This window comes from Podarcis raffonei, chromosome 3 (assembly GCF_027172205.1).
Source record: "Podarcis raffonei isolate rPodRaf1 chromosome 3, rPodRaf1.pri, whole genome shotgun sequence".
In the NCBI taxonomy this organism is placed as follows: Eukaryota; Metazoa; Chordata; class Lepidosauria; order Squamata; family Lacertidae; genus Podarcis; species Podarcis raffonei.
In genome coordinates this window covers 76,766,471-76,908,568 of record NC_070604.1, presented here as the reverse complement: position 1 = coordinate 76,908,568, position 142,098 = coordinate 76,766,471, and the positions used below count along the sequence as shown (strand labels likewise).

Genomic DNA, 142,098 nt, shown 5'->3' with positions numbered 1-142,098 from the left:
AGATAACAGTCCCCTGTTTTTGTAGTCACTGGATTGCATCCACAGAGGGCAGAAAGTCTGCATTTGGCTCGCTAGGTCTCAAGTTGTACAGGTCTGAGGAAAATCATAGCAACTCAACTAGAATCACATGAAAATACAATGGCACCTATAAATAATTATTACAGACCTGATTTGTAAAGCCTTATGGCTCCCCTATAGGGAAAAGTTTTGAGTTCTATGCAACATCAGGGCAAGAAATTTCCCATGGATTACGGTCCATATGTTTTAATGATTAAGGAGGGACTAAATATTTGCCAAAATAACCCCTTCTGAGGTCTTTCATTTTAAAAAGTTCATTCTACAACATTCCATAGCTTTTCCGCTCAAGGTCAACAGAAAGATCTCTTAATATTCTTCTTTTAAAAAAAAAATCTGTAAAGAAGCTATACTGCTAAGCATAGTTCCCACCAGTATGGAATCAATTATTCCCTCTCCTGCAGGGATAAGTAGCCAAAATATAAACAAGTATATCAAACTGCTGGAAAAATCCTTTTGTTAAAAATCTTGCATAAGGAGTTTGGAATTCTTCACCCGTTGCTTTCGTACACTATTTCTGAATTTAAAAAAAGACAGGTCCAGCCAAATGTTGAATCACCGTGCTCGTCCTGAGTAACACCTCATGTATTCCGTCACCCAGGGGTTGTCTGGGGCAGCAGATTTTGCTCTCCAGGCTTGTTCTACTTCCGCTGAATGAATCCGCCTCTGAGACAGCTTCCTTTTTTCCACTTGCCTTCTGTTCTTCGCTCTCAGTGCTGACTCGTGGATCTAACAAGAGATATTTAAGTGTTAGATGATTCTTGGTGGCCATCTAGATGCCTGCGAGAAACTTGCAAGCAGGATTTAGCTCAAGAGCAGTCTCCCCTCCTGTAGTTTCAAGCAACTAGCATCCAGAATCCCAAAACTTTGTCTAGTTACCGTATTTGATATGCCAGTTATTATCTTGCTACAGTCATACCTTGGTTCTCGAATTTAATCCGTTATGGGAGTCTGTTCCGACTCCCAAAACGGTTTGAAAACCAAGGCACGGTCAGGTTTTGGCACCAGGCAAAAACCATTTAAATTTTGCCTCTTTTAACTAAACGGAGACTGATATTTACTGCTGCTTTTAAGGTTTATTGTGGATTTCCATGTGCTAACACTGTTCTGCTATTTACCATTTCCATTTTTAAACTATTGGATAGTATCTATTCTTGCTTTCATTTGAGGGCCACTTGGGAAAAGTTCATCAAACTGAAAAGTCAGATGCACGCTAAGTAAAATAAAAAACATGCTAATTAGCTGTGCACATCCAATATTGAATCACCAACTTTTCAAAGGTAAGTATGCATGGCATTGAATCATAGAATCATAGAGTTGGAAGAGACCAGGGTATGAAGCACAAATGCAATAAGCTCAGCTGCTAACCTGAGAGACTGAAGGATTTAGCCATCCACTAACCTGCAGAGGTTGTACAAAGGCATGTTAGGCTGTGTACAGATATGATAGCCATCCAATCATAAATATGTGTAAGCTCTACTATAAACACCGTTTTTTTTCTATTCAGTAGCAAATGCCAGTATCTGTTGGGACTTTAGTAATTCACTCTTAATGACAGATGTCCATTTAAAACAAGCTTAGATTTACTGATTTCAATGCACTAAGCTAGACTAAATCGAGATATGTAAATTTAACCAGTACGTGCTGTATTATTTTACACACACACACACACACACACACACACACACACACACTCACACGATAGCTCCCTTTCTTATATTTCTTCCATACTGCTGTCAGAAGTACATTAATATACATTATGCTGAATCTAACATTTCACAGATCAGCAGCACTTTTGCAAGAACTTACAGCTTCCCAATGTCATTCAAGTACCAGGAGCCTACCATGATGGTGTCATCAGTACTTTCAACCTTTTATGCCATACCTAAACTTGAGCTCACTCTGCCTTGGGACACTTGATGCTAACTGCCTGCTGTTTTACAAAGATTATTCTCTCTCATATCCTGACAGGGGTAGGCAACTGTTCTAGCATCGGGAATTCCTTCCACAGCAGCACTGAAACGGCAGCCAGAAACAAGCAAAAGCTTTGCATTAAATTAGAGTTAGCAAATATTGTTCCAATATAATCTGTAAACAAAGTGGAAGAAGATTCCGCTTCATAACTACAGCATAGGATGTCAGTGACAATGTCACAGCCCATTACCATCAACCAAGGAATGTAATTGCAGAAGATCAATGGCCGACATTCCATTCACAAGGTCCAGTAGGTGTCTCAGTACAATAGGGCAACTTACTATGGGGGAATATGAAGGTGCCTGTATGTGGCAAATGGATTCCTACAGGCTCTTTTCCCACTCATTTATCCCAAGCTTTGAACATGTTGACATCAGATACTACCCCTTTCCCTTCTATTTTGACACACCCACACTAGTCAATTGAAGCTGAAGCCATGAAAACACATAGGTTGTTTTCAGTTCTTGAGTCTGGGGAGATGGTTTCTTCTGGACAGGGCTGCACTCCCCTGAAAGGAGTAGGTCCGTAGCTTAGGGATGCTCCTGGACCCAACATTGTCACTGGAGGCTCAGGTAGCCTTGGTGACTATTTTTGAAAGACTGCCTCCTTCCCTGCAGACCCCCTCAGGTGTTAGGATCAGCAGAGGGGGCTCTCTGGGGATCACCACGCTGGAAGTTTAAGGTGGTGGCAGCCTAGGAGAGTGCCTCCTCTGGGGCAGCCCCTAAGCTGTGGAATTCCCTCCCCACAGAGGTGCGCCTGACACCTTCATTGCGTAATTTTTGTCATATGCTGAAGACACATCTCTTCATCGTGGCTTTTGATACCTGATATATAGAAGGACCCACCCTATACTCTTGCTTGTACAGTGGTACCTCGGGTTACATACGCTTCAGGTTACATACACTTCAGGTTACATACACTTCAGGTTACAGACTCCGCTAACTCAGAAATATTACCTCGGATTAAGAACTTTGCTACAGGATGAGAACAGAAATTGTGCTCTGGCGGCGCGGCAGCAGCAGGAGGCCCCATTAGCTAAAGTGGTGCTTCAGGTTAAGAACAGTTTCAGGTTAAGAATGGACCCCCAGAACGAATTAAGTACTTAACCTGAGGTACCACTGTAGTGTGCTTAAACTATTTTAAATATTCTGTTTTTTCATTGTTGTAATCCCACCCCCGGGGACCTCATAGTGAAGGGCAGGTAAGAAATCTAAGATGGGGTTGTAGCCAACTAATTCACTGTACATGCGGAATAGCTTCTGTGAGCACAGCTGAACATTCCTCTCCTTTCTGCCCTCAAATCTGCTCTGAATGGTTAGAGAAAAACCTAGAGCAGATTTGGAGAACACACAGAGGGAGGGAAAGTTCCACTCTGCTCGCAGAAGTCGTTCCACACATATAATAACTTAGCTGGATACAATCCAAACAGCAATACATCCACTGGAAAAGACCCAAAGCAACTGCTTCATGGCAAGGCCAGTCCCATATCCAGTTCAGAGTATTGCTACTGACCATGGAAGAAACGGCCTTGGATCCAGCTATGGAAAACAACTCAAAATTCACAAGGAGGGCAGGCAACTAACAAAACCAAAACAGGATGCTGCCCTACTCTCAAGCAAGTAAGTGCATAGGCATAATAAATGGGTCGGAAAACCAGGCAAGGCCAGCCGAACCACACAGGCAAACTGGGCACCCCAAAGAGTTGCTCATTTCAGCTGTGTAAGTTACACAGAGAAGTCCTGCACTTTTGGAGGAGTTGGCACAGGGGCAGCTTCACAGCTGATGGGTTCAATAGTATTCCCTGCCTTGGGGATGCACAGTCAAAAGTCTGCTGGCATCTGTTGGCTGCCCAGAGCACGGGCGCAGTAGCAGAAGAGCAGCAAGTTAAGACAACATTAGCCCACTTAACTACAGTTGTACCTCTAGTTACGAAGTTAATTCGTTCCGGAGGTCCGTTCTTAACCTGAAACTGTTCTTAACTAGAGGCATGCTTTCGCTGATGGGGCCTCTTGCTGCCGGCACACGATTTCCGTTCTCATCCTGGGGCAAAGTTCTCAACTCAAGGTAACTCTTCCAGGTTAGTGGAGTTTGTAACCTGAGACGTTTGTAACTTGAGGTACCACTGTATAGCATATTAAATGTCAGTAGTTATTTTGCCCAGCATAGGATGACAAAGAATGAGGAAACAGCAACATCCTAATTCACCGTGGGCAGCACACAAACCTGGGCTGACCTTACAAGTGTGAAGGAAGGAGTCAGGCAGGAGGGCAAGTACTTAGACAAACAACCCATAAGTATATATTTCAAGTTGCCTTACTTCATTCACAGAAGCGGATGCACAGACATTGTGTGTTCTCTGGCTCCCAGTATCAGTCTGTTTTTCTCCCCAGCCATACAAGGCAAATGGGTGTTTCAGCCCCTTTGCCGCATGAATCCTTTGAGGACTCTTCACCCGTCTTCTGTCACCCCGGCTGCCCAAAGCACCACGACTCAAAGGCTGCCCTTGGGGGCAACTTGCTGACCCGCCAGCTCCTTTGGGGGCAGACTTTTTGCCTCCACTCTCAACTTCGGTTTTCTCCTCGGTTTTCTCTTGGTCTTCATCCTCTGGGAGAAAAGAAAGACGGTTAGGTTTAGCCTGCCCACCTCCCAGGGCCGGCCCACCCGAGAGGCATGCTAAAGCAGCTGCCATGGGCGCCCCACCCACTGCCACCGAACAAGACAAATTAACAGAGGCAAAGGCTCTTTGTGTCTACCAGTCATGACAGCTAAGTTCTACCTCCACTGTTGGGAGGCAGAACGCCTATGCATGCTAGTTGCTGGGGAATACAAGCTGGGAGACCATTGTTGCACTGGTTGGACACTGTGAGAGTAAGATGCTGGACTAGAGGAGCCACTGGCCTAATCTAGCAGGGCTCATCTTATGCAAACCAATGCAGACTGCTAGTGTACCATAACTCCTTTTCTTTATCCACGCTGTAGGTAAAATTTCCCTACAAGGAAGTTCGCCTGGCACCTTCACGATACACCTTCAGGCGCCAGGCAAAAACATTCCTTTTTAACCAGGCCTTTGGTTGATCTGATTTACATTCTATGCCCTTTTAAAATGTGTTCTTTTGGGGAGGAGCTATGGGGTTGTTGTTTTTATTTTTATTATGTATTTTGTGGTTTTATATCTTGATTTTATTCTGTGAACCGCCATGAGACCCCCCAGGTATAGGGTGGTATATAAATTCAATTAAAAAAATAAATAAAATTTTTAAAAATCAACTCTTGCTGGGTGCACACAAGAGTCAGCAATGTAAAGTAGGAAAAAGAGCCGTCCATTACTAAAGTTTCCAATCAGACAGTAGATACAGCAACAGTGGACAGGTGTCAGTGATCAGAGCTGCATAGTATTACCAAAAGGTGCAATGCCTTCTCCTATATAAGAGGCCGGATCAAAGGCAGCTGTGGAGCCTGTGTTGTTAAAAAGCACAACTCCCATCACACACCAGCTTGGCTGGCACAGTGATGCCATTTGTGGCTACATTACAATTCTTGCACCTAGCATGTAATAGTCCCTGCTCTTGTTAGTGCCTTATTTTTGGCTGGAGAACGAAAGCTTATGCAATTTTAAAGATGCAAGATGCCATGGCAACAACTTACATAAGCAGCTATGAATCCGTGCGAGAATCACTGACAACTAAAGAACTCTCTGCAAATGCTGAACACACCGTGCGTGCATACGCACACAGTGTTCTTGCTCATCATTACTCTTGCTTGTCAAGGCATGATACCGATTTTCGTCATACAATGGGAAGTAACGGAGGAAAAGAGATCAGTGTCAAAAATAAAAGCCAACCTTCTATAGAGGAAATGTCTTTGCCCCCAAGGTACCAGTGTGTCATCAGAAGACTAGGTTATCACATTTGTGACAATGCTTTTAAGTTCCAAATAAATACTGTACAGGAAACACAGCACAGGGAAAACTCCATGCTGTCATTCGTATTAAGGTTTGATTATCTTAGCAAACCTGAAGTGGTATTGCAAATTTGTATAGGTGTACTTGCATGGAGTTATCCTGCCAACCATCGCTGTATCTGCCGATAGTATATTCCATATATAAGTCATGCACATTTGTTTCAATTTGCAGGTGGTATCTGCCCACATTTGATATCCTGAGCATTTGAAAATCCATTTTAAAAATTTGATCCCAGCTGTCGGCAAGGTAACATTCCTAGACACAACCAATGTCATAGGACACTTTACAAATTTACATTTTCAAAGGTTCACTGGAAAGGGAAAAAAGACTATGTGTGACATACCAAACTTCCATCTGTGTATAAATAAATTGTGCAGGTACAATCAAGCAGACTGCATGAGTTGCTGCTCCCCTGTTGTGAACGCACTTACTGACCCATCTGAGTTTGCTGCTGTGTACTGTGTAAAACATCTGCCAATTAAGTGTATTCTGAGAACTAGGCCACAGTCTATATAGAGAAGCACATTAATTTCCCTGGAGGACCCTGAATGTGGTTTGTGGCAGCTGGTAAGGAGGACAGAGTTGGGAGAGGCCAACAAATTCACCTGCATATTCCTCCCTAGTAGCCTTACCGACTTGGAGACCCAGGAGTTTTGACAGGACTGGGAGAGAAACACTAGGAGGGCCTTATTGCCAACCTCTTTTTCTTTTGTGCTTTTTTTTTCAACCACTGTTGCTTCCATGGTCAAGTAGGAGGAGTTTCTTGCTGTAGATCCTTGTGAGCAACAATTTATACCACTCAGGCCCATGGGTGTAGCCAGGATTTATGTTGGGTGGGGGCAGAACCTCAATTAGTTAACTATTCTTATTGATTTACTTGATGGGGGGGCACCTGCGCCCCTGGCTACACCCATGCTCAGGGTAAGAGCCTGGATGAGATGGAAGCTGTTCAAAATCTACGAAGTGAGTCTGTTGGCACAGAGTGGAGCCTTCTTTGTATGAGAGATAGCAGGAAGCAAGTGGATTACCTCAGCATCTCCACCAGAAATGAAAAATGGGGTGGGAATTGTTGGTTGTTTAATCTGTTTGAATGTCTTCTTTTTTTAACCTAGGCATTTGGTTAAACTGGAAAGTTTAATGTTTGTCATTATAGCATTGTTGCTTCCCTTATGAAAGAATTGTTAATTTGTTGTTTGTTGGACCTGTGTATATTAGTTTGTAATGGTTTTATTACTTTGATCCTTATTCTGGGATTGAAAATATTCAGTGATGAGTAGGCTATAAATACTGTAACTAAATAAAGAAGCTACTTTTACTTTCTGTTAAATCAGAAAAACCAAAGGAATTTCAGAGTGTTTTTTAGGGTTATTCTATTCAGAATACTACTGAGTTAGGTGTATTCTCAGTACTGTGCTGGTATTTCAGTTTGGGCCTTTGAAATGCTATTGGTGAGGTCATTCCAAAAAGCTTATAAGAGATCAAGACACTTTGGGGATGAAATCAAAGCTGCATTCTCTGAAGCTGGCTCCACTGATGCCAACAGCAATACTCAAGAGCAATAATAATGATGATGATGAACTAGTCTGGAAGAAGTGTTGTCAGGGATGCAGATCTAACCCTTCATTCGTAGTAAGATCATTAAGCTTTGTCTCACTTTTTCGGAAAATAGATTCTAGAGTCTGCAAGTAAACCCAGAGGAAACAGGCTCATTTTTATCTGTGTGCCTAAGATTTCCATGGTCTTAAAGCAATCCTAATTCTGCACAGAACGGCATCATGCTATTACCACCAAAGAGCGGCTGGAAGAATGGCATCATCCTTACGGCAAGTGTGGAGAACCTTTAGTCCTCCAGGTGTTGCTGAACTACAACTCCCACCAACCCCAGCAAGCATAATCAATGCCCGGGGATGAAGGAGCTGTAGTTCAGGAACACATGGAGGGCCAAAGGTTCCCCACACCTGCCTTATGGGGTAGCATAATTTCTGCACTGCTCTCTAGATACTGTTGTTGTTGGCATCCATCTGCTTTCTAGATAGATATTATTTATCATAAGGATGTGAAATTAAGTCACAAAGCAGGAGTTGCATCATCCTTAGTAAGTCCGAGATGGAGAACCTGTGGCCCCATCCTGATGTCGCTGTCCTACAACTCACATCATCCCTGTTCGCTCTGGTTCTCCATTGGCCAAAAAGCCCCAGGCCCATCTCTGGCCCTACACGAATACATTTCAAAAGAAAGCCTTAATGCAAGTGGGCATGGCCTCTTTTCCTGCCAGCAAAGCTGGAGAGAAATAATCGTCCCTTTCCATTTGGTCAAAGATGGGTTTCCAAAATGCCGCTGTTACGTCAGCGGAGGCTCCGGTAGCAATCTATTCGTTCGCAAGCGAGGAAAGTGCCTCCCGAGGGCGAAAGCGCTTTCCGGCGGGGACGATCCAGCCGGAGATCTCTCGCCCCCGGAAGGACCCGGGTGGGCGCCGGAGGGGCCGAGTATTGGCAGCAACCACGTCCGTGCACCTCGATGGCGGCAGGGCAGCGCCGCCTTCGCCCGCTCCCCAACAGACGCGTAAGGAGGAGCCGCGAAACCACTCGGCGGCAAGAGGCCGAAGCGCCTGCACGGTCCTGGCACCCTCCATTTCCCGATGCGCGCGGAGGGGAGGCTTCAACAGCCAAGCCGGACGCGGAGCCCCAGCTGTTAACATTTATTTAAAACCCAGGAAAGCCGCTTTCTCCTCCGCGCGCCCCCCGCCCCGCATTTACATCCAGCGGCAGCTCCACTGCAGAGCAGGGACATCCGGCCACTGCAGCTCCCTCCCTCCTTCCCCAGCGACTCATCTCTGCAGCCGCGGCTCCCAGCGCCCCCCTCCGCCCGCCTTCCCGGAGAATGGCTCAAGGTCATTCCGGCAGGCCGTCTTCTTCCTCTCCCCTCGGCTGCGGAGGAACATACCCGACCCGCGCAAGGGCTCCTCGGGGCAGGATCTGTCGGCGTCCCCCGCTGCTGCCGCCGCCCCGCCCAGGCCAGATTCGCCAGGCGCCGCTGCTTCTTCTCCTTGCTGGCCACCCGGCGGGCTGGACGTGCCCGGGGGCGACGGGGAGCCTCCGCTACCACCGCCGCTCTGGCTGCTGTCCTGCTCCCAGCCGTCCCAAAACCAGGGCCGGTGCGCCTGCTCCAAAAGGCGCCGGCTCAGGCGGTAGCGCAGCAGCTCCTGGTAGCAGGGGCCGCACGCCTCCCACTTGGGCTCCTTGAAGCGCTTCATGTACTCGCTCTTCACGCACCGAGACGGCACCATCGCGCCGCGCCGTCCAGCCGGGGGGGGGGCGGAGGGTCGCCCTGCTCAAGCAGCGAATCGGCCGCCTGCCCGACGGAGCCCTCCTCGCCCCACCCTCCCGCTGGAACGTTCAAACACAAACAGCGACGTTCGGCAACCGCCTCCGCGCGCTTCAGCCAATCGGCGCGCGAGGAGGAGGGCGTCCTGCGGTTACGTCACGAGCGAGCCTTCGAGGCTCCGGGGAAACATTCGAAGGAGGTCCCTCGCCGCCGAGCCCGAGGGGACGTCTTGAGCTTAGCGGGTGGGGAGGCTGGGGAGAAGCGGCAGGAAGCCTCGGGCTCCGGCTGTCCTTATCCCTGGAGGCGGGAGTGGACTCGGGAGTTTCTCTGAACCTGCCCGGTTGTTGGTTTTCGTCTCTGCAGTGGTGTTAGTCACCAGGTTTTAGTCACCCACCAACGCAGCTGCTGCTATAAAAAAAAGGCACCCCAGATGGGCATCGCACGTGATCGCAGACGGTGCGGGCCACTAAGGCTTGCTCGCTTGTGCCTGACGCTTTGCTGGAGACTAGCTGCCGTTGAACCGGTCAATTTAACCAAATTCAGAGTTAACGTTGCGCAGACCTTTGAAAACTAGCTTCTTGAGAGTTACACGGCCCGAGAAAGCGTCGCTTTGAGGAGTTAAAGGGGGCACTCAATGTAGGTTCATTTAAGGAAGTCCGATCGGTGGGGAGGAGACGAGCCTTTTCTGTGGTGACCCCCCAGTGCTGCGCCCCTTGGGGAGCTAATTAATTACGGTAATTAAATCTTGTGCCCTTCGAATCTGTCTTCCTAGATTTCTTAAAACAAAGCAACATCCCGAGGCATCAGCCAGAACTGAGCAAGTCTACAGTCGATTTTTCACATTTTAGTTAACAATTTGCATATCACAGTCATATCTTAGCAGTGTGCATGAAAGCAATTAAGCACATATCCAGCTAAGATTTAAAAATACTTAATTTTGGCGGGATTGTGCTCCTCAGTGTTCTCAAGGGTAACATGAAAAGATTGTATATTTTTAACTGGGGAAAGCACTGTTGTGCTCAGGTGCCGAATTTAGGATTTTCATGGGCATTTGGTAGGCAACCCCTGCCAATGCAGCCAGAGAGTAAGAAGTGGCAGCCGCTTCCAACGAGATCTCACTAGATTTTTGTCTCTTTGTTTTCTTTCTTTCTATTATGTTTGCACATTTTTTGTTACCAAATCAGGGTTGGCATACATCCGGATTTTTCTGGACATATACGGAATACCACAGTTGGCAGCAGTGTCCAGGCGGAATCAGGAAAATGTCCTGGAAAATCTGGATGTATGGCAATCAAAAAAAGGCATTTTTTTTCCTTCAATTTGGAACAATAAGCTGAACAGCTTTGGGCAAAATTAAAAAAAAAGCTCAACCCTAAATAAATAAAAAATTTAAAATTTAAATAAACAAACAAAAGAGCAAAGGAAAGGCAAATAGAGGACAAATAGAGGCAAATGCAGTTCCTCCTACTTAGATCTGGCTGCAACTGAGAATGAAGATAGGGACCTATGACTAGCAACTAAAATGAATGAAATACACTAAAATACTAGCATTCCAGGTGAACTTCTTCAATCACAAATGAACATAAACATAACTTAAATTTGAGCATTTCATTTAGCTCAATTGGAGGGGGGTTACATTCAGGGTTTTAAAAAAATTTAACACAGAGAATAAATAAAAATAAATAACAACCAAAATTATGATTAACCACCATCAGTATAAGGACAGACATTTGAAAAGATCAGGACACAACCATTTTTTCCTCCGGGGATACTGCAAAAGAGATGAATGGAAAAATCATGTCTTCATGAAACGTGACTTCTTTACCGATGGGAGGTGATGAAATCTTGTCACGTATTATTATAGGCTCTCTGGCTTTCTGTAGGCAAAAAGACCCCAGGAATTTTTGTGTGGCGTTCAAGGACAGGTTTCCCAGACAGAAGTGTTTTCGCATCATCTCCATCTCCCAGGGCGAATAGATTAGCTGTAGTCAAGTTCATTTCCAAATCTGCCCACTTGAGGTCTCCTTGAGACTTTAGTATTTATTTCCTTCCCATAATGACTTCTCCATTAAAGACAGTATAGCGTTGCTTGGTGGTTAGCATTACAAAACAACCGTGAGCTGGAGGTATCTGTTTTTTCTCTCCGGAGTTTATGAACTGACTCACTTAGCCAAAGTCAACAGTTCATCAGCTACTCAAAACATTAACTGTGCCAAGATACTTCTGTGTGAATGGCATTATGAAGCAATTAGAATATAATAAAAAACTGTGTTTGCTGAAGCAGACATTTCAGTTGTTCATTTACCAAGGGGTGCACTGTGCCACTCAACTCATTTTAAGCAGGGCTTCAAGACAGCTGAAGTGGCTGCATCACTCTGCAGAAAACTATTTGCTATTTAATTTACTGCTGTTGTATTTTGATGGCCAGGGGCAGTGTGTATGTGTGGAGGGAGAAGAGCTTTTCTCTCTCAGGTGCCAGAATACATAGGAACAGAGGAAGATGTCTTCTACTGAATCAGTCTGTTGGTCCATCTTGTTCAGTATTGTTTACACTGACTGGCAGTGACTCTCCAGGGTTGGAGGCAGGAGTCTCTCCCAGTGCTACCTGGAGATGTCTGGGATTGAAACTGGGACCTTCTGCATGCAAGACGGATGCTCTGCCACTGAGCTGTGGCCCCCTCCCTGTCAAGAATAACTCTACTGGCCTTGAGAGCTATGCAGCTGAAATTGGAGTGGGCGAGGTCTCTGATTCTTGCTGTACTTTAGACAGTCAAATGGAGACTGTTCCTGGGGAACCTGCGGCCCTTCAGAATAAAACCTTGTCAATGTTTCAATACCAGGAAAATATGTTTTGTTTCCCCAGGAAATTGTACAGCACCAGTGATATTGTTAAATCTGGTACGGTGGTACCTTTTTTCTTGAACGGCTTAGTTGTCAAACAAATTGGCTCTCGAACGCCGCAAAACCGGAAGTAAGTTCCAGTTTGCAAAAGATTTTGGGAAGCCGAACGTCTGGCACGGCTTCCACAGCTTCCGATTGAGTGCAGGAAGCTCCTGCAGCCAATCAGAAGCCACACCTTGGTTTTCGAACAGGTTTTGGGAGTCGAACGGACTCCTGGAATGGATTAAGTTTAAGAACCAAAGTACCACACTGTGTGTGTGTGTGTGTGTGTGTGTGTGTGTATTGTGACTTAGGAGCCCTGCTGGATGAGGCCAGAGGCCCATCTAGGCCAGCACTCTGCTGTAACAGCAGCCAACCAGATGCTGGTGGGAAATCTTCAAGCAGGTCCTGAGCCCAGCAGCACTCTCCCCACTTGTGATTTGCAGGATACTGCTTCTGACAGCAGAGACAGAACACAACCATCATGGTCAGTAGCCATGAATAGCTTTATCCTTCATGAATTTGCCTCATCCTGTTTTAAGGTGCAGTGGGACACTTTTCTTAAAATCTTCACTCCCCCCCCCTTCCCCACTAGTAACCCAGTTATGAATAAGTGTTGAATTATATGAGTTTTTACAACTTATTTACCGTAAATACTCCTAAAGTTGAACAGCATCCATAACCAGACTTGTTGGGGCAAAATCACATCAGGGTAATATTATAGCTCGTATTAGAATAATATGCTTGGGTATGTGTCAAGGATGAGCCCAAGATAGCTGTTAGAGGTGAACCTAGGAATTGACCAGAACCTGGGAGACTTGGTTGCTCAGGCAAAGTTCCGGACCAATTAGAAAGCCTTTTACTGTATAGCTCTTTCTATGCAGGAAGGCCTAGTGGAATTCCTGGTCAACACCAATAACAGAATGAAATAATGCACTCCTGAGGTGATGCAATGGATGTTACCACTTCAGGCTGGAGGTGAGTCCAACATTTCTGAAGGCTCCTTTATCTGTTTGTTTGTTTGTTTGTTTGTTTGTTTGTTTTTAAAAATTGTTCCCTACAAATGGAAGACTTTCAAAGTTCAGATCAGGCTTTTCCCCTGCTAGGCTGCTTTTGTTTCTGTTTTACAGCACCCCCCCCCACAGTCCACTCTGTTTTGAATCATGTGCAAAGTAATTGTAAGAATGATCATAGCCTCGCAAAGAAGCAACAGCAAAAAGTGGAAGGCAAAGAACTCTTAGAGACATCAGTTAAGGTCCATTCCTTCCCCTCCCCAACTATGGCAGTTTGTTAGACCCCTAGAGCCAACACCCTACCTCCTAGGGGAAATCATTCTGCAGGAGAAAATAAGCTCAGAGATCGTATTTCTCAGAGTCACACATTTCTTGGAAGGCTCAGTTAGCCATGTTAAGATTATATATTTGCCTGTGCAACCTTGCAGTCATTACCCACACTGCCTGTTTGCAATCCTCCGGGATAGGAGATGACAACAGCTGGGCTGTGAGCAGCGTCGCGTGGGAGGGAGGCGTGCAAATTTATGTGTCAGTGTGATTTTGCCAGCTGTAGGCTGCGTCTCTGCCAACGTCAGAAAGGGAAGGATGGTTGGCCTAAAATAGGGACTGCTGAACTACCTGTTTGAAATATGTCCCAAGAGGGACAACAGATTGGCTTTATTTGGCCAATGGGGAGTAGCTTCCAAAGGATGTTTGGTACACCCAAGTACCTTGGTTTACGAATTTAATCCGTTCCTGAAGTCCATTCTTAAACCAAATCCATTCTTAAATAGAGGCACGCTTTCCCTAATGAGGCCTCCCCGCTGCCAGTGCCCTTCCACCGTTCAGCTTCCATTCATAGACTGAGGTAAAGTTTGCTGACCGGAACACTACTTCCGGTTTTGCGGAGTTCGTAAACCGAATAGTTCGTAAACAGGACTGTTCGTAAACCGAGGTACCACTGTACTATTAAACTTGAATGTTCAATTGATTTCAAAGGAAATATAATGTGCCACCTGTCTAAACCAGTGCTGTTCTAAGAAGAGTCCTACGCACAACCTTGAGTTCTGTCTGGATCATCTGCTGATGACCAACTGTTAGGCCCTGAAATTGTGTCCAACCACTCTGGTGAAAATTGGAGCCCCCTCCCCTTGTATTTTTACCCTATCTACTTTGGATATCTTTTCCACAAGCAGATGATTGGGGACAGAATGCTCAATGGACATAGAATGCTGATGGTCTGTTGCAGGGTATGTGAAGGGTTAAAAACTGGGAGGGAAGAGATGGAATGGAAGGGGTGGAACCTTGAACAGAAGAGTTCAACACTGCAAAACATTGTTGCAGCTCCCACTTGTACTATGACAACTAGGAATAAAAGTGTTAGCGGGGGTTCATAGTTTCTGTAGCAGGCCACTCTGCATTACTGTTGTCCCTGAATTGCCCCTTGTCTCTGAATTTCTCCACTGAAATGGAGTTCAAACAATATGGAACATTTTCTCCCTGTCTATTGTTGTTTCATCATAGTGCCCTTTTGGTCAGTATCAAGAACAGCTTATTTACTAGGGATCCTTCCAAATGAATATGTATTGTGGGTTCAGTACTGCTTCTGTTTTCTCCAGCATCTATGGGACTTTATTTGCATCAAAATGCCAGTATATATATTTTTTCACCAGTTAATCAGGATTTGCACAGTCTGTGGAAAAGTTGGTAAGTTTTTATTTTTGTTTTTGTTTTTAAAGGCTGTTGCCAATGACCTGAGTATGATATCTGAATGACCTGTTGGCAGTCTTGGGCATCAGTCTGAAAGCACCCTGTCTAACGTGAATGAACTCAATAAAAACAGAGTATGGTTTCTAAATATAGCAACCATTTGTGTGTATTCTTTGCTCCGAAGGAAAGAGTAATCTCCTCTTTCATCTCGCCAAGTAAATTCCTGGAATGGATTATAAAAAGGCATAGAATACCTTGGTATAACAATAGCATGCAGCCTGCCAGTTGAGATTTTCCCTGCCTCTGGTGAAGATCTGCGCTTACGGATGCTTGAGATAGAAATACCAGAAGTAAACATTTCATTCCCCTCCTAGGGCAACATTTAATGAGTAACAAAGACCTCTGTCCAGCTCAGAAGGTGACACTCAATCATAACAGGGTTTATAAACGGAATAAATGGATTTACATACTTTGTTTTGTTCACCCTTGTCCTGAGTTCCATAACAACATTCCATAAGGTAATTGTTTGTCATTTCCTAAAGTTATCTGGAATTTAGGGAACTTGATTGCCCTTCGACTTGTAACAGGGGACTCCTTAAAAAACCCCAACCCATTTATATCCCATATTTCCTCCAGGGAGGCATACTTGATTCTCTCACTATCCATTTTTTTATCCTCACAACAACTGTTTGAGGTAGCTTAGGCTGAAAAGACAGTGACTACCCCAAAATCACCCAGCGAGCTCCAGGGCCAAGTGCAGACCTGAATCCAAGTCTCCCAACCTAGTCCAATGACTACACCCAATGAGCATCACACCCAAGCCCTGGCCGGACAATACAAGCATTCCCCAAGTGGCCATGTTTGTAGGTGTGCCAGTGAAGAAGCATGCAGTCCAGCAGGTGCAACTGAGGATCACTCAAATGGTCACAAAGAAAGCTGATAATTCTGGGATTGCATAGCACACTGTTGTGGCCTAGCAAATGGGCCTTAGGGTACCTTTATGGGCAGTCCCAATCCCAGCTTCATGGCTTCACTCCACTTGTCCTCCAACATTCTGATCACCATTTCCTTTCTGGTGACCGTGATGTCAGTTGAACCCAAGGATCCTACCACCAGCACCTGCTTTCCTCTCCATTCCGGTACAACTTGAAAGCAGAGGTTCTTATTTATTTAAGAAGGCTGGACCAGATGGGCCATTGGCCTGATGCAGCAAGCTCTTCTTATTAATGTGACTATGGCCTGTAAGGTCTTCTGCCGTAAGCCAAAACTTCAAACCCTCAGAAGTGTAGAGTCAGAAAAAACAGGTGCTGCTGCAATTAAAAGGAACATGGATCACCCTTTTGAGTTAAGTCATCCCTGTCCTTTTCCAGCACAGGCAACCTTGCAGTCTGCTTCTTTTTGGTCTGTATAACATCCAGCCATTCATCAGCGATGACCACAAATGTGGCACATCTGTTCCCTTCTGGGCTTGCGGCCTCAGTGCTCTGTAATGCTAAATGGCATCCCCCACTCGGCGTCTCTGTCTGATCAGCTGTCACGTAGGGGACACCCCCCTATGAAGCTCACTCTGTATTCCCAAAATAGAAAAGCGCTAATGGTAGCTCACAGTGAAGACAGATTCCCAGTAAATGTTCCCATTGTATTCCTTCACCTGGTGTCCAGCCCCTTTCTGGCTGTGGCCATCACCCCAATTTATCTTGAAGTGAGGCTTGACGATGATAAAAAAACCCCAACCTTTGCTGTTGCTAATCCAACTGGAGTGGCTGAAATATTGTTTCGTTAGCGGGAAGAGTGCAAACTCGAACAGCACCTCGAACAGCAATGTACATTTTTCTGATATAACTCCGCCAGGGCTAAAACTGGCGACTGAATCAAACAAGTATACATCATCAGGCATTAGCAATGGCACATACCTGCTTTCTTCCTTGCCTTGCATGAACATGTACACAGACTCCTTGCTTCGGCCAATATATTTTTCTGCCCCAAGTAGCTGCATCAGATGAACTAACATATTGTTATCAATGGGGGTGGGTGGGCTGTATGCCTGAACCCCCTTCAAATTCCTGGATCCAGCACAGATTCAATTCTTGGAATAGCCTGGTTAGCTTCCTGATGAGTTAATGGGCTTAGTATGGGTAACAAAGGTACCTAAGAAACAAAGGATGTAGCCAAAAGACAAATGCTCCCCTCCTCCCCCCAAATTTGCTGGTACGTAGAAAGACAAAGGGCAGAGTTAAGGTGTGTGAGCTAGAAGCTAGAAGCAAAGCTGCAGGCTGGGAAGCCAGAGCGAGAGACAGAGCCATGCCTGATTTCTGCTTGAATCCAAGGCTGTAGCTATGGGAGAAGCAAGGCCATCTTGGGGTGTTAATGCCGTGAGCCCCTCCATTGTAGGCTCAAGTTGTATATATGTGTAAATAAACCATATATCATAAAGACACCACAGTCTCCGCTGCCCCTCATTCCAAAAGAAACACAAATTCTTGGTAAGTGCCTGGAACCCTTGAAATAGTGCCCCAGTTGGAAACAGGGGTGGTGTACAAAATTATCATCTAGTTTGGCCCTGAAAGAGCAATCTACTATGAAGGCTAATGTCCTATAAGGCAAATATCTTGGCTACTATATTTAAACTACTCTGAAATAAAAGTTTTGAGGCTGCCTCTATAACCTACAGAGTCTTATGGTAATCCAGTATGAACTGCAATGTTGCCAAAGGTCTTCATGTAACGGAGAACTTCTGGTAATCCTCAGGTATCTTTTTTTGTTGTTGTAAGGTTTCAAGCCACAGAAACGTTCTCAACACTCAGATTCTCATCAACACAGTAACAGCTTGGTGGTCGCCCCAGGAGGGGGAAGTGATTTTCATATAGAATTCCCTTGTGCAAAGAAGACTTGAGACCTCCAGCTAAACAGTGGCCCAGCAGAAAGTTCAGGAGCTTAGAGCCTTTGTATGTGGTAAATTCCTTTTTATTCAAGCTAATATCCCAGAAGAGCCTTAGATTTCAACTTACGACCTATTGGTTTCCATAGAGGCTGTTTCCCTATCCTGGAGATTCAGGCTGCATATACGCACTATAACTTTAAAGCACATTCAAGAAACATTCCTCCCCTGCAAAGAATTCTGGGCACTGTAGCTTATCCCCCATAGAGCTACAATTCCCAGCAACCCTTAACAAACTGCCTCGGCAAACAAGAGAGGAGTGTGCCCAGGGCCCAGAATTCTCTGAGGTGGGCAGTGTCTTTCGACTAGACTTTAAAGGTATAGGGCCAGATTCAGCTACTCAGTTCCATTAGTGAATGTTAGCCTAAGGACTGTTCCTAGCACAATGGAACTTCCCCTCACTCTCCTCTCTCGGTGCAGCGCCCCACCCCCACCCTGATCTGCTCTGGAAGGTTGTGGGAACCCCCAGAACAGCATGCAGGAGAGAGGAAAGGGGAGATCGTTTTGCCAGTCAAGCGGAATTCTTGTGTTGACAGAATGTTCTCCTTAGTGCTACGCTGAATTCATCCGTAGTGCGTGCACTGGCTCAGCGTGGGCTCTGGTTTGTTTCTAAATGAATCTTGTGACAGGCGATTTGCTCCTCCTGGTCCTGATGAAGCCAACTCTGATCATTTCAATTGGAGATGTCAGAAGCTGAACTCAGGGCCTTCTGAACACAAGTAGGCCATTCTGTCGCTGACCTGTGGACCCTCCATAAATGTTACACAGTGGAAGCTGATCCGTTCAACCTCAGGCAACCCCAAACCACCTGCCTTCTTACACACAACCAGTCCAAGGGGTGGCTCCTTCTTAGTCTCCAGATTTTCCTTGTAGAACACAGCAGGGAGGAGCATGGGGACAAAAAACCCCCACCAAGAACTACTTCGCTTGCCTGTCCTTGGCTTTGTCTCCAGCCACTGTTAGCCTTCCATCCCAATAAGCACCACCAGTGCTTTTTTCTGGGGGATGCAATACTGGCACCTCTCCCCCCCCCAGAAGCAAAGCACTGGTTAAAAGTGTGGCCCTCACTGTAACAACTTCATGGTGAGTACCAGCACCGTTTTTTTTCAAGAAGAAAAGCACTGGGCTGAAGGCACCTTCCTTCCTTCCCATATATATCCCTTCAACCAGCAATGCCCTCCAGACTCAGGAAGGGCGATAGGAATAGCAGGAAGATTATGCAGTTCTATGGTCCACCAATAAGCACAGGTTGACTTCAAGGAAGTCTGGGGCCACAAGAAGGGGGCAAGCCAAACCGAGGGGGGCAAGCAGGGTCTGATTCTGAAGACGTTGCTCCCTGAAATAGGATGGATTTACACGTGTGCTGGATGTACGGCAACTATCCGGATAATGTGAAGATTTGCAGAATGAAATTTTGAAAGCAGGCGGCAGGCAAGCAAGAACCTCCTGGGCAGCTTTCCTTGGGAGCTGCATTTTATGGTCTGCAAGCCAGGCCTCTCTATTTTTAAAGCCCTGCCGCCTTGCTATATCTGACTTGTGAAATAAGCATTCCGCATGTTGACGGGAAGCTGGTGGCATATATTTGCAAAGCACTCTTGGAATACTTTAGAGAAGAGCCCTGCGGTCTGCAGGAGGGTTTCTCCTGCGTGTTCCAAAGATCCCAGAAGCAGGGCTGCCCCCGTTCTGTGGAATAGCAGGCCTGTCAACATACAACAGGTGCCCACTCTCTGCACATCCCCAGAAACAATTGAAAACATTTCTGTTTTTTGTTCCAAGCTGGATAAATAGGTCTTCACCAAGTTCAGCCTGTAAATTCTCTGAAACCTTGGAAGAGACATTTGGCACTCATATCATCACTGTGATATAGGAGAATGGGACACCCTAGTAAAACTCAGGAATAGTAGGAATAGTAACAGCAGTCATTATCGTTATATTTGTATAGAGCTTTCAAGTGTTCAAAGCACTTCCCATGCATTTTCTTTTTGCAATCCTTACAATTGCCCTGTATTATCCCCATACAGGGCTGGCCCAAGACCTTTTGGCACCTGAGGAGAACCTGAGGCTTTACTCTGAGTGTGCTGAGAAACCAGTTCAGAAGGAGCCGCTTTGCTCAGGTGATACCGCTTCCTGCTAACATTGTGAAGCACCAAATTCCTCAGTTCTGCTCCCTTCCAGTTTGCCAAGGTCAGCTTGTCTGACGTACGTGTTGCCTGGTTAATAGAATCACATTCCATTATCTGTCACCGGCATCGGTTTACACTGTATGTTGCTTCCCAAGAATGCACAAACTTTCTCCCCAACTGTGACCCTCCCCTCCCAAATGTTCCCCTCTGACGCAACTGGGCTTGAAAACATCCTCCCGTTGAAGCCACCTGGAGAGTTTTTTCTTTTTTCATTCTATTTTCAGCAAAGGAGGGATCCTCTTGAGCTCCACTCCCCCATTAAAATTCCTGCTGGCTCCAATGGGAAGCTGTTGTTTAAGCTAAATTGCCACGGGTTGGGGAAAGTAGGTCAGATGAGGAGGACCCATGGGCTAGATCTACTTATTTCACACCCACCCCAAGAATAAAGGACGCAAGTCACTGGGAACATCTCCTGCATGGGTTTCAATGGAGGGGCTTTGCAGGGGTTTGGAACAGATGACACTTTGGGTCCCTTCCAACTCGCTACAATTCTATGAACTGCAGAAGAGGTTGGCTTTTGTTCTTGTTTCTTGCTCCCAAAGTTCTGTGTGGGGCTTGTACTGGAGGAATCCTGTCCAGCTTCTGCAACTGCTCCCACTGTTGCTGAAAAGAGAGCAAAAGGCGCCCAGCCTTGTGAAAGTATCAGCTTTCCCACCCTGTGTCATCGAGACATCTGTCGTTTGCAGCATTTCCAGCAAGGCATCTGAGAAAGCTGGCTTGATTCATTACCAAGCCTGATGATCTGAGCTTCTTTTACTGAATGTGTCCTTGTGTTAGTCTCCTCTGGCAAGGGGCCTCTGGTCTGCACCTGCTCTCTGCTTTTGACATACAGTGGGGCTAAGCTGCCAAGGATCCCATCACCATGCAAGGACTGCCCACTTGCCCTGGAAGGAAGATGGGAACAGGATTTCTGCGAAGGCTCCACAAGTCTGGTTGCTCCCACCTGGGCTCAGTCCATCTTTGTGCTTCCTTGGGGATGCTTCAAAGCCTGTTTTACCTGCTTGGAAGATGCTAAAGGTAGTGGTGGGCCCCAGCCATCTATGGATGGTCAGTCACAGATCCATGTGTGGGATGTGATTTGGGAAGCCAAGACAGGTGTAGATTATACCAGGCTTTGCCAAGAGGGGTGTGTGTGCAAGAGCGAGGTAGGTAGATGGGTGAGATGAAAAGGTACAAAGGACAGGCAAGTTTGCGCTGCCTCGGGGAGGATGGAAATGCTTCTAAGAATCCAGAGATGATGGAAATGGAGGGCTGGGCTGTCAGGTCAGGAAGGAGTTTCCCTTTAGTAAAGCCAAAAGTGCAAGTGATTTCCGTTTTAAACTCCTTTAGACTGCAGGTCTTCCAAACAGGAAATGGTCTTATGATACCACACTGTAACCTGCTCTGAGCCCTTGGGATGTGGCAGGCTTTTGGCTGAAGTAAAATGGAGCAGATGACCTTCAGACTCTTTCCAACTGAGTGGTAGCCCAGAAAACATTAGCGAGAATCTAATGCAATTCCTTTAGAGGGAATGGTAAAGAAAAGAACAGCTGGGAGCTGCAAGTCCCTTTGCACACCAAGTGTGCTGTGCTAATCTGTCCTGCCCTCTGGGGTATTTTAGGTCCTTGGCTCAGTTAGGTTTGACACCCAGTAATTGAAGGAGCCATAGCTGAGTGGCACAGCACATGTTTTGCATATGTAATATCTCAGGTTTAATACCAGGCATCTCTAGCTAAAGGATCTCGCATAGCAGGACTCTTGGACAGATCTTTGGTGGAAACTCTCCAGCAATACAAATAGGCAAGAATATGGGCCATTAGTCTGAATTAGTAATAAGGCAGTTGTGAATATCCTTAAACAGTGCCTCTGAATTCTGCAGGAAAACAACTTTTGTTATGGAGTTTGTACAATGCAAGGAAACAACTGGGTCTGTTATGAATGTTGTGCATCTTTGTAAAACTTGATTGTGAGGACAGAAACTAGGTTTCTTTAGAAACACAAGAATGCAACTGAAATTATTTTTCTTATTTAGAAAGAATTTCCTCTTTCCATCAACACTCCCGAGAGCCAGTGTGGTACAGACTGAGAGCATGAGATTTGAATATGAATTAAAATCCCTGCTTAGCTATCACTGGGTGACCTGGGGTTAATCACTCACTCTGACCAAGCCATCTGTAATAGCAGCTCTGTGTATATTTTAAGCATACCCTCTTCACAGAAACTGTGTGTGTGGATTTCTGGAAATCAAAGTCTCTTTATAGAATCCCAAATCATTATCATATGGGTTCCCTTTTTAAAGCACCTCCCCATCCCATTTATGTACTTGAAAGAAAAAAAGCCAGAAGGCTTGAAATAGCACAACCCACAGCATTTGAGAGCAATAAATCACACAAAGCCAGCTGCATTGGGGCATGACAGAATGACTGATGATTTAATGCTTCTTGGAGTATTTTTTTGTTTTTGGTTTCCTTCCACAGGGCTTGGTTTGAAAAATAACAAAATGAGGTAAAATAAATTAATTTTATGTACACTTTACATACACTCAGTGTCACATGGCGTCTGCAGCAACAGCAACAAAGACATTGTTACAAAATAGAACGTTGTGGTGGCTGTTGCAGGTGTTCAACAGCCTGCAACTCACAATGTCGTCATCCTGAGAGTAGTAACCAAGTAATAATAATGATCCTTTTTTTTTGTAAACATGTTTAGAAGCATTTACGGTGGACAATGGATGGGCCGGCTTCATCGTATTCCTGTTTTGTGATCCACATCTGTTGGAAGGTGGACAGGGAAGCCAGGATGGAGCCACCGATCCAGACGGAGTACTTACGCTCAGGTGGGGCAATGATCTGCAAGAAGAAAAGGAATGATTCAGTTGGCAAGCGGGCGGGGGGGGGGGAGATACAGGAGTCCCTAGATAATGACAGAAGAACGCTGCAAAAGGTGTCCTAGACAGCAGCATCCTTTATAAGCAGTGGCACCACCTCCCACCATTTCGGTACTGGGAAGAGGTCTACACCTGAAGTTATACAGGAATACTAATCCAGTCCTCATACAATAAGGCATGGCCCTCCACATTCCCAGTTGTAGCTCCTAGCAACACCTCTAATACTGTATTAAAGTTACCCAGTTACTTAGGTGGCATCGTTTGTATTGTAATGATTGTACAAGCAGAGAACAGGGTGAGCCATGTAAGAGTGGCCCTCTCAAGGTGATTAAATTCTGTTCTCCTATTTCTCATGTTCTTGCATGGAGATGCCTTTGAAAGCACTATGATTAAAAGCACACAATTGCCCTAAGCATTAGGTCTCCCTCTCCTGCATGCCTAATGCATACGAGTTGTGATTCAGTAATGCATGGAATTAAGCCCACCTTGATCTTCATTGTGCTGGGAGCCAGAGCGGTGATTTCCTTCTGCATGCGGTCAGCAATACCGGGATACATGGTGGTACCACCAGACATGACATTGTTGGCGTACAGGTCCTTTCTGATGTCAATATCGCACTTCATGATGCTGTTGTAGGTTGTCTCATGAATACCAGCGGATTCCATACCTGGTGGCATAGGGAAGGTGAAGGAACAGAAAAGTGAAGGAAGCCACTCGCACCACAGGCACACAAAGAATTCTTCATAGAAGAGAGGTCAGTGGCGAGGACACTCAACAGAGAGATACATACCAATGAAAGATGGCTGGAAAAGGGTTTCTGGGCAACGGAAACGTTCATTGCCAATGGTGATGACCTGCCCATCAGGCAATTCATAGCTCTTTTCCAGGGAGGAGGAGGAGGCAGCGGTAGCCATCTCATTCTCAAAGTCCAGAGCCACGTAGCACAGCTTTTCCTTGATGTCACGGACAATCTCACGCTCAGCTAGCAAGAGAGAAGAGGAAGAATTTAGCAGCCTGCCAAAGGAGAATCCCGCCCGGGAGGGGAGAACAGCCAATAGGCACATAATAAAATTACAGGCACAGCACCTTGTACATCAAACTGAAGCTCAGTTTTTATACGTTTAAAAATCCGCCACTAGAGGGAGAACATGGGCTAGGAAGTCTAGCCTACGCTTTTTATGAATGAGGCCAATAACATGAGATAGGCTGGCTGTTGATTTTAAAGTTAAGGTTCCACCGAGCCTGGCATCAGCCTCCAAGCTCATCCTCTACTTGATGGCCAGATGCAAAGCTTGGCTTCCTAGAAATTACTCAAAGGCCTCTCCTAGCGTCTTAAGGAGCCGAGGGCCTGTCGGAGCAAAGGGCATTGATGGTTCTAAATCAGGGCGAGGAGGTGTAAGTCAAACGCTGGCGCAAAGGCTGAGGGCTGAAGAAGCTGCGCTCCTTACCGGTGGTGACGAAAGAGTAGCCTCTCTCAGTCAGGATCTTCATCAGGTAGTCAGTGAGGTCCCGGCCAGCCAGGTCCAAACGCATGATGGCATGGGGCAGAGCATAACCCTCATAGATGGGCACGTTGTGGGTGACACCATCGCCGGAGTCCAGCACAATACCTACAGAAACAAGAAACGGGTGCGAAAGTTAACAAAGGAGGCTGCAACACCTGCTTGCTGCGTCAGGTTGATATGGGACACACAGGCAAGGGAGGAATGGGATGCAACCTTGCTGACATCTAGATGAGAGATTGCCAGGAATCATAGGCAGTGCTAGCAGACAAGTGTCCCTCCCTCCTTAGTGGGCATCCTAGCTAATGGCTAGGTGTGTAGGGGGCCTCCATCACTCCATCATGCCAGTGGCTAGGTTCTTCCTTTTCTTGACAGTCTTAGTGCCAGTAAAGGCATGTAGGAGACTCAGTAGCAGACTACCGCTTGAAGTGTACAATAAAGGTTATCCTTTCCTTAAAGAAGTGGGCTGTGGAAAGCTCCTGATGCCAGTCTATGTAAGAACATTAAGAGAGCTCTGCTGGATCAGGCCAAAGGCTCATCTGGTCCAGCATCTTGTTCTCACAGATGATACTAACCGAGAAGAGCCAGTGGCCTGATTCAGCACAAGGCAGTTTCCTGTGTACCTAAACCCAAACCAATGACTGGGCACCCCCTATCGTAGTTGGACTACAACTCTCTCTCCTCCCCTCTGTCTTGGACTTGCAGTGTTCCCTGGACATCCTTCCTTTTCTCTTCTCCATCTCTGGTCCTGTCACTCACCAGTGGTACGGCCAGAAGCGTAGAGGGACAGCACAGCCTGGATAGCCACATACATGGCAGGGACGTTGAAGGTCTCAAACATGATTTGGGTCATCTTTTCACGGTTGGCCTTGGGGTTGAGGGGGGCCTCAGTGAGCAGGGTGGGGTGCTCCTCAGGGGCCACACGGAGCTCATTGTAGAAGGTGTGATGCCAGATCTTCTCCATGTCATCCCAGTTGGTGATGATGCCATGCTCAATGGGGTACTTCAGGGTCAGGATACCTCTCTTGCTCTGAGCTTCATCCCCTACGTAGGAGTCTTTTTGACCCATACCCACCATGACACCCTAGGAAGGAAGTGGGAAAAGCTCTCAGCATCTTCTTAGGGCTGAGGAAGTGGATTATGACAACCTAATTGCTGTCCTCTACACTAAGCAAAGAGCTATAAGCTATTCCTACCAAGGCCCTAAGACCTTTCCTTCACAACAGAGAAAAAAGTGCAAGGTGCAGGAAGGAAACACCTAGCAGTAGCTGTAAATAATTTATTTAGGGGACCAACAAACAAAATTCTATCCTTTTCTTAGGAAAATAGGGAACACTGTAATAGACTGCTGAGAACAGCTGATTTTCCCTTAATGTATTCCTATTCTTTTTTAGAGATAGTATAAGCTCATAAGCTATGATGGACACACCTCACATTTCAAATAAAAAAATGCTTACTAGGGCAATTATTGATATCCCTATTTCAAAGACTTATGCCCCTGGGAAGTCCATAAACTGAATGCCACCTCTCTATAGATGTTTGTATTCTGTAGAATTCTGTGGTACATACACCCAAGTAAGAATTAACAGAATTGTAGACTTAATCTTTCTAATCCTAGGAAGTCCAAATGGGAGTGGGGGAAAGAAAAGAGAAATTCTGTGGCTCATCTCGCATATATATTATTTCCTCAGTCCCACTCAGGGTCCAGTAGAATGGGAATTAATCTAACAGATGTCACCATGTCTCAACCTGCCTATAGCTGGAGAGGGGCATGGCTGGCAGAAGAGGCTAAAATACCTGATGACGTGGGCGGCCAACAATGGAGGGGAACACAGCCCTGGGGGCATCATCCCCGGCGAAGCCAGCCTTCACCAGGCCGGAGCCGTTGTCGCATACGAGCGCGGTGGTCTCATCCTCATCACACATGGTGTCGGCTTTCTGGAGACAAAGCAGAAGCAAGAAGAGTTCACAAGAGGCAACCGGGCAGCAGGCATCCACTCACAAAAGCTTAGAGGCTACGGGCAGAATTCTGATCTATGGAAGTCTGACAGGGGGGTCTCCCCCATGGTGGGGGAGTATAGGCCATCAATCTGGAGAAAGCAGTTCCTACACTGGCCACAAAATAGATTATTTTCTGTTCCCCTTTCACCTGCTTACTTTATTGTTAATAAAGATCTGCAAACTGCAAACCAAGTAACAGCTGAATCTTCAGCACAGTTAGATGAACTTTTTGGGGTCGAGAAACTGAATCACATTTACTTAGGATGAAGTCCCATTTGTTTTCAGTTACTTCCAGAGTAATAGGTTGGGCTTTACAATGCAATCCAACACATTTTGAATAAGGAAGCTCTACTGAATTCAGTGGTACTTGGTCTATAGTAAATGTGGTTAGGGTTGGAGCTGTACACTTTGAAAAATCAAATTTAAATCAAACTCCCTCTTAAAACATGTGCAGGCCACCCACTTCTAGATCCCCACATTAAAATGCTAATATGCAAGGTATTATGCTCTTGTACCTGGAATTAGAAGTATGCTGAAGAGCTTTAGCAAAGGCATCACCCCCAAACTTTTGACACATGTCTAAAGTGACTAGCACTTTCAGAGAGTGACAAAGTTGAATAAGGTTGGTCCATTTTACATCTCAATGGAGATAACCCAAACCTTGTCACACAATCTGAGCAGCATGACACAGCGTGCAACAGCTCACAAAATAGGGGATATTTTCCCTTGTGGAACATACGGTTTGCAAGGAAAAGCTTGAAGGCTTGCTTCCTTGAGAAACCTTCTGGGCATACCTGTACTTCCAGGCAGCACTAACCACTCTGAGCTGTAGTGCTGCAAATGATGGATTGTCCTTTGTCCTGGGGACAAGGGGACCCCTGACTTTCTTCAGGACTAGCTACACCCTAGAGAATCCGGCTTGGTGTAACAGAGGCTTCCAACTGGGTGAGCCCTTTCTCTGTGCATGAAAACTTCGGGAATTAGGGAAGCAAAGGATGAAAAAATAATAACCCAGAATCAAATCTCATCCTTCAAATAAAACGGTTTCTATCCTTTGTAGCTCAACACCGTGTGCCTAACCCACAGTAAAATTACCATTCATTCAGTAATATAAAACACGGTAACAAAAGGGCTGGATCCTTCAAAGCCCTTCTAATTTAATGATAAATACCAATGGAACCAGTTATGTTCCAAGTGAGAAGTGGATTTGTTCCTCCCAGGCAATTTATAACTTGGCAGCTGTCAGTTCTAGCCTCCCCTCTCCTTCAGAGTCCCCTCCAAGTGGCCAGCAGCGACTTGTTCCGTGGGTGGCAGAGTCAAACCCTGAGCCCGCATCTCAGAGATCCTTGGCGTGGGACTCCGCAGACTACGGATGATTCCATCTTACAATATGAGCGTGTGTGTCAGAATCTTCACAAGTCTTAGCAGCAGCCTAAGCCAAGTGAGAGATTCTGCATAAGTTGAAAGCTTGCTCCCGGGTTGGTTTAAAGGCTGGATGCAGGCAGGATCTCTTTTATAATTTAATGTAAAAAACTTTTTTTAAAAAAAAAATAGTGGCAATTGAAGAACGCCTGGAGAAGGCTGGACGCAGCTGCTTTCTGCTCCCCGTTGCCCATTTCTGCTTTGCACCGGAGAGGAGTTGGAAGGCTCCCTCCTTTCGGGGCTGGCTTTGCGATGTCTCCACCTTCCCTCTCCCGGGTATCCCCAGGGCCGCGTGGCTGGGAGTTCCCCCCACATCATGTGGTCCTGCCCGGATCCATCCCCCTTGCCCGCCCGCTCCTCACCTTCGGGTTGGTTCCTGGCTCTTAGCTCCGGTTGCTGCTTCTCCCAGCTCTTACAGCTCGGTGGGCTTGCGAGGAAGCCCGGTGGGTTTTATATAGGCTCCCGGCCGGGCTCTTCCCTCCCTTGCCGCCGACCCACAGGAATGTCTCCATATTTGGGTGTCGGGCACCGAGCGAGCCCGGGCGGCCTGGCCGGAGCCCCCCAGGCCCCTTGCGCTGCCGCGGGGCTGCCCAAAGAAGGAGCGCCTGGCCCGCGCCCAGGTAACACGGGCCGGGCCGTATAAGGAGTGTCTGCCGGCCGGGACCTCCTCCGCCCCCCGAGCCAGGAGGGCTCCTGTCCCAAATAGTCCCCCGAGCCGCCATGCCCTGAAAGGAGAAAGAAGCCCCCGGCTCGGGGAGGGGGCTGCCCGGGCAGGCAGGCCCCGGGAAGGAGGGGAGGAAGGAAGGAAAAGGGGGAGGAAGGAAACGGCCCGGGGCTGAGGGCGGGAGGGGAGGCGAGGCTGCGGCCTACGCGCCCGTCCAGCCCGCCGCGTTTCCCTCTCGGCCGCGCCGGGAAGGAGCTGGCCAGCAGCGGCTCTGGGACCCCCCTCGCTCAGCCTCGTCCCGCCTGCGGAGCGGGAAGGGGAACTGGCCAACAGACAGGCCTGCTTTGTTCAATAGGCTTTACTCCCAGGTAAGTCAGGGCGAGCCAGGACTCGGAGCAGGGCCGCCTTAGCTGCTCGGGGCGCCCGAGATAAAAACAAGGTTTGGACCCGTGCTAAACTCAAGCACTTTTTACTGTAAGGGTGTTCACGGTGGCATTCAGTGAGTGTGTAACCTGCATACGCAAACAGTTGTACTGACTTGTTCACGTGTACACTCTTTCACCTGTGTTCGGTGCAAGGTGTGAACAAGGCTGGGGTCAACTTGTGCATGCTTACTCGGCAGGAACTCATTCCCTGGTTAGTGTGATAGGATTACAGCCTTAAGGAGTGTAACTTTGGTTTTTTCGTTTTCTTAAATCCGGCCGCTAACATATCTCTCCTGTCTGAAACCACATAAACAAGCACACCCTTTTATCTCAGACTAATGCTACTTTTTAGAGCTCTTGTATCATATCCCTTCATTCAGGATCAATTATTGTGGTCTAGGGCTCATTCATAAGATCTCACGCTTTTGTTGTGGGTTAATTTTAATCCCATGTAGGGCACATTTCATGAATTCGCATTCTTCCAGTATAGGATGCGAAGATCACATTGGGAGCAGGAATGGAAGCAAATGGGTTTATTGTACAGGAAAGTGTTTAAAATTGGATTAGGACACATACAGAAAATCTCTCTTGAACTGCTCTGTCTACCCCAGAATTACTGTACCTCTTGTGTTTGCAGTGGCAAACAATGCCACGTTACTAACAAAGACATTATGAGATGGATTTTTTTTACTGAAATCAGTGATTTGCTTCTTAAGTATTTGGATCAGGGAGGTATCACAGAAAAAACATATTAATAAGCAGGCTGATTCAAGGTGTTAATTGGTTGCTAGAGCTCAGCATAGTTGGACCACATTCACAAAATACAATATACAGTATACGGTACATTGAAGGGAACAAGTTTAAAACCATTTTACAACTCTATCCTCACTGGACTGTGTGGATATTGAAATGTGATCTTTACTGCAAGTTTTGTATAGATTGTCATGTCTAATCTGTACTAATTAACAGTTTATTAAACTCCAGCTGTGTGAACTAAATCAATATTTACCAACGTTTACATGTGAAGAACAGTTTTACGAGAGGAATTAGGATGTGCCTTAGACAATCATGGCTGAACTGGGCTGATAACCTAGGCCTCTCCCTTCTGGCTGGCAACACCAGTTCTCAAGATACACACCAGTTAAATGAGGCTGACAGGTAGACTGGAGCACAGTGAAGTCTGTTTCCATGCAAGATTGTATGAGAAAGGCTTATTGAAAGCCTTGTACAAGATCAGCTCTGAAACAAATCAGGAGAGACGTCAAAGGAATTTGTTATTGGGCTAGGGGAGCTCCTAACCTTTTTCTCTACAATTCAAAATGCTGTGCAAAATCAGTTTTATATATAGAGGATGATAAATATCTAAGGGTCTGGCTAGCTGCCAGACTACACTGAACAGTTACCATACACCATGGGCCCTGCCGCACTTTAGGCTATTTATACCGCTTGGGTACACTGACTTAAAAAAAAAATATCTAAAGAGATTCATATCTAGTTATGGTCATGGAGGTGGTTAATGGCAGTTTTGGGATTGGAGAAAGGGTGGAAGTCCAGTCCCCTTTAGGATGAGCCAGGGCACCAGCCACTTATGGAGAGGACTGGACTGAACAGATACCTTAGGAGGACAGTACAAACACCCTGCCAAAAGTAAGAGGAAGTAACAGCTATACTTGCAGCCCTTCGAATAGACGCTGATTATTTTCAAGAACTTTGCAGGCAGGACTGAACCAAGTCAATACTGTAACTTTAAATTATGTAAAAACAAATGTATTTGCCTAATTTATCCAGCTCTTGCTAACCATGGGAATATTACAATCATCACCAGCATTTATTTGTCACTTTCTACACAAAGAGTGGCTCAAAGCAACAAGATTAACAAACATTTAAAAAAATACATCAAGAAAATGCAGCAAAAGTGCACATTTTATGTAAAAAGTATTCATCCAACAATACTGCTTGGACAAAGCCTCCCCTGCCAAATAAAACCCCTAAATCAGACTCTAGTATGATCCTATTTAACAACTTAAAAGCCTAGGTGAACAACAATGCTTTGCCTAGCTTCTGAAAGTTGACAATGACAATGCCAGACATGTTTCCCTAGAAAAAGCATTCTACAAATGGCGACAACACTGGACAAGCCCATTCTTTTTTATAATTTTTATTGAGTTTTGCTTTACATACATACACAGAAAAATTCTTGCCTTGCCACCTACACCACACCTCTTGTGGTAGGGGAGAAGTTGGGCACACAGAGAAGGATGTCTGATGGTATTAGCAGGATCTGGGTAGGTTCCGATGGAGAGATGCAGTCCTTAAGATATCGGGGTCCCAAACTGACAACCAATGCAGTTGGACTAGAACTGTGTTGTATGCTTTGACTGCCTGGTTCCAGTCAACAATTGGCCGCTGAATTCTGCACTAGCTGTAGTTTCTGAATGCTTTTCAAAGGAAGCCCCAAGTATAACGGTTGCAGCAATCAGAGGTTTGCTGAGAGGTTAACAGTGTCTTTATAGCAGAGGTTGGCAGGTTGTAGGCAACAAGTGAGGGTAAGATGCAATAAGGAACACTGAAGCCTAGTCTCATTCCTCCATTGCAACTTCTAAGTTCCCCCTGCAGCACATCCAACTGGAGATTTCACCAGCCGTTGTGCACTTGCCTGTTTAAACTTGTTTTCACAATCATAAAGACTCACTAGGAAATTGGTTATGGAATCATAGCCTTTTAAGAGTTGTAAGGCACCTTGGAGATCCTATAGTCCTACTGCCTGCTCAGTGCAATCTGCATGATTGCAGATGACACACCATTATGTCCCTTGCTGCAGTTTGGTGACACTGGTAGCATGTTTTCATTACTGGCTAAACTATAGGCATTCACAACAGCAATAGGACAAAGACCCACTCTGACGGCATGCACCCAGTTTTGTACATTTGGACTCGTACATGTAAAAAAACGCATATATTTAGGGGTGAGGAATGTTTTTCAGCTCAAGGACTGCATTCCCTCCTGGGCATGTTCCATGTTCCAAATGCCACATGGCAGTGGTGGGTGGGGCTAGGGGCAAATGAGGGTGGAGCAATCAGTGTAAATTTTACTTTTATACAGTAGGCTAATCTCTGCACACACACACATACCTCTGTTCTCCATGCAGGCAAGCAAAAAGTGTTATTGGAGTTCAAGGGTGCCAAGCAGGACATCTGAGGGACAGGGTCTTAGTGGGGAGGGCATGGGGGGGAAAGACCAGATAGAGAAACTTGGAGGGCTGCATTGGGACCCTGTCCCTGCAGTCCCCCACCCCAATATGAAAGATGTAAAGACACCATAATCTCACATTGAAATTATGCCATGGCCTAATTTGATATGTGCACACTGCATCGTTAGTTGTGCTTGTGTTAGGCAAAATAATAGTAATTCAGGATTTCCCATGTGTCTTTTAGAACGGAAATGCACATATATACTTTTGCATATATATACTTTTGCATTTTCAAAGTGAAGGAAGTACGGGACTTTGGACCTTCATCCCCTTCAACCTTACTGAAGACATTCATTCTCTATAAAAAACCCAACACTTTATTTGTAGTTCCAGTTAGAAAGTGAGGCCATCTGTGTACAGGTCCCATATAATACCCCAAACTGCTTTAAACAACAATATATACTAATTAGGTTGGATTATGTATCTGAATTGCATTCCACTGTGATGCTATGATCCACTGCACTTCAGTTGTGTTAATCTGTGTGTAAAATAGACACTTGTTTCTAAATGTTCACATCTGGAAACGTTTAAATAGGGTTGTATCCTACAAAGTCTTTTTGCTGGTGCTGGAACTTCCTCCAATCCCCGTGTGCTTCCCAAATCTGTTTTGGGGAGTTCCCTTGATCCTATGGATCATATTAGAGTGCGCAGTGAGAGAAGAGGGAGGGAAATATGGTGGGAACAAGTCCTGGCGGGAACAGGATGACTTGGATACAATCCACAGTTCTTGAGCCATACCACTAAAATCAGTACATTTTTCCCATGCGTTTTATTACATATCATTCCAGAACATGATTTTTGGAAGCATCTATATCTCGAGAGTAGGGAATAGGTGATAAAACCTGCAGCAATCACATAGTCTGTGTGTCAAAAATTTACTAACACTGCCATCCAATATATATCTACTCAGAATATTTTTATACCCACTGAATTAAATGGGATCTATTCTCTAGAGAGTGGGTATAAAACTGCAGCCTGGTGGAACTCTTTACTGTATGTTTTGATATAGTTATTTGAAACATCCCAACCAGCATTCTGTGCAAACTTACTTTATATTAACAGCATTAATGTGAATCTCACAAGAAACCTCTAAATCTCAGTTGTTAAGAGATTATAGTTACCTTGTTCTGAACGTATCTAGTCTTACAAGTTTGTCATAATACATGTCAGTGCATGCATGCTCAAACTTCAAGCAGACACATTTGGGCAGCTCAAACTGGTGCATTATTAATTTCTACAGAACTATGCTTGAGAGTGGCTTGTGCATTGGTTCATATGCTGCCTCCTCTTCTACTCTGCTGGACATGTAGATGTATGGTGCAGGGGTGACTGAAAGCTAAGTTTGGGGTGCACAATCCCAATTTTGTTCATTTATGCATGTTTTGGGTGTTCTTGGCAACACCTGCAAGTGTCTTGCACCCAGAGCACACTACTGAGGTGTCTTACAGATGCAACTCCCCTGGAGTTTTGGATTCATGATGTGGGATGGCCCGAGCTTATCATGATGCATAAATCCCCTGTTGTGTATTGAATTCTAATCTTAAGATTGTAAACTTGCAGGGAGGTTCTCAGTTCTATATTCTATACAGCCTCTTATTACCCCCCCCCAAGCACTTAAGAATGAATGAACATGTGGAGCCTGCAACAAGTGGAATCTGTTGCAGTGGAAAGTGTTGCTGTCTAGGGTTCCAGCCGTGCCTTCTTCTCAGACACCCCATTCCCTGTCCCATTCATTTCCCACAAGTCAGCCAGCATCCTGTGGCTACTGTCCATGCTCAGAGCTTTATTGAGTCCCATTTTTATATTTTGGCAAGCCATGGGATTTCCCCAAGCTGGCTGATAATGCCTTTCTTTAGCATGGGTGATGACATTTTACTGGACAGGGATCCACACTCAGAAAATGAGGTTGCTATTAACATACAGGATTACAGGCAACCTCCCATTTACACACCTTCAGTATGTGCACAGCTGTGCATATGTGTATTGGACTGAACCTGGAAGTGACCAAAAAACATCACAAAAAGGGATGGGGGCGGAATGGGGTGTTTGCAGGCTTTTCTGATGGCATTTCAAATATACACTATTTCACTTAAACGTGCGGTGCCTTGGAACATAACCCTTGCATAAATGGGGAGTTGCCGGTATTATAATTTGTTACCTGCACTCAGATTGTTAACGTTGATCATACCAACCAAGCTACAGAACATAAAAGCAGACTTTGTGATCTTCAGAGTTATGCAAACTTCTGACACAATGTTGCCTTATGATGCATGTCCTTTTACAAATATCCATGCCAACAGTATATAAACTAAATGCAAAAAATGACTAAACATCAGTTTTTCTGCTCTCTCCAAGCAAATGGTCATTTCCGTTGTAAACATTCTTAGGGATTAGGATGTAGGAAGATAGGCATGAAGGATTAAACTAATATTTTGTTAGTACTCAGCTATAACAGAGACAAGGCAGGTCAAATTCCAGCAACGAGAGCTGGTGTAAGAGTAAAGCCGATCTCCATAGGAGAAATTGCTGTATGTTCTCAAGTCTATCTAGATGAAAGTAACAACTTTACACCCTTGCCTCTTGCTTTAAATCATAGGATGTTTTCAGAAGAGTCATTTGTAAGGTGCAACATTAAAACAAACTGCCACGTTTGATAGTTATCTCACATACTAATCCAACTTTTCCATTCCGCTAAAGAATTTATCGATTGAAACATCCTATAGAAATGAATTTCCCCAATTCACTAGAGCTGATCAGTATAATGTGATGCAAATATTGCCCTTTTTTGTAATATCAGTGGATTGACATTGAAGGAATACATATAATCTCCAGTAAGAGGAATTCATATTGATAAATCTTCCAAAGGTATTCTGTGGGTATATTCTGATGACCCATTTTATCATCACATAGTGACTTCTTGCAATTGCCATTCACTAGATTCATGTGGGAAGGCTGCAAACCCATGCTTACAGAAGCCAAACTCTAAAACAAAATTTACTCCTTGGCCCTGTGGTCTTTAAGCAAGGTGACTCCCCACTGGCTATCAACATCAACAGGTCATTGTACAGGGCAAAACTGATTGCCTTGACTCCATGCTTTTTAGTTCAAGTAGTAAACAGATAAGCTAAACTTGAACAAACACAATATGCAGTCCCACCACACGCATTGCAATGCAGAGTGATGCACTAAAACATAATGGAATTACTCTTCCTGATTTCACACTTGCGAAGGCTATAACCGTATGCACACCTTCATGGGAGTAAGCTTATGTGAGACTTGCTTTTGAGTAAACTTGCAGAGGATGGGGCTGTATATCTCTTACGAAAACTCTTGGAGCAAAATACTCTCACCAAATGTATTTTGGTCAATAAACAGTGACATGGGATGGGGGAACCTCCAGTTGACTCCGAGGTCTTCAAACAGCAATAACAGAATTTCCGGCAGATGAGGGTTAAACAGCACTCATCAGTGTTAAATACAACACAGCAAGCTAAGTGGGTTTTAGAGACAACAGGAGGGAAATTCTAGCAGAACCTTCAATCCATATTACTAGACACAAAGCTAAGCAGTAAAGTCTAGGGAGAGAAATGGCTTCATTTTATCACAATCCATTTTAAGTCATATTTTTAACTCCATTATTCTCTAGATAATACCCAAGATACTCTGCTTAATTCTTGCTATCAAGTACACTGAGCCCCTCTCTGCTATGCAGAACTTTGGATCTATTTCCAGTGGTGCTAATGCATTTCTTTTCTACATTGGTTTGAACATGTCCAGATAAGTCTATTTTTCCGAACACATTCAGCTCCTCCACTCTTAGCGCCGTATTAGCACAGCAAGAAGGGAAGCCATGGAATGATAGCAGGGCTTTTAAAACTAGAAATTGGACTCTCTTCAACTGATTTAACTTATGACCTTCTCAGCTGTTGGATCAAGTTCTTCTAATAGGCATTTAGCCAAGGCATAAAGTAAAATGTGAGGGGAGGCAACTTGCTTTGCAGTCAATCTGTGCATGCTTAGCAGTCTGTAAGAAAGATTCTCCGTGACATTTGTCAGATTAAAGCCACTAAGACTAATAAAGTTAGCTATCTACTCTTTTAAGCATTAGAATGTATAAATTCTGTGGATTGTACAGCAACCCAGCAACTCAAAACAGCCTGGTATAAAACAGAGAAGAGACTCTTCCAAGAGAGGCAGGCAGAGAACAGCTTTCTAGTCTTCATGCCATTACCTAGATGGTAGTAGAACATGATACCGCAATGTGGTGAGCACCAAAACTTTCATTATTTGTATAAAATATCTGTGGACCTGCAGTGTGTTTGTAACTGAATAAAAAGCATTCTTCAGGATAAGATTGAAAATGGGATGGATTATATTCATTTACTTACAGAAGCAGAGCACAAGTCAGAAGTTGGATTACTGAAGCAAGAGGAGATGTCTGTTCCAAACCATGTTTTAAAGCTTATCTTGAGAGTGCACAGAACAGTTTTCTTAAGCTTTGTTTTTGTCTTTGTCAGATGGAAAGGCTACCAAACCTTCTAGATACTCAATGAATTCTTTACCATTTTAAAGACGGACATGTTCTTAGTTAACATAAAGATTTTATTGCAAAAAAAATTAAAAAGTGTACAAAAAGTTCATTCTTTAGAAATGGTCTTTCTAAAATTCAGAATTCTCTCAGGTCTGCCTGTAGACATAAAGTTCGTAATTTGCTTTAAGTACAAATTCTAAGTACGGTTTGCATGTTAAGTGTTCAAGTTCATCTGCTTGCATTAAGTCTTTTACCCCAGGTAGATATTCGCTGAGCTGAATTCCTAAAACAGAAAGAAGTTATTAGCTACTGTAAACTGCAAACGTTGAGTGATCATTGAAATGCGTACCTACATTTCAGAATAACTTGTCTAGGCCCAAGATACAGTGATAATTTTTCCAAGCACTATCATCAATGGGTAAGTTTTATTTTCAAACCACATTTGGCAATTCCCTTCTGCCCTTAGCAAACCATGCCTTATTTTCAATTTTGCCTGCTGTGTTTATATCTTGACTACTAATGATATTAACGCCATTTGATGTAAATATATGTAAAGCAGAGAACTCACAAAAACCTATTTCTGAGCATATTTCACACAACAATATTTACCTTCTTTGAACAGCTTTTGTAGAATTTTCACAAATATGCTGTCTTTAGATGCTTCAATTGGATCATCTTTGCCTTCTGAACTACACCAACTGTAACCAAAAAATAAAAGTTAGTACAAATAGAATATATATTTAAAAAAACAAATATATACAGTATTAAATCAGAACCCCCAGTGTCACTTTGTGTGTATTTTGATTATTTGCAGATATTGTGTATCCTTTACTCAATTTCACATCTTTCAAGGCCGTACAGTATTAAGAATGCTAAAATGTATATGCTACTTGACAAAGATTAAAGTAAAAAATAATAATTATATGTGCCTCACTATGGATAAAATTTTTGTTACAACTAATAAGCTGCACTTCCAAACACTGCAGGATATATACATAGAGGTGTTAGTACTGGGCTGTACCCTGTAGTGGGATTAGCAAATTTTTCAGAGTGGCCTATGCCACAGAAAGACTTATCAAGTATTAGAAATGGTGTGCGGTTTGCACAACCAGCTTTTTTATTTCAATATACCTTCCGATACAGTGTTGTTGCATTATACAAACAGCATCCATGCTCCAAAACATTGTCAACGGAGGAAATGTCCTATTAGCACATTAACTCAACTATCAGCCTTAATCTGCCCTATAAGGAGGTTTTCAGAAGTGTCTCATTTGGCAGGATGCTGGACCAAGAGAACTCTGAAATCATGTTTAGCGTTCCATTTCAATACAATCAATAAATCCATTTAGCATGTCTTTCAGTAATGCATTTTTTAAAGCATTGTCAAAACCTTTGCAGAAAGAAGACCTTCCTTAACTTCCCTTGCCACTACCATTTACAATAAGAATTTCCTAGGTAGGTGAAAATGGATGCGTTAAACAACTAAGCATGCTGGGAAAAGGATCTATTTCCCTACAACTTCCTTTGCATTTCTATTCGCTACTTCACCTTCATGAGGAGGGCACAAAATGTAAGAGAGAAACACAGTCCACTACCATATAAGGAAGTCACCAAGTGTTCCCCACAAGCCTCAGGGTACTACCCAAGAATTCAGTTGCCATATATAGCTATGAAGCAGGGATGCATAAAGGATTATGCATAATTATGCACATTCCTGAAGAACAGGTAGTTCAAAGTGTCCAATGCAATGATTTGAAGATGCATCAAAACTCAAGATGACATTATTCTCATAAATAAGGATTATTCTTGCATAGCTATTTTATCTAAAGCTCAATCAATTGGGCATATCTATTGAAATGCTAAACATGCTATTCAAATGAATATCAGTTTCCAACAAATGTTTCGGCTGCCAACTTGGATATCAAACCTTGACAGATTTATATTTAACTTTGTTCGCTCAGAGTTTATATACTATTTGTGCATAGTGATCCCTGTTCAGTGAATCCTTAAATTGTTCTCAGTATAGGAGGAGAAATAATTAACTCCAAAATCCTAAACATTCCATGAAGCTAGAGAGAACTGACTTCTGAGTAAATCTGCACAGACTGGGCTTCAAAGGGGTTCACAGATTTCTTTAGTGTTCGGAATAAGTGTACCTCAGATATTCACTCAAATGTCTGAAGGTAGAAACAGCAGCTTACTCTTGCAAAGACTTAGGGGTTTAGCCAGCTAAGCAAGTTTGAAACACAGTGTTGATTTATTCCATCATTTATGCTTTAGAGACTGAGTATTGTTTTAGAAGCTGACTAGTTTTTGAAAATTAAAAGGTGGGATATGGGGGTATTCATTTGTCATAGGGGCTGTCCGGAACAACCTGCAAACAGGCATGTTCTAAACACCTTCTGACACAAATACCAAAACACACACCTTCAACTGTCTCTTGATTTAGAGCCAATAACGTTTAGTTCAAATGCTATTGTAACTGCAGGCAATTCCTTAAATGGAACATTTAAGGCCACATACAGCCTCCTGGGCCACTCCATTTGGCCCACTGACCTCTCCTCCCATGCCCTGCCCACACTATAGCACCATTTTCCCACTACTTGGTTGTTTCTGCCAACCAGCTAAGTAGTGAGGTGTGGCAGGTCATGAAACCCAAGTTCTCACCCCTGGTGCCCAAGTGATCAGTGATGGCTGAGTTGCGAGAAAAAGGGGCCTGCTGCCGAGGGAAAAATAAATCTCTCTATCGGAAGCCTGCTGTGTTTCCATGTTGTGCCCTTAGAGAAAGAAGCCTATTTCAAAGCATGTAGTATGGAACACAAGCAAGCTGTCAATGGAGAAAGATATTTGACCCCACCCACTGCTGGCTTGTGGTTCCTCCAGATTCCCCCATGATGGAAAGTGGCTCTAGGGCTGGGAAAGGTTTACTACCCATGATGTAGCATATTATCATGAAGAAAATGCAATCAACGATCATCTGAAGTGTAAAAGAAATGTGCCATTGCTGTGCCGTTGGCCAGAGAACCAAAAAAAGCTGGCTTGGCATAATAGTTAAGAGATTCTAGTTGCCCACAGTTTAAGTCTCATCCCTGCCAAAACCTGTTGGGTATCCTTAGGTAATCTTAATTTAACCCCCCATCTGTAACAGGAGGGGAATTATTAGCTTCTCTGAGGGCTACTGAGGATGACCAGGTTCACACATCATATTAAACTATGGTTTACTGTGAATGTGCAGTGTGCACTTGCATACTACTGAAGTTGCAGTCTTCCTGCTTCCTGCTGGGAAACAAACTATGGCCTGGCTTGTCACCTTGTCCAAACCCAGGCTGAGGGTTTGTTCACCCCAACCAACCAGGAGTAGTAAAACGTAAGGACAAAATTTGTTTGGAGAGACACAAATCATGAGCCTACGCAGACAACCTATTATGGATGTGTTTTCAATAGAGAACAGTTCTGTCTAAAGTGCATCTTCCCCGTAGCTATACAACCTGCTAGTATAATTTGAGAGGCACCACACCCCATATTAACTTGCCAGTTCTTTATCATCATTTGCCAAGACCCTTTGACATGCACCTCCTCAATTAGACGTAAGATCATCAAGGGACAGTCTTGGCATTCTTTGCAGTGATGCCCTGGTTGTGGAATGCTCTCCCTCAAGAATTTTGCCTGGCACCCACACTGCTATGATTTACTGATTTAACCAATAATATTGTAGTCACTTAAAAGTTTTATCTGCTATCTTGTTTTTGCACTTTAAAAAATATTTTATGCTGTACACCAGGGGTGGGCAGAAGGTAGACCAGAATGTCCTGGTAGATCTCTGGGTGATCTGCAATAGATCAGCAAGGATTTTTGACTCCTACCTGTTTAACAATAACACAACAAAATAACCCCTTGGGGGGGAAAAACTTGGTAACTAGGAATAGATTTTTGTATGGAAAGATTGTGAGCTCAGCCTCACTTCTAATACTCAAAACAAATCCCTGTCCTCAACAGCTGCTTAGAGGCAATGTGTTCTTCAATTCTAAGCTCATGTATTTTACACTTTGCTCCGGTCAGTGGATCTCAGGGTTCCAGTAACACACAAAGTAGATCCTGCAAGCCTCAAGTCTGCCCTCCCCTGCTGTACAATACCCTGAAATCTGATACAATGAAGTGTGACATAAACATGTTTCGAAGAAAATATTCAATCTGGTATAAGCAGCTGGGAAAACTACAAATTTTAACAGAATATGAAGTGTACTAACAAGTTTTTATACAATGGCTACAGAAAGAAGGGAGGGAGAGGAAGCAGGACCACCCCATCAGCTCTTTTATTTGAGTTCTATTTTTCTCCTCTCCCTAATTGTTTCCATTCAAGCTGGTTTGATTGTTATAAAATAGCTGTTGTAAATTTAAGACCCGAGCTTGGTTATTTTCCCCTTCCTCTGTCATCGCGTTTTCCTTTTGTGTTATGTCTTTTAGATTGTAAGCCTACATGTAGGAACTGTCTTTGTTATTGAGTTTATGTGAGCTGCATTCTTTACAGCCAAAAAGTGGGGACAAAAATGCTTTAAACAAACAAATAAATAGCTTGCTTACCTATCTCTTAAAAGAGCTTTGCAAAGTATTTTAAGTTTAAGGTCATTTATGTCCACTTCCTCATCCTTCATTCAAAGGAAAAAAAGAAAGAAAAGAAATATTAAATTGCATTGGAGATTGTAGAGAAACACACATTATGCATTGTGATTATATCCAAAGTCAATAGTTCACAAGCTAAAAACATGACCAGAAGTAAGAAAGAGGGACAATTTTCAAGGGTATGGGCCAGAAAATAGCTTTTTGATGTATGTCTGAAAATGGATTATGACGATGGGGAAAAGAGGGGAATCTACAGAAAAAAAGACTTATTTATGCCTTTTATTTATTAAAATATGCCTTTTATTTCAGCATAGCCAAGCATATAGACACTTTGCACAAGAGTCTCTTAAGAACAAGAATAAAAACTGTTTTTCCTCTTGGCCACAGACAGAAATACCAGACTGGGAAAACTGTGGGAGGATGAAGAAGGAAAGCAAGAAGATGCAAAGCCATGTGCTTTCTAAACAAGAACAGATCAGAAAGAACGAAAGAACTGATATGAACTGATATTTGACTGAAGGCATCACTAAAACTGAGTCACAGTCTTCAGTTTCAGTTTTTATGTTTTCACAGGTTTAGCCCTCCATTATTGTTTTAAAAGATGGCCAATAAGTCACGCAGTTGGTATTAGATGGGACTTCAGTATTTTGGTAGCTGAGAAATAAGAGGTTATGTTTGTTTATTTTTTACAGATGGGGGAGGGGACTTCAGTTAGACTGAAAAACATCCTGGTTCAGAGATCACCAAAACTCATTCATTTTCATACCTCATCAATATACTCCAGCAGATCGAGTGCCTTCTTGAAGTCATATTCATTAGCCCTTCTGTTCTCAGGGGATATGTACAACTATTGTATGAAAGATGGAAGGACAACATTATTTTTAGACTCCAAAACAGTGTAATTGATCTTGTTAAGAACTCCTTGTGGGAAGACCATTCTGGATTCTAACTCATGTGACTGTTGACTGAAATATGCCTTCATTCAGCTGTAGGCATTTTTATAGTAAGGAAGAGAGTCGGGGTTTTAGAAAGGCATTCCACCAATATTACAATGGAAAGATTACACTGCCTATAAGGTTGCTATATGATCGGCTCAAATTTACAAACCATTTAAGGCTTTGGCATTCCTAGCCTATTGTGGTAGGAACATAGTTCCACAAATAAGTACTCTGTTACAGAAGAGCTCAGTGGCAAAGCATCTGTTTGGGCTGCAGGAGGCTCAAGGTCCAATCCCAGCATTTCCAGGCAGGGCTGGGAAAGACCTCTGCCTGAAAACAACACTGAGCTAGATGGACCGAGGGTCTAATTCAGGAAAAGACAGCTTCCTATGTGCAAAAAATAAAAATAAAAAAATCATCTGCAATATTCTGGAAATACCTGCAAAGAAGACATGCATATTTAATAGAGTAAACGCTCAACTGACATGGGGGTTAAGTTCTGGGGATCACACCTAAAGCCAAAATTGCTTATAATCACAAAACATTGGGTGCAATGGTGGGTGGGATTGCCAAAGACTCCCCCCCCCAGACCTGTCCCCTTTCTATTTATTATTATTATTTGCCAAGAACATAAATAACATAAACATTTAGCTTGGATGTACACAAGCTAAATGTCTGTAAGTTGTGGGACTGTTTGAATTAAGATCCAGAAGTATGGTTGCAGTCACACAAGTTAAGCTATGGTTCAGCACAATGAGGAGCTTTGTTCAGATTATAGCTGTTTCTTTTTTAAAAAAAGTTCCTAAACTTGAATGACACCAGGGTCAGAAAGGAAAGGCCTTGCTGATAGAAGAAATAAAAAGCTGGGTCTGGCTGTGATCCAGGCTGGAAGATTATTAGGGGGCATCAGAGCTGCCTGGCTTTAGCACAGCTGTTAAAGAAACTCCTCCCCCCTTTCTGCTTACAGAGACTTCTTCTGTAATACCATTGTAATGCCTAAACACCAAAACATTTGGACTCCTGTTTGCCTCCCAGGATGGACTTCATGGAATGCGGAGGCAGAAAAGGAAAAAAGCCCTTATATATGTAATACTTTTACTAGGGGTTTTCATTCATAAAAACATATGCACACAATTTGCCACACCTGTCTATCCTTCTGGTTTCCTTAATTCAAAGGACTAAAAAGTGTATTTACCAAGAAACTGTTTATAAGCTTAGCTCAATGGTGTCCCAGTCTCCGACTATCATCAAAAAAGTGTAAGTGGATTTGATGAACATTCCTAGTCACAGATCTTGCCACAAAGCAAGCACAGATTAGTGCTCTAATAACCCATGAACTGCGTGTATCATCAAAACCCACTGCATAAGGCATCTGGATATGGTGGCAGAGGACAATGTCTATGTAAGAGTATAGCCAACTCATCTGAAACAGGATACGTTCCTGGTATTTGAGGCACAAAATAATTTAACCCAAACACCACCATTCGTCCAAGGAGCTGAGAGCATTATACATGGTTTGCTCCCCATTTTATCACAGCAAACCTATGAGGTATGTTAGCACTGAAGATTAACTCTTTTGACTCAAACTGCACAGCAGACTCCCTACCAAAATTTCCTGAATTTATTTTGTTTGTGTTGGCGAGGTCACTAAGATTTGCAATACAAAGGAGTCAGGACAGACTCAGGGCAGCTTCATTGAGCTGTATCTAATAGTGACTCTGTGGCAGCAGAAAGCACTTCTACTCAAGCAAGGCAGGGTACTCAGTATCTATCACAAGAACAGTATCTAACACACAAATTGTCTAGCCATCCCTCCCTCCCTGGGGTGTGGAAGTTCCAGCACACGAGCCAGTCTGGGCCTGCCAGGGGGTCCAATTTGAGCCAAGAGCCCATTTTCTCCAAACCATGCCCATCAACTGACATCACTGGTGATGTCAGCTGATAGACAGGACCTTCTTGGACAGCCCACCTCCACTGATTCCTTCAATCTCTAAAAAAGCTCAGCCTTGTGCAGGGAGTGAAAGCTGCAGACAAGTTTTTTCCTTCATTGTGGCACGATGGAGCAGTCCCTGCCAGAGCTGATGTCTGCTTTATGGAGACACTGGCTCTGAGAGACTGCTCCATCACACAGCAATGAAGAAAGACGGCTGCAAAGAGCACTGTAAGCACAAGTGATTTTGACTGGTGAGCGTGGCAATTCACCCATCAATTGTGATGCCACAGTGATGCCATGGGGCTGCCGAGTTGTCTGCTGGGGTCGGGATCAAAGCATGGCCCATTTTCATCCAGTCATTTTACCCAATATTATTCAGGAACACAAAACCACATTAGAGAAGAGTCTTTCGACAGAGTAGCTCAGAAATTCAATAACGGTAGGACACTTAGTAGTACATACCTCAATCAGCTGTGGAGCACTTAACACTGGCATTTCATTGAGATTTAATTTTTTCTCATCCAGCAGCTGCTCAGGTAGAGTCTCTTGGTGTAGCAGAAAGCGCTCTTGTTCAGTAATTTCTTGTATACATGAAATAAAAAGCACAGCACAAATTACTACAATTCCCGAGTACAAAGAAAGTATTATTTAACTAAGTATGAATATTCCATCACGCTCTAGGTTTTCAGTGAGCCCAAAGACCAGTAGCTCCACCTCCACCGGTAACCTGCCAGTTTGTTTAGTAGCCAGACAGACCACTTGCTACAAATCCCCTTCACTTCTTGGCAAACAACTGGATGGCTAGTTGGAGGGAGGATTTTGATAAGAAGCTTTTATTTTCTGACCTCTAGCATAGAACATAAAGGCCACCACCACCACCACCACCCCTAAAAGTGGTGGGAAGTCTACCTACAAGATCCCAAGGGAGGGAATTCTGTCCATGTATTCAGAAAAACTTGTAAATGACAGCCCTTGCCATGTGCTACCTCCCAAGTTATTGATAGTCATGTCAAAAGCAGGCAGCAAAAATGACACGTTTTCATGATAGTGGACCTTTCATGATAGTGGACCTGCTCCCCCCCCCCCCACATTTCTGCACCACGATTCCTTAATATCCTAGTGATCATTCTCAAAAAGGGCAGGTTGTTTAAAAAGCAATATACACATTATAGTTACATTACAAGGTGGTGTCATCTACTAGCTAAACATCAACACCCACTGAATTAACCCCTTACTTCAAGTGCTGCACACCTTACTGGAGAAACATCAGAAAGATGGAAAACTTTCACATTCAACCACAACAGTAATTGTTCATAGATACAGTGGTACCTCGGGTTACATACGCTTCAGGTTACAGACTCCTCTAACCCAGAAATAGTACCTCGGGTTAAGAACTTTGCTTCAGGATGAGAACAGAAATTGTTCTCCAGCAGCGCGGCAGCAGCAGGAGGCCCCATTAGCTAAAGTGGTGCTTCAGGTTAAGAACAGACCTCCGGAACGAATTTACTTAACCCGAGGTACCACTGTACCTGTATTAATTTGTTGTGTGTGGCAGCCAAGAATTTCAGTGGGGAACTGACAAACTGCTTTGGAAACTAAAGCTCTGTCATTGGTGTCTCAACCACCATACTGCTGGCATCACAATTGACCTTGCAGATCTAATAAATTAAGGGGTATCTTCATATAGAGAAAACTTACTTTAAACTTTGCAATGGAAAAAATAGTACCTTCAATTTTCTCATTCTGCATCACTTCTGATACATCAGAAGCCAGTAGAGACAGTTTACACAGGCCAAGAAGAGTTTTCTTCTTTGCAAAGTACCGAGTTTCTGTATTTGCTAAATTCTGGAGTGTTCGGTTAGCCTAACATTGACAAAAAATACTTTTAATATTTCAAGTGACACAAAGCTCAACATGTAAGTTTATTTACACACACACACAGACATAACAGGGACATTAGTAATTTGCATGATGATTATATATTATTATTATTTCATAAACATGTTCAAATTCTGATATGGCCAAGGAGAATTTTCTTCTACAGTGAACAATTTTATATAACTCTGGGAATAACAACATGCAAAAGGCAAGAGAGGGAAGATGTTAAACAGCTGCACTACAGGACACACGTTAAAAGTCACTGAAAATAGAAATGGTATCAAAGCAAGTCTATTATGAAGAAATGGTATTTTAGGAATACATCGATTTCAGGTAAATATTTCTATTATGTTTCTTCAAACAAAGCTCTAAAGAGAATTCACACCCCAGTATTGTGAATGGTGGTGACCATTTTAGGCATGTCCAATTGACATGCAATCACCAATGTGTGAGTCCTTTTGGACCAGGAAGAGGGCAGAATGGGGGTGTAATGGGGCGGGTTGATGCTCATTCCACTGGCTCTCATGGGGGCCAGGAGTAGAAACACTGTACGAAATGGTCGCCTCCTGCAATTATAATGCTAAGAAAGAAGAGAAACTCACTAAAATAGTGACTGGATCTACCAGAATAAGGAAAAGGAAAAGAGGAAAGATATCACAAAAACAGTTGCTTGCTAAAATATCTGATTTTATAACTTGTCCAGTATTTAGGCTGGGAAGTTGTTGTTTTTGTAAAAAAAGTTAAGTTATATTTTGCACTTTTAACAAATAAAACAAAACAAAGACATTCATTTGTCTAACTTGGACCCAACAGATTAATATTTACAAAGCTATCAGAATCACCTCAGTGAAGAAAGAAAACTGCAGAATGCTAGGTCACTTAAGTTCTAGAAATATTTGATGAGATTACAAATTACCTCTGTGTCAAGATTTCAAAGAACAGAATTGCCTCCTATGCATATTATTTTTACTTTACATGGGGTAAGAGCCAGAGATACACAGGAACAGAATAAAACTCTGATAACAGTGTTGTTCTAATAAAATAATAATAATAATAATAATAATAATAATAATAATAATAATAATAAAAATTTTATTTATATCCCGCCCTCCCCAGCCGAAGCCGGGCTCAGGGCGGCTAACAACAATAAAACAATACAAAAGTACAACACAAACAACACTCTAAAATCATTCATTATAAAATTAATTAAATTCAAGCCACTGGCCACCATCGGGCCAGAGCTCCGCGAAGATTGACGAGGGAGGGAGTCAGGCTTTGCCCTGGCCAAAGGCCTGGCGGAACAGCTCTGTCTTGCAGGCCCTGCGGAAAGATGTCAAGTCCCGCAGGGCCCTAGTCTCTTGTGACAGAGTGTTCCACCAGGTCGGAGCCACAGCCGAAAAAGCCCTGGCTCTAGTTGAGGCCAGCCTAACTTCTCTGTGGCCTGGGACCTTCAAGATGTTTTTATTTGAAGACCGTAAGTTTCTCTGTTCTACAGTTCTACAAACTGTTGTGGAAAAACTATTGGAAAACTCAGCACAACACAGCAGAAGGCAAAAGGATATGCAATGCATTGTGCTAGCACACATTGTGGGAAGCGGTGCAGGTCTTCGTAGGAGATGCTGAACAAAGCTATGCACTATCAGAGGCACACTGCTGGTTTTCAGTTTTCTTTTGTTGTGCATGTAACTTGTGCCAAGTCAGGAAAAGCTGTTCTGCTTGAAGAATCCCACTAAAATGGTAGGTGCAAATACACAGAGGTCTCCACTTGTTCCTTAGATTAACAAAGTGGGGTACCTGTGTACAGTCAGTCACATTCTCTAGCTCTGCAAGGGGTCTCTACCGAGGGCAGAGCAACTACCCATTACAAATACTTTGCTTTTTTTATAAAGCCTTACCTTTTCAAAATCATTGCTGTTGATGTCGTGTAGCCAGCTGAGTTGCTCATGAGCTTGCAAGAAGCTGGCCAACTGGCCATGCTGAGCAATGGGCTGTGATAACAGCTTTCCCCGTTTTCCTTTTTCCAAATACCAACGGAAGAGGAAATCTGAAAAATTCTAAAAGTAGCAAGAATGCGGTCAAGCTTGCAAGACTGCAACTTGTGTTAAAAATAATAATCTAAAAATGTAAACATTTTAGCCAAATGGGACAAGTTTTAACATTCCAGCATAGAAAATACTTATAAAAGTTCTGCCACTTGTTTCACACATCAGTGAAGAAATAGCTGTTTACAATGGGGTCCCCTTCACCATTCCATATACCAAAGTTGACCAGATTGACAGATGAAACTCACTGCAACACATAAGTCATGGAGCACCCAGAGTTCTGTTCTCCAACAACTCAATTCTCCCCTAGCATCTGTTGCCTGATGCAGCCACCTAATGGCTAAGCCTGGTTATTTTCTCTGTAACTTATGAGGCTCTTGGATAGTCACTATCTGTATGTGTAATAAGATAACTGCTTAACAGAAAAAGAAATCTGTACTGACATAATTCTGAAAAATAACCCGACAGCAAGTCTGAGGTTTCTCCTACAATATACACTTACTTAACAGCCTGTTGTTTGGGGTAAATAAAAAACATTACCTGATCAGCAAACTGTGTCATGTAACGTTGCAATCTGGTCTGGTTATCAGTCTGCTCACACAATTGTACCAATATGTCAAAGTCACAGTATTTTTCTGCTAGAGCGGCAGCCAGCTGGTACTGTCCAAGAGAAACTGAACAAAAACAAACAAGGAAAAACGCCCACATTAAAAACATGGCCATTTTGTGAAGACTTTTTTTAAAAAAAACAAGATCCACGAGTGTGGGTTTCAAGGGCATTTTGCCTCTAGATAATTGTTTTCAAAAACTATAAAGCAGTTAGAGCAATTTGCAAGGGGTATACTCCACATGCCATTAGAAAGATCATAGGCTCTATATGATTAAGCTGAAAGACTATGCTAGATCAAAGAGTCTTTTGTCAGTGGGGGGACAATTTGATTCAACCAATAGGATTTGGTTCCTGTGAGTGAATGTGGGTACTGCATTCTCCCCAGCCACAATTAATGGAGTAGTAGGACAATGCAATTTTTCTCCTACAGAAGAGCTTTGAACCACCAGGGACCACCGTATTGCCCGTTGTGTTTCCCACCTGCATGGATGCAGGATCAAGACCTCAGTAAGCAGAGCTTGCTGCTGGATAATGGCTGGGAAGCAAGCCTGCAGTCAGACAAAACACACCATTTATCCTGCCTGCAGTGGAGCCTGATAAGACAGATAAGGAACAACCTGGGGAGACACAGCTGTTGGCAGGGGGCCTTCAAAGTTCCTTATAACTGAGGAGTAAGGGAAAAGTTAATGTTAGGGCAGAGGGGACCTGACTGTAATTCCTGACAAGCCAAACTCTAACATGGAGAAGGTGCCAGGGAAGAACTCCTAAGCAAAGGATTAGGTTCCGACAATAATACAATCACACGTTCATTCATTAATAATTCCTTGCAAATTATCTTCCCCTTAAGAAAAAGCAACTCAACATTGCCTAGAATCGAAAAACTAAGAACCAAACTGCACACTGTGAAATGTTGTTGAAATATTCTAATTCACATTTTTGACTTGACATTACAAAGAAAACTCTGCTCTGAAAGCTAAAAATAGGCAAACATTACTGGAAAGAAGAAAAGAAAGGAGAAGAGCATTTCCTTATTCCCCTGCTTTCCTATACCCATGGCAGAGACTTAAATGGCACCCTGTATAATAACCGCAGCACTTACGGAGTGGTGACAACAGTTCAGATCTTTTCTGCATGTATTCCATTTCCAGACTGTTATAGCGTTCTTGGTACTCTGGCCGGTCCACAGATTTAAGCTGAGAAACGTAACCATCCAGAAAGCAATCTAGAAGTGCCACCAGCTGTTCTGTCACTATGCTACGAAGCTTACTGTTAACCTGAGGATAGACCTTCTTCAGAATGATTTCATGTTGCTGTATTATAGTCGTTCGCACACCAACAGATGCTTGAGAAGACCGGAAAATTAAATATTAAGTCATTATTATATTTGGCATATGGAATTTGAAAAATGACATATGATAGTGTACCAAGGGGAAGTTAAACACAAGAGGCCATTAAAAAGTAAATGAATCTACTTTCCATAGCAAAGCAGCAACCCCCAGCCTAAGTCTTTTAGTGGAACAACAGCACTGCACAGCAGAGAAAGAAAAGCATCCACATTAACAATCCTAGCAGAGCCAAGGCTATGGGTGAGAAGAAAAGACAACTGCTTGAGCTCAGTGTCAAGTATGCCCTCATGCCTACCTTTCCCCTCATGAAATAATCTGAAAACTTTTGAAACAATAGGATAAAATCCTGTTCTTTACACCAAAACCTAATACACAGGCTTCTTTCCTTTACAGCTTTAAAACCATGGTTTCTAAAAGTCTCTAAGGGTTACTGCCTGCATTACAAAATTCTACATGGAAGGGCTTTCCAAGCAAAATGTTACAGCCATCCGGTACATAGATCACTGTGTTTGAATATACATGTGCACATGCATTGGAAAGCATTTGTTATAACTTCCATGTAGGCTCTTAATTCTATGATGTGCAAAACAACTTAAAACACAAGGGAATGTATCAGATATTTCCCCTGCAAAGCCACCTGTACTGGGATGTTGCTCGTAATTTTTACAAAAGTGTAGATTTCAAGTTATTGCAGGCAGGACTATAAGTCTGTAATATGCTTAGGGCTTGTTCACAGGAACAAGTGTTGTACTGAGTAGGAGAGAGACTGCACCTCAGGTTCACTCAGCTCTCATCTGTCCTTCCCTGTCTGATCTCTCCAGGAAGAAAACAAGGTGCAAACTTAAATTGTGGCTGAGAAATCACATTTATTTTGAAATGCCATTAAAAAAAACAAATCACAATTTAATTCAAGAAAGTTTTGACATCAGTTTCCAGGGCAACCATCTTAAAAGTTAACAGCACTACTAGCCTCCTAATGTTATCAGCACCAGTAAATAAATGCTTATGTTCAAATGCACAGACAGCAGTAATGGCCTTACATAAGCCATAATGATGATAAGCAGGCAAGCATGTTAGCCCAGACATTCAGGATGAGGTTATAAGAAACAGAATTTTTTTAACACTAAAAATGTAACATTTATGTTCAAGAAAACCAGTGAGGTATTTATGAAACATGGCACTATTGAGTTAGAAATTTAAGAGCAAGGGCAACAATTTGAAAGGCTAATAAAGTACTCTTCAGTGGATTTTATGTAGAAAGAGAAATACTGTGTTATAAAACCATTTATATAAGATTTCCTCTATTCTCACCTGTCCATGGAACATATTCTGGTTCCATTTCGGGAGGCTCTCTTATTTTATATAAAGCAGCTTTGGACTGGCGGTCTTGGATAGCAGCTTGCAGCATATCCTAGAGAATATTGACACAGAAAACATAGGATGTTACCAAACATAGGATTTTGGGGGAGTGTCATCTATATATTAGCACTCATCATTTTTTAGTATTATTACATTTTCCCCTCCTTTATTCTGGGTAGTTTCCTATGGGTAGCGAGAATAACCACTTATTTTACTGCTACTGAAATTTTCTGTTTTCATCTGATGGGAAGATATTTTGGGAAATCAACAATATTGTCATTCATTTTCGTTTTACTGCAACATGTAATCTAAAACTGTCCAACCTCCCACTTCTTATTAAAACCCTAAATTAGTGTATGATCCCCTTTTCAAATTTCATTTATTGGAACTGGAAGGATTTAAGCTATGAAATCAAATGGGGCTTTAAAACATTTAGCTGGGTGCATTATGTCCAGTTTCCTAGGTCGGGGACTTTTTACTGTTACTTAATTTTTGAAATGTAATACCTTTATGATATTGTTTACATTGACGACTATTTCAGACCATTCCTCAGATTGAACTGACATATCCCTCAAGACTTGCTTTTCCTTTTCCAGTAAGCATTCAAAAATAGTATCTATCTGCGACACCTGAAAAACAGAAAAGAAGACGGAACACTGACAGTTAACACTGCTGATGAGGTATAAAAGCAATGATTCAGCCTGATATTTTATACACTGAGCAGTTTAAGTGTTTCACTTAGCACATTAAGAGCGCAATCGTACACCCAGCTGAAGGTTGGGGATATGATGATCTACTAGCTACCACAGGCACTAGAAGCGCTAGCCTGGAGCTGGAAAAGCAAAACCTCTCCTCCTGCCATGTGTGAGCAGCAAGGCTTCAGGTGTGGTGGTAGAGCATCTGCTCTCAGCTGGGAGCTTAGATTGCTCTGCAAATCTCATAAATGGCTTTTCTGCCATTTAATTTTCATTCTTAAAATGGACCCATAAGCATGGGAGATTTTCATCAGGCACTTTCCTAAAGGAAAACTATTCATGTTCCCACCCCCGTCCCAAAGTATGGATCTAAAAGAAGAAATCTAGAATGTTACATGGATTCTCATGCATTTTACTAGGAAATGCTATTCACACAGAAAACGATAGATGTGGTTGTAGATAAATTATTTCTTTATATCACCTCTCTGAAGAAAACATCTGCAGGAGTTAGACTTGATGGAACGTCGTCTTCTCTTTTCATCAAAGCAGTCTCTATTGCAGCATTGACCACATCTGGCAATCTGTAGTGATGGTTCTTGAGAGCAATGGCTGCCGCTAACTTTTCTGCATGTTCACAGAGTAACCACCGAGTTGCCATTGGTATGCCTCGTACTGGGAAATTGCCCAGGCGACCAAACAGACCCACCTTGGATAGAGATAATTGTACATAAAAATACTCTTGTGCCACATCCTATATTGCCACATTTACACAAGAACATTAGGAACCTACCTGACGAAGAAAGTCAATGAATAGAGAATGGGCCTTTGTCTTGTTTTCCAGCTGATGAAGAAGAATGATGGAAGAATTTGGAAAACTAGCTGCTTTGGTACAAAAAAAAGTGACAAGGAAAGGGGTTTAAAAGTTAGTATAACTTACAGTCTTACTTTCTTAAGGCTGTACAGCCAGAATGTCCATTTTACACATGAGACTTCTCACCTTCAGGTACTGATTCAGCCCATCGTGGGTCAGATGTAGGATAATCATCCACCAAATTCTCACTAATTTGAAAAACAGCTCTGTCTAGGTCTGCATCAGGGTATGCATCTCCATGCTGTGGAAAGAGCTCAGCAACGATGATTTGTGCACCTTTCACGTTGTTACTGAAATGAAGGGAAAACACTTGGTGAGTCGACTCTTAGAATGGAACACTGGTCCTCACTGGGAATGTTGCTTTTAACTGCACATCTGAGGGTGTCCAAGTGGGTCATAATCCCTCCAACTGCTTGGAAGACAGGAAGCTTGTGATTGCATCCCTCCTGCCCATATTCAAGAAAGCCCCTTCTGCTTGCCCTTCAGTTCTGTTCTGTGGCTAGGCTACTGTACGACGACATCAGGAATCAGGAAAAAAAATCCATAAAAGGACTGGGGCTGGGGAGGGGCAGAAGGAACATAGCCAAGGCTAGCTGTGTGTGCACTGAAACTGGATGCTCAAGACCAAAAAAACCTTCAGGTGATTGGTATGTGCATATGTGGCAGACAGCTAAGTGGGTGGCATTGGCACCTGCCAATGCTCAACTGGAAGCCACATTCATAATAAAGACCATGGTTCTGGCCTGCCTTGGGCATGGGATGTGAGTCAAGTGGAATGCATCAAAACTGCTGTCTTGTGGGTGCGATCAGGTGGCTGCATGGTGAAATGGGAGCATGTGCCGCAGCACTCATCTTCCCCAAAGCAGCTACTACTGATGCAAGCAGGTCTGAGTTGTATGAAACGGTGTATGAAAGTGCTTGCTGAGGACCATGCAGCCACTTCTGGTGGGAAATCTGCCCTCAGGAGAACGCTCTGTTCAGTTTTCAAACAATTAGCTAGAGGCGGGTCAGGTCTGGCTGCAGTAGGGGTCTCTGTGAGAGTAGGTCTGGCTTGAGTGGCAGGAACTATGGTGGATACTCTACCAGCTAGAGAATTTTGGAAAACCAAGGCTGGCTGCGCCAGCAGAGAGCCACTAGGACTACCTAAACCCTGTCCAACTGAATTTTATGAAGGATGTGTGACAGTAGGGGAGTTAGAGGGCATGTGTACAGGAGGCCATGATGCTATGAGGGCATTCACAGCTTTTGCCCTCTAGATCAGGAACCTTTTAACGTATCTCTTGGTCTGGTGGCTGGTCTCTAAGGCAAAGGGGTAATCTATCACGCTGTCAACTTTGCACAGGCTGAGGGTAGGTACATGCAATAGTGTTTTTCTATGAAAGTGCTTACTAGTGAGCTAATAGGGTCAGGAGATTCTGCTGCAAATGGTGCTAAGAAATCACAGAATCTGGGGTGGACTGACTTATTTTTTTAAAAAACCAAACACTTCTGGGTTTCACTTAAAGGATGGCCCTCAAGAGCAGGAGAGGGTCCTAGAGACTCTTAAAACTGCTTATTGGGAACTAGCTCTTTAGCTGTATCTGCCACAACAGCCTCTTCAATCTTGAGGACAAATGCAGCTTCCAACACAAAACAGGAAAAACTGCTGAGCAGGGCACTAGATGAGAGGTACCTAAGACCAATCAACTGGATCCACAGCAACAGGTTGTAGATGCTGATGCTGTATTCAAAATATTGCCTCTTTCAAGTTCTCTAAGTATTTCATGGTTATCTTCTGTCCTCTGGGGGACCACATCTGGTACTGCAGAACTACTGTGGGAGAATGATGTTGACATCAGATGGGGAACAGGCAGAAGCTGCCATAGGTGATGTAAGGAGCGGAGCTGTGACTGTCTTTACTGGAGGGGTGCATGAAAGGAGACTAAAAACCCAGTCACAGCTTCATCTGGTAGTGCTCTATCTGCTTCCTGTGAACTTGTGCCGTGATGGAAGAGGAAGACGGTGGTGTAATTTGTCTTGTGGTTGAAGCAGGGGTGGGCACTAATCATCTAACCACTGTGATATGCTTAATGCTGGGAGGTGGTTTTAAAGGAGAACCTTAGCACACTGAAGGAGGAACAAATGGATTCTGCTCCAAATGAAAGAAGACAAGAAACAAATTGAAGGACCAGCAAAGGGAGAGGGCTTACAAGCAACAGGAGGGATTATAGACTACTTGGATAGAAAGGAGAACAAGATCTTTTGATAGTCTGCAGAACCCAATTGTTTGTTATCTGATAGAACATAAAGCCATCTATTTTTACAGATTTTGGAAGTGCACAAATGGCTGCAGGGAAGAGAGGAAGAAAACCCAGGGCATACCTATTTGTATTATGTTGGCTTTCATCCTCTATAAAAGGTAATGCTAAAATGTTAATATTTCTCTTCAGTTTTACAAACCCACAATGCTCCCAGAATGAAATATACTGTATATTAAACATGACATAATTTTATACCTGCAAAACTGTAAGAAAGCAGATTTTAACATTTTGGTCTTATCCTCTTGCGCTATAATATCCATCCTGGAAGCAGCATCAAATGCAATGCTCTAAAATAAAATTGAAAAAGAGAGAAAAATGTAAAGGGAGGAATAATGCTTCCACAAAAATGTAGTTTGAAATGGTAAAAATGCTACCTTTGGAATAACTAAATTATCTAAGAAAATCCAGTACAGGAATATACATCTTTACTGTTAAGACAATTAAGGCAATGCTTTCCCTCCTTACCTCATCATTTGTCTCAGCTACAGAGGAGGCTAAAGAATCCTCAATATCTTCAGGAAGCACAGTAATGTTTTCCCTGGAATGTATGGCCACGAGCCCACTTTTTCTAGTGAAAAAAATTGGAAGTCCAGCACAGGAACCTGCTCCTAAAATTCTATCACCTAAGGTAGGAAATAAACACAACACAATACAACTTCAACATCATTAATGAATGTCAAACTGTGGGCTTAAGTTTGATTTGCTAAGCTATGTTATAAGCACAAGTTAAAAGGCTGTAAGGTCTGGTTTTCAGAGTTATCAAGCGAAAAAGTAACAAGACAGAGTTTATTATAAAGTTCCTATGCCTACAATAATAACTCTACATAACACAATAGGGATTGTTCTTAAATCTAAGATTTCACTGTTAGGCCCGTAACTGCTTAAGTCATTGAGACTTCAATTCTATACACACTTACCTGGAAGTAAGGCCAATTGATCTCAATGGGACTTACATCTGAGTAGACATGTATAGGATTGTACTGTGAGTCAATGGCAAGATGAATAATCACTGCTCTATCTATACCACTGCTATACCTATGAACATTTCCATAAAAAGTAAATACAGTAAGTTTTAAAAGCATAATTGTTCTGGAGAGACCCTATAAACACCCTCATTGGCTTATTAAGAGCTCCGGCTTCTTTAGGTTCTTACCTTGAATACTGAATATCATTTTCTCCTGGGGCAAAGAAATTCTTCCTGTTCCTGTTGAGCAAGCAAATACCTCCTCTTCTGTGTAAAGACAGGCAGCATGGCTGGAGAAATTTGGGACTACTAAACGACACATCAGTTCTTCAGGCTGAAATATGTTGCATTAAGGGTTAACACCGACATTTATAAAAGCATATTACCCTCAACCTGTTAGCATGACACCTATGCGTTTGTATGAAGCCTAACGGCTTGATCCCATCGGGGCAGGGAAAACAGGCTGAAAGTGACACTTGTATGGTTGGTGTTGCCAACTCCACATAGTTTTCCATAATAGTATAATATGTTTAGGTTGATATCCAGCTCTAGGCTGCTAACATAAGTGTTCATGTATAAAATAAATGGTGATTGTTGTTGTTATTATTACTATTATTATTATTTTATACCCCCCTTTCCCCCCTTAATGCAACAGGTGAACACAGTCAGCATGATGCATTTCCAACAGTGTGTTTAGGATCAAGAGCCAATAGCTAATAAGGCACAAAAACCCCTGTAATGCATAAGGTCAATTACCTGAAACGGTGGATTATACTGGGTGACTTCCACAATAACATTATCACATGTGGGGTAACCATTATCCTCTACTGTTATTAAAGTATAGTAGATGAGGCATGGACTGTCACCAAGATGCCAGGCTGCAGCTAAAATCACCAATCCATCACTATTTATTGGAAGACAAAAGAGATAAGCATTTGCCTTGCAAAACTGTGATCAGAAATACCAAGAAGCAAAACAAAGTTTACTAATTACCGTATTTTTTGCCTTATAGGACGCACTTTTTCCCCTCCAAAAATGAAGGGGAAATGTGTGTGCGTCCTATGGGGCGAATGCAGGCTTTCGCTGAAGTGACCCCTCTCGCCCTCCAGGCTTCAGGAAGCTATCCGCAAGCCGTGGGAGAGCTGCACGACTTCACGCAGCTCTCCCATGGCTTGTGGAGAACTGCCTGCACCTCGAAGCCTGGGGGGCGCTGAGCTCAGCACCCCCCAGGCTTCAGGCTTCGCACAGCTCTCCCATGGCTTGTGGAGAGCTGCCTGTTCTGCGGGCTGGGGAAGCTCGGGCTTCCCCCACCCCAGCCCCGCGCCTGGGGGGGAAAAAATAAATCCCCCCCCCAAAAACTAGGTGCGTCCTATGGGCCGAAAAATACAGTATCTGACAGCATTCACTTTGCTTGTCTTAGAAAATAGTATCTTAAGAATATGTACACATGCATCTTTTTACATGCTGCACGTAAGCAAATTCATTACATTTATATCCTAAGCCTTTGCATATCCCTTGGCTTTTGAAGGGAGGAGAAACCACAGAATTTCACAGAAGATCCCTGATTAAATTACAAAAATTGGCATCTTATTCTGGGTGGAGAACTTCTAAAACAAGGAAAACTCATGCTACTAGACTTTAAAACCAAGAAGAAATTAAGTATTTTCTAAAATGTCAATTCTCTTAACAGTTCTGCAGCTTGAAATAACTGACCTTGACACAAAAGGACAATGTAAACGCTAGTTCATAATAGGTTCCTCACTTTCTCATAAGAACTCACCGATTTTGCTGCAAATCCAAATACTGCACATTGACATCTCCTTTAATTTCTTCATAGTTGCTTTCAGAACCCTGTGCAAAGAATAGTTATTAAATATGCTAGCAAGAAAGACAACACTTGTTTTACATTCCAAATGTACTGCCTCTTACCCATATTGATTCCATGATGTTTTCTTTAAGTATTCTGTTTACATCCCAGCTGACAACTTGACGCTCTGTAGTATCATCTATTTCCCATTTGTAAAGATTTAAGCTGGTCAAAGCATAAAAACGTGAACCGTTTTTGTCCCAAAGAACACTAGAAAGCTGCATTAAACATAAATTATAGGGGTTTAGTGTTTGATACAATAAAGTTCTCTATTTAAAGTTTTAAAGAATAAAACAGAACTGTTTAACGCCACATCTCAAAAACTAAAAACAAGTTTCTCTGCGCTTTGCTGAGATTGGTCAGATTGGCTTTAGTGTTTCACAAATGTGAGAATTTCAAGCTAGATCAAAAACCAGTTCTGGAAGACACAAGCGCTAACTGATAAGACTAAAGTCCATCAGTATCATGGTCAGATATTGGATACTTTTTGTAATTCTATTACTTTTTAAAGCTGATGTTGTAAGATGCTTCCCTCATATGAAAGAAACTAAAAAATCCAAATACAGCATCATAATTAAGTTTAAACTATTTTAAAGGACTTACTGCTACATCATTGCTGGGAGACAAGATTCCCAGCAGAGAAGAAACTCTTCGGCCTATTCCAGAAAACATGCCTTGTCCTTGTGGTAGGCCATGCTGATAAATCTTGCCACTACTGTCTGGTGTCAGTCGAATAAAATGGCTCCTTGAAGATGATAAAATAAAGCTTCCACCCTAAAAGAAAAGAAATCCCAATTTAATCCTGCCAGCTTTTTGTTGCTACTACATTATTATTCAGTTTTTAAAAAGAGAATACAGACTTGCTAATCCAACTCAGAGCAACATTTTATTCTGTTTTACATATACACTGTGAGAAAAAAGCATTTCATCACTTATGGACAATGGTCAGTGACAGGACGCGATCCAGATTTCCCAGAGTTGTTAACAAATCCCCCATAAAATGTATGCTCACATTTAAGTTTCTATTTTACCTTTACAGCTGTTAGAAAACTGCAGAGAGCACCTCCAAAGTCCGTATGGGTCTCAGTAAAAGAGCTTTCATGAACAAAGCTGGGCCAATAGCGTATTAATCCTTCACAGGTGGCAACCATGATTGACAGAGACTTGCAAACACAGCAAATAAAAAAATGGTTAAGTATTTATTCAGAATCTGAGCAACAAATTTACACCAGTTTCAAGCTTCTCATGTCATGGTTTCTAGACAAGCAGCTCTAGAAACTAATTGTGTGAAGGAAGAAAAACTCATTTGTGAGGCTGTTGAAGAATGTAAAGTTATTTCAAGCTTTTTAAAATCTGTGCAGTGTGCTCTAAGATAAACAGGCTGATACAATTTATGCAGTACAAGCGACAGGCTAATTTTCTATTTATTCATTCAGAAGTATATTGTAAACAAGACCCATTTGTAAAAGTAATACTATCAGCTCTAGCAAACTGAACATTGGATTACATCATGAGTGTAATTTCTAAATGATCTCCAGTTATGTCGGTTTTCTGGAAATACTGAATTGAAAAACTTTCTTCTGCAAATTAGTTTAATTTGCATAGATTTTCAGTTTGCATTGCATGCCTAAGACAATAATTTAATTTACTATGTTCATTTTACTTGTATTTCATTTTTAAAGCTTTTTTAAAAAGCTTGAAACTGCAAAGTTTGCCTAATATTGTACTTGAAATTGGCATCCACTGATTGTTACAAATGAACTTAAAATATGCTCCACATCACTTGTGATCCTGTAACAAAAGATGGGATTCATTACTTTCCTAAATGATATTCCCAAAATAAATGTTAAGTTTCTCACCTGTAAGGAAGGTGCTTCACCAGAGGCATTAAGAGACGATATTGCCACTAAGCTTGAATTCCACAGATAGTCACTAGGTGGTAACTGAAGTTCCTTACATGCAGACAACTGCAAAACACACACATCATTTTATGATGCTTCTTTTATGAGTTTCTTGAACAAAATGAAGTAGTCTATATTATCAGTTCAGTGTCTACTAAAGGCACTTTGGAAACAGCAATGGTGCAGAAATAACAGGAAGCAGAAATTTCTGCCACAGCTGAAATGCAGTTTTTGCATTCATGAGCTAGCACAAATGTTCTGTTTTGGATGCAATGGAAAAGCATGCGAAAAAGAAGCCACGTGCTTTGTACTTCCTCCTGCATCACCAACACATCAAAGTTGCACTAAGGCCTAGTTCTCATATACAGCGTATGAGATGGCATATGAAATGTAGATTTGACTGTACTCATGGGTAAATGGTTGAAAGCAGAAAATATCACCACTAGAGTATATTGCTAGTTTCTGACAAAACATTAGGGCTCCAATCCTAACCACACTTACCTGGAAGCTCCACTGAACTCAAAACAGTCTTTTGAGGCTACTTAAAGACTCAGTGAGACAACAGAAAATAGGAAACTTATTAAGGTGAACACTAGTTCACCTTTAGCAGAGATACCAACTCACATAAGGTCTTAACTTTTTGCAGCGAGGACTTTAAATGTGGCAACACAGAAGTACCCTAAGTTGATATCAATGAGGCTCATAGCAATGTCACTGTTTTGAGGTTGCTCAATTGCTATGAAACTTTATTTTGAAGATGTACATTACAACAAAAACCTACAATTCTATATTTGACGTACTATTATCTTACCTTAGCAACCGGAGATTGGCCAATCTTCCAAATAATCAGTCTGTCTCTGTAGACTAGCCAAGCCCATCCACTTTCATCTAGATGCACATTCAAATGGTCCTCAGCTACAAGAATGAACAAAGTTTTAAATTTATCATACCTGAGGCATAGCAGAATAAGATACCCAAGTGTATATTTGAAGCCCTATACATTTTATTGAATGGCACCTACTTTATCCAGTGTTGTTTGGGGACATAGCCCACTTAAAACCATTACCATTATGATGACTTGCCAGAATAGCTCCTTTACAGTTTGTAAAGGTAAACGTAAAGGTACCCCTGCCCGTACGGGCCAGTCGTGTCAGACTCTAGGGTTGCGCGCTCATCTTGCTTAAGAGGCCGGGAGCCAGAGCCGTCCGAAGACACTTCCGGGTCACGTGGCCAGCGTGACGAAGCTGCAGCTGGCGAGCCAGCACCAGCACCGCACATGGAAACGCCGTTTACCTTCCTGCTAGAAAGCGGTACCTATTTATCTACTTGCACTTAGGGGTGCTTTCGAACTGCTAGGTGGGCAGGAGCTGGGACCAAACAACGGGAGCTCACCCCACCGCGGGGATTTGAACCGCCGACCTTACGATCAGCAAGTCCTAGGCACTGAGGTTTTACCCACAGCGCCACCCACGTCCCTTACAGTTTGTGGGTAACGTTAAATAAAAAGCAACAATGCTAGCAGATGACCCACATATATTTAGGTGATTTTACCCCACCTTTTGCAAAACAGTTCCAAAGAACTTTACAATAAAAACTAATAATAAGTAAAAACATCAGCATATAAAACAATAAACAAAGCTAATAAAATCAGCAGCTGAAATAAAAATAAAACAGCTGATTTTCAGTTTTCCAGCTCAATGAATGCTTCCTCTCACACAACACCCGGCTTTCTGTTCCATCCCCACAGTCAACTTGCATTTCATGGCCATTGAGAAGTTCTCTTTTTGGGGTTCCCCACTTTATTTCTAAATTTTTAATACCTACAAACCTCAAGGTTTCTCTGAGTCTGTTATTCCCTTATGTGTGGGTGATGCCATTTTGGCAACAGAAGCAACAGCTTTCACAGCCTGAAAATCAGAATTATAGGGGTTGATTATGACTGTGCACCAGATAAATATGCCTGGGAAGGGTGTTCCATGACCTGGCCATCACCACACCAGGGTGTGGCAAGGACTCTCTCTTTGGTGGCCTAAACTTTAAAGTAGGGGCATCTGAATAGAGACTTATGTGAAAGATCTTAAATGTGTGGGAAAAGTTATTATTCTGACTATCCAGACCATTTAGGGGTTTGATGGTCAAAACCAGGAACTGAATTTAGCCTGGAATCACACTGGCAATCAGTGAAGATCTTCCAACATTGGTGTATTATGGTCATGGTAGTCAGTCAGTTACCACTCCGGCAATTGTATTCTGAACCCATTGCTTCTGGATGTTTTTAAAAGGCAGCCCCATGTTCAATGCATTACATTAACCTGCCATAGATGTTATCAGAACATGGACAACTTTGGGCAGACTATTTCTCTCCAGGCAGAGTGAAGCTTGCACACTGACTGAAGTTGGAAAAGGCATGACATATTTCTGAAGCCATCTGCACAATGATGGATCTAAGAACATCCTCAAACTTTGTTTTTTTTTTTAAAGTAATATTTATTAAAGTTTTAAAGGTTACAAAAAGAAAAAAGAGAAAACACCAAATTAAGCAAAAACAAGACAACACATCACAATAAGGAAAAAGAAAAAACAGAAAAAGAAAGAAAAAACAGAAAAATAGAAACAATTAAAAAACACAACGAACCTTCCCATAACTTATCTTTCATTTGCTTGTTTCCTTGACCTCCTCGCACCTCCCTTTTTTGTATTCTAGTTCAGTTAGCTATTTCAGCAAATCCTTTCCATCTTTCCCAGTTTTTGTCCTATAATTTATCTTAATATAATGTAACTTTACTTTCCCTCTTTTCACCAATTAACAGTCTATTTTTACTTAATCCTTTATAACATTTCTGCTAAAGCCACATAACTTCATTCCAACATCCTTCTAACATTCCTTAATTTTACAATGTTTCTGTAAATAAACTTTAAAATTAAACTTAAATTTACTTCCACCGACTCTTCTCCCTGGTCTCGGATTCTGCCAGTCATTTCCGCCAGTTCCATGTAGTCCATCACCTTCATCTGCCATTCTTCCCAGGTGGGTAGATCTTGTGTCTTCCAGTACAGAACATCCTCAAACTTTGATTCCCCCCGCCCCCATTAAGTGGGAGTGTAAATCCATCTAAGACAGGCTAAATTTTACATCTTTGGTTTGTTAAGCCATTACCCCATACCATCAATTCCTTGTCTGAAATAAGCAATATCTCATGTATGAGCACAAGCACTAATTTGCATCTTTATATTTCAAACTTAACTGCATGCTGACTGAAATATTTATCTAGTCTAGGAACATTAGAAGGAATTAAACTACTTACCATCAGCCATTCTCAATGCCTCCATAACCTTTACTGGCAGAGGTGAACCAAAGCTTTTCACGTCATAGTTGATGGTTTCACTTCCTGAAGGATGATGTACAACTTTTGTGGGTGTACCTCTAAGCAAAAAGATGTATGTAATGTCATAAACATTTCCAATATTTCAGTTTCAATTGAGTAAATTGCCTTATTCCAGTACCATGTTATATTTTTCATTTTCTTGTAATTGTTTGAACAAATGTGTACCTTTTTTAAGCTAGTCAACCAAATGTTTCTTCAGTTTATAGAAGCTTTCACATTTTACTTCACTTCTGCATTGTTTCTGTTGTGCAAGGGAGTGGTGCCTGCTGCCTTGAAAAAGATGGTGGCGCAACCACTCCTAAAGAAACTGGCCTCGGACCCCTTGGATTGGAATAACTACTAAACAGTCATAACAGCTGGCTCCTTGGGGCATATGATGTAGAAAGCTGTGGTGGCGCACCTGCAGGCATTCTTGGATGACAGATTATTTAGATCCATTCCAGTCTGTTTCCAGGCATGGTCATGACACAAGAGTTGGCCTTGGTTACACCCCCTCATAGATATCCTTCACAGAGAGTGGAACAGCAAGAGTGCAACCTGCTTCCTGCCCTCTCTGTGGCATCTGATACCACTGACCATGGCAGCCTCCTGAACTGGCTCTGTGGCATGGGAACCAGGGGCACTATGCCACAGCAGTTCTTGTCCTACTTTCTGGACCTTGAATAGAATTGGGAGAGGGCTTTTCAGCCCTCTGGCAGTTACGGTAGGGTGTACTGCAGTTTATCCCCAATGCAATTTAATAGAGGGCCGTTATATGACACTTGAGCATTCGTCTTGCTTCCATCCCAATTTGTTTATATCTCTTCCCATCAAGTCATTTGTTCATCCCACAATTTGCAGTGAATTTCCTCTTCACTGGCACAAAGTCAAGTTCTTTTTTAACAGTGGATTTGCTGCCCTAGGGCGACACAGCCTTTTATTCCACCTTTAGCTCAGCAAACCTAGTCCCGGGATGCACTTAAATCCCTCCCACAAAACAGCGACGGCCTGGAGGCGCCCTTCATGAGGAAAACCAACGCGCGAGACGGGCAGCCGATGTCCTGACCAGGGAAGGGAAGGCTCCCTACCGCGGCCGGGCTGCCGGGCAGAGCAGGGCGGGCTCGGCCTCCTCACTCACCGCGCAGACAGAGAACTGACGCTCCTCCTGGCCACCGGCGAGAACAAAGCCGGGGAACTGAGGGACGAGGTCGCGAAGGCCTGCTGGCCCTTCCGGCTTCCACTCCGGAGGCCTCTCCGGCCCGACCCGCCGCCCGCCGCCGTGTGAGGCGAGCCGGGGGTTGAAGGGAACATCGCGAGCTCAGCGAGAAGAGCCCGAAGGCTTCGCAAAACACAGCGGCGGCAGCTCTCAGGGAACTCGCGCGCTGCGGGCGCCCCCGTTTGACGTGCCGGCTTACTGGCGCGTTAGATTTGCGTCATCCATGCCCCCACAACGAAGGGCATTGGCTGAAGAGCTCTTTTTTTCTGTCGCGTCCTGATTGGCTCAGAAAGGCGGGAAGTTCCGTTATTTACGTATTGGAGAAAGCCGAGGGAAGAATCACGTGGTTAGTATGAAAAGCGTTTATTCGCGGGCGGGGACTCGAGAATATTTTTGAACGCCCGTTCTCTCAGTGATGTGCTTATCACTTTCTTTCAAAGTTTTACGTCCCACATCTTCATTCTAACACTTAAGTTTGCATGGCAAGTCGCAAGACAAATCAGAGGAATGTGGGAGCATTTAGAGGGTGGGGGTTGAAACGGGTAATTTTAATCTATTTTAGCATTTTTACTTGTGTATGTTTTATAGTTGTGATTCCCCCCCCTTGATTTTACTGTATTTATTTTACAATCAAGCCTTGTACAAAAATTATTAAATAAATAAATAATAAGGAAAAGTTAAAAGATTGCAGAAGAGGGAAGACAAAGAATCAAGGAAGAAGGGGTGAAGAAAAGTTGCTGACTTAGAGGTAGCAGAGTCACTCTAGAATAGCATTGTAAGGCCTCTGTTTTCTTTTTAAAATAAAAGCACTCCTAATTTGACATTCTGGCTAGAATTACAAATTATGGAAGACATTGTGATGTTACCAAAAAAATGGCATTTCTCTGTTGGGTTCACTCCCGTAGCATGTTGTATCACATCCTGTACCCTGTAATGTCATAATGTTCTGGGTTTGCTTACCGTAACAGAAGAAAGTTTAGTGATGTGGAGCTGGGGTGGAGCCACACAAATCTTTGGCAGCCCCTTGGAAATGTGTAGTTCTACCCCGCGGGTGGCGCTGTGGGTAAAACCTCAGCGCTTAGGGCTTGCCGATTGCATGGTCGGCTGTTCGAATCCCCACGGCAGGGTGAGCTCCCGTCTTTCGGTCCCAGCTCCTGCCCACCTAGCAGTTCAAAAGCACCCCTAAAGTGCAAGTAGATAAATAGGTATCTACTTATGGCGGGAAGGTAACAGCGTTTCCGTGTGCTGCGCTGGTGCAGGATCGCCAGAGCAGCTTCGTCACGCTGGCCACGTGACCCGGAAGTGTCTCCGGACAGCGCTGGCCCCTGGCCTCTTAAGTGAGATGGGCGCACAACCCTAGAGTCGGACACGACTGGCCCGTACAGGCAGGGGTACCTTTACCTTTTTACCCTGAGAGGAGGATATAAATAAGCAATAAAAATCATGATCCAAAAATGCATGGTATCATTAAAAAGCAAGGTAAGTTACATAAAACCACAGCTCATGGTTTATCAATGTATTTTAATCCATAATAGAAAATATTACTGACAAGCAGATAGTGTTGAAAAATAAATATCAAAGAATGTAGAAAAAAACTTTTTTTTACTTTAAGTCAAGTATACAGAAGATAGATAAGCATGTTTTAGACTCTAAACTGTCAAATGCTTTACTTAATTATAAAACTGTTACATCCAGAGACCCCTGAATTACAGATAGTAATAGCTATATAGTTGTTTGCAGTTCTAGGAGGCTGTGCTCTTGTGCTCCAAAACCTGCATGAATGAACTTCAAAGTTACAAAACTAGTAAGCAACATCATACAATGCACACTACTCCTAAGTTAAGGACATTTGAAGGTAAACCATTTAGAAGTTGGTGTAGTCATTATGAAACATTGCAGCAGCCTATGTACAATAGCTTGTCATTTAGATCAACCCCCCCATTTCTAATATAGTAATAATAGTAAGATTTGCACCCATAAAAAAAAAATAATTTGTAATTTGCCGATTTGAAATTGACAGCATTATTCGCTCCTTGCAGTATTTCAATTTGTGAGAATTAATTGCTATTTATAAAGACATTGGGAGACTTCTATATTGTCCTAATAAGCACTGTTGGATTTTATAGTGTTATTTGCAAACTGCATCTCAAGAACTCAAATACAGAAAAAGGTCAGGGCTTGTCCCAGAGATACCTGTGCAAATGCATGTTATGTGAAGTACTTTGATAAATATGTATCCATGTTCAAAAGCAGATAACCATGGCTTCTAAATGTGGTTTGATTTCCCCATTCCTTTCACATAGGCCAAAATGCTGCATTATTTTAAATACCGTACATGAAATCTAGTTCTAGATCATCTCATTTTCCTCTTACAGACAGTAGGAGGCACTGTATGTTTGTACATACGGTACATGTGAAAAACTATTAGACAGGCACTGCTGTAGATGACAATCCCAACTACTGGGTTATAACAAAATTAACCCATAGCAAGTGTGTGGTGCAGGCCCTGGAGAAGACACCACAAGTGCTGTTCTTCGGGAATAATGTTTCCGATAAATAAGGTGCAAAAATATATGGAGATAGAAACTTTTATAGGTGCTGAGCTAGTCCTGGGTGCCCTTCATTATTTCCCCTACCATGTCTGTTCCCAACATGGAAAGGAAATGGCATCTGTTTAATATAGAAAGAGGACTTTTAGATTTTAAACTTGCTTTGTTCATATGTACAGTTCTGAGAGGTCCACCTCGGATGAAGGAAGAAAATGGACTGAGTGAGGACAGGAAGTAGCTGCATAGTTCTCAACTCTGAACATTTCCTGCCTTAGACACTAGGTGACAATGAACTCATGTGATGACTTGACATCCATCTAAATCAGTGGTCAGCAAACTTTTCCAGCAGGGGGCCAATCCACTGTCCCTCAGAACTTGTGGGGGGCCGGACTATTTTTTTTTGGGGGGGGAGGAGGAATGAATGAATTCCTATGCGCCACAAATAACCCAGAGATGCATATTAAATAAAAGCACACATTCTACTCATGTGAAAACACCAGGCAGGCCCCACACATGACCCAGAGATACATTTTAAATAAAAGAACACATTCTACTCATATAAAAACAAACTGATTCCCAGACCATCTGTGGGCCGGATTTAGAAGGCGATTGGGCCAGATCCAGCCCCTGGGCCTTAGTTTGCCTACCCATGATCTAAATCACCTTTCAGGTGAGATGAACAATTTGGTTCCCATAAGATTTTTTGAAGCAAACAAGACAATTCCTATTAAAAAGAAGCAAACCATTACTGTAGTATCAGTAAGAATGGGGACAATATTTGGCATGAAAGCTGGACACAGAGCTCACTTATCAGCAGTTAAAAGAGAAGCATTGCAACATGGTAACCTGTAGCATTAAATCCATGAGAAATTCTTGAAAAACTTCCCTGCTGTCATGTTACAGGTGTATGTTATGAAATGCTCTAACAAGAATAAATAAATCTCTCATTTTAAAGAAGCTTTAAAATATTGTGTAGCTGATCAGAAAGGCAGCAGTTCCAAATACACTTACTTACAAGCTATTCTACAAAGCTGCGGTGGAATTCACTTTCAATATTACGTAGAAGTTTGTCAAAGGATCTTACATTAGACTAAAGGTTTGTTAAAAATGCTTCGTTTCAGAAGTTGAAATATGCACCAATGCATTAAGTTCTAAACCAAGAAGTGACTTAACTGACATTTCAATTATGTTTCACCAGTGTATGATGTATACAATTTTATGTAATCTGATAAAATTTGCAAAGTTAGAAAAAGGACTATTTACTAGTATTTTAATAATAAATACAGTTAAAAATCAAAGAAGTCAATTCCTATGCTTTTGTGTTTGTTTGTTTTTTGTAGTTTTTAGACTGCATAGTATTATTAATTTTGTTCTCTTTACTCTGACAATCTAAGGCTGCAAGCCTAATCCCATTTACCTGGGAATAAGCCTCATTGAATTCAATAAGGTTTACAACTGAGTAAATATAGTTTTCCTCATGAAAGTTTCCAATATTTAACACACACCTAAGCATAAACATGTTTGCTAAGTTATACCCATTTTATATTTCATGACACATTTCCAGTTTTGATTCAATATAATAGATGGTGGGTAATAGTAAAGTGGCTATGACTGAAATCCCATGCACAGTAAACTGGTTTTATTTATTTATACAGTTTTATTCTGTGTGACTTAAACATCTCTTTATAAACATATGAACAAATGAAGCTGCCTTATATGAAATGAGCCTACATTAAGATACTTTTGGGCCAAGTGAATACTCTTCCCACCCCGGACTTTTTTGGTGCCAGGTGAATGCTTCCCTGCCCTGGACTATTTTGAATTTTTTTTATGGGGGTGGGGCACTTTGGAACAGATAGTGTATACTGGGTTTTAAATGCTGCTTGTTCTGCTTTTTAAACAAGTGACAGAATGCTTTTTAGGGTATAATCTTAAAGTGGAGGAGAGATTACAAAGGCAGTTTAAAATGTCATCCAGTGTCCTGTTGGCATCAGGACAGAATTGAAGACAGAGGAAGGTTCTGTATTCTTAATCGGTTACTAGCCGCAGGATTTAATAATAATAAAAATTATCCAATTGGGAAGAGTGAAAGTTTTAGATACACTGAAGAACATGTCTAAATCCTGTCAGTAGGGCAAATATTTAAAAAAGCCTGAACAGGTCAGGATGGAATTTCTGCCTTCCCCATTTTCTTGGGCTTTTGACCCCTATCAGTTCTAGCCAGGATGACCAATGGCTAGGGATGACAGTAGTTTTAGTCCAAGAACATATGGAATGCCACAAGTCCCCCATCTCTGTCATAGGTCTCTGTCTTCCAGCCCAACTAGTAGCAGCTTTTTTACTAAATGTCTTTCTATGATTCCCCCTTCAGCTTCCTGTGCCACATCTTATGCTGTACCAGACGGTCCTCCAACTCTCCGGAAAAAATTTGGAGGGTGCAAGGGTCAATGGTGGGAACAGGGAACTGGTGAAACTTTCCCTCTGCTCTGATCCACGGTGTTCAGTGAATGGATCTCTGTTTCCAACCCCATAACCCCATAACTTTAAAAAAATTCAGAACTAAATGTAGTTTTAATTTCCAACTTAAAACTTAAAACCAATGCCATAACTTAAAACCAATGAACATCCATATGATAGTCATCAGTCAAAATACAAAGAAATTACAACCTGAAAACAGCTCAGTATTGGGTATCTTCAGAATACAGTTAGTAGTTCTGAATAAAAAGATTAGCACAATCAAGTTTTAAAATATTTGAAACACGCTGAAAAAATATATATAACATTTATTGTACATAAACTGAAACATAATTTAAAATTCTTGGAAATGTGATACATTTCCATACTCTTTCATAATTTTAAAAAATATTTTTCTTTCAGGATTTCACATTTAATGCAAAACTTTCAGGAGACTGGATAAAAGACTGTTTCTTCATTAGTTTGCTGAAAAGTCCATCTGGGTTTGCAAGCAGTGTTTCGTGCTTTCCACACTCAATAATTCTACCTTGGTCAAGAACTGCAACAGAATTAGCATTCTGAATGGTGGACAGACGATGAGCAATAATGAGGACAGTTCTCCCTTCCATGAGCCGATCTAGTGCTTCTTGGACAAGATATTCATTCTCAGCATCCAAAGCACTAATTCAGGAATAGATTAAAGGGAAAAGATGTGATATATTCCCCTACTACACTCTGAGGGCTATTATTTTAGGGCAGACTAGTTGTCTAACCAGCTTGCTTTCATTTCATTTAAAAATCTGCTACAAATACGCTTAAAATGTTGTTATTTCACAAAGTCCGCATTCTGTGGACAAAATAATATCCCATTATTTATTGGAAAAGATAATCTTAAACCATTTTGTCTTCAGCAACACACAGCACCTTTTGACAGATCAGTTCCTACTGAAATTTAATTAAACATGTTCATTTTTAATCAAATTTATTTTTAATCAAGTTTCAAAACGCAAGGAGCACATCTAAATGGGAGGTTCCCAGTAGGAAAGAAGGAAGTGTCCCAGAAAGAAAGACAGCTTCTCTCATTGTACAAATGAGCACAGCTTATCCTGCACTGATTTTTGTGATCTCCTGGCCTGGACTTGCTGAAGCATTCCACAGATGTAGTCAGAAACTGTTGGAAACATCAAGTTACAGTTCCTTCCAAACTGCTTTGAAGAAAAATACATGGCTTGCTCTGGCATAAGGTGAGTAGTATAGAAGTATTAAAAGGTCAGTAGTAGAGAAGAAATGATCACTTCTGGGGGGAAATGTTTTACTTACCTCGTTGCTTCATCAAGAAGAAGAATTTTTGGATTCTACAGAACAAAACGAACTTGGTTTTACTTTGACAGTTTTTTTTAGTTGAAGGTTGCATTAATGTACATACATTGGAAAAATAACTGGAACATTACGGAGAATACTCCAGTTCTCTGTTCCTCTATACAAGTGGAAAGCAACTATGAGATCACCTTTATTAACAATGAACTTTTCACTGGTTTCTGGTGGAATTGCTACATAAGCATAGATATGAAGCAGTTAAGTTTGCTGCTTCAATTACATGAAGAATATAGGGAAGAAGCAAACACATTCAGAAGAGCAGCATGCCAATGTAATTCTATGCAAAAATTTGAAATTCCTTGGGGAGCTGACATAAACAATACATATTTACATATAAGGATGAACTGGAGTAAACATGGTAGCTTTTAATATGCACTACTAGATTATGAAGATTCCTCTAAAGCACAATTGCAAAAATGGCAATGTATTATTAAAAGGTAAAGGTACCCCTGACCATCAGGTCCAGTCGTGATCGACTCTGGGGTTGCGCGCTCATCTCGCTCTATAGGCCGGGAGCCGGCGCTTGTCCGCAGACAGCTTCCGGGTCACGTGGCCAGCGTGACTAAGCCGCTTCTGGCGAGCCAGAGCAGCACACGGAAACGCCGTTTACCTTCCCGCTGGGGAGCGGTCCCTATTTATCTACTTGCACTTTGCGGTGCTTTTGAACTGCTAGGTTGACAGGAGCTGGGACCGAGCAACGGGAGCTCACCCCGTCACGGGGATTCGAACCGCCGACCTTCTGATCGGCAAGTCCTAGGCTCCGTGGTTTAACCCACAGCGCCACCCGTGTCCTCAGTACTCAGTACTAAAACAACAAAAATGTTTTATCACACACTAGAAAAAAAAGATTCTGCTATAAAAGTCCTTTCCTCAAACTTTTTTAAAATTTTTATGTAGAGACTGGAGTTTGTATCTAACTAAATTAAGAGCTATTACCAACAAACAGGAAGGCATTTTACATTATTCTAAAGTAACCTGCAAGCTAACCCTCTTAAAGTGCTAAGCAAAGGTACTACACCTTTGACACCTTAATCAAAATTACTACCTTCCCAGAGCAAAAATGTTGCACCTGGAAGAGCAATCTATTCCAGACAAACCTGTAGAGCAGGTTTCAGATGGAAAAGTAGTGCCGGACAATTTGACTCTATAGTAAGCATCATATAATGCCACAACTGTAACACATTTCCTATTCCTGCTACCTCAGTTAATAAAAGTCTATTTGACACATATGTTTTCCCCTGTTCTTTCAAGATATGGATATGAGAAAAGCCAATTGGTTTCTGTCTTACCTTGAGAAGAGCTCGAGCAATTGCAATCCGTTGCTTCTGCCCACCTGTTAAAAAATGTAACATTAAAATATATTTTTTCCTGTTTTTTTTCTCTATGAAAATTCTTAGTTAAACGAAGGAGGATTAATTGCTCTCCACTAATTCTGCAAGAAGAACTACATTTTAAAGCTTTCCAGAGAAGTAGGTGTATGAGTGAGTTGCAGCAAAAACAACAGTCTTGTGACACCTTAGAACAGGGGTCAACAAACTTTTTCAGCAGGGGGCCGGTCCACTGTCCCTCAGACCTTGTGGGGGGTCAGACTATATTTTGAAGGAGGGGGGATGAACGAATTCCACAAATAACCCAGAGATGCATTTTAAATAAAATCACACATTCTACTCATGTAAAAACACGCTGATTCCTGGACCATCCTCTGGCCAGATTTAGAAGATGATTGGACCAGATCCGGCCCCCGGGCCTTAGCTTGTCTACCCATGCCTTAGAGCAGTGATGGCCAAACTTGGCCCTCCAGCTGTTTTGGGACTATGATTCCCATCATCCCTGACCACTGGTCCTGTTAGCTAGGGATGAGTTGTAGTTCCAAAACAGCTGGAGGGCCAAGTTTGGCCATCACTGCCTTAGAGATTAACAAATTTATAAAAGCATAAGTTTTGGGGACTAGGGTTGACTCCATCATTTAATGTAAGTGAATCATAGAATCATAGAGTTGGAAGGGACCCTGAGGATCATCTAGTCCAACCCCCTGCATTGCAGGAATATTCAGCTGTCCTTTAAGGTGCTTGAACCTGCAACCTTGGCATTCTCAGCACTATGGTCTAACCAACCAAGCTATCCTGCTGTAATAATAATTTATTTTTTTGTTTATAATATAGTGCTATCCTAAGTTGCAGGTTGGATAAAGGGAGACTTGTAAACAGTCAGGTCAGAGAGAAATAGAATGCATAAAGTACAGACAGTGGCCTGGTTTGTCACGCTAAGCCAAATTATCAGTCAGTGCAAATGTGTAAGCGTGTGGACCCATGGAGAGGAGATCATGGCCTCTTTGCTCCTCCTTGGGATATTAACAACATTTAAATTATATTTTAAAAGCACTTATATTACACAATGCATTTTGAAAAGTTTGAAGTCATACCTGAAAGAAGAACACCTTTCTCCCCCACTAAAGTGTGGAATCCGTTTGGAAAGTTTTGGATAAAACTAGCAGCATTTGCTATCTCAGCAACTCTCTCAATTTCTTCAGTAGTTACTGTAGAAGGGTCCTCTGCACCATAGGCAATGTTTTCAGCAATAGAGCATGAGAAAAGAACTGGTTCCTAACGTGTAAAATACAACATTATTATGAGATTTTTTTTTATATCCGAAGTCTTAATATTTGCTACCAATTGCAGTGGTTAAACATTTTGTACAGCAGTGGATCTATTCCCTCTATAGGAATATAGAAGGAAGTATTCCTATATTCTATAGTAATACAGAAGGAAGTGTTCTCAAACTTTTGCCCAAAGCTTCGAATGGAGCATTGCAATAAGAATCTTCCTTTCACAAGGAGTGCAAGAATTAAGATAAATATACAAAGAATCACTGCTTCTCTTCTTACCTGACTTACTGTTCCGATTCTATTCCTGAACCAGAGTGGATTTAACTGACGAACATCAACACCATCGACAGTGATGCTTCCTTGAAGAAGAGATGGTTGTTAGATAATATTCTAGGAACAGAGGGAGAAATAGGAGGCTCAGCAGAATGAGAAAAATAGCAGAGGGAATGGTTAAGTGGCACAGGTTACTGTATGCATGGCCTTGGCAATTATATCCTGACTGGAACAGTCTCCTCCTGTCACCTACTAAAATCACATTTATTTGCCTATGCTTTGGAAGACTTGGATAAGGTTGCTCTGGATCTTAATAATTTGTAATAGTCTGAAGACCCAGGAGGCGGCCACCTTGCTGAAGCAAAGCAAATTCTGCACATTGTGAACAGGAAGCCAGCATTTTTGCATTCTATTCTGAATGCAAAACTGCATCCAACACAATTGCTGACCTAGTACATCCTCATTCTTACCTGAGATTGGATCATAAAGCCTAAGCAGGAGAGAGACAACAGTTGATTTGCCAGAGCCACTTGGGCCAACCAATGCCATCACAGAGCCCGATGGGATGCTAAGGGTAAAGTCCTGAAAAACCAATGCTTCTGGACGTGCTGGATATGCAAACTGGATATTTCTGAACTCCAGAGCACCTTTGAAAGCATCCTGGTTTAATACCATTCCCTCTAAAAAAAAAAACCAACAACAATTAAAATTGCAGTAATATAAACACATTTATGACTGAAGAGGAACCCAAAATTTGTCCAAGTAAGATGCAGCTATGTGCATTACATTCAGTCGCGCCATCAAAAAAATCAAAATAAGGGGCACAGGTTATCTACTGTGATTCTTCTTAAGAGTTCTACAGATTTGCTCATTTTAAAATGTTATCTATAAGGCAACCTGGACCAGACTGATCAGAGGAATTGGGCATGAGCCTTAGCTGTGTTCTTTCTGAGAATTAAGTACCTTAGCATTTGCACATTCTAAAAATCCCCAGTGGCTTATTCTGCTTATGGCCTAGCTGGACTAGGTAGTTATTCCCACTTTCTCCCAAAGCAGCACCAAAGACAGAGAATGGGTCACACAATAGGAACAGAAGAGCTGGGCTGATATGTTTGGTTCATTCTTCTCATATATTTGGAGGGATGAGAGACAATATATACATAAGGCATGGGTGAGGAAAATGCCTTCAAATTTCGTGTGTGGGTGGCTTCCCTTACTATAAACACAACATAGCTAAGGATTTTCTGTTTTTTTACCTTTTTGAAAAGGGTCTCACTGATCACAGTTGGCAAGACTTTTGCATGTTTTCCTATAGTATATCCCCTTCCCATCTGTGCCAGATCCCTATGGAAACACATAGTGTTGTTTCTATGGGGATGTGGCACAGGCAGGAAGAGAAAACATGGCTAGAAAATTTAGGAGTTTTGCAGGCTGCAGTCAGAAGCCAGTAAGGCTTTTTTTAAAAGTGTGAAACACAGAAGACAAACCACAGACACCTTGTCTTAGAGTAAGAAAAACTCACACATATTAATACATTTGCAGGAATTGCTCTTGCCTCTCCCTGAAAGCAACTGAAAACCCACCCTTTTTTTAGAGGTGGGGTTCAAATAGCTCTGAAAAAATGTGGAGGGAATTTCAGTCCCCCACTAAATGGAACAAACACACCAAGGGAAAAAGGAGCATACAGAGTCAGGCTAGAGGTAATCAGCAACATCCCTGGGCAAGTCAAAGAATTATAGAGTTGCAAGAGACCCGCGGGTCATCTATATATATGCCTGAAAACCAGCCCTGATGGGAACTTCAGCTGTAAGATCGTGTTCCGGGTTAGAGAGCTCACACCACAGCTTAAACATTTATGAAACAGAGAACCTACCATTAAAAGGAAGTTGTGGCTTTCGATCCATAAGTTCCCACAGACGCCCTCCTGCACCTAATCCTTTCATAAGCTCAGAATAGAAAGAGCTTAAACCTAAACAAGAAAAAGTATTGTTATGTACAAACAGGAACATGTAGGACAGGTAGTTTGTCTTGAAATAGAGTGGCATAACCTCCATGCCTGAATCCTTATTCTAACTGCTTCATGGCTGCTCAGCCTGAAAAACAAGTTTTGCATGTTTGACAGAATAAACTCTGCCAACCTGCTTCTAAACAGGAGATTTTAAATAGCTAGCATGTACAGTACACTTAAATAAAATCGAAATCTTAAGACTAGGGTGTTTTTGGCAGAGAGCAGTCATTCTGCAAGGGCACTGCCTTTCCCTGTCTTTTGAATATGGTACACCAGCACTGGAAAACTATGTTTTCCTTTTAAGTAAAGTATACTTTAAAGAATACTTTAAAGGACTTTTCAAAAGAATCACCCTGCTGGATCAGGCTGAGCGTCCATCTAGCAGGACGTGAGAGCAATTCTTGCTATTCCCCAACAGTTGGTTTTTCATAACATACTCTGTCTGATCATGGAGGTTGCATATAGTTAACATGACTAGTAGTCTTTGACAGACACATTCTCCATGGATTTGTCTCAACTGGTGGCCATCACCAAGTTCTGTGGCAGCAAAATTCCATAAATTACTTGTGTGTTATGGAAATAAGTGCTTTCCTTTGTCTTTCTTGAATTTCCTGCCAATAAGTTCCATTGGATAACCCCAAGTTCTGGTATGGTGAGGGATAAACACTATTTTTTACCCACTTCCTTAACACCATGAATGATTTTATAAACACTTATCATGTCTCTACTTCTAAACTGAAGCTTGCCTATAGTATTTCTAACTCATTTTTAAGCATATATTTTATGATCCATACCTCCAATGCTTATGCCAACCCAGAAGGCGTACATTAAGAAAGAAGACAGTTCACCAATAGTCATGTGGGCACTGCCCATCAGTAATCCTCCTTTGTACAGAACAGAGAGCACAATCAAATTCCCAGATAGCCCAGTCTGAAAAAGAAAAAGTAACGTATCTTCCAAGATAATCCAAACCTTCATAGCGGCATCTTCTAAAATTCTCTCATGTTTGAGAACATTTATCTAAAATCTTAAAGTCATTTATTGTATTTTTTTGGGGGGAGCATCTACGGTACCCATATTGCCAAAATTAAAAAAGTGAAGACATAAATTCTTTCATCACTTTCTTCTAAGAGAATCAATTGGACACGCAACATTCAGTACATGAAGTCTATTACGTTTGGAGTGCATCTTTAGGAATGCAACTATTATCTTCAGTACTTCCAAACTTTTCAGAAGGTCTCCAAAGAAAGCCAAATAAATATTAACTTTGAGCCAAAGGAGCCCCTGTGCTGGCAGAAGGCACTTCCATTCATGCAAAGGATTCCCTGTCCCCGTCCCCCCCCCCGCTGCAGTCCTAGGTCTATTCTGCTTGAGGTTGTTGGGACCTGTTGGTGAGACCACAGATCAGTGGCAGAGCATCTACCTTGCACAGAAAAGGTCCAACATGTCTCCTGACAAGCCTCAGAAAAGCTCCTGCCTGAAATCCTGGAGAGCTGCTGCCAGTCAGTGCAGGAAGCACAGAGTTAGATGGACCAATTGTCTGGCTCACAAGGCAGTTTCTTATGATCCAATCCATTGCCTGCTCTACCCACCCTGGGACTACGTCTTCTCTTATCAGATAGGAAAACATAAACCATGTAAATGTCTTCAACCAATTTTCTTAGGAAATACTGTATATCTGTAGCCCCTGTTTACATTACACGAGCAAGGAAGCTCACAACAGGCAGAAAGGTAGTTTAAAGGGGAAATGCTGCCATACTCATGCAGTATATATCTTGAATTTCCACTGAATGAGCTCTGATATCCACTCTCCCCCCACCAATGTTCCTATTAAAATCAGGATAGATTGGAAATTCTCTGGAGCAGTTAGTGGCCGAGGTCTCCAAAAAGTGCCTTGGTCACAGTTACTGCTAACAAGGAAAGCTTCTGTAAACAGAACAGAACAAAACAAAAAAAGTGACACATGGCCTGAGGTGCAACTCCCAGCTAGATGTGCAAATAATTTTCTGTATGGGTGTTGTGATACGCTATTTACAGATGGAAAATCTGAGAATGAAGGTGCCTATATCAAAGCAGCAGTATAAATATTCAAGAGAAACCCAGAGACATTACAGAAACATTGTGGATTCCTCACCTTCTTCATATACTTACTGCTCCAAAGAATCCTGCTCGAGCCAACGCTTCCTTTTTGGCTAACTGTAACACATGGTCAACTTTGCTCCTGTATTTCTCCATTTCTTTCAATTCTTGCCCAAAAGCTCGAACTGTTCTCAAATTTCCAATCCGTTCTTCTGCTAACTGCAGTTAACATTTAAAATATATATAGATATAAACCAGGAGGCTTGAATTTCAAGTGCCCCCAACCAAAATAATAGTAAATGTGATCCCTCTAATTCCGTGGTTCCCAACATGAGCTACACGCCCCACAGGGGGGCAATTTGATTTTTAAGGGGGGCAATTCAATAATGAGTTATTAACAGTGAATGGCCTTTTAGACTTCCTCCACATGAATAGAAGTTCACTTTTTGAATAATAAGAATTCTATGTCGTGGGGGCGGGGATGCATCAGGATTTTAGAGATGCTTAGGTGGGGCATGGCCAAAAAAAGGTTGGGAACCATTGCTCTAATTGCTTTTAAGTACTAGACTAAGGTACTAGACGTATGCTAGAAGTATTTCACATGTGATGCCATGGTTTAAAAGACATACCTGAACTTTTGCCTCTTTGTGTTCCTGTGTAAAAGGGAGCTAAGGCTAAGCCCCAGTACCACATGGGGCTGGGGAAAAAAGCACTGTAGCACAGGCCACAGAGGGCAGTTATACAATGGCCTAGTTCATATTAAGCTGTAGTTTAAAATAGGTTAACAAGAACAAGCAGTGAGCTGATGCCCCCTGCTCAATAGTGTCTGCTTTGCTCCTCCCCTGCTTCTGTCTTTGCCATCCCACAAAGGAAGCAAACCAGAGGCTGGTTTTGCATTATGTGTGAACCAGCACTGATAGTTTCTCTCCAAACAAGCCACGAGTATAGGTGTCAAATGAGCCAAGCAGGCACTACTGAGCAGTATTCACCAGCATGCTGCTTGTTCTTATTAAGCCATCCTTTATTTTCAACTATAGTTTAACATGGCATCTGAAACAGGCCAACAACACAAGCTCAGTGCAGATCCACCCACACAAAATGTTGGTGCAGGCTTTCATTTTCTTAACCTTGTTGTTACGAGGCAATATACACAAACCCTACCATGACACCTACAAAGAAAATTTACATAGAAAACTGTTGTATCCCATAATAAGAAAAAAGGACTTCACTCTCAGTTGAAAAGGGGAATAGAAAGCTTGCAACATCCCTGTTGCAATCCTTCCACAATCCATGCCTGATGTTACCTCATTTTCCTTAACTGAACCTTTATCAGAGAACTAGTGGGAAATGACTGGATAATGGCAAAGTTCAGAGTGATATAACCTCAACACTAACTTTCAGTATTTTTATTTTAACATGTCGTAACTGACCTGTGTTGATTCTGCAAGGGAATCCTGTGTCATTCTAGTCAGTTTTCGTAAATATCTTCCGTAAATAACAGCCACAAAAGCCAGAGGTGGCACCACACTCAGAACAAATGTGGCAAGTTTGGGAGACACAAAAAACTAGAAGGAAAAGAAGTAACCTTGAATCAATATTTTAGTACAGTTAAATAGACTCTGCTAAATCTATAAATTAAAGACATGTTAACACAATGAGATTTCCTTTTAACATTCCCCCCCCCCATTTAACTGCACTCTACTACAGCAACAAATGAATTCTGTCCACTCCAAAAAGAAATATAGATTATTCACGAGCAAGATGGGGAACAACTGAAGGGAAATATTTCAATCCCTGCTGTTCAGGGATACATTTGGAGCCATACTGCACTGTTATCACTCACTACAGACAAATGACTCAAACCCCACCCAAGTTGTATGATCCATTTGCATCACAAGTCACAATAGAAGGTAGAATTACCTAACAAACAAAAAAATATATCACCAGATATATTTAAAGCCATTCTTAGTACAGTATATGTGTCCTGTATCAAAGAAAACAGCTTCACAGGTGGACTCCTGATCTTTGCAACCTCATCCTAAACACTCTGAGCCGGCAGAATACACACACAGAGAGACAGAGAAATAAACAGAGAGACAGAGAAATAAACAAGAGGCACATACCATCATCCCAACTGCAACTGAAGCCTGAGCGCCAGCTCTTAGCCCATCAGAAAGGTTTTCGGTGACTGAACGACCCAAGAGTGCAGTGTCTGAAGATAAGCGATTAATCAGCTCTCCAGTGCTGGTTTTGTCAAAAAAAGCTACTTCTTGTTTCAAGAGAGAGGAAAACATTGTTGCTCTCAGCCGTTTCACAATTCTTTGTCCTAGGAGGGTCAAGAAGTATGACAATTCACTGAAAAGATTTCACATATAAAAAACAAATTAGCAACTTCACTAATTGCAAGTCATTTTGCAACAGATCTTGTATAATGAGAAGAAAATGTGCTTGGACAGAATGGTGTGCTTGTGTGTGTGCATATAGGGAGAATGGAGGATATGGGTTGTATTGTTTGCTACTGTTAAATATTTGGATCAAAAATTAATATTCATTTAGAAGATGGAGTAGTTTCTGCATAACTTAGGAGAAGAAGCTTATCTTTAGGCAGAGAAAGGCAATTCATACCATTACAATGTTCCAAAGAAATTTAATTGTGCATTTCAGAGTACTGTACATTGTGAAAAGCAAAGGTAGTTCTACTGACCCACACAGGGGGAAATCTCCAAAACCTATACTGTAGTTGGGTTGGGCAAAACCTTTATTGGCACCAAGAGAAAGTCTGTGGATCCATCAATGGCCCTGCTCTGCTTCCACCCTACAATGCCCTGTTTGGGGGCCTTACATTGGCTGCTTCCAAACCACCAATCCTTTGGGCTGGCTTGGATGAACCCAGGGGAGGGAGACCTCTGACTGTTCCTAACCCCTTCCAGTGGAGGGTAGCAGGCTTCCAGACTGGATGCTGTCCAACAGCTGTTTTCATACCCTGGAGCATATACATTTTCAGTTCATATAATATGAAAGGAACCCAGAGACCAAAGGGTGGGGAATCTGTGGCCCTCCAAATGTTTGTGGCTTACAACTCCCACCATCCCTAACCACTGGCTTTTAAATATGCAACTATTAGTCTGGAGCTTCTTTCAGCCACTTGTTCCATATACCAGAAGATCATTTTAGGTATTCATTCCAATTACCTGCAATCTGCATGAGGTAGACACGGATTGCATTGGCAGCAGCACCACATAAAAATATTCCACTCAGCAAGGCACAGAGGTTGGTTAGGTTGTCAGCAAGTTCACCAGTGGGATTTGTGTAGATGACATCAATTACTTTCCCCAAGAAAAAAGGGGCAGACATTGTGATGACACTGGAAACTGTCAGAAAGCCAACAGCAGCTAGGGGAAAATATAAGCCGTTTAATAAATGGGGGGGAAATGATGCAAGGATTATAAAATTAACATTTTATAAAATACTTCAGCTTCTTATATTTTAGCAGTCTAACTGGAGAATTCTTAGTATTAATAACATAAGAAGTGCCCTGTTGGATCAGACCAATTGTTCATCTAATCTAGCATCCTGTTCTCACTGTGGCCTCCCATCTCCTGGAGTTTCCAAAAACTAGTACTCAGAAGCATTCTATCCACAATAAACATGGATACTTTGTGAAATACTTATATGAGACATCAGCCTAACATCAGGTGCATTTCACAGTGCCTAATTTAAAGGGAATCTGTACAGCAGATATAAATTAAGATAAAGTGGCCTTCGAAAGGGTTTCCTCATAGTTAACCCTGATGGACCACAACCAGTCCAGGATAACATGTAACAACATGTCACTGCACGATATAATCACTCAGGCTACACAATATTACGTTGCACTGACACTCATGGCCAGACTTTGGTAATATGGCACCCTGAACAAGGACAACATTTTGTGCCCCCTCAATTTTGAGTAGGTACCCGTATAAATATAGGTGGTTGTTGTTGTTGCTGCTGCTATTGTCCCCCTCGGCTTGGCACCCTGTGCTGGGGAACTGCCCGCACCACCCTAAATCCAGTGCTGCTCACACTGAAGGTGGGGAGAGGCAATACAATGACGCTGCCTAGACAACAAGGCCGACATTCTCTGCCTTCCTACAGCATATTGCATAGTACATTGCCCACCTGTAATGCATGGCAAAACTTCTGCATTGATCCAATTTTTGTAGCATGCACTTTTGCATCACCACTTGGAACAGAATATGGACACACAGAAGTATGTTCCACTAAAAGTAATGCAGTACTGTATTCAGATGTTCATCCCATGGCACACTATACTTTTAAAGCATCTTCAAAACACATTCTTTCCCTCAAGCAATACTGAGCACTGTCGTTTAACCCTCAGAGTTCCCCACCTCCCTTTGCAAAGCGTCCCAAACTACAGCATCTGGAACCTTTGAGGAACAGACCGTGCTTTGCATGCGCTCTAAAGGCATCATGCATATGCAGCCATGGTGGAAGAAAGAGAATGAGGACAGCTCACTGTTGTAGGATGGCCAGCTAATAAAGAAGTGGATCGACCCAGCTTCCTGCATTTCTGGACTCTCCCTGGGTGCATGGCTAGAGGGGTTGTCACGATGAGCTCTTGCACATCAAAATTTACCACCACATCCTTGTGGATGCGTCAGAAAGGGAAAGAGAACATAACTGTAGGACCTGTGGAGCGGGGAAGAAAGATTAAGCGCCAGAAGTCCGGCGTTTGGGAGAGATAAAAAGCTGCATAGAGTCAGTTCTTTATGGTGGGCATTTGTGGGGTGCAGCAAAGGTGCAACCAGGGGGGTAGAAGAGAACGACCTCATGGGGGGGGGAAAGCATTTTCTCAACTCTCAGCCATTTAGTGGGTGGAGGCCAATGAAGTGGGAGAAAAAGAGAAAACAGAGAGAAAAGGAAGAGCCAACGAAGCCTGGCAGGGCATGGTAGTAGCAAGGAGCGCCCTTGGCGCCCCAGAGCCCTCCGGGAGGCGAGCAGGGAGACGGTCCCGGGGCGGCAGAGGAAGAGGAGGTACCTGTCAGTCTCCAGCGCTCGGGATACGCCAAGGCCAGGAGCCTCTTGGCGTCCGAGACCTCGGCGGCGGGCCCGGCAGCCGGGGGAAGCGCGGCTCCCGGGGGATCGCCCGCCTTCTTCCGTGAGGTCCCCGCCGAGGCCGCCCACGAGGACGCGGCGGAGCTGGGAGCCGAGTGCAGGGAGCCGGGCGAAGGAACAGCAGCGTCCTGCCACCTGCCCGCCGAGGGCGACGCGGCCCACCCGCCGCCGCCACCGGCCGCCGCCGCGCCTCTGAGAGGAGCCGGAGTCCAGGGCCAGCAATGCAGGCGCCGGCGCCGCTGCTGGCGCCACAGCAGCAGCAGAGGGAGGCGGGGAAGCAAGCCTGCCATGGAGCAAATGGCCGGGGGCCGCGCGGAGGTGGCGGCTGCTTGCTGTTGCTGCTTCCTTGCTGCGGCGCCCGGCGGGAGAGAGCAAAGCGGCGCCTCCTCACAGGCTGCGCCGCCGGCGCTGCCCCATAGAGCGCGGCCCGCCTAAACGGGGCCCAGCCCGGCCCCTCCTGCTTCTGCTGGGCGCTGATAAGGCTCTCAGCTGAGGCGGCCTCCGACCATCCCCAGCCGACAGAAGCGACCCGCCCGAGCGATTGCGGCGTCCGGCGGCGCCCTCTACCGCTCGCGGCCCGGACCAGGGCGTAGAGGCCGCCGCCGCTGCTCGTCCAGCCTGTGCCGGGAGGACAGGGAGCCTCGCTGAGAAGCCCGCCTCCCGCGCCCCATGATCACCACGCTGTTAACGAAAACGGGGAAAAAACAACAACACACTATCACTCTGCCAGGTTTTCAGTTAAGGTTCCTAAAACACGCTAAGTGGCTTTCCCCCCCTCCCCCAAAAAGCTTATTGGAACATGTGCAGGGTGCTGCTCTCCCCGGAACTACACTAAACCAGGTTTTGGACTTGTGGCTGCAAGTCTATTTACACTTGGGAGTGAGATAGTCCAGGGAATAAAACTGATCTGCACGGTTGTTGTTTTTTACACAACAGGAGGGTAGGAGGGTTTATTGGTTTCTGATTTTTTTCTTGTTTTTATTATGTATTTTGTATTCCTATCTCTACTTTCCAGTGAACGCGGTAAGCATACATGGGTTGTAAAAGCCAAGGAGTTTCCAGTCACTGTGTACAACTTCCAGGTAAGTCTGTGTCTAAGGTGAGGTTCCTTTTTAGGAATGTCCTGTCATTTTGGCTCAGATCTTCAACTCAGCCATATGGCTCTTGGACCAACCACTACTACTAAGCCTACCCTACTTGGTAGGTTTGTTGTGAAAACACCAAGCAGGTGCATAAGCGGATGATAGATCCATGTACGCTGCCTTGAATTCCTTGCAGAAAAGGCGAGATATAAATGTGGTAAATAAAATTATCTCTATTTGGTACAGTGGTACCTCGGTTCTCAGTTTCGGAAGACCGTTCGAGTTCCAAAACGTTCGAGAACTGAAAACTCAATGCGGAAGCCTCAATTCAATTGAGAAAATTGAAAAACATGCAGCGGAAGCTGTTCAACTTCCAAGGCAAGTTCAGAAACAGAAGCATTTATTTCTGGGTTTTCGGCGTTTGGTTGGGTTACGAAACATTTGTCAACAGAGACGTTCAAGAACTGAGGTACCACTGTATGTAACTTGTTCAGTGTTCTGATGCCTGCAACCTAAGAACTGGCTGATAAATTCAGATCAATACAGAAGATTCATAGAATTGTAAAGTTGCAAGGGACCCTGAGGGCCTTGTAGTCCAACACCCTGGAATGAAGGAATCTCAGCTAAAGCATCCACAGCAGATGCCCATCCAACCCCTACTTAAACACCTCCAAGGAAGGAGAGTATCACCACCTGGGGGAGTTGGTTCCACTGTCGAACAGCTCTTACAGTCAGAAAATTCTTCCTGATGTTTAGTCAGCATCTCCTTTCTTGTAACCTGCATCCATTGGTTCAGGTCCTAAACACTAGAGCAGGAGAAAACAAGCTTGCTACATCTTCCATGAGACAGCCCTTTAGATATTTGAAGATGGCTATCATATCTCCTCTCAGTCTTTTCTTATCCAGGCCCTTATTCAGTTCTTCCTCAGTTCAGTACTTAAGGCTGGCGAGTCACAGAAATTTAATTGCCATTTTGACAGTCCATTTTTATCCATGTTTATTGGGAAGCAAGGTATGCAGAGGATTGCATCCCTCAGAGTACAAGAGCCTCCTGTCAAAAGTATGAAATGGGCATCTGGGCCTACTTCTGAACCTAAAGCCTTGGGCAGGTTTCACCAACCTGGTCCCCTCCAGATGTTTTGGACTACAGTACAACTCCTCCGTTCCAGCCAGCCCCTAGGCAATTTAAAAGATGGAAATCAATTAAAGAGAAGCATACAGCAGGCTCAAGTTAACCTTCATGCCCTGCTTTTGTGAACTTTTCAGAAACATCTGTCTAGTTACTGTTAGAAACAGGATGCTAACTAAATGGCCGCTCTGTTCGAGACAGCTGGGCTGTCATATTTTGAAGATTTTATACAGCCTCTGTTTTAGGCTAGCCCCTCCTTTATAAAATTCCCGGTCTTCTCTGATCTCTACCAGCAAGTTCCCAGAACGAACATTCTAAGGCTATGTCTTGGAGCTATTAGGATAAGAAAGGATTTCCAGTGTATAAACTGGGTTCATTGTAGAGAAGACAATAATTAAATTTCAAAGACAAATAGAGAACCACAGAGCCTAACTTTATATAAAAATTAAAAAATGATTGCATTCCTTGCATGCACCATTATTTATTTCTGATAAATACTAGTGTTAAGCAGCATTGTCCATTTTTTTGTGTGGGGAGGCAGAAGGCATGATTATTTCAAAACACCGCAGCAAAGGTGCACTTCTAATCCTGCCTGTTTTCTTTGAATTTTATATATGTTCCTCTGTATGCCTGCACCACTCTCATTCCATGCATGGAAAATTCATTCAACTAGAATCAGGAAACAGAAATGCTCTTAGAGCCTTTACCCCTTGTTAGTGCATTTTTGTGTGTACTTCCCCCTTTGGAAGAGTAAGATGCAGCCAACTGATAATTCAAATAAAGAAATCACAACCCTCTTGAAGCTGGAAATGGGAGGTCTTAATTCAAAGCATCTGGACAGGAAGGGACAAACCAAAAATCTGGCACATTTCCCTTTTCTTTCTGAAATATTGCCAATATCATAGTAATAAAGAGTAAGGCCTGTGGAAGAAAGCACTAGATTAAGCTCCACTGATTAAAAATCCCCCGCCAGTCTATTATAATTGAGATATATATTTGAATACAATTCTAGCAGCTTTTCCCTTCTATGGTTTTAAGGATGATATTTTCTGGACTCTATAAATTATTTCAATATGCTGTTTGTCTTCTGAGCATATATAGAGTTTTACTCCAAGGAGAACAGGTCTTTCAAAACAGAGGTCCTGCTGACATGCTCCTTTGTGAAGAGAATCATGTAGCAACAACCAGTGCCTTTTCCCCTAAAAAATGTTTAGGGGTACTCTCATTTTGACTCAAGAAAACCACCATTTTATAGTTCAGATCAGGAAACATAAATACAGTAAATGGACAAAAGTACAAAGATTCACAAAATGTTTAGGGGTATGCGTATCCCTGCATTTCCCCAGAAAAAAGCACTGGCAACAACCCATTTATGAAGCCCATCAGGGGGCTACTCAGTTGTGTCCATCATTTTTTTAAAGGGGTTTTAAAAAACACGTTATCCTGATAATTTGCTTTGCTGCATCAGCATTTATATGTGCCAACAAATCACTGTCATAATCTTCCATCTTAAGAGTAGTGCCAAATTATGTTTGGACATAAGACATGTTCAAGCATGATGCCCCCATGCCAATAATAGCCAATGTGGGTACAAATGAAGGAACTAGAGGTGTGCATGTCACAATATGCTTGGGGTCACCCGTGACAGAGTCTTGCATCCAAAGCAAACAAAGCAGGTATCTTCAACCTTTACGGATCCACGACCCACTTTAAACCCATATATTTGTACAGTGGTAGGGCTCCAGTTGCAACCCACCTTAGGTCAAGCTGCAACCCACTAATGTGTTCTGACCCACCAGATGAAGACCAGTGTCACAGAGGACATTCTCCTGAAGGTGAATGTATGCTTTGGGAAGCCAGGAAGATTGTTGTTATGGCCTGGCTTGGCTTTCGTATTATCAGTGGTAACAGCACATACTGTCATTCTGAAAGCACAGTTGCATAACTCGGTACGCAACATGCATAATAAATCAAGCCCTATAAAAGCACATTTGCAATTAACAGCTTGACTTTCTGTTTTGGGGTGTGTGTTGCACCTTCTAATCAGGAAAACTAGATGGCAAAGACTTGGCAGTGGCTGTAAAATTATAGTTGGTTAACAACCCTACTTTCAATCTACTGTAAGGACACCAACACCTCCCCCCACCCATATTGCAACTAAAAATTATAGTGTGTTTTTAAAAAAATATAAACTCTACAATATATTAAAACAGATTATGCAAAGATGCATGACTTACATAGTATTGAATGGAGTTTGGTCCCAAGGCTTGGTTGTTGTAAATTGGTACGAAGGTAGTAAAATTGTGCAACTGTCAACCTATGCCACCTATAACAGCAGATTTTGCAAGGCGTTAACTTGTGTATGTATAAAGCATAGTACATTATACAGATTTAAGAACAGTTATAAAGCCCCTTAGCTTAGAATTGCTTTCTTCTTTTGCTTGAAAGTCTTAGGTAGACCACAAACTGTTCAGTACCTGAAAATGCCAGGTTTTTTCTAATGGATCAACCAATACATAATTTTTTACATGTGATAACTAAAAGGGAAAGGAAATCAATTTCCCACCTACAAAGCCTGTTGAAAAATGCTTACCTTGCTCCACAAATCTTCGCATACAACCAAGGGATATGCATGTAGAACTCTATGTAAAACAGGCGATCAGCATGATGGGAAATCATAATTGGCATACAGACTTGTCTTAAACATTTCTTATCAGTATAAATATGTTCACCCTCAACTACTGAGGAGTTTCTGTACCTGGAGGGCTATTAGTTTGTGAGTAAGCTGACAGCCATTCCTACTATGTGTGGCTTCTATCCAAAAACATTTTTTTAATTGCAGCTGAAGAGTAGTCTGGTGGGACAGACCCTGGCAGAGATTATTTATGCATTTAATGACACCATCACACAGGAGTTCCGTAATAGTACAGTTTTAGAGCTTGGCTCAGTACAAGCAATGTGACATCCAATACAATGGCAGCCATTTTATGTGCCTTTTAAAAAAACAGCATTAGCAACCCAGCTGCAACGGGGTCAAATTAGGCCCTAAATAGTTTGAGAATGTTTTCTCCAAGAATCAGAACATGAAGCTCAATATCCAAAAAAGGTATATCTTGAATGTGTTAACATATAATATTTGTGTGTGAGAGAGGTGGGTGGGGAAGAAAATACCATATTTTTCCGTGTATAAGGTGCCCCCATGTATAAGACGACCCCTATTTTTTGAGCCCAAAATTAAGAAATAAATATTTTAAACATTCTGTGTATAAAACGACCCCCAATTTTAAACTTCAAGAAGACTGACTACCCGTAGAGACAATACCCCTGTGACTCAGGACAAATAGAAACGGTAGAGCAGGCATAGGCAACCTCGGTCCTCCAGATGTTTTGGGACTACAACTCCCATGACCCCTAGTTAGCAGGACCAGTGGTCAAGGATGATGGGAATTGTAGTCTCAAACCATCTGGAGGGCCAAGTTTGCGTATGCCTGCAGTAGAGCATGTCCTCCAGTGCCTGCACTACAGAGACATTCGTAAGTACCCAGGGCACACAGGGCAATTCTATACCTCCCTGCTGCTCTCAGATACCAATCTTGCTACAACATACGATGTTGCACAGCAGCGCTCAAAATTTGTCGGGGGATGACCTGTGCCACAAACCAGATTTAATGAACATATCAGAGTGCTCTGTAGATTGTCTTTTATATATCAACCTTTTATGCTCCTCCACACCCACCCAATGCTCCTATCCCTTCTTTTAGACTCTTTTAAATTCTTATAGATTTTTATATTTACCTTGTTTTAATGCCTTTTAGCTTTCCAAAACGCTTTTCAGATTTTAAATGACTGTATTCCACCCTTTTATGCTGATCTATGACCGTAATAAAGAGTTGTATTGTACTGAAAATATTTTAACATAATTTGGAAATGTCGCAAACGGTAGTCTAACTTTCCAGAGCAGATTTACAGGGTGTTGTAGGGATCCGATGAGGGAGGGCATTGCTGAAGATGGCCTCCCTCCCGTTTCTGTGGACAGAAGCCTGCTGTTAGAGGAGCAGCAGTTGGATACTACCCAGTAACTTCTGCCTGATCCTTTCTATTAGAAGTTAGAAATAATGTGATGCAATTTATATTGTTGTTTCTTTTCTTAAAGCTAGCAACCAAAGAAATTATTTTTAAAACGTTAGTAGCGGCTTGCAAGATTTGAACCAGCTTGCTTCTCAGTGCCAAACAGGAAAGCAAACACCAACATACTGCTAACCAACCTTACTGTTAAGAGCTGGGTGATCTGCTATGGTTGAGACACGGGTAATTTTTATCCCTGCTATGGCACTCTGACCTCCCCATTCCATGTGCCACGAAAAGGAAGACTGCTCCCCTAACCAAGTGGGGTGGGTATGCCTGGAAATAGAGGGGTCACAGCTTGGATTAGGTCTGTGTGTTTGCACATCACCAAGTTAAAAGGTTGTGTTTTATCAGGTTTCCGCTTCTGCTTTCCCCCCATATTTTAATAGTAAGTATTTTTTTTCTTGTGGTACTGCATTTGTAAATTCTTGTAAACTGCCCCGAGTAGGGCATAGGCATTAGAAAGGTGGTACATAAATGTTTATATAAGAAATTACAATAAATGTAGACCATTTGATCAAAATTCAATTTAGAACAGAAACACTCTAGGCTGAAATTTTAACTCAAGTACCTATTTTTTTGGTGTCCACTGAGAACTTGGTTTTAACATTCTAAGAAAGGGGACTGAAATGTCTGGCTCTAACACATTCATGTGTTAAGAGTACCACTTACCTGCTATTTAAATTATGCTTGAGCCTGTAGACAGACACTGCGTCTGTAAAAACCCAGGGGACTGAGAACATCAGTATCATGCACCTGCAGGAGAGCTCACCTGCCTGGCTCAAGCAGCAGACAGGTGCAACCCACAAGGTAAAAACTTTTTATCTGTTTATGGAAGTCTAAAACCCATTCAGTTCCACGCAGAGATACTAAACCTCTTTAAACTAAATGCTTTAATAGAAAAAAACAAAAATACAAAATCTCTTTCCGGAAAGCAGAAATATTCAGTCTTCTTAGAATGACAAAATTTAAGAGTATGCTTTCTCCAACCCCAGGTTTTGCATGCTCACACACTTGTATGAAAACTTCATGAAACAACTTAATAGTTCAGTAATCAGTGGAAAACATTGGAAGTTGGCAAAGCTGCATCTTCTCACAATTAATAATTTAGTAATACTATTTTTTTCACATCGTCTGCACACCTTTGCCCATATTTATCTGCAGAAAGTATTTTTGGTGAGGTGAAATGTGTCCCTTTCTATTAGGAGTCCAAACATGCTACTATAAAGTCAGCCATATTTTGCTGGTTCTTTTCGGAAGGCAAGCTAGTAGTTATCACCCCAGCCATCTAGTATTCTGCATCACCATCACAGTGCAACCAGATTTGGGGGGGGGAACCCACAAATTTGTGATAAAGAAAGAGCTAAAAACATTATATCTAATGGAAGATACCAAATCCAAACTGCATCTTTTTGCAGCCACTGTCACATTCAAATCATGTTTTTATAATTCAACGATAAAAATAAACATACTATGCCTTTTATGTTAGCAAGCTGGAAACCTGCCTCAATGTTATTTTAAACATTATTTTAATGTTACTTATGTTTGGGAGCAACCCTATAACAAAATACATTTTTCTTTCCAAGATGATGGCAAAGATTCTTGTGCCACAGAAACTTTGGTGGGGAAGTAAGTAGATGGAGCTGAATAGCTAAAAGACAGACATATAAACTCCCGGTAACAGTTAAGCAGGACATGCCCATTAATTGCAACACATTCAAGTCAATGATCTGAGTTGCTTGGACTGAGTTTTGGCTATCCCTTCAGAAAAATATTATGTGTAGTTGGTTCCCACCCACCCCCAATAGCTTCCTGCCCTTGCAATGAAGTTCTCCTGTTGTTCTCCCTTTCCTATCTTTTTTTTTTGCAACAATACAAGACATCTTCAAGTACAGTATTTCCATCATTCTGGACATGTCCACCAATGGGAAAGAAAACATTTTTTTTCACAGTCAATTATATATAATCTTAGTTTATAATAGACTCTGGATTTCAACAACACACCCATTTCTTTTTCTTTTTTTAAAAAAGGTTAATGTTCCTGATTCTCTTGTGCAATTCCAGTCACTAAAAGGAGGTTACAGGCCATGAACTGTACACTCAGTACATTATTTATCTGTCCAGTATATACACCAACCAGTTCACTGGAAGAACCATCGACGGGAGCATTGCAGTAAGTGTTTCGAATATCCCAAACCCGAACAGAATTATCCATTGATGCAGAAGCAATCAAGCTACTGTCCGGACTGAAAGTAAGGCTGGTGATATTATCCGTGTGCCCTCTTAGTTCTTTGTAAAGTGTGCCAGATGCCAGGTCCCACAGCTTTAACCGCTGGTCTTCACCTGCTGAAGCCAAATACTTACCATTTGGAGAAAACGCAAGCGACAACACAGGGCCCCGGTGACCTGTAAACAGGCGCACTGTGTTTCCTTGCTGTGTGCTCCAGAGACGCACTGTTTTATCTGTGGATCCTGTTGCCAAGTAGTTAGAATTGGGGTGAAACTTAATGCAGTCCACGTCTGCCAAATGGCCTGCATATATCCTCAGTGGGTACGTCCGATCAAATGACCAGAGTCTTCCTGTGCGGTCATGGGAGCCGCTGGCAAAGTACAAGCTACAAGGGCTAATGTCCAGATCCCACACAGGATAGGCGTGCCCTTGGTACAACACAGTGTTTGTGAAACATCCAAGGTCCCAGTATCGGATGGATGTGTCTTCGGAACACGACAGCAGTCCTGAACTGTCCGACAGAAACCTTGTGCTATACACCGGTCCGCAGTGCCCTCTTAGTATCTTCATTTCTGTTCCCACGTTATTATCGTCATCTTCACCCTGCAAGGAGGAATAAAGTAGTCAAGTCTGTCCATCTGTCCAGAGGACATATCGGTGAACATTTGAGATCTACGCTCAAGAGTAGCAATACGAACATACAAGTCAACAGAGGGAAAATTTCTGGGACCCCCAGGGCTTCACCAGCTTTAAGGGCAGCAGCAAACTATAGAACAGGAAACAAATTGGAATTGCAATATTTAGATGTTTAGGACTACCTATTTACCCAAGACGGTAAATGTTCTATTGCAAGTAATGAAGGGCAAACTTATTGCAAGATGGTATAGACGGCAAAAGATACCAGTTAAAATTAACAGCAGTGCAAATTAGTGCCACTAAAATTGGTGGATTGCCACTGTGAACCATTGGCTGCTGGTCCCTGCCAACTCTGCCACGACCCACCCATCATCTTAGTAGTTGCTTTTATAACAAAACTAACTAAAAGTGGCAAATTTTCTGGAACTGCTCTACACTGTTCCCAGTCTGCAGAAAAGAAGGAACAGGAACAGATAAGACCTAATTAATATTTTAATGGACAATGGAAGGCTTGCAGTCCTGTTTATTATACAAGCAGCCTAGGATCTGAAACCTCCCTTTAGGTATTAATGGGGTCCCAACCCCGTGAACAACTGCAGAAGCACCTAAAATCAGAGGTTATAGTAGTTTTACCACCAGCGCTGTTGCTCTAAAAATGTTTTTAAAACTTTTCTAAGAGACATCTCCGATTGCTGCAGCCTTCTTACTCCATCCACAAAAGCTGCAGCTGATATTCACTGAGAACTGTGTACAAAAAGCAGTAAGCAACTAATATTCTGCTTCTGGATTAGATTAGCAGCTGGATGAATAGGCATTAAATTACATTCAGAATGGCAATAGTCCCGTATCTTTGCCTGTAGATTCAGGCTGGAAATACTATGGCAGAAAAATGTTATTTACTTAATGTTTCTGAAGTTTCATCTTTTCAGAATAAGATTTGTAAGTAGTGCAAGCACCAGCTAACCAAAGCTTTGCAGCAGTCAGGGTGAAATAAAATATCCCTTTACTTTCAGTGATTTTTCAAAACAGTAGATGCTGTACAACTGGTAGAAAAACTACATATCACCGAACATTGAGTGTAACTGTCTTCTATAGTTACTGTGGCTCAGTTATTTTCTTAGCTTCAGAGTTAATGGTTTAAATTTATAATACTATTGTTAGTTATTTTATAGTGCTGTATCATTTAAAAATTAGAAAGGTGCAAGATGATAAATCTGTTAAAAATGGTAAAGTCTTGTCTTGACTGCAGGCACTGCATTCTAATTATAATTTTAGAAATGTACTCCTTACTGATCAAAAGGAAAATGTCTCTCCCTCTCTCTCACACACACAATCCCTAATCAAACTAGGTTGCAAAAACAACTTTTTGAGTGCAAACAACTGTGCAGAAACGCATCACAGCAACCCGGAAGTGGCCAGAAAAGAGGATGGAGTGGGGTGTAGCGGACTTATGTGTGCTCCGCTATTGCACATGATGACTTGGAATACAATCCCTGTGCTAATTGGGGGTTGCCTGTACTGTACTACAGAATATGAACACGTTGTTATACCAACTGGAAGCCCAGTAGCATATAATATTTGGGAGGGTTTCTCAGGGGCCACAGAATCGTATAGATTTTTGGCTCCAGCAGTGGACTGGGGGACCTACTCTTGGAGAGAGAATTCTAACTGAATAAGCCTCCTACCTCTGCTTGCAGTAAGCGCCCCCCGTTTTTTATGTTGAAACTGCGCACAGACATGCTGGTAGAAGATGTGAACCTATAGCCACCCAGAGCGGATGAGGAAACCCAGTCAGATGGGTGGGGTATAAATAATATATTATTATTATTGTTATTATTATTATTATTATTATTATTGGATCCAAAGCCCTTCTATTCTGCTAACATGTTCCAAGAAGGGAGGAAAATTGGGGGTTGTACCCAAAGCTAATCTTCCTCAGAGTAGAACCACTGAAATTAATGGACACTGCCAACATAGGTCTATTAACTGCAATGCATCTACAGTGAGTAGAATTTACTTGCCCTTTGTCCAAACTACAGCTGTCCCACACTTTCTCCTTCCATAAATTTGGAGACTCCTATGCTTTGAAAATCCAAATGCTACATCAATTGCACAGCGAATCTCTGGCTTTAGGGAGGAGAAACTGTAGGACAGCAGCAGTTGGAGAAAACGGCAATTAAAGCATACACAAGGGGTTCACAATCTGCATTAAGCCAAGGTATCGAGTGAGCCACAGTTCACATTCCTCTGCCTGGGAGCAATGGGAGAGAACTGTTTTTTAAAAACAACAACAACAAATGGCTATAGAAAGCCAAAGGTAAAAAGCCGGGCCGCTCCACCTTTTGACCTGCTGGCAGGAAACAGAAAAATGTGGTTTATCCCTGCCCTATCACTTACAGCATCCATTAGCTATCCTTAGAGGCTTATATGCACTTACATACAGTTTTCTCCTTGCCTCATGAAGTTTGAACCCCATGATTACACACCTTGGAAATCAGGGTGCATTAATGTACGCGCATTAAGGATGAAGCAGCTGTCCATAAGAAGGCCCTGGAAATTCCTAGCAAAGATGTAAATACATGTTCATTCTAATGGTAAGAAGCAACGAAGGGCTGATCTGTTACATTGCAATCAGCACAACAAAGAATAGCAACTAACCCTTGCCTGAATCTTTACCCAGCAAAAGTTGTTGCTCCTTATCACTTTCACCTAGCAGTTACAGCTGATGGGCAGAAGGAGGTGGTGTGTTTTTTTTCCTGGCTGGAGGCTACAGCAAAAATCATTGCAATAAGAACATAAACCAACTCCACCCAAATGTATACTGATAGCAAGATACTCTGACCTCCTCATCCAAGATATCACAAGCCAGGTGGATGCGGGAGACGTCTACCAGATGGGGCTCAGATTTCAGCTTCTTGGACCGCAAGCTCCACAGCTTTACACAGGAATTGTCAAAGCCAGCTGCAAGCAGCTTGCTATCTGGAGAGATCTCTGCAGTGTTCAGCAACTGTTCAGTGTTATAGAACGCATAGAAACAGATGGTGGTGAGCGAGGGCGGTCCATCTTTGACTCTTTTAATGCTATCCTGCAGGATGTCCAAGGCGGCCTCGTTTTGCAGGATGGAAGCAGGCATGTCGGTGGGCTCCAGGCCATTGCTCTCACTGCGTGAAGAGCCACCACTACCATACAGCTGGTAGTCCATCCTCTTGGCTGGCTGCACATCTAAGTGAATGTGCAAGGAGAGGACTTTGCAAAGAGCATTGTTATCGTCACTCTGGAGGTAGCGAAGGAGGAAGTTGTAGCTGTCTTCTTGAAGGCGGATGACGTATTTGTTGTCTAGAAATGCCCGGAGCTGGAAGTTGGATAGGATGTCTTGCATGGTTAGTGTGGTCTGTAGCTGCTCAATGATCTCTTTTTGGCTGGCATTCTGCAAGAACATCCCATGAAAGCGACTATAGAAGCTGTCCACTGTGCTCTTTAGGCCATTTTGGACCATGTTAAGATGGAGGTAGACAAAGAGGGGATACAGAAGAGGCATCACTTCATGGCTGTGCTGGGAATCTGAATCTAAACATACACACATAAAGAGAGAGAGAGAGAGGGTTCACTTTCTCAGCAGATATTTTTATGAAAGCAAGATAAAACATATTCTAAAGGCACTTGTGGCTTCTCTTTCTGTGTTTTAAAAATGCACATTGCATGCCATTCAGTGCAATTTTCACCTCATCAAAGGATATCCAGCTGCTCTGAAAGTCCTAAAAGTCCGCATTTGTTTTGCTAAGCCACACTTCATTTTTAATTAGGCATGGGGCTCTCCATCAAAGAAGAGCTTTAGAATGCAACTAGCCCATTTCTGTTAATGCATCATTTAGGAACACACACATTTAGGGACATGGTGTTGACCTGGGAGTGGAGGAAAACACAGTTTGATGTATCACAGTATTTTAATATTCTTTTGGAAGCCACCCAGGGTGGCTGGAGAAGCCCAGCCAGATGGGCGGGGTATAAATAATAATTTATTATTATTATTATTATTATTATTATTATTAATCAGCAGTTTGGGAAGTATCATAAAATGCTATGCTTTCTCTTCTTCTTTTTTGTATTGGCTTGCTTGTTTTCTGCTTTTTGGCCAAATTGAATCCCAATGGTAATTTCAAGAGTACGTCTGAATATATTATTCCATGGCATATGTAAAACTACCATACCCCATTCGGCCACCTTCCTGGAGCCATTTTCCAACTCTGTTCAGGAATAACCATCAGGGCCAGCATAGCCCATTCATGAGAGTGAACTTCAGGCACTATATGTACAAAATGGGAGCCTCTCTCCCTTTGTTACATGCACCAAGGATGCAGAATTTGTAGCTTCACAAAGGATGACGCAAAAGCCATTTGAAAAGACCCAGTGAGGGTCAGGGGAGATATGGCACATATGTTTATGAAACTCACCTGTAAGAAAGTTGCGTAATCGCCCAAACTGTACTTCATATTGTTGTGGCTCTGCTAGGCAGGGTGCAGCAGAGATAATGTTGGCACTACCTGATTCAGACTGAACTAAGGGAACAAACGAAGGTTTTAAAAATAGTTTCTATAAAGCACTGGAAGCTGCAATACAACACACCAATTGTTCTTACATTGAAACACACAATTGACAGATAAGTTTTTAAAAAGTGCCAAATCACCTACATCATTAGAGCAAACAAAATGTTTGTGCTAAATGACCAAAAGTAATCCTACACTTGCTGCACATATATTAACTTTTACATTCAAGACAAGATTTGTGAAGTCACTGAAGCAGTCTAGTACTGCTTGCCTCCTTCCCTCCCATAGACATCTTGTTGGCCAGTGCGAGAACAGAATGCTGGACTAGATGGGTTATTGGTTTTATCCAGCAGGATTTTATTATGTTAAGTATTATTCCTCCATCAGTGAATGATGGAGATGAACCACTTGTTCATCTCAATTCAAGAAGCAATAGGGCTACAGCTGCTCAAATATTTTATGCTTGTGACAAAGGCATTTCTAGACAAATATCTTCCCTTTTAAATCACACACGGGAAATGGGGATACAAGTGAATATGTTGCCATTCTACTTGCATTTTGCTGTGACAGGAGTGAATTCATTACCTGTAGGTGAAATCACAAACCAATGCCACAGAGATTTTGTATCACCTGACATCACTTCAAAAAACACTTTATTTCAGACTTTGTTCACTTGTAAGTCCAGCGAAGAGAAAGTTTTTGATTATGGAGAAATCAAACATACAAAGCCACTGACTGGCATGAATCAGACCTTCCTACTCTTAAAAAAATAAATAAATCCAGCACAGAATACTTCTCATAATTGTGATGTTTTCCCCACACTTGCACCTTTTTCCAGTGTATTCAAGTTCTCAGCAATCGTAGATCAGCACCACCGCAAGTCACTTAAGCTTTAGAGGTCTGGAGTGGTTATTGATTTCACTGTTAAGTCATAAGCATTCTTGGGTTCTAAATGATTCTGAAGCGAACTTTTGAGGCAAAGCTACTTAAAAGCTGGCAAGAATGGAAAAGACTCAAAGCGTATTACCAGTGAGCCTGCTACCAGTAACTTGGCACTACATTTTAGAATCTGAGAATTTTATTCATTAAATCAGTTAGTATTTTACAATTCACATCAATATAGCCAACATTTTGCATGGCCTGACAGAATTTACCTTGTAAGTAAAATAATAAATGAGATTTAAAAGACTGTCTTAGTTTTAAAAACTCATTCTTTCATGAGTTAAAAGAGAGAGACAGCCCCTCCTCCTAGAGGTAAATACAGTGGTACCTCTAGATGGTGTGCGTATCTTTCAGGATGCGAACGCAGCAAACCCGGAAGTATTTTTCCGGGTTTCACCATATGCGCATGCGCAGAAGCGGCACCCCCGGTTGCGAATTCCTCTGGATGCGACCGGACCTCCGGAACGGATCCCATTCGCAACTGGAGGTACCACTGTATTCAGTAATTCGCTAGAAACAAGGTAATAAGTAACTTTGTCCATGTAATCAGAATTATCCAACTGTCTATGTACTTCTTTTTTAGCTGAAGTTAGGTCTTTTGCTTCTATATCACCCACATTCCTTTTTCATCTATCCCTTTAATTTCCCTCATGAATACAAAAATTCAGTGGAGGACAACATGGGGCCTTCCACATGCTACTGAACTACAACCCCCATGATCCCTGATGTTGGGACATATTGGCTAGGGCTGATGGGAGCTGGAATCCCATTTGGAGGGTCACAGGCTCCTCACCCCTGCATTAATGCTTCTGTATTTGTTACAGTTTTGGCCTAAGACCTGGAAAACAAATGCAAATAAAGTGCATCAAAAGCTGGTTCTGGAACTTAACCATAGAACATGATTTGGTGCAAGAAGGTAGCATTCATATAGCTCCCACTCTTTGCCACAATTCTGTAATATTTAGGTGAATATAGGCCTATTAATGAAGCAATCTTTGTGTGTGTGTTAAACAAGAAACAATTGTCCTTATTTGACCCTCTGATTTGTATCAAATCCTCAAATTGCTTCAAGAAAAACAGTGTCCAGATTTACAGTTTTTGCGATTTATTTCTCTAGATGTAAATGGATTTTCTGGATGAACACATATGCTAATAGTGATTCCAAAGGCACATGCCCAAGCCTCATGTGATGTAGAGGCAGCTGGTTGGGCATTTCTTTCATGGAAACATAATACACAGTTCAGCATCCCAAGGAGGAAGCAGTATGAGAACCTACTTCTATAGAATGTCAGAATCCTGAATTACCAGACCAACAGTGCAATCATATGCTGGTCTGCTCAGAAGTTCTATGGAACATGGTTATAGAATTGCAGCCTTAGCGCTTTAATGCTACATTCTGTGTGGGCAATTGTGCTTTGAGGTATTAGGTACTTCTAAAGTTATTTGTATTAAATATAAATTCTAAACAGTTCAGTTATGTCTCTGTGGGTCTCCCCTGAATTGATTAACTTTAACTGGGCTTTCAATTAGTCGAAAAAAACCGCTAAAAATAACACATTGCTCTGATGCTTATTGTAAAACATCTAGAACCACAAAAAAGTGTCAGGGCTGTAGAGTTCTATATATAAAAGTTGAATTCATTATTTAGCAGTTATAGTTCTCGTCTTGGCAGAGATGAGCTAGAGAATGTCTAAGCCATTTAGCTTCATCTCAGTGAAAAGGCTGTTCTCCTTAAAAACACCAAATTTACTTATTTTAACATAATTTGTCTGTTAAAAACATTTCCCAAACATATTTGGCAGCCAAATCATTTCAAAATATTTGGAAATGGCAGCATTCCTGCTGTACATTTCATTTTGATTTGTCTTATTTGGTAAATTGCCAGATCACCTCCTTGCTTGCTTATTTATTTGCTTCCCAGCCTTTGGACACAAGTGGGTGTTACAGTATCATGAAGCCATTCATGCTTCAGTCTGTCCCCAATTGATTGCTTAGAAGTTTCACTCTTTAGTAACTAGAGATTTGCACTTTACTATAAACCAGAAGTAGCCAGCAGGGTGTCTTACCAATGTTGTTGGACTACAGCCCTGCCAGCAAGGACAACTTTTAAGGATGATAGGTTTGTAATCCAATAATATCTGGAGGGCACCATGTTGGCGACACCTGCAATAAACTCATTAAGAAACTTTAGTAGGTACCTGTTAGATTAGCTGCCATTTCTTCTGCAGTCTGGCATAAGCGAAGCCCTTGTTTCAGAGGACCTTCCGAGTCTACATACTGCCTGCGTTTGAGGTAGCAGGAAGCTGCCATCTGAATCTGTTCTGTGCGTACACGTTTCATGACCTCCAAAAGAAAAGGAAGCACATTTCTTAAAACATGATTGTTGAATGAGAAACCTGTGGGAAACTGACACTCATTACACATTCCAAAAGCTGATACAGTAGAAAATGAACACCTTACTTATTCAATGAAATATCAGCTTATCACACAGATCATAAAGCATCAAAGCACAGAAGTTTGCAAGGACTGAGGTTCTTTTAGGATTGCAGAGGTTTAGGTGAAAATGGTGCATATTTCATTAGTGACAACTTCAGGGTTCTAATGGCTGCTGTTCTCCTTCACTTGTTCTATTTTTATTCCCAAGCACAACAGCAGTGTTTTTAAATATTTTACACTTAAGCCCACTGGAGAGGCACTACGCCATCCTGCATAGAACCCTATGAGTGATTAGTGTACTGCAGTTAATAATCAAATGTGATTTTATAAAATTCTACTCTTAACTCTTAATACTATTTTCTCTGTCAAACATATGAAAAATCAAAAATTAGTTTCAGTTTTGTTTCACTTTTACTAGTTAGCTGTCAAAGGTCAGCTTGCTTAAAGGTTTCTATTTCCAGATCATTATTTTATTTGACACTCTGCCCCACCTTTATACCTAATAGTGCATAACAGCAGTCATTCCTGTTGAATGGAATATTAGTGTAGAACCTTAACTTTTGCCTCAAGCATGGTAGAAAGGCACAGAGTAAAAGTCAAAAAAGTGTGTAAGTGAAATAGAAAAGCATTCTGGGTGTTTGTAACCTGCTAAAATCTCTGCTCACTCACAGTGATTTATTACATGCATATCTTGCATTTTCTTTAGGAAGATCAAGGCAGCATCCCATCGAAGCACAACAGACCTAAACCTGCCTAATTTCAGAAAGGTATCTGAATTACATATGTCCATTTGGACCATGGTTCTAATATAAAAGAGGAAAACACAGAAATGCTAAGGGTTTGTTAGCCCCGTTGGGAGCAAATCTGATTTCAAGTAATAGCTCGCAAAATATTGTTGAACAAAGCTGAAGTTCCAGTGAAATAACTTACAGTAGAACTCGTCTTTTTTTCTTTTCTTTTTTTACTACTACTAGTTGTATTTTAAAAGCATCACCATTATGAGGTTCCTTGAAGCTTTTTATGCAAAATCAATTAAGGTAGTAGCATCTGCAGAGTTCTGATGTTCACTTTGGTTCCACACAAACGATTAACTACTCTACAAACTGTATTACTTATGGGGGGACAGGGGAGAAGAAACCCCATGATAGGTATAATTATGCCTTCAACACTCCCCTACAAAGGCAAAAGAGATTTTAGGCTGAATTTGCAATAATTAAGAAAATACAGTCTGTTCCCTTTGAGGATTTGAAAAATACATGCAATTTTGGAAATGTAAAACAAAAATCTTTGTCCACCAAAGTGTGTATATGCAACCAAGTGAGTTATAATTCTCCAATTACTACCAGAGACAAGTCAGCAATGACTGACATTCTCCTTCAGAGATATGGTATAATACCAGCTGTATTTTTAAAAGGATGTTTCAATTGTGCACTTTCAAAGGTGGCACAACATTTGCTCATACAGTATACCATAGTTGCTATAACCACTGCCGATAATTGCTGTAGCACATAGCTATTTCATTTGTAAACTCTGCATGGAAAGGATGGATATATCTTGCTTATCCAGCCTGGTGAAAGATTCTGGAGAACTTGAAAGCTTGTAACATTTGGGATTTCTTTTTCTTTTTTTAAATTCTCATGGACCAAACTACCTTGTGTATTAGCCTGTATACCACTGATATCCAATCGATGCCACAACGGTGAAGCAAACTAAAACTATTCAGAGTAACTCAATGCAGGACGCCTCACTCTAAAACGGACCCACGCGTTTCAAGAACTCGAAGTCCCCTTTTGCTCCAAACTTTAACCCATCCAAGCTGCATTCGGCCCCAACCCCGCTCTTCCCATTTCTGCCGGGGGGGGAGAAGGGAGGCGAATTGGAAGCTGAGGAGGAAGGATGCACCGAGGCAGATGGAGCCTAAGGTCTTCCTGCCGGCAGCTGTATGGGAAAGGCAGAAGCGGCGTGGGGATGGGGGGGGGGTGGAGAGGGAAGGAAGAGGAGAGAAGACGACGGCGACGCCTCCACCCAGGGAGGGCCCTTCCGCGCGCCACACTTGGCGTAGCCCGTCCTGCCGCTCCACCCGCCGCCGTTTGTTGCTGCATGCCGGGGAAGTGGGGCCGGTCGCGGGGGGGGGGGTTGAAAGAAGCACTCACTGAAGCATCGCAGGCAGAGGAAGAGAGAGAGAGGCGCTGCGTATGCGCGCGCGCGCGTGCCTGTGCGTTTGAGCGACTCCCAGTGCAGGCACGAGACGGAATTCCTGGGCTCGCGCCGTCAGTCACTTGCTCCCAGTGGCGCGAGACGCCGCCGCCGCCGCCGCTCGTGCGGACCCCGGCGCGCGCGCCTGCAGCACCTCCTCGCTGCTGGGTCTTCCGCCAAGGAGGCTGCCTTGGGCGTCCCGGGCCGCTAGCGCTGGGGTTGCTCCTGTTATTGCCGCCGCTGCTCCTGCTGCTGCCGCCGCGGCTCGAAGGAGCCGCTCCATGACTGACGGCACTGACACAGAGAAGGAGGAGAGCGGGGCCGGGGGAGGAAGGCGAACGCGCAGGCGCGGCCTGCCAGCCAATGAGGAGGCTAGCCCTGTCGGCGCTCGGCTAGTTACGCCTGCGGAGCTCTTTTCGCTCTCGCTCTCTGGCTCCTGCAACTCGCTGGTTCGGGGAAAGGTGACGCCGAAGGAGGAGGAGTGGGGGGAGGGGGGAGTCTGAGGATGTGCCGGAAGAAGCAGCACGTGCGCGGAGGGACCGGGAGAGGGGGCGGGGCCAGGGCGAGAGCGTGGTGTTGCGCTTGAGAAGCGTCGCCATCGGCGCGTAAGTCCGGGATGAGGGGGAGTTTTCCGTCCGCGTGGTGCTTTTCGGCGCAAGATGCGCGTCTGAGCGAACGGGGACGAGAGGGCGCGATCCTCTGCGTGCGTTGTTGCTGTGGCTGTTTAAATAAGCAATTCTCATTGAGTTGAGTTTAGTGCGACACTTTTTTTTGCTGCTACTGCTACTCTTATTTTTAAAAGGAGAAGTTGGGGGCAAGCGAAGAGAGGAGGTACAGACCAGATCGCAAGTGAAATCTCTTTCATATGCCGAGACTATACTGAATGGGCTTCACTGTTAAGAAAGCGTGCGACCTTAATAGCACGTGTGGCACTTGGTTGTGAGGGATCTGTGTCAAAGTATTTAGGATCTTTTTTTGAACGAGAGGTGCCAAATTTTCCAGTTTCCCTGGAAGTCCAGTCATTGCCTGCTTCTTGATTTTTCATACGGTACGGGCAGGATGTGGTTTCTTGGTGGTGAGGGCTGGATCTGCATTGAAGTCCGGATGTTCATGGTGACCCTTTTGTAGTTGCTCCTTGAGAACCATAAGCAACCCATAACCTGTTCGGAGTGTTGCTTCTGTGATCCTGGGGAATGAAAGGCAATCTGGCTAGCAGTTGCTATGTTTGGGGAAGATGTTGCGGTTAGTGACATCTAAGCGAGGCCACCTAAGTGAGGGCTGCAACGTGAAATAGGAACTTCCTGGTTCACAGCTCACACTCTTAACCCTACGTTAGCTCTTTCTTCATTGATGGCACAAACCAGAATGGATACAGAGAACCTGTGTTAAGGAGGTGCACCTGCATAAAATAATAAATTGTGGACTAGTAGCGCAGTTAATGCATACTTCAAGTTTTCCTTCTCAAAATCTTTTTATTTTATTTTAGATACTATCTTCATGGCTGCAATTTACTCTGGCATTCACCTGAAGCTAAAAAGTACAAAGACATCATGGGAGGACAAACTCAAGTTGGCTCAGTTTGCATGGATTTCTCATCAGTGCTTTCTTCCAAACAAAGAACAAGTAATGTGTTTTCATAAATGTACCCCTCCCACAAAAAATGATGTTCCAAATTAATTTTGTATATAGAATGCCTTGGTTCAACAGAGATAATGTTATTCAAGCCATTTTTTCATATCTAGCTAATACCCATTTCTAACTGGAAGTGGCAGGGAATACTTTGGTATTTCATTTCGTTCAATTTTTCATAAAAGGCTGTTGTTGTTATTTGTTTATTTATTTATTACCTGCCCTTTACCCTAAGGTTCAGGGTTAAAAACAGTTTAAATAACTTACAATCATACAAATAAGATTTATTACAAGAATGCCATCTTTGGTACATTACTGTAAATATGTGTATTCTCTCAAGGAAATCTGGGTTTCAGTAAATATGTAACACCTAGTTTTTGTAGCAACTGTACTGTCTTGCCTTTCCAAATAATGTTTTTTACACGTCACGATGGGGGTACATTCTACATTTGGATTTCCAGAGTATTAGCACACCTTGATTGCTATTTTATTTCCTAAAAGCCCCAGTTTAGACATCCTTCTGATCTCAGTGGGAGAGTTAAGCTTGTGCTCAATTCTCTTGCACTGAAACCAGTGGGACTTGAAAAGAACTTTACTGCTCCTGAATAGTGCTTTGAGACATCAAAATCCATGAATCCTCAGGCTCATTGCGCAAGCAGAAGTTGCTGCCCAGTCATTGCTGACAGGACTCGTTAAGTGAATCCTACCCATAGTTCTGGAGCATATGCAGAATTCCAGCTGAACTTGAACTTCTTGTTAGCGCTCTTGGAATCTTCCATGAAACTCCAGAGTAGCTTACACATGGTTTCTAGGCATTTTTTTTTCATCTGGACAGTGCATTATGTGTCCTCACGCCCCTTCTTTCCTCCCTCCCTCCACCTCCACCCCCTTTATCTTTAAAAGATGTAGAATGGCTATTATTAGTGTATAAATATATTTGTGAACACAGGTCTTGCTGGATTGGGTGTGCCATACCCTGGTTTCCTGTTCCAATAAGAAACTTGAATTGCCCAATGATATTGTTGAGAAGCTTTGGATGTACCTGGACAACATCCTTCATAGCAGGAAGCTGCAGAGTCTCTTCAAGGATGGAAAGACAATCACCCTACGTTTTTCAATTGCACAGGTAACTTGATGTGTAGATATGTTCAGGACAGTATGACTCTGTTTATCAGTGGGTAGTGTATAGTCCATGCTGGGCCTTTCTGACTGTCCCACCTCTTCCATCATAAGTTCCCCTCTAATTTTCTCTGGTAACCTCCGCTAACTGTTAGCAGCTGTTGCTCACCCTGACTGCCGTATTCCTCTAATATTGCGAATGTGCCTGCTTCCATATTTATATGTATTGGCTGCAGCTTGTATGTATATATAATCCTCATGTGCATGCGAGAAATTTGGTGTGGCTTCCAGTGAGGTCACAACTGCTTTGTTCCTCCCTGGTCTTTTTAAATCCTGTTTTGTGACAGGGCTTAGGACTTGCCGATCAGAAGGTTGGCGGTTCAAATTCCCGCGATGGGGTGAGCTCCTGTTGCTCGGTCCCAGCTCCTGCCAACCTAGCAATTCGAAAGCACGTCAAAGTGCAAGTAGATAGGTACTGCTCCAACGGGAAGGTAAACGGCGTTTCCGTGCGCTGCTCTGGTTCGCCAGAAGCGGCTTAGTCATGCTGGCCACATGACACGACACGGAAGCTGTACGCCGGCTCCCTCGGCCAATAAAGCGAGATGAGTGCTGCAACCCCAGAGTCGGTCACGACTGGACCTAATGGTCAGGGGTCCCTTTAACTTTACCTTTAAGACAAGGTTTGACCTAGCATGTTGTCTCTCCTTATGAACCACAAGCTGTAGCCCAAGATTCAGCCTTACCTTGATGTGTAAACAAGGCCATCTTGTGTATATTTATTCAGAAGCAAATCCCACTGAATACATTGGGATTTAACTCCCAGTACAATAGGGTTTGACTCCCAATAACTGGTTTTATGATTATAACTGTATAACAGATAGTTTTAGGCTGTAGCCCTAACTTATCTTGGGAGTAAGCCCCAGGGGAGTCAATAGGACTTGTTACTGACTAGGTTAGCACTGTGCTGTCAGTCTTTTATTGCCCAATAAATTCTGCAATCATGCAGGAAAATTAGCTCTGTAATTTTTTGAGAACATACTGCTTTGAACAATTTAGAACAAACATATTTAGGACATTAAAATATAGAATGTTTATAAGAACAAAATCTTTTCTGGTCACTTTTGAAGAACCTAATCTAAAACGTCACTAGAACAGGATATGCGGCAGAACAGCCTAGATGACGTTTAGAAAAGAGAATTTTTTCATTCTGCAGAAGCACAATGCAGCTTTTAGAATCAGTGTCACATTTGACTTTCAGAAAGACTGCATACTATGGTATCCCCCTCATCCACATGTTAGGGGTCTTTAGTTTGGCTGTCAGCAGGTCCTGGCTCCTCTTTCGTCAGGATCTAAGCTTACAAGGCACCTCAGTGGATTAATTGTCTTAGAGACAACAATATTTTTGTTGGAAGGGACACCAATACTGATGGCAGAGAGAGAGAGGGGTAAAGAATAATAATAGGTGATTTATTACATGATACATAAGCTGCAGTAAATATCTGTAACTCTAACCAAACATCTTGTAAGAAGACACTAGATGGAGAGCTTTTGACCTTCAGCTCCCCTAGTTATTGACCATTAGAGTATCATTTCCATGTAGAAGGTTGACCGTGAATTGTCTTTGATTCTTGTTTACTCTCCAGGTCATGAATGAAAAGCTTTCCACCTCTTACGCCCAAAAAACCTTGAGGGACGTTGGCACTGTGCTAAGTTGCTGTAGTGGCATCCTGTCTGTGCCCCCTCTCTCGATAGTTTACACTGCAAAATTTGAGCTCCTGGTGGACCTTCTGAGCAAGTTGTCCTGTCTGGCGTGTTGGCAGTTGTCATCAGAAGAGGCTGTGTCACCCCAGTTGCTTGAAGTCCTCCAGCTGACCTTCCAGCAGTACCTCCTGATTCAGAGGCAGCAGGCCAATGCGAACCGCGTATTTGGGCAAGTGACTAAGCAGCTGCTTCAGCCGTGCCTGCTCCTGAGGCATTTGCTCACTAGCGGGGCATGGACGCAGGCGGAAGACGGCCATCTGCGTCAGCATCAGAGCAAGGAGATCCGGAGCAGCATAGAAGCCCTGCTGGCGGCTGGTATTTTCCGGCCAGAACTCTTGCCGTCTTACAGTGAAGAGTTGCTGCAAGAGAAGGAGCCTCACGCCACAAGAAAAGGGGGTTTGAAACATCTCCTGCTGCCGGCCAGCACAATCCAGGCTAGATTAGAAGATGCTAGTTTTTGTCCTCCAGCTCTTCATGGGAAAGTGGTAGCAAACTCAGTGCCTCTGCTCTTTAAGTTGTTCCTAGAATCTTACAATAAGGCCGAAAACCACCTTGTCTGCTTCCACATGCTCACCAGGCTTTATCGCTGTCTAAGGATTTCCAACCTGCAAGAGGATCTTTGGATCAGCCAGTTTTCTCCGTCAGAGTGGACCTCGGAGCTCCTGGCCATGGAGCAGCTTTTGAACTCGGTGCTGAGCAACGGCATCTATAACGTTGCCGCGGATAGGATTCGGCACAAGGAAGTGCAGTTTCACTTTTACCGCCAGCTGGCACAGATTCTGGTGAGTCATTCCCAGCCTGCCATCCCTGCCTGGTTCAGGTGTCTCAAGGCCTTGATCTCCTTAAATCATTTGATTGTGGAGCCTGATTTGGACGACTTGGTGGCCTCTGCTTGGATTGATGCAGAGGTCTCTGAGCCGCGTACAAAAAAGGCTCAGGAGACACTCGTCGCGACTCTCTTCCACACTTACGCCAAGCTGCGCCAGTTCCAAAAGCTCTTTGAGGAGGTTCTGTCTGTCATCTGCCGTCCTGCTGCAGAGGAGCTGAGGCTCCCGGTTCTTCCTGCAGGCATCCGGGCCAAGCTCTGCGAGTGCCTCCTCGATCTGCCACCCAATCAGATCCTGGACATTGTGGCGCTCATACTGGAGAAGTGCCAGACTTTCCTTATACCTGATGTCAGAGGAGACTCTGACGTGGCCTCGAAGCTCCAGTCCATGAGCTCATTGCTGCATTCTGTTCTGTTCCATATGAGGAGCTTAGATGATTCCACCCCGTTGCCTGTTGTGCGTCGGACTCAGACTCTGATGGAGACGATGCAGAGGGAGGTGATCCGAGCTTTGTTTGTCCTGCTGACAGATTGCCAGGCAGAAGAAACGGAGCTGGAGCTTTGGGTAGAGAAAGTTGGTGGCTCTGCTCTCCTCCTTGCTTGCACTTGGGTAGCGGTCAATACTCTTTTCAGTTTAAATTGCCCAAAGTATGCCTCCCCGGTAGGCAAAACAACCTTGGCTCTTACTGATTCCACCGTAGGCAACTGGGACTTCTCGGCTGTCCTCCCTGGTTTGGATACGCAGTGCTGGGAGAAGATCACAAAGCTCTTAAGCTGTTCCTGCTCAGGGAGCAGATACTGTACAGAATGGCTGGTGCTTCAGAAAATGAAGATGATGCTGATGGAATCCAGCTCTCAGACAGAGGCATCCCACCAGGCTTTGCAGTGTGCTGGAGCTTTCATCCTTCAGTCTGGAAGATGTTGCACGAATGGAGAAGAGTCAGAGCCCTGGGATGGCAATGCAGGCGCAATAACTAGCCTCACTTACCCTACCGCTCATTGGCACCTCGTAGTCTCCAACCTTCCCATCCTGGCCCCCTATCTATCCATGAGTGATACATGGTACGTTGCAGGTGTGCTCCTGAAAACACTCTTGGCGAACCAGACACAGGCAGCCCCTGATGGTGACGGCAGCTCCTTAATCACCATTGGAAAGGTGTCTACAGATTTGCTGCATAGTCCTCTTCTTCCAGAACTGCGGGTGCTACATTCCTCTTTCCTAAGCCACATAGTCCAGCACTGTGCGAGCATCGTTGCCAACCAGCCTTTACAACAGCTGTCTGCAGAAGATGTGCCATGGTGTGAGTTTGACCCTTCTGGTTGCGGTGCCAGCACAGGGCCTAGCAGCGAACCTTCCATGTGCTGGACAGCAATGGAGAAAGCTGCTCAGATTATACTATCATCAGCAAAGGGGAGGGATTATGTGACCTTGGAAGAAGAGCACCTCAATAGGCTTTTGGGTTTGCTGGATATAATTTCGGCGTTGAATCTGGACAGCCTCTTTCCTTTGGGCCACACGCGGTGCTTCCTTTTGCTGTTATCTTTGGCTGCCAACACCAAGGCAAGCGTTGCTTGCAGCGAGGCCTTGTCTCTGAAGTTCAGGACAACCTGCTACCGTCTCCTGGCCTGCCTGCAGACAAGCAGGAACGCAAATTCGTCCTTCAAGGTCCTGCATGCCAGTGATGTTCTCGAAGCCGCCCTCTCCTCTGCATTTGCAGCGTGCAAGACTTCGGCCGGCGTTTCAGCAGCTGCTCCGTGGGATGAATTTCTATGCGGGGTCCAGGTCTTTTTGGAGCACTACCTTCAGTTCACTCTCGAGAGGAGGCAAAGTGTGAAGCTGAACCTGGAAAAGTTCATGTCGTTCCTAGCCACTTGCAAGCCGTGTGCAGCCAGCAGCGAACATGCTGAGAGCTGGAGCCCTGCTGCTGACCAGCTCCTCTTGGTGGCAGTAACAGCACAGTGTCAAGTTCTGACTTTGCACCTCCAGCACCTCCAGCAGCAGGGGAGCCATCAGGCTTCAGGAACACTGCCTGTTTTGCTGGAACAGGCAGTGCTGCAGACGGGAGCAACCATCCAGCTCTGCCTTAGAAATCACACAAAAGGCCAGCCGTTGCCTTTGGTGTTCCTGCCGTGCATTACTACCCTTCTGAAAGCAGATTCTTTTCTTGCGCAGTCGGTGACGGGGGAGAATGCGCAAAAAAGCCCCGCACAGCCGAGCAAATGCCAGCAGCTGTCTCACCGCGAATTGTATCAACGTTTCTACATTCAGCTCTTGAGAGAACTTGACTTGGCTGGTGGCAACGTCCAGTTTCTTCGCTCTGCACTGCAGTTCCTAACTGCCTTCTGTTCCATGCCCGAACTGTATCCTGCACAAGCAACTTCCATTGTTGCATTTCACTCCATCAGAAAACTACTTGCAGGTAACAACTGGTTATCCTTCCTACTCTCTCAACCCTTTGCTACACATGGAAGCATTAAGGGAGTCTGTGAGTTACAACGTTGGTACAGACATCCAGCTTGGGGATGGGGAACCTTAGACCTTCCAAAAGTAGATGGACTACAACTCCCCTCAGCTCCAGCCACTGTGGTCTACAGTCAGTAATGATGGGAGTTGTAGTCGAAGGGCCACAGGCTCCCTACCTGGCTGATAGCTGCTGCTTAATAGCACAGCCCTACTTGCTGTCGTGCATTGTACCACCCACCCTGTCCTATAGCCACTTCACTCTGCAAGATCCCATCTCTTTGTTGTACTAGGCAAGGAAAATCATGATGATGTTCCCTTAGAGAGTTCAGAATCAAGGTCATGTGTCAGGAGAAGCCCGGGCCACCTGTTCTTCTCCTTAGCCTCAGGCTTTTGAAAGGAATAGGGATCCTACCCACATAAGAAGCACTTACTCTCTTTGATGGAAGCTTGTGTGTGATGAAAGATACAAAGAAAAGGCTATGGAGTAAACCCTACACAAATAGAGTGGTGTCCCTAAGACGGTTGGATGGCGCCTTGTACTCCTCCTTCCAGCCAAATGTTTTGTTCTGCTTTCCTTTGGACCATATAAGTGAGACTGAGGGGAGTCTTGCCATCTGAGCAGCCCAGGACCTCCATATACATTGCCCAGGCTTTCGTCCTAGAGAGATCATTTTGGTGCTGCTAATGCAGCAAAAACAATGCAGGAGGCAGCCATTACGGGTCTCTGCAGCCACAGCAGGCACAGTGCTTCTCCAGCAGTTTCATTTCACCCTCAGAGAGGCACTCCATTGTCTCTCGAGACAGGTGGATGCCAAGAACTTCAGCAGAAGTTCAGAAAAGCGTTACGATTCATGCAAACCCATTTTGTGAATTGTTCTTAAAATGATTCAGAACCCAGCAGCCTCCAGCGGGCCTGGAGTTTGGATGATAGTGTTGTCTTTCATTATTGCAGGTCCTGGAGTCACCGTCCAAGTGATTCGAGATCTGGAAGTGCAGCTGACAGAACTGATGGCCCAGCTGGTGGAGAATTGTACCCCTGACGACTTTTGTGCCATGTTGAGGGTGGTGCTTGAGGGATTAGATGTTCGCAATATTTGGAAACAAAATCATGAAGTAGGGGGAAATGATTTACTTCTCTTTTAAACTTCTCATATGCATCACAACTGTTTATTGCCCATCCTACTCCTTGCTATGACATTACATAGCAACCATATGACAGGAAGCACTTTTTTTACTACTCTTATGTGGAAAGGAGGTATCAGAATGTGTAGCATTGAAACTGGCATGTTTGGGCATCTTAGGCTGGCTTCTACAGAATCAAACTATTTAATCTCAGGATGAGGAACAACCTCTGGTCTTACAGATATTGTTGCTCTCCTCTAACTTCCCTTGGTATTGGGGATGATAGGAGTTGTAGTTCACAAACATCTGGCAGGCCAATTCCTGATTTAACCAGTGTTGCCTATTCTGTGTGGCACTGGCTCTCCCAAGATCTCAGGTTGAGATCTTTTCTCAGATCTACTGCCTGATGTTTGCTTTCTTTGGCGATGCTGGAAATTGAAGCTGGGACCTGCTCAGGACAACCCATTGAGTTATGGTCCTTTCCCAAAGCGCTTTAGCCTTTCATTTGTAAATACTGTAAATGGGGAATTGGGCCTCTAGTACAGATCCTACTCTGTTTACGTGCTAATATCTCAAGTTTTCAAATGCTTGTCCTTGCGTTACTAAAACCACATGCACCAGAAAAGTATTGGCAGAGTTGGGGGTAACCTGTGGGGGTTGCAGAAATAAACATATATTTAGGGAAAGGAATAATGCCCTAAAAGAGCCCAGTAAGGACAGTGTTCAGTGGCCACAGAAGGAAAAGCCTGAAAACCAGTGTGTCTGTGTGGAGAAAGAGGGGGAAATGGAAATGGAAAAAGGAGGTCTGAGGAAGAGACATATTAAAAAATATTTTACATGTCTAGAAAAAAATGTATAACGCAGAGTCTGAACTCTTATTTTGATGGACTTAAATTTTATTCATTTCCATGGAACTGTGATTGTACCTAACTTTCCCGGGGTTGCACCCTTTCACTTTCACGTCTCCTGTTTGAAATGTTTGTTTTTCTTTTGTGCAGGAAGCATTGTCGGCTGTTACTCTAGTCAAAGTGCTGCTTGGCTGCCCTTTAAGCAGAGAGAAAGAGAAAGCGTTCTGGTTTTCCAGTCCCCGGATAATCACTGCTTTAGTTGTGAGTATCTCTGCAGCCAGAACTGTGGTGCTTCAGAGCCTATCTGTGCTACTGACACTAATGCACTCCCCGCATGTCTTTTATTCCCAAGGAGTGTGTGGTGGGGAGCTGGTGTTGTTGATCGGACTCCAACTCCCATCATTGGCCAAGCTGGCTGGGGCTGATGGGAGCCGGAGTTCGGCAGTGTCTGGAGCACCACAGGTTCCCCACCCCGATGTGTACATGAGTAGATGGAAAGTGAGGAGCTACACTTGTTGGGACCATGCCCTTTCCAAGCTTTAGTTTTGCAACATGGCTGGATTTGTGCACTTCTGTATGGGAGTGATAGCACTCCACTTCCAAAGAATCATAAAGGGAGGGAGGAATTGTTTCTCCAAATGGGGACTGGATGAGTGTTCCAGACCTAGGGTTACACAGTGGGAGAATATGAAGCCACTCTGGACATTGGAGTGTGTTAAAGTTGCACTAAGGGGACGTTCTGTCAGCTCAATGATTTCTCCTTGTGCAAAGGAATCTTCACCCCCTCTCCCCACACAACTCTCCCACTCAACCCTCAAGAGCATAGCAGATTTGGGCACAGGGCAGGATACGTGTCAAGGGAAGAGAGGGGGTAAATTATATTGTGTATGCAATGAATATATAGATGAATTGATGAAGCAGTTGCAATTCCAGCAGAAAATAGTAACCCTCCTTCTTTTCACTTAAAAAAAATAAAAATAAAATTGTTTGTGCTCCAGAACTAAGATACCTAACAGGGGAGTGCATAGCCATCATAACATAAACCAAAAATGGAAAAAGTTAAGTATTTACAAAGTGGTACAGAAGGGAGGGGAAGGGAATTGCTGGCCGCATCAGAGACGTTCAATAGGTTCCTGTGATGCAGGTACAAATAGAAGTTGCAGGAGCGATGAAATGTCCATTCTGGGGAAACATCATCTTTCCGAATTTCAGAACATCACTCATCCAGCGCTAGGGAGATGTAGTATCCCAGCAGGTGATGTGCAACCTTGAGACTCTTGGTGTGTGTGTGTGTGCAGAAAACAGAGTTACCTCTATTGAGCTAGAAAGAAATGGTAGCACAGAAGGGCCTTCGATTTCTGCCTATATTGCTTGGTAGGTCCTTCTGCCGTAAACGTACATAAACTTTTACAAAGTCAGATTTCGGGTGTCTTGGATACAGAACTATGGATCTTCATTCACTTACCAGTATTCCTTCTGTTGGAGAAAACCACATGTGCCTCCGGAAGCTCTGCTTCATTGTTTGATGGCAGCAGAAGCTTGCCAGGAAAGGACACGGTAGAGAAACAGGGGCACACATCCTTTCCTACAGCTGCTGCTTCTTTCTTTCCTTTTTGACTCAGATGCAAATGAAAGAGGCATCTCAAGATCCAAAGCGCATACCCATCCTCGTAGTACCTATACTGGAGACAGTGGCAGCCCTCCTAAGGCAAGGAGAAGGCGTTCTCTCTAATCCGCATCATGTCACCCTGGTGTTCAATATTCTTCTGACTGTCCCTCTCGACCAAAGGGAGTATGGGAACATCTTCCTGGGAATTCACGAGGTTCTCTTTTCCATCCTGCAGTGTCATCCTAAGGTAACGAAGGGGGCAGAGTTCATATGTTGATTTTGATGTGTTTTTATCCTTTTTCCTAAGGTCTAGAAGTTGCCGGGCAACAACTCCCATCATCATGATTTTATTTATTAATTCCATTTCTAGCCCACCTTTCCCCATAAGGAGCTCAAAGTGGCATGCATAGCATTCCTCCCCATTTTATCCTCACAACCACCTACAGGTAGCTTAGCCTAAGAGAGTGTGATTGGTCCCAGGTCACCCCTTCAGCTTTGTGACCGGCTTGTGTATTGAGAAGGACAGATGGAGGGATGTTGCATCCAAAACTGGATTGTGAGTTTTAGGCCCCGTTAAATATTTTTACAGTTGATTTTCTACTAGCTTGTCACTCGCCCTTTGGTCATACTGCGATGGGAGGGTGGGAGATAAAGTTGGCAAATAAATCTGTTTTGAAGTTAAAACACGGATTGCCTTTTGTTCCAGTGCTTCAGTGTTGTATTTAATTGGTTTGCAGGTGATGCTCAAAGCAGCTCCATCTTTCTTGAACAGTTTCCATAGACTGGTTATTTCAGTTATGCACGAGGGGAAACAGAAAGGAGACAGAGGTCTGGTATTTTATTTGGATCCCATTCTATTCCTACCTTGTGATCCTGACCTATGCATAAAAACACTTTTGCATAGCGGATCCAGCTACATCTTGCAAGATTTGAAGTTTAGCAGCACAAACTGGAAAATGTTTATTCCAAAATATGTCTTGTTTTTGCTCAGTAGGGCTTACATCCTAAAAAGTGCATCCTAAATTAACTAGTGTCGTGCAGTGGCTTTGTGTGAGAGAGTGCTCATTTATGGAAAGGTGAATCATATTCAGTAGTGGGTGGGGGCAATGATCACACCAAGAACCAGTAAGACCTCACTCCTTGAGGTGGAAGCCTATCCCAACGACCACAACATAGAGAGAAGGGATGGTACATCAACCTTTGTCTCTGGTCTCTCATTGGCTTTTCCTGATTGGCCAGTCACCTTCCATTGGAAGAAAGCTTGCCTGCCCCTGGTGTATGGAACTGCAGCCGAAGTACTTCAGTGAACATGCAAGGTCATGTTTCTTTCTATTCTCCTTCACAGCACTAAAATTTGCCCTGCACAGGTCAGGAGGGAGTTCCTGTTACACAGTCTCATTGTTTTCATATGCATACATTCTATTCAGCCCCTTATTTCCCTCATTTTGTTAACAGTTTATAACAGGCTGCAGAAACGGTTGTGTTTGGTTGATTTTTGGTTTGTTCCTGTATTTTACAGGGGGGCGGGTGGGAGAATCACGAAAGGATTAAAAAATAAAACTCTGACTTTAAACTTTGCTTTCCAAGGGATCACAGATGAATTTGAAGTTATACTGAAGTGTGCCCACTTGGTGGAGCGTATGTATTCTTATATTGCTGCAAAAACAGAAGAATTCACTGTGTTATCTTCCTTCATTGTGGCCCAGTATGTAATTGAACTGCAGAAGGTAATAATCAGCTATTTATTATTTATTTGTAAGAATGGAAAAGAGGGGAGTATAATGATTATATATTCCTTGTGCATCAAACGCCATAAATAGAGTGCAAAAAGATTCTGGAGCATTAAGAGATGCTTGCAATTAAGGTAGGTTTTTAATTAGAATTTGGAAACTAGCCACCAGCCACGACGGCTGCCTACTACCGCCGCTAATGGAGGTGGTCAGGGGTTGGCACCGTGAGAACAGGGTGATGGGATAGATGGGCCTTTGGCCTGATCCATCAGGGCCTTTTCTTACGTTCTTAAACCTCAGTTTAAAGTGGGGTTTCTGATTCTGGTTTGGAGGTGAACTATGGTGTGCACTTACCATAGTTTGACTGGTTCAGGACCTTGGCAAAGTGTGGTTACAGCAAACCCAGACAGTGCAGGGAAGGGAATCATGACCTTGCAAGGCTGAAGCCTGTTCCTGACATCGGAACCTGTGTCTTTGTTGCGGAAAGACTAGCTGTTTTTTGGGTCTGCTTCTCGGCAGGTGCTCTGTTGTCTTTCTTTCTCTGCTTTCACCCCCTCTCATAATAATAATAATAATAATAATAATAATAATAATAATAATAATCTTTATTATTTATACATACAGTGGTACCTCAGGTTACATACGTTTCAGGTTACATACACTTCAGGTTACAGACTCCGCTAACCCAGAAATAGTGCTTCTGGTTAAGAACTTTGCTTCAGGATGAGAACAGAAATCGTGCTCCGGCGGCAGCGGCAGCAGGAGGCCCCATTAGCTAAAGTGGTGCTTCAGGTTAAGAACAGTTTCGGGTTAAGAACCGATATCCGGAACGAATTAAGTACTTAACCCGAGGTACCACTGTATATCATAGGAGAGGTACATGCTAGGTTGCCCTGTAACAAAGTATCAGGGTGGCTTACAATAAGGAATAAAAGCAAATTTAAATTCAATGGCAAGAACACATGCAACATTAAAAGTGTACTACATTTTAGTGTTGAGATTTTTCAGTTTTTTCAGCAGGTCTGCCGGTTCCCTGGAACTCTTGCAGGGAGGGAACCGCCAGAAGGCCCTCGGAGCTGGACCATGGGGGTGGAGACGCTCCTTCAGTTATACTGGACCGAGGCTGTTTAGGGCTTTAAAGGTCAGCACCAACACTTTAAAATGTGCTTGGAAACGTACCAGGAGCCAATGTAGGTCTTTCAGGGCCGATGTTATATGGTCTCAGCGGCCGCTCCCAGTCACCAGTCTAGCTGCTGCATTCTGGATTAGTTGTAGTTTCCAGGTCACCTTCAAAGGTAGAGCACATTGCAGTAGTCCAAGCTACTACAAACAAACATCCCATCCCTTTTAACATACAGTTCGTTAACCAGGTGTTTCATCCCTAGTTTACATACTAATTTGAGCATCCATTTTTCCAGTTCAGGGAATAATAAGTGAAGGAGGATTCTGAATTTTGTGTGGAAGCAAGCTTTTCCCCCCAGTTCCCCCTCCCCATTTATTTTTATTTAAAATATTTCTATACTGCTCTTATTAAATGTTGCCAGGATAGTCCACAGCAATGCAACAAAATTCTATTGAAAATACTATAATATACATCAGAATCCATGGAACACAAGCCGAATAGCACTTAGGCTCAGCATTCATAACCTGCTAGCACCTGGGTGAGCTGAAATGCCTTTCGCAACCATTGGAAGAAGATGGCACTTGCTTTATTCCAGACAGGAGTTAGTTCCGCAATTTGGGTGCCATAGTGGAAAAGGCCGTCCCTCTGGGTTGCATCGGGACAGACCTCAGCAAGTCGTGGTTCAACAAGGTGAGCGTAACTAAAAGTTCTTGGCATACGGGCAGGTCTCTGTTGGAAAAGGAGTTCCTTCAGATATCAAAGTCCCAAGCTGTTTAGGGCTCCATGCATCAACACAAGAACCTTAGATCTGCCTCAGCAGCAAATTGGCAGCCCGTGCAGGTTTTGTCCCCCCCCCCCCCCCCGAAAAAAAGCACGTCACATGCTCATCTTAGGTTGCCCTGCTCAGCAACCTCACCACTAGCTGCAGCTCCTGAAACAGTTTTAAGGGCAGCCCCCCCACCCCCATGGAGCACATTGTAATCATTTATTCGATTTCTTTCTTGCCGTTCACCATAAAGTCCAAGGGCGGTGACAGCAATTTAAAATGCAGTCTGCTCTGCGAATGTTTAGCATCAGCATGGCAGCTTGCTGCAGTTTTTCCAGCTTTAGGGGGAGCTTTTTCAAGAGGGTGTTGTATTTCAGGTGCAAAATCAAGGCCAGTTGTTGGCTGCTGGAACCCCATTAAACAGGTACATATAAAGATGAACGGTTTTTCTTGGTAATAATGATTCCCCAGCCATCTCGGATGATGCGCGTTGGTCATTTTGTTCTTCGAAGGCAGCTTCCACTGAAAACTGCATGAACTGTCTCAGCGATTAGAAGTTCACTTCATTAGGAAAGAGTTTATTACTTGCCTGGGGAAGAGAAGGGAAGCCTGGATTTTAATGACAGCCTCTAGTTTAATTTCCATTATTCTAGGAACTTAGTGCGACAGGTCTGGAAGCATGAAGCTAATTTGGGCTTTTGGCGCATGGAGGGAGGAAAGGAGAGGATCTCTCTGTGGCAGAAAATAGCACAATCTCCCCTTGGGGCCAGAAATCTTGGCAGGAAGATGCTTCCAGGGTGACATTTGAGTGCAGAGATTGTGCCAGTTGTGGGGAAGGCTGGAAGGGAACAGCCAGCGCTCAGGTGTGGAAGATTTTTATAGCCAGTTCTGATGATTGACAGGCTTAGAAGTGCTTAAGAGGATAATAGATAATGAGTGCATATCCTGCCTGAGGAGGTGACAGTGGAAGAAGAGTGTGTTCGTATGTGTTTATGTGCATCATCACTTTCAGGGCTAGAAACGTTATAAAGCAAAGCTGGTTTAATGAAGTGAATGGTCTCTTCTGCATCTACTGTCTTCTCTATAAAGAACAGCCGTGTTCTCAATTTTTGTTCTATTATTCGTTACATACTGATGAACTGCATGTTTTGGATATATTGTCTTGAATTTGAAGGATGATTTCAAAAACAATATACCACTGAGTGAAACCAATATCATGGCCTGCTCCTCATACTGGTCCTGGGCGATATATCGATATATCGCCCAGGCCTGTTACTGAGGAGCTGCCCCAACTGTCTGTGACTTCGCAGCTCACCTGGCCTGCTGCCACTGTAGTTCACAGCGCCACCTGTTGTCAGCCAAGCAAACGGCTACATGACAACAGCCTTAGGGAAGTACAGTGGTACCTCGGGTTACATACGCTTCAGGTTACAGACTCTGCTAACCTAGAAATAGTGCTTCAGGTTAAGAACGTTGCTTCAGGATGAGAACAGAAATCGTGCTCCAGCGGTGCGGCGGCAACAGGAAGCCCCATTAGCTAAAGTGGTGCTTCAGGTTAAGAACAATTTCAGGTTAAGTACGGACCTCCGGAACGAATTAAGTACTTAACCCGAGGTACCACTGTATATCATAGGAGAGGTACATGCTAGGTTGCCCTGTAACAAAGTTGTCAGGGTGGCTTACAATAAGGAATAAAAGCAAATTTAAATTCAATGGCAAGAACACATGCAACATTAAAAGTGTACTACATTTTGGTGTTGAGATTTTTCAGTTTTTCAGCAGGTCTTACAAAATTTCAGGTTGTGTTTTTGTACATTAGGTAACCTGCTGGACACATAAGCTACTGTATTGCCTCAGAGCTTTTACTTATGAGTGTTGTGTGTGTGTTTAATAAGTGTTGTGTGTGTTTAATAACACGTTTTAATGAGTCATTGTGTTCCCTCTAGGTGACTTTGCACCCAGCTGTAAAGAAACATCTAACTGAGGGGATTTATCACATCCTAGATCTTTGTGTGGAGCGTGATATCAAGTTCTTAAATGCGTCCTTACCAGTGGGAGTGAGAGAAGTTTTCAAGGAACTGTATCACGATTATTCTCACTACCACAAAGCTCTAAAGCAAGGGGATGAAAAGTACACAGCATGAGCTACCTATTGTCTACCTGCTGCTTTGAAATCTCACAGAGGACTATCTTTCAAGGTGATGAGCACTTGCTGTTCTTAAGGTTTGTGTACTTAGTATCTGAAATCTAGAGGCTGTGTTCATCTGGACAGGTGCCCATATCAACTTCTGTGTAGGTGACTGACAGATGTATGCTTTCCTAATGATTGCAAGCATGTTTTGAAGAAGAAATTGCTTACTCGGTAAAGAGATGCTGGAGTCAGAACCTTCAAGAGACAATGCAGTCTTCTTTTGTTGTAGGCAATAGGTATTCATGTAGAACAACACGTGGAAATAAATCATGTTTTTGGTTTATATGTTTTTTATATTGAGACCAAGAAAACCACTCCCTGCATTGTGCTGTAATTGTGAGAGCTTGTTAATTAATTAATTGATTAATTAAATTAATTAATTAATAAACCTAATAATTCTTTCTTTTTTAAAAAATTAAGAGTTGTGGCTCTTCATTACACTTAACACTGGTCTTAATATTTCTGATGTTATATGCTGTCTACATGCAATTTTGACACTGGCCTGTAGGTGAGCAGCAGTTGTTCTCTGATAAACAGGACTCTCAGACTGGTGTGCTACCCAGGGAGCATAGCTCTGTGGTGGCTGCACCTTCAGAAACTCCCAGGTAGGAAAGTCACCTTTCTTAGCCTTTCTGCATATCCCTCAGCATTCATGGTTCATGATGTTTCTACACAGCTCCACAGTCGTAACCATCTGTGCATACCAGAGATACTAATCTTCTTCATGCTTCCATATCTGATTATTCTTGGATAGGACATGAGTCAAGAACGCTTGGATTTAACAAAGGCTTGCCCTCTCCTTCAGCGTTTGAGTCATCCCCTCAATGTATAAACAAATCAGAGAACTGACGTGAGTCAGGAGGTTGCTGTCCCACCAGCATAACACACCCCAAGGGTTCAAGGAAAAAGGGCAGCTGAAGGAGAAATAAATATAGCCTTACACAGTGTAACGTCTCAAGGCAAATGTATTTGTTGTTGTTGTTGTTTAGTCGTGTCCAACTCTTCATGACCCCATGGACCAGAGCACGCCAGGCACTCCTGTCTTCCACTGCTTCCCGCAGTTTGGTCAAACTCGTGCTGGTAGCTTTGAGAACACTGTCCAACCATCTTGTCCTCTGTGGTCCCCTTCTCCTTGTGCCCTCAATCTTTCCCAACATCAGGGTCTTTTCCAGGGAGTCTTTTCTTCTCATGAGGTGGCCAAAGTATTGGAGCCACAGCTTCAGGATCTGTCCTTCCAGTGAGCACTCAGGGCTGATTTCCTTAAGAATGGATAGGTTTGATCTTCTTGCAGTCCATGGGACTCTCAAGAGTCTCCTCCAGCACCATAATTCAAATTCAGAGGCTGATGCAGCATATATGGAAGGCACTAAGGTGTCGTTTTTGGTGGTTGCAAGTTGCTCACAACTTGCTTGCATAAAGCAGTGTGCTCAATGTTCCAAGCCTGGTAGACTTTTATCTTGGCACTGATCATTAGCAACACGTTTTTCCATGCCCTTTTGGAGATGTGAGCCATTGTTGTAGCTGCCTTGCCAATACGCTTGTCAAGCTCAGTGTTGATGGAGAAGTTGCTGGTTACGATGGAGCCCAGGTAGATAAAATCACCTACCACTTCAAGTGATGTATGGAAGTGAGAGCTGGACCATAAAGAAGGCTGATCGCCGAAGAATTGATGCTTTTGAATTATGGTGCTGGAGGAGACTCTTGAGAGTCCCATGGACTGCAAGAAGATCAAACCTATCCATTCTGAAGGAAATCAGCCCTAAGTGCTCACTGGAAGGACAGATTGTGAAGCTGAGGCTCCAATACTTTGGCCACCTCATGAGAAGAGAAGACTCCCTGGAAAAGACCCTGATGTTGGGAAAGATGGAGGGCACAAGGAGAAGGGGATGACAGAGGACGAGATGGTTGGACAGTGTTCTCGAAGCTACCAACATGAGTTTGACCAAACTGTGGGAGGCAGTGGAAGACAGGAGTGCCTGGCGTGCTCTGGTCCATGGGGTCATGAAGAGTTGGACACGACTAAACAACAACAACAACAAATATATTTGCCTTGAGACGTTACACTGTGTAAGGCTATATTTATTTCTCCTTCACACTGCTCTTTATAGGGAAGACATCTGAGGATGAACCATCATACTGGGTGGTGCTGTGCATGTTCTCATCTTGTGGATACACAGGAGAGCACTCATTCATTCCAGTCCACTCTGAGCTTGTGTTATGGGCTACCTCATTGCAGTCTTCATCATGTTACACTGATACTGTTTTTAATTTGGTGATGTTGTGCTGCTAATCATAGCAGTATGGTTGGCTGGCTACCTTGAGGTAGCGTACAGTCACTTTAGCTGTTCTGTGATCAAATTCTGGGTCCTCTTGGCATCGACTTGTAGGGAAAATTAATTCCTACATTGGTCTTTGTGTGGGTAACTAAGAACTACAGAAGACTGGCAGAGGACCATAGAAGGGCTGTTCTAGGACAACACAGGGCAAATGGAAACAAAATAAGAGTCACAGATGATGTTTCCTCTTCTGTAGAACCTTCATGTTGGGTGGCCATTGCAATATAGCAATTTCATCACAAGAGGGAGCCATTGTCAAAAGTTCACTGTCCCGCTGCAGCCTTATAGCCAAAGGACATTTCTTTTTTTTGTCCTTAAAAAAGCACACACACATTTGGTCTTAAAACATCAAGGCGCTGATAGATGACCTGATTTTTGTTTAATCATTCCCTAAAATTCCAGCTGAATGACAATACCCATTTGAAGGGACCTTGAAAGGGTGTGTGTGTGTGATATATTTGGATAAATTTGGCAAAACAGCCGTGCTTTCCCTCCCGGATTTCAAATCATGTGAGTGGTGGCAGGCATGTGACTCTTTTAAGTGTTTAAGAATTCCTTTCACAGGCAGATTTCTTTGAAGTTGTGGTTAAGTTGCTCTGCGGAGAAAGGCAATTCCTTCTTCACTGGGAAGCAGTGACTGGGAAATCATGGCTATGAGCCTCAAGTATGAGCCAGAAAATCCCTGTGTCACAAGCTCACAAAGTGTCCTTAGGCAAGCTGCTGTCATCTTGGCCTCGGCTCCATATCAACAAGAAGAGGATAATGTTTTGGATTTTTAGTTGTTTTTAAAGTTTACAATCCACTTTTCTTTCACTAAGGGCTAACAACATAAAAACAGAAAACAAGGCTGCTTTGTTAAGTGGTTCCTCTCAGATTTTTGTGAGTAGGTCTGTCCCTTCGGGTTGCCACGAAAAACATTTTCACCCTTCGTTAAACACACAGTCCTTTTCTGCCCTTTTTCACACACCACTCTGTGAAAAGCTTCAAAACACTTTACAGATTTTCGGGGGGGGGGGGGAGAAGAGGACTCCATCCCTGTAGGTGAGGGTCTAAACCACTGAGCCTCTTGGGCTTGCCAATCAGAAGGTCGGTGGTTCGAATCCCTTCAACAGGGTGAGCTCCCGTTGCTCTGTCCCAGCTCCTGCCAACCTAGCAGTTCGAAAGCACACCAGTGCAAGTAGATAAATAGGTACTACTGTGGCAGGAAGGTAAACTGCGTTTCCAGGCACTCTGGTTTCTGTCAGTGTTTTGTTGCACCAGAAGCGATTTAGTCATGCTGGCCACATGACCTGGAATGCTGTCTGTGGACAAACGCCGGCTCCCTCAGCCTGAAAGCAAGATGAGAGTCGCAACCCCATAGTTGCCTTTGACTGGGCTTAACCGTCCAGGGGTCCTTCACCTTTGCCTTTACCTAGGTGAGGGGGCTGGACCAATTCCCATAATCACCCAGTGATTCTGTGCAGTTGATTAGTTGGGCAGGATGTGGACAGTGGCATGCATCTGAACAGAGATCCTCTCGGAAGTCATACAAGTGCATGGCATCTGGAGCCTTGTGTTCTTAATACATAATGCTGTAGGCCAAGGTCACCAACCCTTTTCGAGTGTATGGGCACAGTTGGAAACTGGAGAAACTGTTGTGGGCACCACACATACATACACCGCACAACCAAGCACACGTGACAGCCTATTCTACTGGGTACAGTAACATGCTGTGTCTGTGGGCATCATGTTGTCTGTGCTGTATGTGGTGACAATTGTGGTGGTTTCCCCAACTGCAGCCACTTCCCCCCAGTCCCTAAATAAATAGAGTGAGGAGAAGTGGGTTGGACTTGGAGAAAATGGTTGGAAGACCATGAGTACTGCTTTCCAAGCATAGTTCTAGTTAGTCAACACCTCTTGAATTCTGCAGTTTTGACTGCCTGTGTTGCCTGTTGAGCTAGGCTAGCCTTGATGAAGAGGGCTGATTTGGCAATTTAGCCTGCAGCCACAGGGACCCAATCAAGAGAAGACTCACAGTACAGGCAAAAGTTTTTTTAATATAAAACCCTCCTTACACAACCAGCATGCTGGGTTCCTGATCTCCTCACTGGCTACGTTTAACACCAAAACCAAAGCAGCACTTGAGGGCGAAGCTACATGACCCACAACATCTTGTGTAGTTTAGTGGATTGCAGATTCCTTCGCTGTAGCATTGATGAACTGATGGTGGGGTGTGTGTGGCCTTTTTAGGTCCACAAGAGAGCAGACGGAGGGAGAAGGAGGAGGGGTCCTTTTTCATGTTGTCAGTGTGTGTTGACTCCTTATACAGCCAGCCCTGGAGTGAGAAAGGCAACTTGAGATGGGTTTTGCGAGGGAGTTTTCAAGTGACATGTGTGAGTGGTTACCCATTTTGGATTCTTATACCCAGATGAACAGTGGGTGTTCCATGGGCAAGGAAGCAGAGAAAAACAAGCCACTTGAACCGGAAAAATACAAAACAAATCCATGGCACAGCTGCTCAGCAAGAAAAATATAGGGAGCCCAGGCTCATTTGAGACCCCATCTGCACTATATATTTCATAATAATAAAAATAAAATAAAATAAAATATAATAATAATAATAATAATAATAATAATAATAATAATAATACTTTTATTTGTATCCCACCCTCCCTGGCCGAGGCCAGGCTCAGAGCAGCTAACATCATGAAAACAACACAATATGCATAAAAACAGACATCAATTAATTAAAATACATCTTAAAATTAATTCAGACAAGTTAAAATCTGGGCAGGTGGCAGTATCGCGCCTCTTTAAATGGTCATGACTTCTCCCAAAGAATCATAGGAACTGTAGTTTGTTATGGGTGCCAAGAGTTGCTAGGAGACCTATATTCCCCTTTAAATGTATAGCGCAGATGGGACCTGACTGGAGCTGTCCATATTGTTTTATGACTGTGCAAACAGAATTTGCAGATAATGGCCAATGCCTAGTTTAGACAAGCAGCTGACTTCCAAATCATATGAACTAGAGAAATCTATTTCTTTGCCTACCTTGCCTACTATGCCCATTGGGGATGGGTTTCACCTACGGAGTGGAGTGAAATTTGTCTGATCTGGTGTACCGCTGCTCTGCACAAGGTGCAGTTATAAGTAACCAAATGTGGGTATCAAATGCACTTGTGCACAAAATTCTGGGCTAATGCAAAGTGCTGTTTTCTGAGAGCAACACTGGACGGGGTCCTAAAGATTATCATCCCAAGTACCCAGCATACCAAACTGACATCTTAAGGGGGAGATTCATGCAACCACCATTTTGTTTTTATCTGCAAGATGGCAATTTGGTATTTGTTTTATTAAGGCTCCAGGATTTGTGCACTGAAGCACACAAAGGGCTTGTTCCTGACATGCCCGTACAGTATTTGTTTTGTTTTGTTGAATTTATATACTGTGGTACCTCGGGTTAAGTACTTAATTTGTTCCGGAGGTCCGTTCTTAACCTGAAACTGTTCTTAACCTGAAGCACCACTTTATCTAATGGGGCCTGCTGCTGCGCTGCCGGAGCACGATTTCTGTTCTCATCCTGAAGCAAAGTACTTAACCCGAGGTACTATTTCTGGGTTAGCAAGAGTCTGTAACCTGAAGCGTATGTAACCTGAAGCATATGTAACCCGAGGTACCACTGTACTGCCCTATACCCAGAGATCTCAGGGCGGTTCACGGAACAAAACCAAAATATAAAACCACAAAATATATAATTAAAAGGAAAACAACAACCCAATAACAAAACAATTAAGATTATTCCAAAGCAGGTTGGGCATTTGTCCCTTAGACTTCACCTCTGTTGTGTAAGTTATATCCTGGGCAGACTGCTAGTCTCCATCTAGTTCAGCATTGCACTAGGTGGCTAGCCATACCCATCTGAGGGTGCCTCAAGACCCCACCTATCTTGCCAAGCCATGCCCACTGCATCTTCCCTTGGCTCCACCCACCCAAACTTCCTCTTGCTTGCTACATCCTGGCTCAGGATGTAAGGTTCTGGGATAAAAAGCATCTGCATAATTCAGCCTTCCTGATCTTCCAGGGCTCTAAATTGTGTGGGGCACCTTCAGAAGCAGAGAAGGCTTCCTGCTGCAAAAGTTCACCTTCACAACATATGGAGAGTGTCAGGGCAATGATGGCGAGCCATGGGGCAATGTGGAGAACGTCTGGGTAGGGCTAGTAAGGTTATAAGCAGAAGGTAAATGAGCTAGAGCTTTCAGTGACTGTGTGGTGTTTGAACTACCAGAAACATTACTTTGTGAAATATGGGTGTAAATCACCAGGTTTTCATGGATGTACACACTTGTTCCATGGTACCTCTGTCCATTGCACTTGCATTGCTTTTACAGAGCTCCCCACACCCAGAGTGTTGGCAATGGCCAAGCAGGGGGCCCAGCACACATCCTTTCTCAAGTTTCCTATCTCACGTTTTCTCATTAAAATGCATTCATTGACTCCTTGCCCTCCTCGACATGCGCATTCATCTTCCCACTTACTTAAAGCTGCCTTAGCCTCTGGCTGAGGCCATTCGAGAACGTGCGAGTCTTTCCAAGGGAGGACAGGTATGCAGATGAAAATAGCTATTAGCTAATTTCCATATGCTGACATTTTCAACTTTGGCAACTAATTATTTAATAGCCTAACGCAGAGAGGAGAAGATACAGTATGTGCCTCTCGGGGATGCATCTTAGGGAATAAGCACACAAGCGCACACACACGTGTGCGCACACATACACACACAATGCCAATTGCATTGTGGTAAGCCATGCTGTAATGTCAGAGAGATTTTTAAAGCCCATTTGTTTTCTTTCTCAGTTTTAAAACAAGTTCTTTTGTTGCTGCTTTGGGGCATATCAGGTCTTTACACCTCCGTCTATTTTTGGATTATGTCTGCACAAGGTATTTTTCTTCTCGCATGTGTGGGGTTTTTGTTTAGGCATACTCTACAACCAGACTCCAGTATGAGGCATGCAAAGGCTATTATGCAGTCTCCTAATAGAAAAGAACCATGTGGATTCCGCAAAACCTCCATACCACTTTGCTCTGAAACAGCAGTCATCGTCTTTTGCCTACTCTGCTGCTTATTGACCATGATTCACAATCAGTTGGCATCAGTTGCCTGGAAGATGTTCCATCTAACCTGCCAAGATAAACAGGTCCAGAAGTTTTGTGGGATTCCCCAGTAGATGCTGCTTGCTTTGGGAGAGGAAACTGCTTGAGGAAGGCAGACAGCACTGTCCATTTAGATCCCTCATCCAAAAGGAAATGTGTGGACGAAAACCACATAAAACATCTTCAAGAAGCAATAAAGAGAATGAGCCCAGAGGAGATACTCCACAGGCTGCTTGATTGGGTGGTGCAGTAACATAATTCAGAGTTTCATCAAGAGAAATGGGTTAACATAAGAAACTTCTGAATAGTTGTCATGTGACTTTGTAATTTGCCCATCTCTGCTTGACAACACCACTGGCAACCCTCAAAAGTCTAAGTTCTTGGGCTGCTTGTAAAGTCTTATCACCTGGACACCAAAACCAGACAATATTTATTTATTAATTAACTACTACTTCTTTTTTTCAAAAGAAAGCAACAGCCCCATATCAACCCTCCCCCCTGCTGTTGAAGACACCGCTGGTTTAGACATTCCTTCACCCTGAGGCGTGAGTCTTAAGGAACATCACCATAAATTAAAAGCAAGCTCTGCTGCTGGCTTCCATCAACTTCTAAGGCCAGAATTTCACCCTTGGCTCTTGTGGCCTTTTTAATCTTCAAAGTGCTTACAAACATTAATGACATTAATTAAACGCTCTCTCCTTCCTTCCTGCTAACAAGGTTTATTAAGCTGAACACATTTTTTCTCTCCTGTGGGCATCTCTGATGAGCAATCAAATGAATAAATTTATTTCTAAATTTAATAGCTGAGTTGCAAAGAGGAGCAGGAGCTGACAGGAAGAGGCGAAGACAAATGACAATCGGCTGCTGTCGGAGAAGTTCCTGGGCTGCCCTTGTTACCCTTCTGTCATCCAACCCCATTAATCCTATGCATGTTCAGAAGCAAATCTACCCCTACTCTGTGGGGTTTTCTCCTAGATTAAGGTCCCACCTGCACTATATATTTAAAGCAGTATCACAACACTTTAAACAGCCATGGCTTCTCCCAAAGATTCTTGGGAGCTGTAGTTTGAAGGCGCTGAGGGTTGTTAGATTCCTATTCCCTCACAGAATTACATGTTGGCAACTAAAAGCAGGGATTTCCAGGTGAACAAAAGGAGTGTTCTTTTCCTCATTAGATGGGTGCTTGACTCTTGGTGGGTGGGTTTCAGGACTAGCTGGTAGTATGTTGCCTTGATTCCATTAGCATATGGGGATTTTTTTTGGCTACAGGCCTTCCAAGAGCTCCTTAACCAGATTTCCCATTATTTCCCATTACAGTGGTACTTTTGGTTAAGAACTTAATTCGTTCCAGAGGTTCGTTCTTAACCTGAAACTGTTCTTAACCTGAGGTACCACTTTAGCTAATGGGGCCTCCTGCTGCTGCCATACGATTTCTGTTCTCATCCTGAGGTAAAGTTCTTAACCCAAGGTATTATTTCTGGGTTAGCGGAGTCTGTAACCTGAAGTGTCTGTAACCTGAAGCGTCTGTAACCCGAGGTACCACTGTATCTGGATTTTTGTGTCCTCTCTCCTTGGACAAGTTTATTTGTAATGTTTTGACTACCTGCCAAAGAAGCACAAAATGTAAATGAAAGCAGATCACCTGCTATTTGTACGATGTTTGTGCCTGCAGAGGTCTTTGTTGGTCTGTGAAGTGGTGTATTTGTACCTCACTCTGAGCATTACTGTTAGGCATCCGGCTGTGATGACAAAGGTAACTGCATTTGTTTATTTAATGACGGGTGAAGTGATTGCTGTTTACACTCTATAACATTCGGGCTCTTGTGGGTTGGAAGATGCTATTAAATGCAAGGTTTTATTATCAAGGTTCTTAATTACAAGCCAAATCTGAAAATCAATATTTACTGCCTAGCTTTTCAGGATATAATAACCTGCCATGGTGCTTTCCTACTTGTCAGGGGTTGTAAGACACCGTCAAAAGTTGAACTGTGAGTACTGCCAAACAGGCATATCTCCCACTATCTGTACTCAATAGCACTACTACTGGTGGTATGAAGCAACTGCAGGTAGTTCAAGCTGGGATATTGACACCATAGAGCCAAGTCCTCCTGGTCGCAGAAATCAGGAGAGCCGATCCCGTTGCCCGCTATAAAACAGGCCTCAACAGTTTGTGACTCTCCAGACTGAAAGTACTTCACCAGTGATGCATGGTGGTTTGCCAGATGCCTGTCAACGCTGCCACCCCTACAAGCAATCAGTGAAAACAGGAGGTTCATTAGGTCCACGCAGGGTTGGCACATGACTGCAAGTAAAATGTGGTCGTGGATTGCAAATGCCATAGTGCAGCTGATCCCACCAGGGCTTGCTGTCAGCACCATTCAGCTGACTGGTGCTGACAGCAAGCATCGCTTTCTAAGGAACAGTTGGGAGTGCGTTTTAAGGCTCCCAATCACTCCTTTGCAGCCATATCTCTACCTGCCATACACTTGACACTGCAGATGTCAGGTGGGTATGGCTGGCTCTACCATTAGGAAGAGTGAGGCAATTGCCTCAGGCAACAGATGCTGGAAGGCAGCAGCAGCAGCAGCTTCCCCCTCCCTTCCCTTCTCTTGAGCCCCTGGATATTCCATTGTGCTGGTGATCAAAGCTATGTGTACCACAGGCCTGCCACATGCCCCCTTAAACTAGCCTGCTGCAAGATTCAACTGCCATTCCACTCAGTTTCTGTACATGGCATGGCAGGGGCCATCTTGTCCTTTGCCTCAGGCAGCAAAAGGTCTTGAGCCAGCCCTGTAGGTGTGAGGATGTAAAAGCGGTTTGAGGAAACAGCCTTATGGGACAACTGAGACCCCTGTCTCGCCTAATTTGGCCTGTGGGCTGGAGATTCCACACCTCTGCCATAGGAGTAGGTAAGGAAGATGGCTAAAGAGAAGCTGAGAGTTCTAGAACCCATGGTTTTGGCTCATTCCCCCCTTTTTTGAGAGAGTGGAAAGGCACCGATGGGTCTGAATGGTTGGCCTAAGGAAGTGGCCAGAGATTCATTCTGGAAGAGGCTGGTTTGTCTTTCTTCCCCCTGACTGGAGAGGATATAATCTGGGTGTCTGGATTCAAAGAACAACAGAATGGCAGGTTTGGGAGGCACATAGAAAGCCTGAGTTTTAGACTCTGGAAACTAAGAACATTTGGGAGGCTGACCTTGTGTCCCCCTGGAAATCTGATGTACATTCGGGACACCTGTTGGACTTAAATTGCATGACCCGCCTCTACATCTCGGTACAACAAAGGAAGTTTGTATCATAAACACCAGCAAGCCTCCAGTGACCTCATTCAAAGGGAACCCACCCAGGTTCTGCACTGGAACTCCTGAAACCTCTCAACCCTCAGAGACTGGTTTGTGTGCAACAGTATGAGTCACATGAGACAGAAATACTTTTATCTAATAATCTGGCCAAACAGTCTTGGCTACATTTAAATCAGTGATCATGTTTCCACCGAGATCTCTAATTCACATGGGCTTAGTCAATTTCCTGTGTACACATAATCTGGTGCTAAAAGGCTGCTATCCAACTCAAGTAGAGAGACATTCAACAGCCAGGGCATATCCATTTAGCTGACCATAGCACAGAAACAAAGGTGCTCCCTGTTAAGTGGAGGTGCACAGAATCATGGGAACTGTAGTTTACTCCTCACATAGCTACACATCCCCGCTCCCTTAACAAACTACAGTTCCCAGGGTTTTTTGGGTGAAGCCATTTGCCTTAAATGTATGGTGTGTACACAGGCATCATTAAAAGGGGTTGGGGTAATAGTAGGGAAATAGGAGGCATGAAGCTTTGTTTTTTTTCTGAATCAGGGTTCCATTTTGGATCCTGAGCTGAATCAGGCAGCCTCTGAAGTGCTTTAAACTGAGTCATACTCTTTTCCAAAGCCCTGAATCAGGGTCCAGGGTCCAAGTCTTGGGTCAATGCATGCTCCTATCCCCGCCCCATGCTACAGACAGGACTACAGTTCCTGTCACCACAGAATTGTAGATTTGGAAATGACCTCGAGGGTCCTCTAGTCCAACTCTCCGCAATTCAAGAATCCTGCCTGCAGCTGTCCCTGGGCGGGCTCGAACCACCAACTTTCTGGTTAACAGCCAAACGCACTGACCCATTGCACCACCACCCCGACCATTGGTCATCCTGGCTGGAGCCGATGGGAGCAGGAAGGCACCAGGTCAGGGATCACAGGAGAAATACGTTCATGTCGGAGCCTGCAATCAACAGCGAGGCAAAAGAGAGGCACCGCTGCAGATAAGACTGCTGTGTTCTGCAGAGAGACTGAAGCTATCTGGTGCTAAGCCAGCAAGGCAGACAGATTGTAAAGATGAAGGCCCTTCCTTCTCTCTCCCTCCACTCCTTGGCTTGCCTGAGAAAGAAAACCAGCTGTGGAATGAGCAAGAGCAATGAATGCCCTGGCAGACAGTCAAGGCCTGCCTGCTCCAAGAATCGCCCCGCAGACAGTAGAGCTTTCATAGCATTGTAGGAACTAGGAGCACACGGAGTGCAAAGGTCGAATCAGCAGGCATTAGCATCTCACCAGAAAAGAAACGCTAACATACAAACAAAGATGGCACTCAGAGAGCACACAGATATTTTCCTTCTAGAACAGGAATTTTGGGCACTGATGCCAGGAGTGGGCTGGGCAGCGCTGGGCTGGACTTTCTTGAAAAGTTTCAGTTACTGTATATGGCATCAATCTTTATTTTGATTCAGTCAGTCCTGTGATCAGCTTCACGTCCCTACAGCTTGGCTGTGCCATCCCCTTTTCAATGTTTACCTCAACCACCAGCTTGCCAGGTGGTCTGAGACAAACTACTATTTTCTCCTCCTTGGTTTTTCCATCTGCAAAATGGGAATAGTAAGAGCCCAATAAGCCATTATTCTAAGCATGCACCTGCCATCATACTGGCTCCCCTTCCCCCCATCATGTCTCTAGCATACTTCTTGCGGTTTTGTGGCATTATTCCCCACCACAAGCGGCCCATGATGCAGGCAGGTGGCAGGAAAACACAGAACACTGTGTTGAAAAGCCTTAGCTCAGTGACAGATCATCTGCCCTTACGTGCAAAAGGTCCCTGGTTCATTCCTCGGCATCACCAGTTAGGGCTGAGAAGGACTCCTGTCTCAAACCCGGGAAACACTGAGCTAGACAGACCAATGTTCTGACTCCATATAAGACAGCTTTCTATGTCAGGAAAATGGGTTCACAGCATGGAACTTGCATTGTTTTTGTTTGCACTGGCATTTTTATTCTTTCATATTTTAGAGGCGGTTGCAATTTTATTCTTTGCTTATCCCGCCCTGGAACCTTTTCGCGACCTGGCTGGGGTGGGAGGAAAACATATTCCTAATAATCAAATAATAAAAATGCAGTTGCCATTTGGGGGTCCAGTATCTCCTTTCCGGGCTGCTGTTAAGATCACAGAGAGAATGCATAAGGAGCATTCCGGGGCATGATGTGCACTACATAAATGCTGCATTTTGTTGCTGTCAAGCTGCAGAGTGAAATGAAATTGCCTTTGTGATGTGCTCTTTTGGTGACATCCATCCAAGTCAGAAAGAAAATCCATATGTTGCATTGCTAAGCAGGCAGGAGAAGCCCAAGAGAGCCCTGGCGGGAAGGAGGGACACATGGGTGTAGCCAAGGGGGGCAGGGGAGGCAGCTGCCCCCCCAAATAAAATAAATCAATAAAAATACTTGACTGAGGTTCTGCCCCCCTGGCTATGCCCATGGAGGGACACCCCATAAGAGGGGGATGGGTTGGAGTCAGGCCCGGGGAGAAGGGGAGACTGCCTGTCTCGGTTGAGGGGGACAGGGTGCGCAAACTTTTAACACATCTTTTATATTTAGATACTGTTTTAATTCCAGTAATCTTCAAATGTTTTTTTAAATGTTTGCCCCCCCCCTATAATCTATAAGCTGCCTTGAGTCCCCATCAGTGGGGAAAAAGCAGGATACAGAGAAACAGATAATAACAATCAAATATTTAGGTGTAGTGTTGAAAGCATATGGTAACATATCTTAATCCTATTCTTTTGAGATTCGTATCTTTTAAATATGGAAACAGTAAGAGCTTTGGTATGAGCAGTTTCTCTTCTACTACTTTGTCCAAAGGAAGGGCAAAAAATACCATTAAGAAGTGTAGAGGGAGGGAAACCACAGCAATGGAATACTGAGGCAACTTGCCTCTGACTAGAAATGTGCTCAATAATAAAACAGATGAAGATACATGCAGTAAAAGCAGGAATTTCCACATCCCATCAGTCCATTGTATTATATCCTAGTGGGCCATCTTATTTTATGATGGCAATTGCCTGGCTGTTCTCCTGAATTTCCTATTATGTACAGTATGGCTCCCCCTTCCCTTTCTAAGCATAGGATAAGACTGTTTTATGAAATGTTGGAGGGGGGGAAAAGAGAGGCAGGATCAGACACCCACTGAACTGTTGCCAGCTCGGCATAAGCACATATATAAATTAATCAGTTTTTCGGGCTGATTGCAGCACATGTGCGGTTTTGATTAGAGCCTGGATTTAAGACTCGGCTGCCAAAAAGTCTTTTACAAGGAGAGGCTTAAGGCCTGCTCCAAAGAGAAAGAAAAAGTTCAAATAACTGGAAGACTGACAGAACAGTGCTGTTTGCTTTGAAAGCTATGTATTAAAAGAAAAAAATAAGGGGGGGAGGTAGTAGTTGATAATAGGGCAGAATTGCCTGGTTAGAACGTGCCCTTGAACTCCATTCATTCTTCTTGCATGCCTAGACAGGGGATGGATTGGGATGTTTGAGTTTGTGTAGAAATGAGCCCACTGTACAATGCCCAAATTCTCATTCAATCCTCTATCTGCTCTTGCTTCTGGCCCCACCCATCACCAGTATGTGGACCGTGGAAAGTTGTCTAGAAGGGAATATAGCCCTCAGGCTGAAAAAATGATCACCACCCCTGCTTTAGCAGCTGGTTTCTGTGTGTGATCAGGGCCATGGCATGTGGCGGAGGGGCCACTCCCATGACAGAGGTCGCATACCCCTCAACTGTCCCGATTAAATTGGGGCATCCTGTTTTTGGACTCTGTGTTCTCACGGTGCCCCAAAACACGTGTGACTCCTCCAGGAGTGCGGCCCAGAAGACAAGCGCCCCAGTTTTTGGTTGCAATGTTTTTGGAAGGTATACAGTCCTGCCCACCTCCAGCTGCTATTTGGCATTGTTAAGGTTGTAGCACAGGAGGAAAGGGTTAACTCCCCTCAATTCAATCATGGTCCTGATCCTATTCGGTACCCACCCACCCTGCCCCATTAGCAACTATTTAAAATAAATAAAAAGAATCACACTGTGCCAAGTTATGTCTTTAACCTAAAATGTAGTTTGGCCCTATGTCTTGATGGTGAATCTCTGCAGCACTCTATTGCCTGCAAAGCACTTTTGCTGCAATTATCAAAGGAACTTTTGTACAGTGGGTTAAGAACTTAATTCGTTCCGGAGGTCCATTCTTAACCTGAAACTGTTCTTAATCTGAGGTGTGCTTTTGCTAATGGGGTCTCCTTCTGCCGATGCACCACTGGCGCACGATTTCCATTCTCATCCTGAGGTGAAGTTCTCAACCCGAGGTACTACTTCCGGGTGAGCGGAGTTTGTAACCTGAAGTGTCTGTAACCCGAGGTGTCTGTAACCCGAGGTACCACTGTATTCCCACAAAAGCCCTATGAGGCCAACTGAGGCTGAGGGAGCGTTGCTTGCTCAAGTCTACCCAGACTGAGAATTTATAAATTGAGCATGAATTTGGGCTCCTGATCTTTGTGGTCCACTTTGTTAATTAGACCCACAACTGTTTGTAGAACTGTAATTGACAAATGCTGGGGAGTGAGTGGTGGGTGGGTGTGCCAGAGGTTCAAAAATTGCATCATGTTTTTTGAACGAATGCTACTGCTCTCTGTTCCTTTACCTCATTATCCATTTTAAATATGTTTGCTTGCAGCTGGTAGCTCTGCAATCTTAGCCCCAGATTTGCATTTCCATAGAAACAATCTTCCTCCTCCCTGGGTTCCTCTTCTTAGCAAGTCCTATTTTGCTTATCCTCTTCATCTATTCATTTACTACCTACCTACCTTGCTTCTTATTATGCTGTTCCAATTCCCCTGCCTTTTTCTTGTGCCACCACAGCAAAATATTTCTTCTATAATCCTATTCCACTTATAGTCTTTATCTTTGTAACTGTCAGAATCCCCTGGCGACTTGTCCTTCTGAAACAGGGAGGGAGTGGAACAGAAATGGATGTTGCAAACATTTCATTCTCTGTGAAATGTGCCCCCAATTTGGTGGTCTTTTTTCTTTTTCTTCTGTTTTTTGCACCCTTTCGCGCTAAAAGGTGTAAAACTGCTTGCAAGGATGTGCATGTCATGAGGAAGAGGGAAAACTCCAATTGAATCACGAAGGGTTGACAAGTTGGAACAGAATGGGGATGCACACCTGAATGTTGAACAGCTGCACTACATTTTTCTCACTGGGATGTTTTCTTGGGTGCACATTCACATCTTCACCTGCTTTCTTTCCCAACTAGCTATGCAAAACTCACACAATCAGAGTTCAAACCATGCTCAAGGTGGCCTACAACACACATGCAAAAATACATATCTGCAACGTAAGAAAAATAGTCATAAATAATAAATGAAACATCGGAAATATACAACCAAACTGAACTACAGTGGTACCTCGGGTTACATACGCTTCAGGTTACAGACTCAGCTAACCCAGAAATAGTGCTTCAGGTTAAGAACTTTGCTTCAGGATGAGAACAGAAATCGTGCTCCGGCGGCGCGGCGGCAGCAGGAGGCCCCATTAGCTAAAGTGGTGCTTCTGGTTAATAACAGTTTCAGGTTAAGTACAGACCTCCGGAACGAATTAAGTACTTAACCCGAGGTACCACTGTACTTCCACATAAAACACAACATCTAAAATAAAGTTCTAAAAAACCAACAGCAACAACTCTCCCGCAAACCCGCACAAACAACACCCCAGGCTACAGACACACAAGGACACACTTTGTTTTGCTGGGTAAAAGTCAGATCCAGCAGAATTAAAATGGATCCTTTCTAGTTTTCATGTTTTTTACATGGCATCCTCCCCAAAATCCATCAAATTAAAGCTTACATCACAGGGCTGGGGCATGGCAGCACCACAGAAACATTGACCCAAAGCACAGATCCTCATGGGTCTTTGTGATTTTTACATATGATGACTGACCAAACAAAAAACAAATCAGTGAATCACAGAACACATCTACGGACATAGAAGCAACTTTGATTATGGCTTTGAGGGGATCCTTTCTAAAAATTATCCAGCATAGCTGTGAGGGGTTTGTATGCTTTCATTTCCATTTTAGATTAACCACAGCTTTTTATGACAATCGAACCCCAAATTTGGAATGTGGTTTATATACGGTAGTTGACTTGTTAACCACAGTTTAGGGCATGGTTGTAAGACTAAACAAGAAACTGTGATTAATTGAAATTGAAAGTTTCTCTTCCTCAAGACTGCACTGGGGAGAAGAGGGGAAGTGGACTTTGCTAGCCCAGGGGTGCTAGGCTGCTTCCCATCACAATAAACTATAGTCTATGAAGATGTCTGAACACAACTGTTGTCTTTTATACATGTCTGGAAGCACAACACCCAAAAGAGAAAGATGTATCTATTGGCCACGTGCATAATACTCCCCTTAAATTTTAGTTGATATTTCATGACTGGGAGGGGCCCTTGGGCTGTGTTTACAGCATATATTTAATACCCCCCCGACAATCCTCTGTGAGGGGTAAACTACAGTGCCCAAAATTCTTTTGCAGGAGGGAAATGTGCTTTAAATATATGCTCTGTAAACAGCCTTTTTAAGCCAAAGTGGTATGTAATTCTGCAGAGAGGATCCAGATCATTATGCATTCTGTTCCCTCTTCAAAAACATAAACTGCAGTACAGATCTGAATCATTGTAAAATTGGTTTATTTTTCTATCATGCCCTTTCCCCCCCAAAACACAGACTTCTTCACATATTAACACAAATCTGACTCACTGTTGCACATACAATTGAATTAAATGCAAAACAATTTGCCCAATTAATCTGCCACATTTTTTGGGTGGGGAATGGGTGGCAAAATCCAATGAACAAACACAGCTACAAACCTGCTATAACACTGAATTTTTAGTGAGTGGAAAATCAGATATATTAACCATATCTTCTAGGCATGGTCAATTTGGTGGCCAATTATGCATTTTCATCACCAAAAAGAGAACAAATGAGGACACCAATTCAAATTTCATATTGCATATTATAAATGCAACTTTACAAATACATCCTACTATTTTTTATATTGTTTTTCTTTAATGAAATCTGCAAATACAATTGTAATTCCTACTAGTTAAACAGAAATGAAATACATCTCACCATCGTGGGGAAAACAACAGATGACTTCTCCACCTGCTGAACAGGTGCTACTAGCTGTTAATGGACAACCTGCCTCAAGGCTCCTGCTTTCCCTTGTTATGGCCCAGTATACCTGAAGGAGCATCTCCACCCCCATCATTCAGCATGGACTCTGAGGTTCAGCTCCGAGGGCCTTCTGGCGATTCCCTCCCTGCAAGAAGCGAGGTTGCAGGGAACCAGGTGGAGGGCCTTCTCGGTAGTGGCGCCTGCCCTGTGGAACGCCCTCCCATCAGATGTCAAGGAAATAAGCAACTATCTGACTTTTAAAAGACATCTGAAGGCAGCCCTGTTTAGGGAAGTTTTTAATGCTTGATGTTTTATCATGTTTTTAATATTCTGCTGGGAGAACACCCAGAGTGACTGGGGAAACCCAGCCAGATGGGGGGAGATATAAATAATAAATTTGTTATTGTTGTTATTGTTATCTTTTAGCCAGACTTGGATTAACAACCCTCAAACACTTTCCAATGGAGGACTGCCTTTTGACAGTCCTTCAGAATAGAGGACTGTGCTCTGTAAAGTAGGGTGCGTGGCCACGCAACTCTCTGCACAGCAACACATAGTTAGGAAGCTGCCTTATTTCAAACAGCTGCCTATTTCTCCACTTAGTCCAGCATTGTCTACTCTGACTGGCAGTGATTCTCCAGAGTTTCAAGGGAACAGATCGCCTCCATCACCTCCTCTCTGATTCTTCCAACTGGAGAGGGCTGGGATTGAACCTGAGAGCGTCTGCATGAAAATCAGGTCCCAGGTTCAATCCTCAGCATCTCTGGGTAGGACTGGGGGAGAAACCTTGCCTGATCTGTTCAAGAGCCACTGCCAGCCAGTGTATCCAACACAAAGGTAAATGGGCAGATTGTCTGATGCAGTACAAGGCAGCTGTTAAGTTGTGAGTGAACATATCAGATGACACAGCGATTCTTCAAACAGCTCTTGTTTATTCACAGGCCAGAACAGAACTGAACTGAAGGGTTCAGCCAGCCTTCTTATATAGAGCTCCACTAGAACGCAACAGTAACCATTTTCTGTAACTATCCAATCACTGAACGTCGCTTTCAGTCCCTTATTTGCATATGTGGACCTGAGTGAAAACTATCTACAGTATCCCCCTGCTGGCCCAGGGTGAGAACTTCAGTATATAACAGCAGCTTCCTATGTGCAGAAAACTCCACATGACACCATCTCTCCCCCACCCCCTGGCTGCCCAGCACCACTTCTTCCTGTTCTGTAGATTAGCTAAATGGGGAACTGGGTAGCATGCAAGCCTTTTGGATTAGCCTGTAAAAAATGCAACACACAATAGCAAAACCTTTTACATGGCTTTGGCTCACCCAATCATAAAAATGAGAGGGGAACATCCTCATTACAGTAACTGCATTAATAAATATTTTCAGAAACCCCAAGTGCAATAAATTTGCTTTCAACACTAATGTTGAATTCATGCACACTCTGTTTATGGCTTGATCAATATTTGAACAAAACGTGCTAGGAAATTTTGCCACTTCTTTTTGCCTACATCTGTGTAACTCCATTGATTTCAGTGCAATGACTCCCTCAGCGCCTTAGTGTAGTGAGAAAAGAATTTTATGTCCAGTATTATCTGTGATATATATAGGTCTAAGCATTATGTAGAAGCCAAGTCTTACCAAGCAAATTTTGCTTTAAGAAGGTTTATATATTCTTTGGGAGTTTCCAGAGCTCAGTGATAAAAGGTGATTTATCCTTAAAATATTCATGCTTCCTTTTTCAGGCTCCAAGTCAGCATCTTTTGTGCATTATCCTAAGGCAGTTTCTGCTGTGGTGAAAATGTGTGGGTCAGTTTCTCGCTGATGTACAAATCGACCTATCTGATCTGCACTGCGCCATTGAATAGTTTTGGATCAGATGTTTGTGCACAGCCTTCACCCCAGCTGTGTGTGAATGTCCTCATGTGTTAAGATCTCTATTGACATTAGAAAGTCTAAGGCCATGTTCTTCCTCATTTAAGAGAGATGTTTGCCACAGCCCTCCTTCCAAAGTGGACCTGCGGGAATCACTAGTTCAGAACAGCCTAACAAAGCACGGACATTCCTTATTATCATTTTTTTCCCTGTGTGCATTGCTTAAAATAGGTAACCTTCACCTCAGATACCGCTTTGATGTTTGGCCATTGGTTCCCCTCAAACCAAATACTTTCCCAGATGCTCAGCTGTTGCACTGGGCCTGCTAGAATTGCTTCCAGGATCATACACATTAAAGGCCAACGTCTGCATTAGAGGCAGGCGCCAAAGACCCTAGATTCAATCTCCAACACCTTCAGTGAAAGGATCTCTCAGACACTTGTGATTTGGGGAAGTTTCTTCTTGTTGTGGCAGGCTTGGAAGACATAACTCAGAAAGCTGGACTAGAACTTCACAGTCCCCATGAAAAAAGAACAGAAAAGTAACAAGAAACTCCTGACTCCATCCAGATCAGTCCAGTGACACCATCGCCCAGGGATGTTTTTCAGACGGAACTTGCCGGACTCAGTTCTGGCACCTCTCAGGTGGGCACCATTGACTTTATAAGAGAACAAGGGAGGCATTTATGGTGAGTTCCAGCACCTCTTTTTCAAGAAAAATAGCACTGCCATCGCCACATGCCTGCCCTTCTTTATTTACTTAGTCTATTTCTAAACTGTCCTTCATTCTGTTGGCTCCCAGGGAAATAAACAGAGCAAAAGTTAAAGCCAGACATCAGAACACTAAAACATATTTTAATAGGTTTTGAAACACAACAACAAGCAGAGCACCAGACATTTATGGCTTTATAATAATAATAATAATACGTATCTAAAATACAGTAAGCCTGCAACTTATGTGCATTCAGCTTTACGTGCTTGACAAATTAAAAAAGAGGGCAGAAAGGGGACAAGGACTTTGGCAATCCCACCTGCCATTGAACCCAATGAGTTTTGATTATGTGCTTTAGATGCAATACATGTGACCCTCACCTGTTCCAGGCCTACGTCACCTGAGGAATCACACACCTTCTCCCAGAGCTAGCAAGCCCCACCTTGCCAGCTAGGGAGCTGGGCTGTGGGCCCTCGCCTGCCTCAGCCTCATGGGGCGCCCCATCCGGAGCTCTCTATATCTCAGAGCCCATTTTGTTCGTGGAGATAGGGGCCTATGGTGATGGGTCCTGCTGCACTGACCCCCATCGCCTCATCATGCTCCGTCATCCTGCAAGTACTTCTGACACCAACCTCTCCATCCCATCCCCAGCTTGTCCTGGTATGCCCCAGTCCCAGCTACAATCCTCACCTGAATCCACTTCCTCCTCACTGTAGTCCTGTCAGTTCATAACATCTGTAATGATGGTCATCCACAGTTACCTTTTCCCCTGTGCTTCCTCCTGGAAAACCTGCTCTTTAATGCTGAATCGTAACAAGTGTCGATTCTGGTTTTCTTTGGATTGCCATTTGCTCCGGTTCAACAGTAAAGAGCGGTTTTTAATGGGGAAAGCACTGGTGGGGAGGGGAGTTCACTTTAAAGCACCAACCTGTGCCTAGAAACACAGCAAAAAAGGAAGTCCAGGTGAGCTCTTTAAATCTCAAAGATTTTTGAATAACTAGACCACAGAGAGTAGCAAGAAGAATAAAGGAGAAGCCACTGTAGAAAAAAAGAAAAGAAATGGTGACATGATCATAACAGTGAATGGAACAGATTAAGCAAATTGAAGAATTCATAGCAAAGGAAAGAAAAGAGACAGGAAGGCTGATCAAATTAAAAAGTGCTTCAGTTTTGAAGGTGGGGAAAAAATGAGAAATGCACCTTCTTCAGTGCTATTCCCCCCCCCCAGGGGTACTCAAGGGTATGCAGTCTTTATAAATGACTTGGATGATAGAACCGAGGTGATGATCACTGAATTTGAACATGACACCAAACTAATGGGTTGCTGATGCTGCAGAGGACAAAATCGGGTTTCCAGATTACGTTAACCAATTGGAGAACTGGGTCAAAACTAACAAAAAGAATTTCAATAGGGACAAATGTAAGGTTCTGTACTTAGGCAGGAATAACCAGTTGCATAAATATTGTTAAGTATAGTTGTACATTGAAATGGAACTGCCCAGCTAAGAGATATTTAGAGGAGGCCTGTCCATTGGGGCACTGTGCTGCAATTTAGCTATTCTGCTGGTATAGCTTTTTGGTAGAGCAGTGGAGTTTTCTGCCAGCGTCTCCAAGTTGTTATCCCAGCCTGTTTGTGATGGTGCTAGCTGTTCTCCTGGTGTCATGGGACTTCCATCAAATCTTAGAGCCTGTAATTAAAGCATAGGATTCTTCTCTTATTCTGGCTTCTAACCGCCCCAAGTTTCATTCAGATGCAAACCACTCTCCCATCTCTAACCCTTGGATTTGGAGTGCGATGGAGAAACCGGCTGTGATCGTGAAGCGGGGTTATGCATTCTAAATGAACCGTTGATCCACCCTATCACATCTTTCCATTTTTGTCCAAAGGAAAGTGAGTCAGAAAAGAATCAAACCTATGATGGCTATTAGCCAAGTCTTTAAATGTGTTTCTATT

The 142,098-nt window shown here is 43.2% G+C and overlaps 6 protein-coding genes and 1 long non-coding RNA gene across 15 annotated transcripts; 2 read left to right on the top strand and 5 right to left on the bottom strand.

Annotated features, from left to right (window-relative positions):
• Positions 1-403: 403 nt before the first annotated feature.
• On the bottom strand, positions 404-9,720 carry CCSAP (centriole, cilia and spindle associated protein). Of its 2 annotated transcripts, XR_008329609.1 has the most exons (4): positions 8,954-9,720; positions 4,367-4,653; positions 1,961-2,091; positions 701-804 (listed from the first exon to the last, which is right to left on the bottom strand). XR_008329609.1 is itself a non-coding variant. In XM_053382506.1 (3 exons), the coding sequence occupies exons 1-3, from the start codon at positions 9,294-9,296 to the stop codon at positions 631-633; spliced, it is 804 nt and encodes a 267-aa protein (XP_053238481.1). In that variant the 5' UTR covers positions 9,297-9,701; the 3' UTR covers positions 404-630. The 2 variants fall into 2 exon arrangements, 1 of the variants encoding a protein (XP_053238481.1); XM_053382506.1 differs by lacking the exon at positions 1,961-2,091 and having other exon boundaries at positions 404-804; positions 8,954-9,701.
• Positions 9,721-22,420: 12,700 nt separating this feature from the next.
• Positions 22,421-28,319, bottom strand: ACTA1 (actin alpha 1, skeletal muscle). The gene is made up of 7 exons (XM_053382504.1): positions 28,191-28,319; positions 26,203-26,343; positions 25,165-25,489; positions 24,352-24,513; positions 23,694-23,885; positions 23,389-23,570; positions 22,421-22,865 (listed from the first exon to the last, which is right to left on the bottom strand). Exons 2-7 carry the CDS (start codon positions 26,329-26,331, stop codon positions 22,722-22,724), a joined length of 1,134 nt encoding a protein of 377 aa, XP_053238479.1. The 5' UTR covers positions 26,332-26,343; positions 28,191-28,319; the 3' UTR covers positions 22,421-22,721.
• Positions 28,320-36,748: 8,429 nt separating this feature from the next.
• Positions 36,749-64,772, bottom strand: NUP133 (nucleoporin 133). The gene is made up of 26 exons (XM_053382499.1): positions 64,526-64,772; positions 63,328-63,446; positions 60,834-60,937; positions 59,981-60,088; positions 59,153-59,284; positions 58,725-58,895; positions 58,184-58,339; positions 58,035-58,105; positions 57,011-57,158; positions 56,444-56,588; positions 55,756-55,913; positions 55,486-55,577; positions 53,117-53,280; positions 52,910-53,001; positions 52,601-52,825; positions 51,931-52,053; positions 51,377-51,476; positions 49,819-50,061; positions 48,650-48,783; positions 47,963-48,121; positions 45,917-46,052; positions 44,652-44,770; positions 42,085-42,165; positions 41,280-41,344; positions 37,308-37,396; positions 36,749-36,981 (listed from the first exon to the last, which is right to left on the bottom strand). Exons 1-26 carry the CDS (start codon positions 64,696-64,698, stop codon positions 36,845-36,847), a joined length of 3,444 nt encoding a protein of 1,147 aa, XP_053238474.1. The 5' UTR covers positions 64,699-64,772; the 3' UTR covers positions 36,749-36,844.
• A 5,148-nt stretch (positions 64,773-69,920) lies between these two features.
• On the bottom strand, positions 69,921-83,564 carry ABCB10 (ATP binding cassette subfamily B member 10). 2 transcript variants are annotated; one of them, XM_053382500.1, is made up of 13 exons: positions 82,990-83,564; positions 81,140-81,340; positions 80,072-80,274; positions 79,379-79,513; positions 78,021-78,167; positions 76,664-76,799; positions 75,735-75,830; positions 74,332-74,541; positions 73,868-73,947; positions 73,406-73,586; positions 72,273-72,316; positions 70,927-70,961; positions 69,921-70,287 (listed from the first exon to the last, which is right to left on the bottom strand). In XM_053382500.1, exons 1-13 carry the CDS (start codon positions 83,354-83,356, stop codon positions 70,026-70,028), a joined length of 2,097 nt encoding a protein of 698 aa, XP_053238475.1. In that variant the 5' UTR covers positions 83,357-83,564; the 3' UTR covers positions 69,921-70,025. The 2 variants fall into 2 exon arrangements, with proteins under 2 accessions (XP_053238475.1, XP_053238476.1); XM_053382501.1 differs by lacking the exon at positions 82,990-83,564 and adding an exon at positions 82,468-82,913.
• A 303-nt stretch (positions 83,565-83,867) lies between these two features.
• Positions 83,868-91,538, top strand: LOC128410804 (uncharacterized). Its single transcript, XR_008329608.1, has 3 exons — positions 83,868-84,148; positions 90,098-90,212; positions 91,434-91,538. It is a non-coding gene; the product is annotated as an uncharacterized LOC128410804 (long non-coding RNA).
• On the bottom strand, positions 90,281-102,634 carry TAF5L (TATA-box binding protein associated factor 5 like). Of its 2 annotated transcripts, none has more exons than XM_053382502.1 (5): positions 102,344-102,634; positions 99,953-100,097; positions 96,720-96,824; positions 95,111-95,835; positions 90,281-92,235 (listed from the first exon to the last, which is right to left on the bottom strand). In XM_053382502.1, the coding sequence occupies exons 2-5, from the start codon at positions 100,092-100,094 to the stop codon at positions 91,435-91,437; spliced, it is 1,773 nt and encodes a 590-aa protein (XP_053238477.1). In that variant the 5' UTR covers positions 100,095-100,097; positions 102,344-102,634; the 3' UTR covers positions 90,281-91,434. The 2 variants fall into 2 exon arrangements, with proteins under 2 accessions (XP_053238477.1, XP_053238478.1); XM_053382503.1 differs by lacking the exon at positions 102,344-102,634 and adding an exon at positions 100,836-100,943.
• Positions 102,635-102,731: 97 nt separating this feature from the next.
• On the top strand, positions 102,732-119,857 carry URB2 (URB2 ribosome biogenesis homolog). 6 transcript variants are annotated; one of them, XM_053382497.1, is made up of 10 exons: positions 102,732-102,847; positions 103,873-104,009; positions 104,965-105,141; positions 106,778-110,141; positions 111,138-111,298; positions 112,306-112,416; positions 113,778-114,011; positions 114,502-114,592; positions 115,352-115,491; positions 119,330-119,857. In XM_053382497.1, exons 2-10 carry the CDS (start codon positions 103,884-103,886, stop codon positions 119,525-119,527), a joined length of 4,602 nt encoding a protein of 1,533 aa, XP_053238472.1. In that variant the 5' UTR covers positions 102,732-102,847; positions 103,873-103,883; the 3' UTR covers positions 119,528-119,857. The 6 variants fall into 6 exon arrangements, with proteins under 6 accessions (XP_053238472.1, XP_053238469.1, XP_053238468.1 ...); XM_053382494.1 differs by lacking the exon at positions 102,732-102,847 and adding an exon at positions 102,876-102,991; XM_053382493.1 differs by lacking the exon at positions 102,732-102,847 and adding an exon at positions 102,998-103,132.
• Positions 119,858-142,098: the final 22,241 nt, after the last annotated feature.

What these genes read in the sequence shown, in the direction of transcription:
- URB2 (XM_053382493.1), top strand. Translation starts at nt 103,003, where the DNA reads ATGAGGGGGAGTTTTCCGTCCGCGTGGTGCTTTTCGGCGCAAGATGCG. An exon ending in TTCTTCCAAACAAAGAACAA is followed by an intron (nt 104,010 to 104,964) that starts GTAATGTGTTTT and finishes TTGTGAACACAG; the next exon opens with GTCTTGCTGGATTGGGTGTG. An exon ending in TACGTTTTTCAATTGCACAG is followed by an intron (nt 105,142 to 106,777) that starts GTAACTTGATGT and finishes TTTACTCTCCAG; the next exon opens with GTCATGAATGAAAAGCTTTC.
- NUP133 (XM_053382499.1), bottom strand. Translation starts at nt 64,698, where the DNA reads ATGTTCCCTTCAACCCCCGGCTCGCCTCACACGGCGGCGGGCGGCGGG. An exon ending in GTGAAGCACCTTCCTTACAG is followed by an intron (nt 59,285 to 59,980) that starts GTGAGAAACTTA and finishes TGTGTTTGCAAG; the next exon opens with TCTCTGTCAATCATGGTTGC. An exon ending in GCTTTCTTACAGTTTTGCAG is followed by an intron (nt 53,281 to 55,485) that starts GTATAAAATTAT and finishes CCTTCATTTCAG; the next exon opens with TAACAACGTGAAAGGTGCAC.
- ABCB10 (XM_053382500.1), bottom strand. Translation starts at nt 83,356, where the DNA reads ATGGCAGGCTTGCTTCCCCGCCTCCCTCTGCTGCTGCTGTGGCGCCAG. An exon ending in CAGTTGCAGTTGGGATGATG is followed by an intron (nt 79,514 to 80,071) that starts GTATGTGCCTCT and finishes TTTTCCTTCTAG; the next exon opens with TTTTTTGTGTCTCCCAAACT. An exon ending in CCCTTGCAGAATCAACACAG is followed by an intron (nt 78,168 to 79,378) that starts GTCAGTTACGAC and finishes TGTTAACTGCAG; the next exon opens with TTAGCAGAAGAACGGATTGG.
- CCSAP (XM_053382506.1), bottom strand. Translation starts at nt 9,296, where the DNA reads ATGGTGCCGTCTCGGTGCGTGAAGAGCGAGTACATGAAGCGCTTCAAG. An exon ending in GGAGCCCTTGCGCGGGTCGG is followed by an intron (nt 4,654 to 8,953) that starts GTATGTTCCTCC and finishes CTTTTCTCCCAG; the next exon opens with AGGATGAAGACCAAGAGAAA. An exon ending in CATCCGCTTCTGTGAATGAA is followed by an intron (nt 805 to 4,366) that starts GTAAGGCAACTT and finishes ATCTCTTGTTAG; the next exon opens with ATCCACGAGTCAGCACTGAG.
- ACTA1 (XM_053382504.1), bottom strand. Translation starts at nt 26,331, where the DNA reads ATGTGTGATGAGGATGAGACCACCGCGCTCGTATGCGACAACGGCTCC. An exon ending in CTACTCTTTCGTCACCACCG is followed by an intron (nt 23,886 to 24,351) that starts GTAAGGAGCGCA and finishes CTCTCTTGCTAG; the next exon opens with CTGAGCGTGAGATTGTCCGT. An exon ending in CCAGCACAATGAAGATCAAG is followed by an intron (nt 22,866 to 23,388) that starts GTGGGCTTAATT and finishes TTCTTCTTGCAG; the next exon opens with ATCATTGCCCCACCTGAGCG.
- TAF5L (XM_053382502.1), bottom strand. Translation starts at nt 100,094, where the DNA reads ATGAAACGTGTACGCACAGAACAGATTCAGATGGCAGCTTCCTGCTAC. An exon ending in ATTACGCAACTTTCTTACAG is followed by an intron (nt 95,836 to 96,719) that starts GTGAGTTTCATA and finishes GTGTATGTTTAG; the next exon opens with ATTCAGATTCCCAGCACAGC. An exon ending in GTGATATCTTGGATGAGGAG is followed by an intron (nt 92,236 to 95,110) that starts GTCAGAGTATCT and finishes TCCTCCTTGCAG; the next exon opens with GGTGAAGATGACGATAATAA.